The sequence below is a fragment of the Sminthopsis crassicaudata genome, chromosome 2 (genome assembly GCF_048593235.1).
Source record: "Sminthopsis crassicaudata isolate SCR6 chromosome 2, ASM4859323v1, whole genome shotgun sequence".
In the NCBI taxonomy this organism is placed as follows: domain Eukaryota; kingdom Metazoa; phylum Chordata; class Mammalia; order Dasyuromorphia; family Dasyuridae; genus Sminthopsis; species Sminthopsis crassicaudata.
In genome coordinates this window covers 272,083,523-272,227,701 of record NC_133618.1, presented here as the reverse complement: position 1 = coordinate 272,227,701, position 144,179 = coordinate 272,083,523, and the positions used below count along the sequence as shown (strand labels likewise).

General features: G+C 36.8%; 2 protein-coding genes across 2 annotated transcripts in view; both read left to right on the top strand.

Moving 5' to 3' along the window:
* Positions 1 to 14,934, top strand: part of PLA2G4E (phospholipase A2 group IVE) — a 69,836-nt gene extending 54,902 nt beyond the window's left edge. Inside the window, exons 17-20 of the mRNA XM_074289366.1 lie at positions 4,188 to 4,391; positions 6,908 to 7,074; positions 11,860 to 12,049; positions 14,422 to 14,934. Of these exons, the coding sequence (XP_074145467.1) occupies positions 4,188 to 4,391; positions 6,908 to 7,074; positions 11,860 to 12,049; positions 14,422 to 14,642 (782 nt within the window). The 3' untranslated portion in view covers positions 14,643 to 14,934. The remainder of the gene's footprint in view (positions 1 to 4,187; positions 4,392 to 6,907; positions 7,075 to 11,859; positions 12,050 to 14,421) is intronic.
* A 26,454-nt stretch (positions 14,935 to 41,388) lies between these two features.
* On the top strand, positions 41,389 to 135,417 carry EHD4 (EH domain containing 4). The gene is made up of 6 exons (XM_074289364.1): positions 41,389 to 41,763; positions 54,996 to 55,172; positions 77,796 to 77,893; positions 111,258 to 111,670; positions 125,144 to 125,308; positions 133,012 to 135,417. The coding sequence occupies exons 1-6, from the start codon at positions 41,528 to 41,530 to the stop codon at positions 133,546 to 133,548; spliced, it is 1,626 nt and encodes a 541-aa protein (XP_074145465.1). The 5' UTR covers positions 41,389 to 41,527; the 3' UTR covers positions 133,549 to 135,417.
* The last annotated feature ends 8,762 nt before the right edge of the window (positions 135,418 to 144,179 follow it).

The window sequence follows — 144,179 nt, the reverse complement described above, 5'->3', positions numbered from 1 at the left end:
AAAATTAACAGAAAAACAAACCCAGTCTTGATTTATTGTTGCTGATTACCTAGACTTAAGAAAGTGATAGAGGAAAATGCTAATATATATATAAACATAAGGTATGTCCTGAGTTTTCAGAGCTGGTCGTTAAACTTTTACCAGCATTCCCCTGGTACTTCCTAGAAAGTACCCAAAGGAAGGAAGGTAAGCAGTATGGCAAAGATCTTTGAGCTGAAGATAAACTGAAGAAACTTGATGTGTTAATTTCACTTGTGGAAGTGAAGGCTCAGAAAAATGAAAATTCAATTTATTTATTTATTTAGTATTTTTCCCCAGTTACATTCAAAACAATTTTTTTTTACAATTGTTTTTAAGATTTTTGAGTTCTAGTTTCTCTTCATTATCCCCACCCACAATTGAGAAACTATATGTGAAGTTATATAAAACATTTCCATAAAAGTCAAGTTGTGAAAGAAAACATAGATCTCCCACCCTAAGTGAAAATAAAACCCCTCTAGAAAAATTTAGTTAAAAATAAAAAGAGAGAGAGAGAATGCTTCAATCTATATTTAGACACAATCAGTTCCTTCTTTGTTATGGATAGGATTTTTCATAAGTCCTTCCAAGTAGTTGTGAATGATTGCACTACTGAGAACAGCAAAGTTATAAAATGAAAATATTAAAGAATAAAAAGAACCTATTTATTACATGTTATTTTTCCCATTAGAATGTGAAGTCCTTATTAGTATCCAGGACTTAGCACCATAACTAGCATAGAATAAACGCTTAAAAATGTTTGGTTTTGGATTGATTGATTGATAGGGAAAAGAAATAAAGGTTTAAGGGAGCCTGATAACTATCATAAGTGTCTTGTAGAGGAAATTAGACTTGTATTTCTTGGTCCCAGATTACAAAAATAGAAGCAAAAAAAGAAATCTGCAAAAAGGCAGGTGTAGGTTTGATATAATGTGAAAACTTACTAATAACTGGGGCCATCCCAAATGGAATGGGCTGCCTTTTGATATAGTGGTTTCTCCCTCCTTGGACCTCTTCAAGCAGAGACAAGCTGACCACTCACTGGGTATCAAAGAGAATCATTTGAAAGTTGTGAAAGACTCCTGAGATCTCTTCTGACTAAAATTCTCTAATTCTGTGCCCTGTGAATTTGAGATATTTCTGTTGTTTGAGTACCTGCCCAGTTAGGTGGAAAGAGGCTCATTAAAACATATTTGACATTCAGGATCATAAGACCTAGATTTAGAGCTGGAAAGAACTAGAAAGATCATCTAACTCCCATTTTACAGATGAGGAAACTGAGACCCAGAGAAGTTAAATGACTTGTCCAAGATCACACAGCTGATAAAGAGCTGAGGTAGGATCTGAACCAAGATGCATTGATTCCAAATCCATACCATGTTGTCTCCTCTACCCCATTCTTTTTTTTTCCCAGATATCAAAACTCATGAAAACTGATTCTCTTATTTCACAGATGCTTGAGCTTAAATGCATAACAAGCAATTGAAGGAACTGGAGATGATTATTTTGGGGAAGAAAAGGCTCAAAGGAAGGTGAAAGTTATCTTCAAATATTTGAAGAACCATCAGATAGAAAGAAACTACACTGATTTTTTTTTTTTTGACTCTCAAATGAAAGACTCAGAATCTATGCATGAAAGTTACAAAAGGATAAATGTCAGGATAGGAAAATTACTACCTTGATCTGTTTAGAAATGGAATGGGCTGTTTTGAGGAACTGTGACGCCTTCAAGCAAAGGTCAGATGATCATTTATGATCAATGAGAGTAGGGATTGTTTCATTCTTCATTTTTTTATCCCCATTACCTAGCACAGGGTCTGCACATAGTAGGGGATTAATAAATGCTTGTTGATTATTGATGATTATAGTAAGCATTCCTTTTCAGGATTAGATGGCCATTGAGGCCTTTCCTGTTCTAAATTCCGTGATTTTATCACATAGCTGGAGTGACACCCCCAACAGATAACTTGTTCTATTATCTCTCTGGTCCTACCCACAGGCCAGCTCTGCAGGAGCTTTGGTTTGATGTAGCAGTTTTCCAGATGAAGAGAAAGGGAGGAGCAGGGAAAAGGGCCATTCCAAAGGTGTTTTTGCCCCAAAGAGTGGGGCAGGATTGTGGCATAAACAAGGCAGAAGTCAGCAGCCAAGGGCACAAGTTTGTGAATTGGAAAAGTCAGACAGTAGTGGTATATTAAGGAAAATCCAAGGTCACTAGCCAGGCTTCCTGATTGAGAAGCCCAATGGGTTTGAGGAAATAATAGCCAAAGAGGAGGCTAGGTTGAAAACAGGGGCACAATTTGGTGGGAGCTGAGGAGGGAATGGGAGGTGAAATCCAAGATCCTGAAATTCTGTGGTTAATAATTGTCGATCAATAGGCATTTATTAAGCATCCACAGGAAGGGGCATTGAACTAGATCAAGAAAATCCCAATACTCTATATTTGCCATTTCCTCCTTCTCTGTCCTCTTCATCTTGACAGTATCATGCACTTCTATCCTCCAACTTCTGAATAATACATGCACCTAAAGGAATGCATGGACTTCTCTCTCTTCTCTTTATCTCTCTTGCCCATTTATGATCCCTTATTTTCTTCCTTGTACTATGTTTCTATCCCTAATACTGTTTGTTGCCTTGGGTTCTTTCTACCTCAAGTATTTTAGTGAAAAGATAGCTTTTTGTTTGCAAAGCACTTTACAATTATTTCACAACAAATCTCCTTATCTCTGTTTCTTAAGATTATTTTTTGTCATGAAGTGTTTTTCCCCATTCCCCAAATTTCCTTGTATTTATTATATGTGTTTTTATTTAATCATTCAGTCACATTCAGCTCTTTCTGACCCCATTTGGACTTTTCTTGGCAAAATTATCCAACTCATGAGGAAACTGAAACAAATTGGGTCAAGTGACTTGCACAAGGCCACAGTTATGTATCTCAGGCTAGATTTGATCTCAAGAATAGGAATCTTCCTAAGTCCAATCTCGACACTCTATAGACTGCACCACTTAGCTGCCCAGTATATTTGTGTGCATGTGCATACACACATTTGTGTATGTACATTCATGCATATATGTATCTTTATACATTCTATTAAAGTATTTTTGCCAGGCAATAACAATCCTGGAAAGGAGGTGCTATTATTGTCCCCATTTTTACAACTGAGGAAATCTTGATAGAGATTAAATGACTTGCCCCAAATCACACAGCCAATAAACATCTAAGGCAGGATTTGAATTCAGATCTTCCTGATTCCAGGTCCAGTACTTTATCCACTCTGCCATCTAATCAATAAACCAACCAACAAGTATTTATTAAGTAACTGAATTTATCATAGTGCCTGGCACTTAGTAGATAAATGATAAATATTTATTGAATTGTTGATGTATCATTAAGTATTTTTATTATGTACCTATTACCAGGCATTGGGGATACATATATATATATATATATAATATCAAATATACACATATTTATTTACATATATATTACATTTACATATTTATATTATAATTTACATATTTATGTGAATTCTTCTTGATAGAATGAAAGCTCCCTGAGGGTAAGAATTGTCTCATTTTTGTCTTTATCTCTCTAATGCCTGGTAATAGGTACATTGTAAAAATAAATAAATTGTATGTATTTTGGGAGGTGGAGGTGTATGTGTATGTATGTGTAAACAAAGAGAGGGAGAGGCAGAGGCAGAGAAAGAGAAAGGGAGAAGAAGAGATAAAAAGAGGGAGAGAGAAAGAGAGACAGAGATGGGGGGAAGGAGATAAAAAGGGGGGAGGGAGAATGAGATATAATTTGGGGCTTGAGTTTAGCAATCACAAAAACTTAGAATACCAAGAACCAGAGATGAAAAGATGATGTATTTAGGGATAGGGGAAATAGATTGTATAAAGGAGTAATGGAAGAGAGGAAATATCAGGTATGAGAAATAGCAAGGCCATTTTTACTGGACTGAAGATTGAAGGTGATTGAAGGTAATCATGTGAAATAAGTCTGGAAAAGTAGGCTGGAGAAGACCATGAAGGGCTTTAGTATTTATAAGAAAAGCACTCCTCAGCTTGGAATTCCAACCCTCTCAGGTGCTGGATGTTGTCAAACGATGTCATTATGTGGAGAAAGTCTAGTTTCCTCACCCTGCTCCCTCTCTTCTCTTTTCGTCCAGAGGATGAACCTTTATTACCTGAAATCCCCAAGTGTGAGGCTAACGTCCTGGAGACAACAGTGGTGACTCCTGCCACAAACCTTTCTAACACGCTGCGGGACATCCTCACCTACCGAGCCTTTGTGTCTCAGTTCAACAACTTCCTCCGGGGCCTGCAGCTTCACACAAACTACCTGCAAGAGAGCCAATTCTCCATCTGGAAAGGTGAGTTTGATTCCAGGACATTTCCATTTTTGCCTGTGTCCGAATAAAAGAAATGCAAGTGGCTATTTAGTTTGCCTTGTAGGTGGACAAAAATCCCCAAATGTGATTGGTTTACACATGTTTTATTTTGTCTGGGTTGTAAAATTTCCCTCCTTGCCCTTCAGTTCAGCACTATCAAGAACAGTGATGGGCCCCAAAGCAAACAATCAAAAAGTCAATCAATCAACAAGTGTTTATAAAATCCTTACTATATGCTAGGCAGAGAAAAAGAGAGGCACACAGAGAGACAGACACAGACAGATATAGACAGGCAGACAGAGGAAACAGAGAGAGCCCCTGTTTTCTATGTCCTTACATTTCTGGTACAACGGAAAGCTCTACAATCAGACCCCACCTCTGACAATTACTACCTGTGTGACATTGGTCAAGTGAGAAGGAAAAGGGGGAGGAATCAGTATTTATACAGCAGCTACTATGTGCTGAATACTATGCTAAGCACTTTTACGACATTTTACAGCTGAGGAAATTGAGACAAATAGTGGTTAAGTGGTTCCCCAGGTTCACACAGTCAGCAAATGTCTGAAGTTGTATCTGAATTCGGTGTTTACCGAGTTCAGGCTCAGTGTTCTATCCACTTCAAATCTTGCTTACTGTGTGATTTTGGTTAAAGTCATTTCATTTCCTTGGCCCTCAGTTTCCTCATCTGTTTAAAAAAAAAAAAAAGCATTGAAGTCTGAATTCTCTGCTAATTCTAGATCTATGATCTTTGAGAGTATGCAACTATAAGCACAAAGCAGCACTAATTAAATTGTCCATACTCTCCTCATTTCCTTATCTTGTCTTCCTTCAAAGACAGATTATATTAATTCTCACTTTCTGGAAGAGTCCCTTCCTTGCTTGTTCTCCCCACCCACCCCCAAACCCAGGGTCCTCCCTCGGAGATCATCTACCATTTGCTCTATATGTACAGTATATTCACACTTTCATTACATCACTGTTTACACACTGCTTCTCTTCCATTAGAGTTTAAGCTCCCTGAAGACAAGGATCATGTTTTTGCTTTCCTTGTATCCTGCTGCTTTAACACTGCCTTTGACACATAGTAGGCATTTGAAAAATACTTCTTGTTCAGAGCCTTTATTCTGAAATATGTTTATTTAGTGTATAGATGTGGGAAAGAATCCGTACTGGAAAGATACTCTTTGAATGTAATGAATGCAGGAATACTTTTAAGTCCAAGGCAAAGTTTTGTTGCACAAAAGCAAATTCCTACTTTTGAGAAATGCTTTGAATAAATTTTATTTGGAAAAGCTATAAGCTACAGATAATACCTTGTGGGATCTTAGATAATTCTTACTGATCAAAATAACTACAGTGTAATCCTTAAATGGAATAAACATAGTTTGCTCTCATAAAAAATATACTTCTTGTTAATGATACAGAGAAATACAAAGACTTTGTTATGACAATTTTTAAAAAAGTAATTAATTTTAAATTTTATTCTGAACACCAAATAGAATGGGCATGTGTGTGTTTGTGTATGTGTAAATGCCTGAGTGTGTTTATATATATATATGTGTGTGTGTGTGTGTGTGTATGTATTTATGCAAACATATACATACATTATATATGTGTGTGTGTATATATTTAAAAAGAGGATTGTCTTTGAAAATGCACATCTCTATGATGTATAGCATGATGTTCTTTTAAAGTATATGACCAACCTGCCTGTATAATTTTCTTTCTAAACTTCCTTTGGTTTTTTTTCTCCATTAAAGAAAGAAATCCTCAAAGACTTTTCATTCTTTCCTTCCTCTCTCTCATTCCTTTCCTTTCTCCTTTCTTTCTTTTTTCTTACCTGCTCTTTTTCTGTTTTCTGTTGTTTCTTTTCTTCTTTCTTCCTTTCTTTACTTCTTTCCTTCCTTCCTACTTTCTTTCTTTTCTTTCCCTTGCCCTCCCATATATATCCCCATTGAAAAAAGAAAAAAAAAAAAAAAAAAAAAGCTTTTATATACAACTTCCCATTTTCACCAAGTTCTTATTTTGCTGCATTCTAATGGATTTATAAACCTCTCCCAATAATTTCAATCAACAAATATTTATTGAACCAGAATGTACAGCAACAGGTTTAGCCCTGAGCCAAAGCAACTCTGTAAATTTGTTAGGGCTGTGTTGGGCTCTTTCCTTTCATTGAGATCTAATGGATAATATAACTGGCTCTCTCTGCCCATATTAATGAGATCAACTAAAATCCCTAAGAGAATGTGCTCTTTCAATGATTCCAGATAGAAAGGGATCTTAACTCATTTAGAGATGACATTCCACATTGGTGGAGTGGATGGCAGGATTAGAAAATAATGTACAAGGGACAGCTGGGTTCCCCCTGCTGTTGCAGTGGGCCTTTTACAAAAGAGACTAGGCTGTGAAGGACCAGACAGAACAACCAGTCCCCATGCAGTACTCCCTAGCTATTCCCTGTAGGAATATATTAATAACTGAAAGGGCTTGGCTTTCAGACACAGTGCTGGATTGCTTCCCAAACCGACTGACGCAGTCTGAGAATCATCTCTGCCTACTGGATACCGCGTTCTTCGTCAACTCCAGTTACCCACCCCTCCTAAGACCTGAGAGGAGAGCTGATATCATTATACATCTCAATTATTGTGCAGGTTCCCAGATAAAGGCAAGTGATGGGAAATGATAATAATTGCAATGGGGAGATGAAATGAATAGAGGGCTAATTTGGGATTCACAGGTCTTTAATTCAAGTTCTGGTTCTTTCTTGGGCAAGAAAACAGAATAAAAAATAAACTTCCATTTAAATATAACTTCTTTTAAATTTTGAGAATTTTCCAGTACCCGAAATATCCCATGTCTTAGACAAGGGGAAATGTCATGGTGTGTGAGCAAGTTACTTACATTCCTTTGTCCTCAGTTTCTTAATCTGTAAAATGAAGAACTGATTATAGGAGATAACCCAAGTCTCTCTCAACTGTAGATCTTTGATTAAGAATAAGAACTCACTCCCCTTTTGTGTTTTAAGATTTCCAAAGCTCTTTCCTCACAATCCTGAGACAAGTATTGCATGTGTGCTGTGGAATGAATATTGACTCTGGAGGTAGAGGCCACTAAATTAAAATCTCTCCTCTGGTATTTAGCTTGCCACCTGTGGGACCTTAGACAAATCACTTAACACCCTTGTGTCTCTTTTTTTCTCAATTGTCAATTAAGTAAAAGGATTGGACTATATGACTTTCCAGATGGAAGGTTATTTATGAGCCATTATATCCCCATTTTACAACTGAGGAGGCAGATAGATAAATTAGTGGATATAACATGGAGCCTGAAAAAAGAAGACCTGAGTTCAAATGTGACCTCAGACACTAGCTAGCTGTGTAGGCAAGTCATTCTGTCTGCCTTAATCCACTGGAGAAGGAAATGGCAAACCACTCCAGTAGTCTTGCTAAGCTTTACATGGGGTCACAAAGAACTGGACACAACTGAACTATAACAACATAGATAAGAAAAGTCTGATTTTAAGAGATGAGGGACTTGGCAAATGGTCTCTTAAGTAGAAAATATCAGGGCTTTAACTTGAACTCCAAAGCATAAAATAACAAATTTAGGACTAGTAGGAATCTCAGAGAGTGTCAGACTCCAATGCCTTGTTTTTAAAATGAGGAAAAAGAGGCCCAGAGAGGTTGAATAAATTGCTCAAGCATTTGACTCCAAGTCCAGAAGAGAAGGTGCTCTATTTTTATGCTTTAATCAGGTCAGCATAAAACAAATTCTACTTATACAGATTCACACTGAATTCTTGTCTGAGCCAAGAATTTTGGATTTTTTTCTAAGATTGATTCACTGGGGCATGTAATTTCTTTCAATTTTTTTTTCTTTATTTCTTTTTTCTGGCCACTTGGGAGAACACATGAGCTCAGAGTTGGGAGGACATAATGGTCTCTGGAACCCTAGATGGAGAGAAGCAGAAGAGTTGTTGTTTTCCATGAATAACATGAGCTCAGCCTCCCAATGACTAAAGAGGCATCCAGCTGGCAATCACATTCATTTAAACATCTGGACTAGAGTTTTAATCAACTCCATTAGGAGACTCTTACTCAGACACTGATTTGAGCCTGTTGCATTTGGAAAGTCTTCTCTAGTTTGTGACAAAAAAAAAAAGAAAAAAAATAGATCTCAGTTGTAAAGCTTTATACCCTCTAAAGGCATTAGTTTCTTCTTTTTAAAAAAGAGAAAGGAGAGAAGTTTACATAAAATTATCCTCAGAAAATATGTTAGAAGTATCATATTTGGATTCTTACTTTTCACTTATTCAACCAATATTTATGAAGTAATTCCTAGTGCCAGGTAATAGTGAAGATACCAAGATGAATAAGACACAGTCCCTAATCTCAAGAATCATAGGGTCATTCAGCTAGATCTGGAAGGGACCTCGAAGGTCACGAAGTCCAATCCCTTCATTTTACCAAAAAGCAAAGTGAAACTCAAGAAAATTTATGTAATTCACACAAGAAGTGAACCTCAGAAGTGAGATTGAACCTAGGTGCTCTGAATCACTAATGGATATACTTTCTAATAGAGATGAATAACTGCTTATTAACAAATTGATAAAGTGACAATCCATTTTTTGTATGTAAGGTAATTAGGGTCAAGCAACTTGCCCATGGCTCATAGTATTAAGTGTCTGAGGCTAGATTTTAATTCAGGGCTGGTGTTCTATCCACTGCACCATCTACCTGCCCCTAAAATGATAATTGATTAATTAATTAATAGTTGACATATATATGGTGCTTTGTAAAACATTTTATATACATTATTAAATTTAATCCTCACAATAAGCCCATGAGCTCATACTACAGATGTCATGATTCTCATTATTATTGAAAAGGAAACTGTGTTGTAGGGAAGAGAAGACATAAGTGCAGGAGAAATACAAAGGGCTACAAAGTTCTAACAATAATTTCTTTTTTTTTTAATAGCACTTTTGGAAGGCTTCATTGAAAATGTTTTCATTCAAGTTTCCTGGGGAGGGAGTATTTCAATTTACTCTTCTTTATTCTGAAAATAATCAAAAGTGACCAAAATCATTTCGGGGAACTATGTTTGTTCTACCTTGGAAAACATGAAATTGGGTCCAATAAAGGTGTTGGGCATTTCTTGTAGCAAAATCCAGTAAGCCCAATTAAATAAAAAGTACTTATTCAGTGATTACTATGTACCAGGCACCATGTTAGGTGCTAGGAATACAAAGACAAAAGTGAAACAAGACCCTGCCCTCAAATTCTTAGCCAGTATTTATATACACTTTAAAGGTTTACATGAGGAAACTGAGACAGAAAAACATTAAGTGACTTGCGCAGGGGCACACAGCTAGTATCAGTAGATAGATTTGAATGAAGGTCTTCCTGACAGGTTTGAGTTCTATCCTCCATGCCACTGCCTCAGTTTCCTCAATTGTAAAATTGAGATAACATTTACCTCACAGACTTAGAAGATCAGATGATATAATATTTGTAAAGCACTTAATACCATGCCAGATACATAGCAAGTGTTTAATAAATGCTTTTTACTTTCCCTTTCTTTGTCCCTCACTCAATGAGCTTATAAGTCAGTCCTGCCAGGGGAAATAACATACATAGGAAAGGAACTCTTCCTTCACCAATGCAGGTTGGCATTTTCTAAGCAATTTTTGGTGTTAGGATTTTGCTTATATCTTCTCTCTCTTTCTCTCTACATATGTATATGCATGTATATAATATTCTATATATAGGATATAATATTGCCATGTTAAGTGACTTGCCTGAGGTCACATAACTATTCTGTGTCAGGGACAGGACTTTGAACCCATGTATTTCTGACTTCAAGACCAGACCTCTATTCATTACATCATGCAGCCTAAAACATATGTATATAGATGGATAGAAAAGAGATCCAAAATAACTGGAGGAGGAGGGAAAAGAAGGCATTACTCAGCAAGAAAGACCAAGAAAGGCTTCCTGTAGGAGAAGTGGCACTTGAGCTGAATCTCGAAAAAAAAAAAACAAAACTAGAGATTTGGGGCAGCTAGGTAGTGCAGTTGTGAGAGCACTGGCTCTGATGTCAGAATGACTGAAGTTCAAATCTAGCTCCAAACATTTGCTGTTTGTATGATCCAAGGCAAGTCACTAATTGCTTCCAAGAAATAAACAAACAAAAATAATCTGCCACCATCTCCAAAAAAAAAAGAAGGTTGTAGATTTGTTTGTTCAGGGTTTTGTTGTTGTTGTTGTTGCTATTGTTGTTTTGGGCAAGGCAGTGGAGGGGGTGGAGTTAGGGATTTGCCCTGCATTACATAGCTAGATCCCAGATCCTATAGCTAGGAAAATAGGGATTCTAAGAAACAAAGTCATGTGAGTGATAAATCTATCCAGGAGAGCCCAATCCCTCTTAAGATTCATGTTTTCCTGGGACACTAATGCATTGTTGATAGAGTTATGAAATGATCCAACCATTCTCTACAGTAGTTGGTACTATGCCCAAAGGGGTATAAAATTATAGATATTCTTTGATCCAGCAGTGTCTCTATTTTATTTGTATCCCAAAGAAATTATAAAAGAGTGAAAAGGACCCACATGTGCAAAAATGTTTGTAGCAGCCCTTTTTGCAGTGGCCAAGAGCAGTTGGGGAATGACTGAATAAATTTGGGCATATGAATATAATGGAATGTTATTGTTCTGTAAGAAATGATGAGTGGGTTGATAAGAGAAAAGCCTGGAAAGATAGACATGAACTGATGCTAAGTGAAGAGAGCAGAACCAAGAGAATATTGTACACACAACAAATTTATGTGATGGTGGACTTTGCTATTTTCAACAATGAGATGATTCAGATCAATTGTAACGGTCTTGTGATAGAGAGAGCCATCTGCATCCAGAAAGAGGACTATGGGGACTGAATGTGAATCAAAGCATAATATTTTCACCTTTTGTTGCTGTTGTTTGTTTGCTTGTTTTCTTTTTTTTTTCTTTCTCAAGTTTTTGTTTTTCCTTTGATCTTATTTTTCTTGTGCAGCATGATGAATATGGAAGTATGTTTAGAAGAATTAGACATGTTAAATCTGTCAGACTGCTTGCTTTTTTGGGGGGGAGGGAGAAAAATTTGAATTACAAGGTTTGCAAAGGTAAATGTTATAAACTAACTTTGCATGTATTTGGAAAAATGAAACATTTAAATAAAAAATAAAAGAGTGTTTAAAGATTTAAAAAAAAAAAAAAAAAAGACTCATGTTGGAGCAGTGAGGTGGTGTAGTGGATAGAGCACCAGCTCTGAAGTTAGGAAGACCTGAGTTTAAATTTTACCTCAGACACATAACACTTCCTAGCTGTGTGACCCTGGGCAATTCACTTAGCCCCAAATGCCTCAGCAAAAAGGAAAAAAAAGACTCATGTTTTCTCCTGTGATATTTTTCTAGCCCCTAAAACAGACCTGTGAATATTGCAAAGTACAGAATATCCCATTTCCTGAATATAATGTGAAAGAAGAAAGTGAAGAAGATCTAAAGGAGTGTTACTTGTTGGCACCTGATGAAGATGCCCCAGATGCCCCAGTAGTGGTTTTCTTTCCACTCATCAACAGCTCTTTCCAAAAGTATAAAGCCCCAGGTAAGTTACTCTCCCTTTTAGAATCACCCCAGGATTGATCCCAAGGACACTGATGACCCTTTGAATGAGAATTCTACAAAGAGGAAGTAGTGTCCTAAGGGGCTACAAGAAACTCTGAGCTAATCTAGATCTTAGATTAGAAAACAGAAGGGATCCAGCAGGCTTTTACAGCCCCATAGCAGAGGGTTTAACCGGAGTAGCCCCAAGCTATTGCCTCAAGCTATTAAGATGTAGGGCCATTCATAACATTTGATCAGTAGCACAGAGTTAAGAAATGACCAGCAGGATGATTTCAGAAAGGCCTGGAGAGACTTACATGAACTGATACTAAATGAAATGAGCAGGACCAGGAAATCATTGTACACGGCAACAACAAGACTATACAATGATCAATTCTGATAGATACAGCTCTTTTCAACATTGATATGATTCAGATCAGTCTCAATGATCCTGTGATGAAGAGAGCTATCTACACTTAGAGAGAGGACTGTGGGAACTGAATGTGGATTACAACATAGCATTTTCATTCTTTTTGTTGTTGTTTGCTTGAATTTTATTTTCTTCTCACTTTTTTCCTGTTTGATTTGATTTTTCTTGTGCAGCATGATAATGTTTTTTAATTAAAGCTTTTTATTTGCAAAAATATGTATGGGTAATTTTTCAACATTGACCCTTGCAAAACCTTCTGTTCCAAAATCTCTCCTTCTTCTCCCTACCCCCTCCTCTAGATGGCAGGTAGTCCAATACATGTTAAATATGTTAAAATATATGTTAAATCCAATATATGTGTATACATATTTATACAGTTAACTTGCTGCACAAGAAAAATTGGATCAAGAAGGAAAAAAACAGTGAGAAAACAAAATGCAATCAAACAACAACAAAAAGAGTGAAAATACTATGTTATGATCCACACTCAGTTCCCACAATCCTCTCTCTGGGTTTTGATGGCTCTCTTTATCACTGAACAATTGGAATTGGTTTGCAACATGTCATTGATGAAGAGAGCCACGGCCATCAGAATTGATCATTGTATAGTCTTGTTACTGCCATGTATAATGATGTCCTGGTTCTGCTCATTTCACTTAGCATCAATTCATGAAAGTCTTTCTAGGCCTCTTTGAAATCATCTGCAGCAAAATAATTGTATTAATATGTATGCACATATTGGATTCAACATATATTTTACCATGTTAAACATATATTGAATTACTTGCTATGCAGGGGAGAAAATAGGGATAGAAGGGGGAAAATTGGAACACAAGATTTTGCAAGGGTTAATGTTGAAAATTATCCAGGCATATATTTTGAAAATAAGAAGCTTTAATAAAAACAAAACAAACAAAAACACCAACAAGTGAGCTTAGCACCTAATTAGAAAGAATAACTAGCTAAAACAAGAGTCTTGTCAATTAAGTTAGTGAATTTAATTTCTAAAATAAAATAAGAAGTTTGGGACTTCCTCCTACATTCAATTGTAGTCACACTACAGGTAAGATACCTCTTAGTCTGGCAAGTTCTCCCCATCAAAACTATTGATTTTTCTCCAAGATGCTACTGTATCACTTTTTCCGAGAATAGCTATTAGTTTTGCTACACATGTAAGGATAGACAGAGAGCTAAGAAATCCTGAATTCCAATCCTGCCTCAGACTTACTAATCTATATGACCATACATAATTAATTTAATTTTTCTCTGCTTGTGTTAAAGTGGGATTGACAACTGAATCTACCACCTAAGGCTATTGCAACTTCAAATGAATTAGCACATATAAAATGCTTAGCAAACATTTAGTATATTATTAGTATAGCCCTACTCAGAACATGCTTGCCTCTGGTAAGATGATAAAGCCATCTAATTCTTACCTCTTTAGCCTTCCTGGTCTATGCCCAGTGGGAGCAACACCCCAAGAGCATAACTAGTGCAGGATCTCATCTCTGGAACTTAGTCTTAGAGGATTGCCTAGAGCATTGAGAAAGCAAATTATTGTCCCAGATCAGACAACCAGTATTTTTCAGAATGGGATTTAAAACAAGTGTTCCTGGCTTTGGGGTCAGCTTTCTTTTGACCATACCTAGCATGCACATATAGGGTAACAAAGAAACATGTGATCAGGGAGAACCTCAAGAGTGACATCAGCTCAGACATTTCAAAAGCCTGTAAGGGAAACAGGTCAGACTTCAGGAAGGGTCAGACTGTAATCCAAGAAATGTTATAAACCAAGCCCTTTCCTTGATTGGTTGTTCCTTATTTGGAAGGATTGTTTCCAAATGTTCCTCCATCATTTAAATGTTCCCAATCCCTAGGCAGGATATAGGTTAATGGTCAGCAAAATTTTGAGAGGGGCTTAAGTCTCTTTGTTCTTCCCTTAGGTGTGGAGCGGAGCCCTGATGAAATGGAGGATGGAAATGTTGATATCTATGGCCATAATACTCCCTATGCAACCAAGGAGGTAACATATACAGAGTCTGCTTTTGACCGAATGGTGAACCTCTCTGAATACAACATCCTGAATAATGCAGACATGCTCCTTCAGGGATTACGCCTAGCTGTGGAAAGGAAGAAAAAGTTCAAAAAAACGTGCTCTTCATAACATGGTGACCCTCACAAAGAGCGGTTCTGTTTCTTCCACCATTATGTCAGAGTCCAGTGCCAACTGATTGGTTGATAGGGGATGTCTTTTCCAGTTGAGAGAAGGATACACTCAGCCTGATCTGGACGTGGACCTGCTACATGTACTAGGAAGAGGAAGAGATGAGAGGGAAGGGGAAAAAGCTGAAAATCACAACTGAGAAGGACATGGGGCTTTCATACCCAAGATGAAACCACTGACATATTCTTAATTTGAAAAAAAAAAAAAAAAAGAAAGAAAGAAAGAAAAGAAATTCTCTTCCTGAATAACTCCCTAAGATGAAAGGAGTACCATTGCCACAGGCTCAGGCATACCATCATCTGAGAAGACTAAGAATTTGTGACAGGGAAAAAATCCAGAACCAGAGCTTATTTGAATGGAGAGGAAACTTGATACAGTAGAAAAAGAAGGGGAGGGAAAAGTATTTGTAATCAGAAGATCTGAGCTGAAATCCTAGTTTTGTCACTTAATATTTGTATGATTGTGGGAGATTCATTTCACCTCACTAGTTATAAGATAAGAAGAACTAACTGAAAAGATCACTCTTCTCTATAAAGTGCATATAATGACTTCAGCCTCTTCTCTCTCTCATCTGCCCAAGTTAAAGGGGGATGTGATCTGTAAAGCAGTTTTAGATTTTTCCAGGAAAAAAAAATTAAATTTATATAACTATGGTCATTTTTATTGGTCAGGGTAATAATGAAGTGTATACAATGAAGCCATTTTGACATCTTCAATGGCATAGCCAAGCAGGTGACCAGATTTTAGTTTACTGCTCAGAATTAGAATGGACTCTTGATTACATGAAATACTGTTTCATCAAATAAGCAGAGCTCCCAGCAAATACTAGGCAAAGTTCAAGACATGTTTGGATTGCTGATGTTAGGGAATAGCACTGCTCAGGGATATAGTTTAGAAACTATGATAAAAATCCCCAAGAACAGTTTGGACAAGCCTGTAAGCTATGAGAGTCCTGCAGTAAAGAATTCTGAGCCATGTTCATGGAATGCTGTTGACTTCACAGAATAGGTGTTCTCAGGACCCAGAAGCCAAGGTCAACTGAAAGTGTCCTCTTGGAGCATTTGACTTTGGGTCCTTTTCCAACTCTACCTCTATCCTTGCATTCACAATCAGGTCATGATTACTATTATTTATCATGTAAGCATAATCTATTTAAATTATTGAAGAGTGAGCCAAATTATAGGGCCTGTGTATATTGAAGGTGAAAACAGGAAAACAAGATCCTTAATTACCTTGAAGCTCAGATAATGAGATTTATGCACATGCTGTATTACATGAAAGTATCAATTCTTTAGTAGACTTCAATATTGAATTAAACTGATGGCCTAATCAGTGTATTTGATTATTCTGCTCTCATTGTCTGATTAACAAATGTTAATCACATCCTCAACAGTATATCTGGATTATTACAATAACTGCTGTGATGACCACGTTAGCATCCTGAATACCTTAGAATCAGCCAAAGTCAGGATAAGCAAAAGTCCTTGGTCTCTATTCTTGGTCTTTAGCAGTAGAAGTGAAGGGAATGGACGTGTAGGATCTCTGCAACCTCTCCTCTTCGTCTCCTGCCCAGAAGTGACTGTGTCTAATGTTACTCCACTGCCTAGTCCCTTCTACAATTCTCTGTATACACCAAATGATTGCGCCAGCACAGAATAGTGGGAAGGACCAGCATATGCTAACAAAGTATCGTCCAATCAGTAATTAGCCTTAAGTGCTCGGTTGTCCAACCTCAGTGCATTAACTCAAGAGTTTCAGCCCTTTACATCTCCAGCTTTCTTTTGTTTTAGAACACAGGTGGTCATGCCATCCCTGACTTCTCAGGAAAGGAGATGAAAACACCAAAAAGGAGGTGATCACGCCCCCTTCTCCCCTACTTCTCAGGAAGGGAAGTGAAAGCACTAAAAAGGAGATGATCACACTCTCCCTGACATCTCAGGAAGGGAGATGAAAAGAACCAAAGGGAAGTGGGAATTGCTAGTGGGTTTCTGGGCTTATTAGAAACAGGTATGCACAAAAGCATCAGCATGAGAGGTATTACACAAGCACATAGCAATAACACATAGGCTATTAGGGTTGACTCTCCCCACAGCCAGTGCAGACTCAATGTGGTAGTGATATAACAAACAATATAAATCAACATGGTCTTGTAAAAGCTTTTCAGAAGTCCTAGAAGGAGGGTTTGTAAATAATAGTCACACATACACCTTCTTCAGCAGCCAAGAGATAGTCCAAAACCAATCTATTGTCCATTGCTTCACGTATCAGGGAATCCAATGATCCCCACAAGTTTTTGAAGTCCTGCAACAGTCTTTTTATATGTTAGAAAATCCAATGATTCCTGCAGATTTTGAAGTCCTGCAACAGTCTTATCATGTTTCAGAGAATCCAATGATTCCTGAGAATTCTCAAGTCCTACAATAACTTTATCATGTCTCCCAAAAATCCAATGATTCCTGAGGGTTTTGAAGTCCAACAATTTTTGATGTCCATGAGTCAAATACCATAACTGCCAGGCTCTTTCAGTGGTGGGCACAGTCAGCAATGGAACCACCTGGTGTTTCTTGGGTCTTCTTCATTTCAAGAGTCTGCTCCATCTCTCTCCAATGGACAAGGCAAATACGGCTCATTGGCACCCATCTCATTCCTTCTCCATCTGTAGGGATACAAGCAAACTCTCTTCTCCAAGCAGTTAACCTATCTGGTCCCTTCCAGTCACCACTTTCTGGGTCTCTTCCCATCACCTGGTGATTATCTAAAGGTAGTAAAGCTGCTTGCACTGTGCACTGCCCTTCTGAGGGGTTATAAAACCTGTCTGCCAGAGCCAGTGCATCTTTGTCAAAAATCAAGAAATTAATAGTATAAAGAGCTAGATTTAGAAGTTCTCTAGGGTTACCCATGGCTCCCCCTTTCTTTTGTTTTTGGAGGAGTGTTTTAATGTCTCTGTTTCTCCTCTCTACTATTGCCTATCCTTGAGGATCAAAAGGTATGCCAGTGGTGTGTAAAATCTTATACTGTGCACAAAAGTGTGCAAAATGTTTAGAAGAATATGCAGATCCATTGTCTGTTTTTATTGCTTGTGGCACACCCATAATTGCAAATGCTTGTATAAGGAATTCAGTGACCACTTGGGCTGTCTCTTTTGCTGCTGGTATTGCAAAAGTGAATCCTGAAAAAGTGTCTACCACAACATGAATAAAAGGCAGATGGCCAAAAGATTTATAATGGGTCACATCCATGTGCCAAATTTCATTGGACCTCAAACCACAAGGGTTCTTCCCTGGAGGGAGTGTAGGACAGTGGAAAGCTTCCTCTCTTGTTATTTCAAATTGTAAACATAAAGCTCGAGCAGCCTGATGATATTTAAAATTAGATTCTTGGGCTTCTTGAATAAAGGAGTATTGGACAACATGGTTAGAAGGCTATCTGCCTTTGAATTACCATAGAAATAGGACCTGGAAGTCCACTATGAGAGTGGACATGCAAGATATAAATCTTATCTGGATGCTTTCTCACTTGCTCTTGAAGTTGCTTAAAGAACTGATATATATTAGAAACTACAAATTTTATTTGGGCTGTGGCAATTCTTTGTACCACACCTATTGAATATACTGAATCAGATATTATATTTATATCTCCTGGATAATAAGTAAGAGCTAGAATGATTGCATACAATTCATTCTCCTGAGTGGACTGAAAAGGAGTTCTGACTACTCTCTTTATAGTTAAGTCACGAGAGTATACAGCACGAATATTATATTTGTATGCATCTATAAAAATAGTTGGTCCTTTAAGAGGAACTTTAGAAACCTTTTCTTCAAGAGTCAATCACCAATTAAGTAATAATCTGGTTATCTTTAATGGAGACCTGTGTGTAAAATTTGGAGCCATGGCTAATAAAATATGCCACTCTGGGATGGTTTCACAGCATACATTAATTTGTGCATTAGTATAAAAGGTGTATATCTTGTCAGGTCTTATCCCAGATAATTGTACTGCTTGCTTAATGGCCTTTAATAAAATTCTAGCCACAAGCACTGGGTAAAGATTAAGGCTTTGGTCTGGTTGTGCTGGGAGGTTCACCCACTCTATCACATTGATGAAGGACTGCTGTGGGTACTTCTTGTGTAGCAAAAACTGATATTTCCAAGGGTTTTTGAGTGACTCTTTCAACCACATTAGATAAAGCCAGTTCAACTTCTTTCAAAGCCTCTTGAGCTTCTTTTGTAAGCTGGCATGGTGAGTTTAAAGCACTGTCTCCCCTTAAAATTTATATAATGGTTGTAATTGATAAGTAGTGAAGCCTAACACTGGATGCATCCATTGGATATCTACTATCAATTTCTGAAAGTCATTTAGGGTGTTTAGCTTCTCTGTTCTTAAGGAGAGTTTTTGTATTGTAAGCACCTTAGGGTATACTTCATATCCTAAATATTGAAAAGGAGCATGTCTCTGAATTTTTTCTGGAGCAATTTGTAATTCTTTAGTGTTTCTACAATCTTTTGTAGACATGCTTCTAACATTTGTTCCCCAAGTGCACATCCCAATATATCATCCATGTAATGTAATAACATTACTTTTGGAAATGCTTTTCTTACTGGAGTAAGAGCAGCAGCAATATACATTTGACACATAGTAGGGCTGTTTTTCATTCCCAAAATTGTCCATTCATATCTTTTATAAGGCTCAGCTAAGTTAACACTGGGCACTGAAAAGGCAAATCTTTTCATATCCTCCTTATCTAGAGGGATAGAATAGAAACAATCCTTAAAGTCTATAACCTAAAGAGGCCATTCTCTAGGCAATTGAGTAGGGGATGAAAGTCCAGGCTGAAGAGTTCCCATAGTTTCCATCTGTTCATTTACTTTTCTTAAATCAGTCAACATTCTCCATTTTCCAGATTTCTTTGTTACAACAAATCCTGGGGAATTCCAAGGACTTAGAGAAGGTTGTAAGTGTCCTTGGTCAAATTGCTCCTGTACTATATCTAATAAAGCCTGAATTTTATCACTACCTAAGGGCCACTGTTCTATCCACACTGATGTATCAGTTTTCCATTGGATAGGAACAGATGAAAGTGTTGGCAGGCCTTCAACAGCAGCCCTGCCTAAAAAACCAAAGTACTCATTTTTAACCCTAATAGTTGTAAAATTCCTCCTCCCCACATATTGATGGGGATTTTAAAATGGGATGAGATGGGCAGCCCAGCTCCAAGGCCCAAGGCAAAAAATACTTGGGGCATGATGGCAACAGATGCTACACTCAGAGAGCACTTGGAAGTGATATCACTGCCCCTCTAACTCCTCCTCCTCCCTCCATCCCAGAAGGTGAAGTTGATGGCGGCTGGTCAAGAACCAGTTCCGGTTCTGACCAGCTGCCTGGTCAGAGAGAGAATCACCATGCCCTTCACCATGCCCTTCACCACGTCCTTCATCCTCACTTAACTCCACATGCCCTCTAGTGATATTGCTATTAATCCCTTCGTTGTCTTCCTCTTTTTCCTCACACTTCCTCATCTGGTTTTTCTTAAGATTTTTCTTTTTTCTATAACTTGTAGGATTCTTTAAGGCCAATTGTATTATGTTATATGTATAGAATGTTTCTTTGGAAGTTGAATGAGGACCTTTATCATTGTAGTATTGACATAGTTGATCTCCTACTAGTTTCCAATTATCTAGCCCTATTTCTTCTTCCTTTAAGAACCAAGGGGACATGTATTCTAATGTACCCAAGAGTCTAGCAATCTGCAACCAAGTTATAATTATGCCTTGTCCCTTGAGCAACCTGAGTATGCTTTCTATAGCACCCTCTTGGGGTGGGGGTGGGAGTGGGGGTGAGGCTGGGGCTGGGGCTGGGGCTAGGGGAGAATCTTTTCCTAATATTTATCCCATTTCAGCTAGAAAAGGTTACTAGTTTAGCCCTTAACAAAGTAAGTTCCCTGTTTGTCTATTAAAATACTCACCCTATTTCCTGGTCACCGGGAGACTTCTTCAGTGAAATTAGGATCCTTGGTCCACACGTTAGGCACCAAATGTGAAGACCAAGTTAGCACTTTGGATACCTTAGAATCAGTCAGAGTCAGGATAAGCAAAAGTCCTTGGTCTTTATTCTTGGTCTTTAGCAGTAGAAGTCAAGGGAATGGACACACAGGATCTCCACAACCTCTCCTCTTTGTCTCCCTCCCAGAGTCAATCTGGCTAGTCTTCCTCCACCTCCTAGTCCCTCCCACAATTCTCTGAATACACCAAACAATTGGACCAGCACAGGATAGTGGGAAGGGCCATTTTCCAAGCATATTCCTATAGAGTATTGTCCAATCAATAATTAACCTCAAGTGCTCAATTGTCTGACCCCAGTGCAATTAACTCAAGAGTTTCAGCCCTTTACATCTCCCGCTTTCTTTTGTTTTAGAACACAGGTGTCACACCATCCCTGACTTTTCAGGAAAGTAGGTGAAAACACCAAAAAGTAGGTGATCAAACTACAATAACTAATTGATCTCTGTCTTTTCCTCTGCTCCTAGCCCAGCATATCCTGGTTTTAGAATTCTCATTAATTTGATTGTCATCTCTATGTATGACTCTCAAATCTCTATAATAATAATTAACATTTATTTATTACTTTAAAATTCGCATAGCTCTTTTACACATTTTATCTTATTTGATCCTCACAACAATCCTATGAGTTAAATGCTGCTAATGTTGTTCATCTTTCTGGAAGGGGACCAAAGGGTGATTCACCTGCAAATGAATTGGATTTGAGTGAGGCAGTTGTTGTGCAAAGTCAGCAGCCTCACTCCAACTTTGGAGTCCAATGGCAAGACAAAGGTCAAGATTGCTGGTAATGGCCCAGGATGCAGCAGTGGGTGACCTTGACCTTTCTAAATTCTGGTCTTTCCAAGATGTCTGAAGCCACATTCATTTAATGACTAACAGGTAGAAAAGAATTGGGACAAAAGGTGGCCCAATTTACCACCTAAAATATCTCTATTGGAGAAGTGAAGACCCCAGAGTTTTTGGTCAGAACAATAACAACAACAAAAAAGATTGCTATTTGCACTCATTTTAATCCATCAGAACCTAAAGGATAAGCCACAGAGACTTGGGTTGGGACTATTTTTGGCCATTCAATGAAACCCAGAATGATTTGGGTTTTAAATGGATCCATTTAAAACACAATGGGCTTTTTAAAAGCCTGTTTTTCTGAGATAATTTTTTTCTTTATGCTTGTATTTTTATAATAATAATTATTAAAATACGTGCAAAATAGTTTTCATAATTCACCCTTATGAAACCTTGTGTTCCAAATTTTTCCCTTCCTCCCTACTTCCTTCCTTTCCCCTCTTCTAGACAACAAGTAAGCCAATGTAGGTTAAACATGTGCAATTCTTGTAAAACATGTTTCCACGTTTATCGTATTGCACAAGAAAAATCAAATCAAAAGGTGGAAAAATGAGAAAGAAAAAAACAGCAACAAAAAAGGTGAAAATACTATATTGTGATCCACATTCAGTCCTCATAGTCCTCTCTGGATGCAGATGACTTTTTTCATCACAAGTCTATTGGAATTGGCCTGAATCATCTCATTGTTAAAAAGTGCCAAGTCCATCATAGTTGATCATCATATAATCATCTTGTTACTTTGTTGTACAAAGTGTTCTATTCAGTTTATTTAGCATCAGTTCATGTAAGTCTGTCTAAGCCTTTCTGAAATTATCCCGCTAATCATTTCTTATAGAACAATATTCCATAACATTCATATGCCATAACTTATTCAGCCATTCTCCAACTGATGGACATCTGTTGAGGTTGGGAAAGGGGACCCCAAAAATTTGGGGTCACAAAGAATGTCAGAAGAATTTGCAGGCTTGAATCCATTTCCTTTGTCAGGGCAAAGTAAGGGGCAAAGTTTTATTGTAATTGTAACTTCAAGTGTAGCAGGCTAAGTTCCAGAAGATATTAGCAGAAAGCCAGGAGCAAGAAGATAAATTTATAGAAAAAAGAGAGACCAAGAGCTTCATGTTACTTATTTGCTAATTTTATGGTATACAAATATGTCTGAGGGGTGATCTTATTCACTATTGTCTCAGGAACTTGATTATTACTGACCAACAGATAGATTATCTATCTGACAGTAATATTTGTAGGACTATTCTAAGACCAGAAGACTTTGAAATCATTGACACAAGGTTAGAACAAGCACTCTTAGGTAAGAAGGCTTCAGGATCACTAATATATCTCCCCTAAAATCTAAGGGAAGAAATATTATTACATTCCTAGGCCAGAGAACTTTTACATTCATTGACAGATCATCAGAACAATAGCAGTCTTAGATCAGTGGGCCTTAAGATTACTAATATATCTTTCCTAAAATCCAAGGGAAGAAATATCATTATGTTCCTCTACAATTATTTATGGATTGTTAGAACAAGAGCACTCCTAGCTCAGGGGGTCTCAAAATCATTGCGGTCTCCCCTAGAAGTCATTCTGAAGAAGGGACCCCAAAACTCTATAAAGGAGAAAATCTTCAACTCTGCCTCAGTGATGGACCCCATTCGAGGAAAACAAGACAAGCAACCCCTTATCATTTAATTCCCTACTAAAGGGAACCCCAAAACCTAAACCTCATCATAATTTTGGTTCCCATACCAGGAGCTCTGAAAACTAGACTTCACCTCATCAATACCACATCACATCCATTCTGTTTTCATTTCTTTGCCACTACAAAAAGGGCTGCTACAAACATTTTTGTACATGTGACTTTTTTATGATCTCTTTGGGATACAGACCTGGTAGAAACACTACTGGATCAAAAGGTGTGCACAGTTTGATAGCCCCTTTGGCATAGTTCCAAATTGCAGAGCCATATTTTTGAGAAATCAAATATGATCAAATATGAAAATTGCTTTTTTAAAGAAGAAACTATTATCTCCATTTTACAGATAAGAAAACTGAGTCAGCCAACAGTTTATTTTCTTGCCTACTTGCACAGTGTCAGAAGTAGTCTTAGAACTTGAGTTTTCCTGATTTCAAATCTATGCCAGCTTACTGTGTGACCCAGCATTTAACCCATATTTACATCAGTTCCTTATCTAAAATGGTGACACACTGGGGAAGGAAACAGCAAACCATTCCAGTATCTCTGCCAAGAAAACCCCATAGTATCACAAAGAATTGGATATGACTCAACAATTTCTTATGCCTGGAATATGTCCTTCCCACCTCTTAGAATTCCTTGTTTCATTCCAGATTCATCCCAGGTACCACTTTCCACATGTGGCTCACAAGTGCTGGTACTCTTGTTGAAGTTGGGAAGGGAAACCCCAAAAGTCCCAGACTGGTGTCCTGAGGTGTTTCAAAAGAATTTGCAGGCTTGACCCCATTTCCTAATCAAGAGGCAAAGTTTTTTGAAAGCAATGGTATACCATTACAAAGTAGACTGAATTCTAAGGGAAGCCAGTAAAGAAACAGAAGCAGGCAGCTAGGTGGTCCAGTGGATAGTTCACTAGCCCCAAAGTCAGGAGGACCTGAGTTCAAATCTGACCTCAGTTAGCACTTCCTTGCTGTGTGAGTCTGGGCAAGTCACTGAATCCCAATTGCCTCAGAAAAAAAAGAAACAGTTTTCAATCATAAATGTGCTAAATTGATTCTTACATGGTAGGAAGGAATGCTACCCTTTTCCCCCTTTCTCCTCCAAGGAGTGGTTCCCAGTTGATCAGATTATTACTGACAAGATTACCAGTCAGCAATGAATTTGAGTGGTCTTATTTACTATTGTCTCAGGAATTTGATCTGTGGGAGTTTCCTAAGGCCAGAAACTATTTGGTTAAGGAGTAGTCAGAATCCGATAGCCTAGATATGCGAGTTTCCTGAGGTAGATTTCAAAGCTAGAGACCCAGGACCACTAACCTATTAGAACAGAAGCCCTCCCCCCACCAAGGTCAGGGGACCACAAAATCACTTTACATCACTTTCACCACCAAAAAAATTACATACAAACATATACCTATACCCACCAAGTCTATCTATCTTTCTATCTATCTCTTTGTGTGGGACAATGACTACCAGAATCAAAAGTTCAGAGTCTGAGTCAGAGATCAGAAAAGGTCTTTATTCTTTCTCATGAGAAAAGGCACAGCTCTCACTTGGTCAGTGACAGCCAGGAAGTGCAGTGTGCAGTGTCCCTTTGCCCTAATCCTAACTCCATCTCTAATCCTTTGTTTTACCTCACCATTTGCTGGTAAGGCTAGCTCACAATCTTCTTGCTAGCACTAACTAATGGATGCAAAGCAGTATCAATCCTTCATTAGCCTAATAATTCATAGCTAATCTATAACCTATCAGTACATTACATTTTTCAAAATGTCATTATGCATTTTCTTTCACCAAATTCTAAAGCATCCAATCAAAAGGGGCTGATAAGATTCCCTTTTAACATTATTTCATCATGGGTTATAAAGCTGAGTCTGTTTGTAGAGATAAGAGTGTAGCAATGAAGAAATTTCACTAAAGGTCATTTCTTACATCTTCATCTATCTATCATCTCTCTGTTTTTCAAATGCTTATATTTAATGAAGAAAGAAAATATATAAAAGAGAGATAAAAAGTTGGGGATGAGGGTACCAGGCATAGGAAATGATAATATGTGTGTATATAGGCACATGTACTTATGTAAACATACACATATGGTTTCATGAATATATATATTTGTATTGTGTACATACACATGTATATGTACAACAGCCATTTTCCAATAAATAAAGGGTCAAACCATATGAACAGACACTTAAAAAAAAAAAAAAAAGAAATTCAAGGCATCAACAATCACCTGGAAATATGCTCTAGATCACTAATAATTGGAGAAACACTATTAGAGCAATGTTTACATTCTACTTCATATTTATCAGGGCAAGGATGGGAAGAGAGCAAAATGACATTCTGGAAAGGAATTTGGAACTATGCACAGCAAGTTACCAAACTGTGCATAACCTTTGATTATGTATACCAAAGAAATCAGAGTGGGGAAATCTATAAAAATATAAAAGCTCTTTGCATAGTAGTCCTAAACTGGAAACTGTTATAGGTCAGAACTTGAAACAAGGTGCTAATGCTTATGTACTTAGTTCACACCTTTAAAGGAGTTCACACATTAGAGAGAGAGCATATATAAGAAGAAGCCCACAAGCCCACAAGCCCACTCGCAGAAAGGTGGAGTCAGATTCATTCCAACTTCCACCTTTGTGCTGGCTGGGGACTTCAGGAGATTCAGAGCCAAGATTCAGTCGAGGAGATTCACAAGTTGGGTAGAAAGAAGGAAGACAGAGAAGTGGTGTCAGGAGAACACTGAAACCAAGATCCAGAAGGCCTCCAGAAAACTAGCCAAGCCCCAAGTGAAGGAGATAAGATTTGGAAAGAGACAGTAAAGGATTTGCTGGCTGCATTTGGGGTGATTACACTGAACTGAAACTAAGGCTGCTTCCAGAAGCCCCCCAAAAAACTGCTCTCAGAAAATATATCTTTAGAGAAGAAAATATTACAGGAAACCAGGGTGGCATTGTGAGAAATGGATGGGCATTTTGGTTTCCACAGTTATGAAAATCAAATTGAAAAAATGAAACTTAAATTAGAAAAACTGAAACCCATAAGGAAATCAACTTATCTAAAGAGATCATATATTTGTATCTCTTAATTGGATAAAATATGTTGCTTTCTAAATTGTATATTGGGCAATTTGTAAAAATTATTGAAGGGGGAGGGAAACTGTTCCCTTTACTGAAACTGTGTTCCCTTTAAGATTATCATTCTGCAACTGTGTTCCCTTTTGATCTGTGATCCCTTTTGGGGTCTCCTCCTGGATAAGTTATCTTTCAGGGATGCCAGACTCTTTGATTCAATTGGAAATTCTAGTCAAAAAGCGCCCCTTTGAAGTGTTGTTAATTTCAACAGGAGATCTGGGCCGGATACAGATAAGCATCTAGACCTGTGAATCTTGGCTTCCTTTTCAATTTGAAGCCTTAAGACTCCTTTAAAGGGCAGTTTCTAAATTCACTCCTTGCAGAGCCCCAAGCACCTTGCTAGGACCCTGCCCTCTAAGAAGGCATTCTCTTCTCAGTGTCAGCCTTCATTTCCCTGATAGGCCACTAAAGAAGTCATTCTCCTAGCAGAACTGACTTCCTGTCCAACAATAAGCTTTCATTTTTTGCCAATTAATAATTTGGGTTTCATGAATTCTTTCATGAAGAACCTGTGTGCTGGTCATAAGGGGATTTTAACAACTCTTTGAGTGCCACTAACCTCATCATTATGAATTATACTTTAAAATTTTGTCAGCTCTCCTGGCTATATGTATAAGTTTTATGAAATTTGGTCCAAAGTTCTTATTATTATTACCTATATTATGAATTTAAAGTTTAAAAAAAAGTTATTTTAAAAACAAGGAACAAGAAAGATTGATTTGCAAAAGCAGTTGATAGTTTGAATGGAACATCCAGTTAGAATCTCACAAGCTAAAATATTGATTTTTAAAGTAACCTTTTTTCAATTGGTGTGTCTGTCAAAATTGGAAAATTGACTGTAAATTACATGAGATTCCTATCCATTTTTTTTTATAGGTTATGTTATATCTATTTGACTATCATTATTGATGTAATAGAACTGTATCCCCTGATCTTTGTGGAGGGTGGGCTACCTGGCCTGAGGAAATTCCTAAAAATGATCCCCACCCTCCTTCCTGGTTCTCACAGGAATCACTCACTTCCAATTAATCTGTGAATCACTTTGGTCTGGAAAACAGTTATCACCTTATTGATTTGAAAATTAGCCTTAAATCGCTCATAGAAGGCTAATAAAACCTTTGCTAATTCCTACTTGTAACTTCTCAGTGTGAAAATAAACTTTTTTTTTTTTTTTTTACCAAAAATCTCACCTGAGGATCAGGACTGTGAATTCTTTCGCAAAAACCTGTAACACCAGCCTAGGGACTCCATTGCTATTAGGGTATCTCTCACCCCTCATCTCTCACCTCTCAACATTATGAGAATTGTGAGATTGCTAATTAAATTATTTGGGATTATTGTCATAATATTGACATCTAAATTGATAACTATTATTGATATGAATTAGGATGTTGGACACAGAGGAACAAATGTTGGGCATAAAAAGAAACAGAAGTTGGACACAGACACAAAGAGGAGTGGGATGTTGATCTGGCACAAATAATGTAATTTGAGGACCCAAAAGTGATGTGGTTATGTTGAGATATGAGAAATGAGGAGTGAGAGACACCCTAAAAGCGATAGGATCCCCAGGCTGGTGTCGCAGGTTTTTGGGGAAGAATTTGCAGTCCCAATCTCCAGGCAAGATTTTTGACAAAAAAAAAAAAAAAAAAAAAAAGTGTTTATTTTATACTGAGAAGTTCCCTCATCGGGCTCTTCCAGATAGGGAAGGTTTGGGTTTCACATTATGTATACTTGTCAAAATATAAACAAGTAGGTACAATTGTGTCCTAATAGAGGAAGAGGATTTTTATGGAACTTCCTGTCCAATTTGGAATAATGTTTGATTTGCTACAAGAGTTAGACATTTAGAAAATGCACATTAAAGAGTAAGTTGGTTATACATGTAATAGGTATAGCTCTCTTAGGAAGATTTGGAATCAAGTTAAGGATTTAAGACAAGTGATAGACACCAATATCTGAACAGAATTGGTAAAGTACTCTGTAAAGGATCTGAACAAAAAGCAATTTCTATGTCTGTGCTACAGGTTGTCCCATGTCCAGATGGTACCATTTCCTTTGGATATGGAAAACGGGGAAAATTCCTCCTGTTCCTAAAATCACATTCCTGGGGAGAATTGCAGTGCTTTTTCTATCTTTCCCTTCTATAAGGGAATAAACCAGGCTATAGTAGACCCTTAGCTCTGGAGATCAATCAGCTAGCCTCTCCCAGGAATGGTGAGAGATTCCAAAATCTAGGGATTATAGTGGCATGTACTGAGAATAGCTCTGGCAACTTCTCAGGGATAAGCATACCCAAGCAAACCTTGGGGGGTATTATAGAGCAGCACTCTCAAAACTGCTTTGCCTGGGAACTTTGCCGGGTTGCTGAGTGGGCATTTGTACACTCCTGTCACCTTGGCATTCCATGAAGTAAGAAAGACTGAATCAGAAAGACTTTAGTCAAGGATAGTAACTGATGAATTCAAGGCTAGAAATCTAGTTCTGGATTTAGGCCATTCCTATGCTGGTGAGTAAATATTATTGGATAAGTTACATCAGAGAAGGAGTAAAGAGAATAGCAGAATGCTTAGATGCCATTAACAGAATGGCATGGGAAAATAGAATGACTCTAGAAAGGTTATTGGTGGGAAAGGAGGAACATATGTTACAATTGGAAATAATTTCACTTCTAGTACAGCCCTATCAAAAAAATTAGCAGAAAATTCAGGGATTCATTATCCATTCTGTGTAAGGAGAACTCTGCAGGGGTTAATAGATTTTTATGAAGTGGAATGTAAAAATTATTAGCCAAATTTGAGGAGTTTGAAAAGATTGTGGAAACCAAATTATTAAAAAAGAAAAAAATGGTGGAAATTGTGAGAAATGGATGGTCATTTTGGTTTCCACAGTTATGAAAATCAAACTGGAGAAATGAAACTTAAATTATAAAACTGAAACCCACAAGAAAAACAAAAAAAGGTGGAGGTCATCTCCCCCAAAAGAATGTAAGTTCCTTCTGTAACATCCAATTAATGAGGAATCAGAGGAAGAACTTGTACTTCAGGATAGGAAATAAAATGCTGCCTTTGGGGTTTCAAAAATGTGTCTACTCACCTACACACTCTTTCTTGCAAGAATGTAAAATAAATCTTTCCTGCATTCTTCAGTGAAAGTGTGGAGTTCTTGGTAAGATATTTTGTTTCTTACAGTATTCTCCAACTGGTGAAAGGCTAAATACTGTAGTATATGAATATGATGAAATATTATTATGCCATAAGACATAATGAAATGGACAATTTCAGAGGCATCTGGGAAGATTTGCAAACTGGTACAGAGAAAAGTGAGTAGAGAAATCTATACAATGATAACATTTCTTTTGTGAAGAGGTCAAAGCCCACTTGCCTTTATTCTTTACCTGGTCCTGTTCTTTCCTGACTTTCTCTTTTTTTTTTTTTTTTCTTTTTCTTTTTCTGAGGCTGGGGTTAAGTGACTTGCCCAGGGTCACACAGCTAGGAAGTGTTAAATGTCTGAGACCAGATTTGAACTCGGGTCCTCCTGAATTCAGGGATGGTACTCTATCCACTGCACCACCTAGCTGCCCCTTGACTTTCTCTTTACTTTAAAACCATTCTCCATTTACTGCTGGGCCATCCTGAAACATCCCTCTGTATTTAGGACCTCCTAGCTGTGGAATAGCCTACCATGCATATGTCCCACTCACCAAGGAATTGCCCTCCTCAAGGTCTTTTCCCACTGATGAATTATTCTTGGATCTTGCATTTTGCTAAGAGGCTTTTTGGCTAGCCTTTATATGGCTTCTACCTCTTTTTGTGACTTTCTCTGGACTTTAAAATAACATCCCATACCTGGTAGCAATTCCCTTCTCTCCCTTTTTCCCTTCCTTTTGTATGGTTTCTTTTCCCATTAGAATGTAAGCTCTTTAAGAGCAGGGAAAAATCTTTGTTTTTTTGTATTTGTTTCCCTAGGACTTAGCATAATGTCTAACAAATAGTAAGCAGTTCACATTTCTTATCTTCTTCCTTCCTCTATAATGGAGAAAACATCTTATTAATGTCATGACAAAATGTAAGTCCAAAAGAATGATAATGAAATAGGACACTCACCTCCTAACAGATGATGAATTTAAAATGCTAAGATGTACATTTTTAGATGTTACTGTGAGGATTTGTTTTGTGAGACTATGTAGTTATGTACTGGGGCAATTTTTTTCAATTAAAAATACTCAATTTTGGGTGATGGGAGTAGACAGATTAATTTTTAAAATCTTGTTACCTGAAAAACAAAATAAACTATTTTAATAGATAATGATGTGTTTGAGTTATAGCACAAAATGTTAGTTAAAAATGAGTACTTTGGTTTTTTAGGCAGGGCTGCTGTTGAAGGCCTGCCAACACTTTCACCTGTTCCTATCCAATGGAAAACTGATACATCAGTGTGGATAGAACAGTGGCCCTTAGGTAGTGATAAAATTCAGGCTTTATTAGATATAGTACAGGAGCAACTTGACCAAAGACACTTACAACCTTCTCTAAGTCCTTGGAATTCCCCAGGGTTTGTTGTAACAAAGAAATCTGGAAAATGGAGAATGTTGACTGATTTAAGAAAAGTAAATGAACAGATGGAAACTATGGGAACTCTTCAGCCTGGACTTCCATCCCCTACTCAGTTGCCTAGAGAATGGCTTCTTTAGGTTATAGACTTTAAGGATTATTTCTATTCTATCCCTCTGGACAAGGAGGATATGAAAAGATTTGCCTATTCAGTGCCCAGTGTTAACTTAGCTGAGCCTTATAAAAGATATGAATGGACAGTTTTGCCACAGGGAATGAAAAACATCCCTACTATGTGTCAAATGTATGTTGCTGCTGCTCTTACTCCAGTAAGAAAAGCATTTCCAAAAGTAATGTTATTACAATACATGGATGATATATTGGGATAATATATTGGGATGTGCTCTTGAGGAACAAATTAGAAGCATGTCTACAAAAGACCATGGAAACACTAAGGAATTATAAATTGTACATAGCTCCAGAAAAAATTCAAAGACATGCTCTTTTTCAATTATTTAGGATATGAAATGTAAACCCTAAAATGAAAACCCTAAGGTGCTTACAATACAAAAACTTTCCTTAAGAACAGAGAAATGACTTTCAGAAATTGATAGTAGATATCCAATGGATGCATCAGTGTTAGGCTTCACTACTTATCAATTACAACCATTATATGAATTTTAAAGGGAGACAGTGCTTTAAACTCACCATGCCAGCTTACAAAAGAAGCTCAAGAGGCTTTGAAAGAAGTTGAACTGGCTTTATCTAATGTGGTTGAAAGAGTCACTCAAAAACCCTTGGAAATATCAGTTTTTGCTACACAAGAGGTACCCACAGCAGTCCTTCATCAAATGTGATAGAGTGGGTGAACCTCCCAGCACAACCAGACCAAAGCCTTAATCTTTACCCAGTGCTTGTGGCTAGAATTTTATTAAAGGCCATTAAGCAAGAAGTACAATTATCTGGGATAAAACCTGACAAGATATATACCTTTTATACTAATGCACAAATTAATGTATGCTGTGAAACCATCCCAGAGTGGCATATTTTATTAGCCATGGCTCCAAATTTTACACACAGGTCTCCATTAAAGATAACCAGATTATTACTTAATTGGTGATTGACTCTTGAAGAAAAGGTTTCTAAAGTTACTCTTAAAGGACCAACTATCTTTACAAAGGCATCCAAATATAACATTCGTGCTGTATATTCTCGTGACTTAACTATAAAGAGAGTAGTCAGAATTCCTTTTCAGTCCACTCAGGAGAATGAATTGTATGCAATCATTCTAGCTCTTACTAATTATCCAGGAGATATAAATGTAATATCTGATTCGGTCTATTCAGTAGGTGTGGTACAAAGAATTGCTACGCCCAAATAAAATTTGTAGTTTCTAATATATATCAGCTCTTTAAGAAACTTCAAGAGCAAATGAGAAAGCATCCAGGTAAGATTTATATCTTGCATGTCCACTCTCATAGTGGACTTCCAGGTCCTATTTTTGATGGTAACTCGAGCTTTACGTTTACAATTTGGAATAACAAGAGAGGAAGCTAGGAGCATAGTAAAAGCCTGTACAGTTTGCCTTCCTTTCCACTGTCCTACACTCCCTCCAGGGAAGAACCTTCGTGGTTTGAGACCTAATGAAATTTGGCAAATGGATGTGACTCATTATAAATCTTTTTGTTGTCTGTCTTTATCCATGTTGTGGTAGACACTTTTTCAGGATTCACTTTTGCAGTATCAGCAGCAAAAGAGAGTCCGAATGATCACTGAATTCTTTATATAAGCATTTGCAATTATGGGTGTGCCACAAGCAATAAAAACAGATAATGGATCTGCATATACTTCTAAACATTTTGCACAATTTTGTGCATAATATAAGATTTTACACACCACTGGCATACCTTTTGATCCTCAAGGTCAGGCAATAGTAGAGAGGAGAAACAGAGACATTAAGGTGCTCCTTCAAAAACAAAAGAATGGGGAAGCCACAGGTAACCCTAGAGAACTTCTAAATCTAGCTCTTTATGCTATTAATTTCTTGATTTTTGACAAAGATGCACTGGCTCTGGCAGACAGGTTTTATAAGCCACTAGAAGGGCAGTGTCCAGTGCAAGCAGCTCCACTGTCTTTAGATAATCACCAGGTGATGTGGAGAGACCAGAAAGTGGTGAGTGGAAGGGACCAGATAGGTTAACTGCTTGGGGGAGAGGGTTAGCTTGTATCTCTACAGATGGAGAAGGAATCAGATGGGTGGCAACAAGGTGTATTTTCTTTGTCCGTTGGAGAGAGACGGAGCAGACCCTTGAAACAAAAGGGAAGACCCAAGAAACATTGGGTAGTTCCATCGCTGATTGCACCCACCACTGAAAGAGCCTGGCAGTTATGGTGTTTGACTCATGGACATCAAAAATTGTTGGACTTCAAAACCCTCAGGAATCATTGGAATCCCTGAGACATGAAAAGATTGTTGTAGGACTTAAAAACCCTCAGAAGTCATTGGATTTTCTGAGAAATGATAAGACTGTTGCAGGACTTCAAAATCTGCAGGAATCATTGGATTCTCTAATATATAAAAAGACTATTATAGGACTTCAAAAACTTGCGGGGATCATTCCCTGACACGTGAAGCAATGGACAATAGATTGATTTTGGACTGTCTCTTGGCTGCTGAAGAAGGCATATGTTGTTTACATACCCTCCTTCTAGGACTTCTGGAAATCGTTTACAACCCCACGTTGATTAATATTGTTTGTTATATCATTACTTGCATGTACAATTCATGTTTGTTATACCACATTGAGCCTGCATTGGCTATGGGGAGAATCATCCCTAATAGCCTGTGTGTTATTGCTATGTGCTTGTGTAATACCTCCCATGCTGATGGGTTTGTGCATACCTATTTCTAATAAGCCCAGAAACCCACTAGCAATTCCCACTTTCCTTTGGTTCTTTTCATCTCCCTTCCTGAGATGTCAGGGAGGATATGATCATTTCTTTTTTTTTGATCATTTCCTTTTTAGCGCTTTCACCTCCTTTTCTGAGAAGTCGGGGTGGGGGGGTGATCATCTCCTTTTTGGGCTTCTCACCTCCCTGAGAAATCAGGGATGGCATGACCTCTTGTGTTCTTAAATAAAAGAAAGCAAGAGATGTAAGGGCTGAAACTCTGAGTTGAAGCACTGAGATTGGACAACCAAGCATTTAAGGCTAATTACTGATTGGACAATACTCTATTAGCATATGCTTGGAAAATTGCCCTTCCCACTATTTTGTGCTGGTTCAATCTTTTGGTGTATACAAAGAATTGTGGGAAAGATTGGGGGGGGTGGAATAAGACAATACAGAGTTACCTGGGGTGGTAGAAAAAGAGAGGAGAGGTCGCGCAGATCCTGCGTCCATCCAATTTCATTTCTACCCTTAAGACCAAGGACTTTTGCTTATCCTGACTCTGGCTGATTCTAAGACAGTGGTCCTCAAACTTTTTAAATAGGGGGCCAGTTCACTGTCCTTCAGATTGTTGGAGGGCCAGACTATAGTAAAAACAAAAACTCCACTCCTCGGCCCATTTGCCATAACCGGAGGGCTGCATAAATGTCCTCAGCTCTCTGCATCGGGGCCCATGGGCCATAGTTTGAGAAGGTATCTCTTCTAAGGTATCCAGGGTGCTAACTCGGTCTTCACAGTCATTCTCTTTAGCAAAAGGGACATTTATTTAGGAGAAGAGTTCACAGACAAAATGAAGAGGTAAAATAGGGATCAGGAAAAGTAAATGTGAATTAGATTTGGAAGAATTTATAGTTAGCAAGAAAAAAGGTTTTAACAGTTAACAATACAGATAAGTTCTCTAGTGGAACTCTCAATTAACCAGGAGAAATGGAATACTCCATGAGGTGAGAGTATACTATTGACTAGCAGGTTAAATCTATAGAAGAGTTCAGCCACCTAAAAGAGTTAAGGAAAGGCATGAAGCATGAAGGAAGGATGTGTGAGAGGGAAAACACCATGAAGCACAGGGAAGGAGTGAGGAGAAAAACATCAGGAGACAGAATTTCACCATGGCAGGCAAACCCAAAAGGGGTTTAGCAAAGAAGCAATGGGCCATAAGCAGATTTATAGGGAAACTTTAACCTTGGGAGTTTGACATAATTTGTCTTTCTGATTAGATACAGCAAGGTGGGGTTACCCAAGACCTGGGTGGGATTGTAAGGCTGAACTTGTAAGGGTCCAAAGGAAGGTCAGGCAAGCACAATTGAGATGTAAGTGGACCAGTGGTCTTTATTCCTGTATGTGCTTAAGAGTTGAGTACTTAGGAACTTCCTTCGTGGGTGGGACCTCCACCCATGGTGGGAACCTAGATCTCTCTCTAAAGTCTCAGTCAAGTTTGGGATGTAGCCTTCATCTTTGATTGGCTTGTGTCTGTGACCTCATTGACCCTATTTAAGCTAAGATCCAAGGAGAGCTTTTCCCTTTTTTTTCCCTCTCTTACCACCTGGAGACTGATCTGGGAGGTCGCTACTAAGGTATGTGCAGGAGATCATAGAGTAGATGTGATTTATGGGAATAAAATCTAAGTTTATTCATTTAAACTCTTGGGTGCTCTGTTATGCTTCAACTACTTTCTATGAAATAGTAGCTAGAGGATTCTGAGGACCTCAAAACAGAAGTGAGATTGATGATATTCTATTTGCCAGTTTTTCTCTGATAGGCCTAGGAATAAGGACCGATTAGCATTAATTAGGGAGAGTAAAAAACCCTAACAGAACCGATACCCATTAGTATGGTTGCCTCATGTATTTATTAATACTTCAGGTTTTCTCTGCCAACCCTACCTAGTAACCCAGGATCTCAACAGATAATATTTCCCCTCATTACATATCAAAATAATTTTTAACATTTGGATTTTTTTTTTAAAGTTTTGAGTTTCAAGTTCTATCCCTCCCTCTTTTACTCCTTCCTTCTCTGCCCCCTTCTTGAGATGGTAAGCAATTAGATATAGGTTATACATATGGAATCATATAAAACATTTTCATATTATTCAAATAATAAACTTTTAATATCACTATCTAATGTAAATAAGAGCATTTGAAAAACCTCACCATAAATAGAGAAACTTCTTTTATTTGGGTTTTGTGTTAAGAAATATTCTTAACACTTGCAGACTTCTTAGGTAATCATGTTTCCTTAGTTTACAGCATTAATAAAATTCTGATATAACAAGAGAATTTGCATACTTTGCTGGAATTGGTTGTTCTACAATCTTCACCTGAAGAATTAGGACTTTAATGGAATTTAACTAAGGTTAGAGCAGTTTATCTTGGAAAAAAGTGACAGGCTTTTCCTAGTAGTCTTTCAATAGATACAAAACAACTGTCTTGATACTTCTGGCTATTTTCCAACTAAAGTGAAAACAAAACAAGAAACAAGCCCAGCACTATGAAAACTAGTATGTTATCACTGCAAACATGACATTGAAATGGTTGGAGATTTTGGATCTGAGGCCAAAATATCAAAGGTGGATGATGAAAGTTCCTCATTTTTGACTTTATTACATATTTTCAAAGAGAAGTAAGCTGTACATAATAGAAATCTTCAATTTTAGCTTCAATTCTCTTTTTCTGTTCTACTATGTATTTGGAAATGTCCATATTATCTAGTGCAAGATTTGAAATATAAAAGGAGGGGGAATTTCCTTCTTTGAAATCTATAATGGATCTAGAACAGATGGATGTTGTTTTTAAACTAAAAAATATGAAGTTCTCAGACTGGCTAAGATGACAGGAAAAGATAATGATGAATGTTGGAGGGGATGTGGGAAAACTGGGACACTGATACATTGTTGGTGGAATTGTGAACGAATCCAATCATTCTGGAGAACAATTTGGAACTATGCTCAAACTATGCATACCCTTTGACCCAGCAGCGTTACTACTGGGCTTATATACAAGAGAAATCTTAAAGGAGGGAAAGGGACCCACCCATATATGCAAAAATGCTTGTGGTAGCCCTTTTCATAGTGGCTAGAAATTGGAAACTGAATAGATGCCCATCAATTAGAGAATGGCCAAATAAATTATGGTACATAAATGTTATGGAATATTATTGTTTTGTAAGAAATGACCAATAGGATGATTTCAGAGAGGCCTGGAGAGACTTACATGAACTGATACTGAGTTAAATGAGCAGAACCAGGAGATCATTGTACATGATAATAAGACTATACAATGATCAATTCTGATGGACGTGGTTCTCTTTAACAATGAATTGATTCAAACCAGTTCCAATTGTTCAGTAGTGAAGAGATCCATCTACACCCAGGGAGAGGACTGTGGGAACTGAGTGTAGACCACAACATAGCATTCTCACTCTTTCCTTGCATTTTTGTTCTCCTTCTCAGGGATTTTTTTTTTCCTTTCTAGATCTGATTTTTCTTGTGCAGCAAGATAACTGTATGGATATGTATACATATATTTTAACATGTATTGAAATAACTGCCATCTAGGGGAGAGGGTGGGGGGAAGGAGGGGAAAATTTGGAACAGAAGGTTTTGCAAGGGTCAATGTTGAAAAATTACCCATGCATATGTTTTGTAAATAAAAAGCTATAATAGAAAAGATGAGGTTATAAAGTACCTGTCGATTCTATGTCAATATTAATTATTATGAAGTGCTAAAATAGGCACCAGGAATGGTAATGTAAAATAGATTCTGGAGAGCAATAGATTTGAAATATTATATAAAAATAGTATAAAAGAGATTCAGTTCACCACATGGAACAATCATGATGAGCCATCCATCACAGATTACAAAGGTGTGCTACTTATTTAATAGCTTCACCAGCTCAAGCAGATACAACACAGAAGGCAGTCATATTGAATGAGCAATTTGGTTTGGGAAAACATAATCTTTTAGAGTCTCAAGGGAGCAGAAGAATTGGGGGGAGGGACAGGGTCTATGGAGTAAAGGGGAGGAACCAAGGAGGAGTTGGGGAGATAAAGGTGGGATCAAGGAGAGGCTAGGTGGAATCCACCCGGCTGATCAGATCCCAAACATGTCTAAAGATATGCCAATCAAGATAGTCTGAGGAAGCTAACTTCCTTTTTGTATACAATTATGATTAATAGAATCTACATTATGACTGTCTTAATTTATGGTAATAAGACAGTCTGGGAAAGCTAAATTCCCATTAAGGTTTTGCTGATTAGATAGTCTTGGGAAACTGACCTTGACAAAGGATTGGCAAAGGAGCAGGATGGGTTTCATATCAATTACACTGAAAACAATGAACAATTTCCCATTATCAAAGAGGTCTAAGCAAGAAAAAAAATCAGATGATAGTGAGAGAATTTTGGGTTTAGTTATTTTCAGTCATGTCTACCTCTTTGTGATGCCATTTGAAGTTTTCTTGGCAAAGATCTTAGAGCCATTTTGCCATTTCCTTCTCCAGATCATTTTACAGATGAAGCACTGAAGTATACAGGGTGAAGTGAGTTGTCTGGGCTTATTATTAGTAAATATCTGAGGTTAGATTTGAACTAGGTCCTCCTGACTATGCCCAATGCTCTATCTACTTTGCCACCTAGCTGCTCATATGAAAGAATTTAATTAAATAAAAAAAGTCAGTCAACAAGATCTTAATAAATTAGCATTTAATTAGTGCCTATTTCTGTGACAAGCACAGCGCTAGACACTGAGGATACAAGGAAAAACAAAAATAGTTCCTGAACTCAACTATGTACAAACAAGATAAATAAATAGAGGATAAATTGGAGATGGTCAACGGAGGGATGGCATTAGTATTAAGGGGACTCTGGAAAGGCTTGCTGACGAAGCTGGGAAGCTTTGCCTAAGACTTAAAGAAAGCCAAGGAAGCTAGAAGGCAAAGATGAGAAGGGAAAGAGCTCCCTGGGAGACAGAGAGGATGGGGGGAAGAGAAAGAGTCCGTGAAAAGCCCCAGCAAAACAATATAGAGGAAGGGACATTTTATTAAGAAATAACAAACTTGGGCTCTTAGTCTACCTCCTGTCATTAAATAGTTATCTTATATTGGGTAAGTCTTAAAATCTCTTAAGCCTTGGTTATTTCATCTATGAAATGGGAATTATAATATCTTATTGAAGGTAGAAATTAAAGGCAGAAATCTGAACCATGTGACTTACAAAGGAAGAAAAACTTGACTGGAAGTCAATTGGAATATTTCTTCTTGAGGATCATGGCTTCAGGGAGATAATGCCATGACATGCAAGTGAACTGGATTTAAGTGAGGGAGGATGAAGTCCTGGGTCACTAGGTGGGTGCTGGTAGAGAAGCCTGAAGTACTGATAAAACTTTTAGGATGTTAAATCCCTTTATGGATGTAGCCTGCCAGTGAATGGAATATTTCTACTTCATGGCATATTACTTAAACGGATTTTTCCAAACTCCTTTCCTTGGTGATTCTTTTGCTCTCCCAGATCTATTTCATATTTACCATTCTTACTCTCTATTGCTTCTCTTCCCTTTGTCTGTAACCTCTTCTCCTTAATAAGCCTATCTTCTGGAAGGAGAATGGCCATTGTGAATTCTTCACATGACCTACATCACTCTCATCATTTGGTGCTAAAAGCTGAACCTCAAACACATCGGGAAGGCCGTGCTAAGTCACTAGCCTTGCTTTTTCCTCTGCAGCCACCTGAGTCCAGTTGTAAATCAGGATAATTCAAGGCGAATATAGACATTGTCCCCACCATATATTGTAGGTAATCAAGAGTCTTAGAACTCAGCTTCTTAAACTGAGGGTTAAAACCCCATCTGGAGTCTTGTAACTAAATGTGGGGGTGATGAAATTATGGTTTATTATCAGTAAATGTTTAATTTGCATACCTATTCAATGCATTTTATTTATGTTTTATATACAATATAATATGTATTTATATTTTTTATTTATACCCAGCATCATGGAAAAATTTCCAGTGAAAAGGGATCAAGAGTAGAAAAGGTTTAGGAATCGCTGGTCTAGAGGCAGGGGGATAACCTTTTGGAGCTTGTTCTGTGTGGTGATGCTCTATTGGGATAATGGGGAAAACACCGTATTGAACATTCAAGAGGACTGGGGTTTGAGACTAGATTCTGTCACTAATAACGTTAGTCAAATTCTACGGAGCCTCACTTCTTTAATGATACTCCAGAGCTGCAAGGCACCAGAGGAGCAATTTACTCCAGTGACTTTTATTTTACAGATTAAAAAAAAAAAAAAAAAAAAAAAAGGGAATCACAAACATTCCTTAAGCTAGACATCATGTTTGGCTCTGGGAATACAAAGACAATTTTTTTTTTTTTGTCCTTGGTCTCTAGGAACTTATCTTCTATGGGGAAAATGACCTGCAAGCATATAACTAAAGACAGTACCAGGCATGGGAGGTGGTTTGGATTGAGTTTTAAAGATAACAGGGATTCAGAGGATTGAAGAAGAGGAGAATGCATTAGGAAATTTCATGATGAAACCAGACGAAACAGCTGGTGTCTTTGGGATAAAAATCAGTGACATCAATGTCACTGTATGTAAAGTGCTTTGCAAACCCTAATATACACACCTCCACATCACGCCTTTGAATGCAGGGATCATGAAACATACACACACACCCCCCCACACACGCAGCGTTGGTGGAGTTTATTATTTTTTTTAACTAGAAGTCAGGGAGATCAAATGGGACATTACATGCAAACTGCAAAGGTATATAATATATATATATATATATATATATATATACATCTGATAGGTTGCGTTTTTGTTTTTTACTAGAAAAGTCCATTCAATTTGTCAGTGTTCAAGGTTACAATGAAGGCCGATTTTCTATTATTACAGATGTCCTGGGGAGAAGGAATTCAATGACAATGAGAGAATTTAAATATAAGGACAGACAGAAGACTGTTCCCGATGTTAGTTTAGAACATCCCCGCGCGCGCATCTTCATTAGCCGGGTCTCCGCGCGCGCGCGCACAACCACGCACACAGGCACAGTGAGTCACAGGGAGGGTCGTTGCTGTAAATGGTCACTCGGGGATGAAATCATGTGACCTGCACTGTTCCTGAGACGGAGAGAACCAAATGAAGTAATACACCTGGAGCGGGTTCGCAGCCGCGTGAAGCGAGCCTAACACCCTTTGACTGGTCCGGAAGCAAATGCCATTGGGCCGGGAGGAAGAGTCGGGTCCCAGCCAGAGCCCAGTCCCAGAGCCACTCGGAAAGCGGGATGCCCGGCTCCTCATGAATAATTCATGAGGAAGCGTCTCTCTATAGGCTGGCGTCCTGGAAAACAGCCAACCAGGAAGGCTCCCAAGGGGAACCTCCTGAACGGAGAAGGTGAATCGTGACGTAGTGCAGGGCGATTGGACGGGGCTCCGAGGGGCGGGGCCCGGGCTTGGGGCGGTGGCGGCGAGCTGGCGCCCCGTGGCTCATTCGCTCGGTCTCGGCTGGGGCTGCGTAGTTCTGGGCTGAGGGCCGGGGTCTGGAGCAGAGCCGGGGCGGGGCCGGGGCTGAATCGCGCGGGCGGCGGCAGGATGTTCAGCTGGATGGGGCGACAGGGGGGCGGGCGAGACCGGCCCGGCGGGGCGGACGCGGTGCAGACCGTGACCGGCGGCCTGCGCTCGCTCTACCTGCGCAAGGTGCTGCCGCTGGAGGAGGCGTACCGCTTCCATGAGTTCCACTCGCCGGCGCTGGAGGACGCCGACTTCGACAACAAGCCCATGGTGCTGCTGGTGGGCCAGTACAGCACGGGCAAGACCACCTTCATCCGGTAACTGACCTCCGCCCCGCGGTGTGCCCCTGCCCGGCTCTAACCCCTGCTGGCTTTTGACCCTCACTGTCCCTAAAGTGTGCCCCCCCTCAGGCTTCAGATGTGTGCAGTTCGGCTAACTCATCCTGGGTGTTCCTCGTGTCCCAGCTCAGCCCACCTCCCCGGGGGTCCTCACGCCTCTCTCCCTCACCCCCTCCCCTGACCCTGCACGGTCTTCTCGCTCTTTCAGGAGCTTCCTAGCCTTTCTTCCGTCTGCGGCCCTTTGGCGGGCCACTCTATAGAGCCCCGTAAAGCCATACGTAACTAAGTGCCCAAAATAAAACGAAAAGACTACGAAGGAAATCGGTTATGTCGAAATCGCTTATCTACACAGCAAGTTCACAGACCTTAGATCCCCTGTCTGAAATCTCTGCACCACCCGGGACTTCTCCCCTCCCTCCTTTCCCTTACACGCTCCCTTCCCACCCAAGCGTAGCGCCAGCATCCCCCAGCTCCTAGTGCCTTCAACTTGGTCGTCATCCTTACAGTCCCAAGGAAGGGGACCGTCACCTGCTCACTAATCACCAGGCCAGAAAAAAAAAAGTCCTGCTCGTGCTGCCTAGGACTCTAGTTCCTGCTTCCATTCTCTTTTCATTTCAGGGCAATCCTGAGTTTAGGACAAGGTTAGAATAACCACACCAGCTTGTCTCCCCATTGTGGTAAATGGCAATCTATCATTGCTGGTTTCCATTTCCTTAGGTGGGAAGTTTCCTCTTCAACCCTGACAACTGAAAACAAATAATGCTTATGCTGTTGCTAAAAGCAACATGGACTCTGATTGAAGTCAATAATTGCCTTTAAGGAAACTTCAGATATTTATAGCTTGCCATGCGAAATAATTTTCCTTAAAATGTTGTTTGATTCTTGAGGCAATTATTTTATTATAAAAATTAATACGGCCACAAAACTTGCTTCTTAGAAAGATTTGTTTTCTTTTGCTGTAAGAGTTTGACTTGAAACATAGTTACTGACTCTATAATTTAGTCCCAGTTTTCCTAGGGCAAACAAAAAAATTTGACTTAGAAACCACTTTATAAATGATACAAAGTCTACAGGGATTTGAGAAAGTTGTATCCGTATTTGGCTACATTTTAACTCTATTAGAGGATGACCTCTTTTTCTCTGTCCAACTAACCTGAATAATTCCTACAAATGTAGGAAAATGTAGTTATTATAGGAAATTTGTGTGCCGATTGCAAGTACGTGTGTTTATGTGCGGGTGAGTATTCGTATACATACATGGTTTGGAGTAATACAGGGAACTTTTGATAAAGGAGCACTATTACTGCAGGTCAGTACTTTATAGGCTGAGATTTACTAAAGCACTAAGAAGTAAAGTGACTTATCTAGGGTGTCGAAATCATTAGCAAAGGCAGGACTTCAGCCCAGGTCTTCCTAACTAGAAGGCCAGCTGTCTCTCCTCTACTCCCCACCTCCTTTCCATAAGAATACCCACTGGCCACCTCACTGCCTTGTTAGGAAAGTGCTTTGTAAATCTTGAAAGACTATATTAATGTCTCAATGCTTGTGATAAACAATATATGTTAATGAAATTAGAATTCAAAATCCATGTTCTAAGAAATACATCAGTGACTTGAAGGGGATCCAGAGGAGATAAGCCTAGGTGGCAAAGGTCCTGGAGATCTTCATGCCTATATGCTTAGAAGCTTCTAGATTAGAGCACTGAAAATATAGTCAGAAAGACCACAGACACTTACTAGCTATGAGATTGTAGACAGGACATTTAACTTCTCTCAGCCTGTTTCTTTATCTTCAAAATGGGGTTAATAAGAGCACTTGCTTCCCAAGGTTGCCTGGTTTAAGATACAGAAACTCCTTGTAAATGCTATATAAGCAAATATATTAATAAGTTGTTATTAATTGAAGGAACTAAGATGTTTTGCCAGGAGAAAGCAGGACTATGGTAAAGGTGGAGCAGCAGATAGAGGGGAGTGGAACTGTGGAGATACGGTAGAATAGTTCCTTAATTTAACTTCTTAAAGAGCTTCCACATGGGAAGAAAGCTTAGCCCTGTTCTTCTTGGCCCAGAGGACAGAACCAAAAGCAGTGTGTAGAGGCTACAGAGAAACAGGGTTTTTTTTCCACACAAGGTAAAACTTTCTAACTGTTGGCAGTCCAAGAATGGAACAGACTACTTCCTGAGGTGACAAGTCTCCTGGTTTTCAAGCAAAAATTGGATCACCCTTCAGTGGAGTGATTTTTGTTCAACTATGGATTGAATTAGATGGTCCCTAATGACTCTTTTTTTTTTTTTAATGACTCTTTTAATTCTGAAATTTTCTGAAAAGAAAATTTCTGTTGTTCCATTAAGCTTTGTAAGAGGAGATGATGAGTAATGTATGTTATTTTTTTGGAGGGATGATAAGTTACTGGTAAACTTATTTTTTAGATTACATATGATCTCTACCAGAAATTTTGGACTGAAAAGTAACAAATAAATTTTACATTTACATAGAGCATCTTTCAAATTCACAAGTAATAAATCTATATGATAAATAAGGTACCAAGGTGGGTGATGGGAATTTGATGACATCTATAGATAAAAGGCAAATGGAAGTACATAGTATATAATTATAGTATCCCATATATTACTTGTTCAGAGAAGCTGGTGTAGTTATACCAGTTTGTTTTTGTCATTATGACTTATGTGTGCTCTTATTAATCATTTATTATGCACTAACCTGAAGCTTTGCAAACTTGAAGATGACACACTGCTTTCTTAGTTACAGTCCCAAGTAAAAAATAAGAAATGATGAGTGAATTTCAGTGGAAATACAACCAGTTGAAATGCTGATGTGTCATCATTTTGGAGATATCCTTCCTGCTTTCCTCTTTGTCATTTTAAGGGGAACAATTTTCATTACCAGTTTAAGTTTTCAGTCACATCTGACTCTGTGATCCTATTTGGGGTTTTCTTGACAAAGATACTGGAGTGGTTTGCTATTTCCTTCTTCAATTCATTTTACAGATGAAGAAACTGAGGCAAACAACTTGTTCATTGTCACACAGATAGTGTCTGAGACCAGATTTGAACTCAGAATGATGAGTCTGGACAAGTCACTTAACCTTTGCCTTAGTTTTCTTCATTGTACAATCAGGTGCTATTTAATAGCATCTACCTACCTCCTAGGATTGTTGTGAGGATCAAATGAGATAATATTTTTAAAGTGCTTAGTATAGTGTCTGGCATGTAGTAGGTACTTAATACTTGTTCCCAATCCCTTCTCTAAATGACCTTGTTTTTTAGGCAAGATAAGCTCAAGTAGCTGGAGTAATAAACTGGATGGAAGAAAAGTTTTGTAAGGAGAGGGAAGGTCTGAGTTTGGTTTGAAATTAGAAAAGAATTAGAAGAAAAAGAGGCTTAATTCTTTGGAGAAAAGGCATAAAAATAATTGAGAGCTCAGTAGGGTCAGAAGTGTGATCACTGGTTTTGGAGTCAAGACATGTTTTAAATCCTTGCTTTGTCACTCAGTTACCTGACCTTAGAAAATCATTTAACTTCTCCATGCATTGCTTTCCCATCTATAAAATAAAAATGTTTGGCTAGACATCTTTATGCTCTAAGCAATCCTCTAAGACATAACTTAAAAAGAAAGCACAGACTTGTGTTGGTATAAAGAATTTCCTCATTCCCTGCACCAAAGAAATCACAGATTGAGATCCTTTCCCCATTTCACAGATAAGAAAATGAATGTTTACTATTAGATTAGCAAAGAAGATAGAAGAGGAAAATGATAGATGTTGAAAGAGCTGTGGAAAAAAAAAAAAAAAAAAAAGGTACTCTTGATGGAACTGTGAATTGATCCAAAATAATTTGGAACTATGCCCAGAAAGTTACCAGACTGTGCATACCCTTTTACCATGCTATTCTAGTTCTATACAGCAAAGAAATCAAAGAAGGAGTAAAAGAATCTATAGGTTCAAAAAATATAGTAGCTCCTTTCATGGTAGCCCAAAACTAGAAAGTGAGAGACTCTCCTATTGGGGAATGACTTTCAAATATAATGGAATATTATTGCACCTTGGGAAATGATGGAATGGACAGTCAGGGGAATATAGGAAGATCTTATCTTAAATGGATAAAGGACAAAGTGAACAAGAGGAATTTATACAGTGATAATGATGTTATAAAGAAAAGCAACTTTGAAAAAGTTGAGAAGACTGATCATTGCATTGATAAACCACATGGTCAAAAGAATGAAATTGAAGCATGCCTTTCACCTTCTGACAGAGATGTGAGAAACCTAAAATGCATAGAGAGACTATATGTTTTCAGAATGATGTCTGATCACTTGTCCAGAGTTGTTTCTAGAGTTTTCTAGAGGTGATTTTTTTTTTTTAAGTTTTAAATTTCTTTTACCATTTATTTATTTATTTTAGATTACACAAGCATATCAGTTTTTTACATACTTTCATATGAGTCATCTTGGGAGTAAAAATCTGAACAAAAGGGAAAACACCCCTTCCTGCCCTATACACACACAGAAAAACCAGAAGAAAAACTTCAATCTGCATTCATTCTCTATAGATTTTTCTCAGAATGTAGATGGCATTTTTCATTCAAAATTTATTGGAATTGCCTTGGATCACTCAATTGCTGAGAAGAGTCAAGTCTATCATTGTTGATCATCACAGAATTTTGTTGTTGCCATGTACAATATGTACAATGCTTCATTCAACATCAATTCATGTAAATCTTTCCAGTCTTTTCTGAAATCAGCCTATTCATAATTTTTCATAGAACAAAAATATCCCATTACTTTCATATGCCATAACTTATTCAGCCATTCCCCATTTGATGACCATTCACTCACTTTCTAATTCTTTGCAGTGGAGAATTTTAAACATGAAGTTGACCTAAAATTTATTTAAATTAACATTCTTTATGGTAACATCTCACTTGATTTAACTAAAAAGTAATAACTTTTTACTTTTCAAAATGCATGCAAAGATAGTTTTCAACATTCACCGTTGCTAAACTTTGTGTTCCAAAATTTTTTCCTTGTCTCTCCTTCCCCCCTTCCCTAGACCACAATCTAATATAGATTAACATGTGTAATTCTTCTAAACATATTTTCACATTTATCATGTTGCACAAAAAAAAATCAGATCAAAAAAGAAAAAAATAAGAAAGAAAAAATAAGCAAGCAAACAACAATGATGAAAATACTATGTTGTGATCCACATTCAGTCCCTGTAGTCCTCTCTCTGGATACATATGGCTCTCTCCATCACAAGTCTATTGATATTGGCCTGAATCACCTCATTGTTAAAAAAAAAAAAAAAAAAAAAAAAAAAAAAAAGCAAGTCCAACATAGTTAATCATCACATAATCTTGTTGTTGCTTTGTATGATGTTCTCTTAGCTCCACTCACTTCACTTGGCATCAGTGCATGTGAGTTTCTCCAGTCTTTTTTAAAAATAGCTTGTTCATTTTTTATAGAACAATATTATGCCATTACTTCCATAAACCATAACTTTATTCAACCATTCCCTAATTGATGGGCATCCATTGAGTTTCCAGTTCCTTGCTACTACAAAAAGGGCTACTATAAATATTTTTGTACATATGGATCTTTTTCCCTTTTTTATGATTTCTTTGGAATACAGACCCAGTGAAGACACTGTTGGATACTATGTATGCTATGTAGCAAACTACCATGTAGCATGGTAACTACCTGCTGGCTGCTGATATGACTGCTTTTTCAATGACTTAACGAAGATCACAATTTGCAAAGTGAATGGGGTACATAAAATTGAGATTCTTTTCATTATCTCTGCCCATATTTGAGAAAAAATATACTCATTGAGCAAGTAGAAAGGCTATTTTTTTAAACCATAAATCAGAAATTTTAAAAAATGTTTCTAGAGTTAAAGAAACATAATTCTAAAACATTCTAAAGAATTCTAAAATCTTTCATGTATTTCTTTACTGTAGAGTTATGCCATGAATCTAGTGGGGATGATACAAGATGGTTTTCAGCACAGAGAGAGTCAACATAGAAAAATGCAAAGAGCATTGGATTCAAAGACAGGACCATGGGTTACCAAAATGCTTCTTGTTATTTTCCTTTATTTTTGTAACCTTGACCAAATTATTTAATCTCTGAAAGGGGGAGAGATCATTTTTAATTGAGACAAGGCTTCATGAAGAAAATATCATTTAAACTGGGCCTTGGGGATAGAATTTCAATAGCCAGGCCATTGAAAGAGGACATTTCATTTTAGATGGATAGAGAGAAAAAGCAGTAAACAAGTTTGACAAGAGCAGAAGACAGGCAGAAAGTAATGGGAGCTTAGATCACAAGGTTCAACAAGCTTGTGAAGAGCTTTGAATAGCAGGCTAAAGAATTTTAGGACTCATAAAAGAGTTGGTTGGTTTTTTGGTGGAGGGGGGAATGATGCAGTCAGAGCTGTTCTTTAGGAAAATGAATCTGGTAGCAGCATTCAGGAAAAAAACATCAGCTGGGAGGTAGTTAAAATTGTCCAAGTATAAGATAATTAAGACCTGAACCAAAGTGGCTTCAATAGGAATAGGTGATTAGAATTAGAATTAAGTGATTACAATGAATGAAAGAAAACCTAATAACTAGATAGAGAGCAAATGAGGAGGAGGAATAAAAACAAACAAACAAAAAAAAAAACAAAAAAAAAAAACCTTGTGCTTTTAAGCTTTTGAGCCCGTGAAGGGCAGGAGTACCCATCTGTGCTTAGCATATGAAACACTTTTTATTGAACTGAATTAATAGAAATAGGGAAGTCAAGGATGAAAGATTATGTTTGATTATGACATGTTCAGTTTGAGTTGACAGTGAGAGATCAAGCTGGAAATTACCACTGAGCCACTAGAAATTCAAGATCAAATTCAGGATAGAGATCAGGGCAGGAGTTATCAACAGAGTTGGTCACATATGAAAACTTGAATGAAAATGTTCAATAGATTTTTAAATTAGAACATTGGTTGGCTACCTGAAGATTCAAAGAGAAGGATGGTATGTGCTAAAAGTAGGATTCTCCTAACAAAATTAAGCAGTCCATAATCCTGGCATACAAATGTTACATTTGGAGCCATCTGTGTACCTCCTGTGGCCATGGCCCAGTGCTATTTGAAGGCGGTCACACACACAAACAGGAAGGCTTTTTCAAGGTTAAGACACTTTTTGGTTCCTTAAATTAAATTTCTTTGTGACTGTTCTTGGACTTGGTGAGCAAGTACTATATGAAAAACAACTGAGAGGTTAGGTCAACAAATGTCTCCTCTGCCCTCCCCCATGATGATATAGGAATTCTTGAATTCTTATGTTTTCCACTCTAGCCTTAATTAAACTAATAATATTAGTATTCTCCATATCATACAACGGTTTCCAGGTTAGTTATTTCAATTTTTATTTTTAAAAATTTTAAAACAAAACCCAACCACAATCCCTCCTCCCCCAAATAACTGCCTGGTCTAGGATTTCTAGCATTGAGGTTTTCAGGCAATATAGCAATATTTCAGTGAAGCTTGCTTATGAAGTTTGGATTAGTACAGACTAACCTTGTTTGAATATCAAGATATAGTTTAAAATTTCAGAGTACAGTACTGTAATGGCTTTTTTTAAGGCTTTTATTTCATTTTGTGACTTCTGGTTTGGGGCATTTTTTTTTTTCATGCCATAAGCATGTCCCATCACCTTTCCTGATTCAAGGAATACTTACCTTGTCATAAAGAAAAAACTTTGAAGTAAAACCAACTTCCACAGAGACTGGATGGCTTTTCTTGTTAGAATTACTTTGTTACATCAACATCTCAAGACCTTCTCCCTTATCAGCTCCACATGTTTTTAATGACCAAGTCACCGATTGATTTTTGAAGTAAACTACATATAAGAAACTAATGAATTCTGGAAAATATTTTGATGAAGGTTGTGAGAAAGTTTATCTTTTCATAATCTATTAAAAAAAAGAGTTCACTAACCAAATTAATAATATAAACAAAGCAAAACATGATTTTAAATTTAAAAGGGATCTTGGAAATTATAACATTCAATTGTATAGTCCCTTAAGAAAAGCTTGATTAATTTTTTTAAAAGACAAAATAAGGTACCCTAAGGCATCAATCATTTGGACTGGGACTGTCTCCAGTTCCAACTTTGAGCTGCTTTTATTGGACTGGAGTGAGACAATTTACAGATGTGAGGATAAGGCAATCCTGATTGATAGACCTTTTAATGAGCAGGTGAGATTAGTGTCTCCATAGTTCTTCCTCATTGCAACATTATTGGGAGATGGACATAATTGACTTTTATAGCGTCATTTTGCTGGGGCAATATTTTTATTTCTTTTCAGTTCAGCATATATTAATTAAGTGCCCACTATATTGAAGGGAGGGGCTTAGGTGTTTTAGTGGATAAAATGCTAGATCTAGAGTTAAGAAAACTCTTCTTCCTGAGTTCAAATCTGACTTCAGACACTTATTAGCTATGTGACCTTGGGGCAAATCGCTTTACTCCATTTGTCTCAGTTTCCTCATCTGTAAAGTGATCTAGAGAAGAAAATGACAAACTACTTCAGTATCTTTGCCAAGAAAAGTCCAAATGGTTCCACAAAGAACTGGATACAACTGAAAAACATCTCCATGAGAAATGTGGAAGGGACAGTGCTATGCACTCATGAAAAATGATATAACTGCAAATCCTAAGGAGTTTACTATATAATAGGGTAGGTATGGCATGTACAGAAATAGACATGATACATGGTAGACTGTAATAAGAGCCAAAGAGAGATTCAGAGAGTGTATTCTAGGAAATTTTGATGGGGGGGGGGGGGGAGAGAGAGAGAGAGAGAGAGAGAGAGAGAGAGAGAGAGAGAGAGAGAGAGAGAGAGAGAGAGAGAGAGAGAGAGAGAGAGAGAGAGAGAAGAAAGAGAAAGAAATTGAGAGAGAGAGAGAGAGAGAGAGATTGAGCGATTGAGCGATTTCTTACAGGAGATGATACCTGAACTTAGTTATTGGAGAAAGAACTTCAGTAGGCTACAATGAACAGGAAGTGCATTCCAGACATGGGGGATAATTTGCACAAATACATGGAAGCAGGAAAGGACAATCTGAGATAAACCTAATATTCTACTTTGGTTGATGGACAGAGTACTAGAAGACAGAGAATGTTTGGGTGTTTTTTATCTTTATAACCAAAGGGCTTGACACATAGCCATTGCTTAATAAATGCCATGTTGAATTTAATTAAATTGAAACCAGAATGGAAAGGTAGTTTGGATCCAGAAGATACCTTGAGATAGAGGGCCCCAAGGAGGTTATATTTTATCCTAGAAATAATTGGGAGCCACTGGAGGTTTTGTACATTTTATGCCATTTTCCCTTTGGTGGCACTCATTTCCATGTATGCAATCTATATATTACTTACAAACAATGCATCTATTTATTAAAGAAGTTCTTTGTTAAAATCTTAGCTGTTCCTGTTACTTTGTGTACTCAAAAATCATGTTATCTCATTTTTAATAAATTCTATAATTTTCTAATTTGTATTTTCCACTCTTCTAGACTGATCCTCTACCCGCATACTCCAATTATTCCAAGTTGATGAGACTTTATTAGTTTATTAGACTTTAATTTACATTGGTGTTTCAGAAAACCATTTGATGATACAGTGGATCCCCAGTATATAAGTCTATCTGGTCTTAGATGAGATACAATAGCATTTCTACCTCAAATGATTATCTGACACTAAAATGGGTGACTACAAAGATTAGGAGTAGCAGCAGGGATAGTAATCTTGATCTCAGACAAAGTCAGAGCTAAAATTGATTTGATCAAAAGAGAAAATAGGAAAATTACACTATATGTCAGTCATATTAACCAGCATTGTTTTAGACTATTTTTAAAAATTAGGCAATATGAGGTTGGAATATTGCTGTTTTTTAGAAAATGATGATTTGGTAGAGTTAGAAAAATATGGAAAGACTTGAATTTATGAATTATCCACTTTCAGAGAAATAGGACAAACAAGTATAGTAGGGTTTTATGTAGAGAAATCTCTCTCTATATATGATTATTGAATGACATGATATGAAGATATGTATGTATGTATACATGTATGATTATAGATATACATGTATGTGTATATATAGATATATGAATACACACATATGTGCTTAATAGCCTTTGGGAGAAGGAGAAAAAAATAACAGCAAAAAACCTACAGGGAAACAAAGAAAACATGGACAGCTCTAAACATAATGTGTAGTATTTATTATATAGTCTTTCTTGAAATGGAAATTCATTACTTTATATTTTGAATTCTCTCATGTTTTACTGTACACATGACAATTTTTTTCTTCCTATTTTGTATTTAAGTTTAAATAATAAATGTTTTTAAAAGGGTGACTAAGTGAAATTACATAATTTCCTTCCTTAGAGATCTTTAAATAAAATCAGGTTTCTGAGCACCAACCCAGTATAAGTCTACCTGGAACTCGTTGTGGTGGAGTTGTTTCAGTCACATACAATACCTTGTGACCTCATTTAAGGTTTTTTTGACAAAGATACTGGAGTGGTTTGCCATTTCCTTCTCCACCTCATTTTACAGATGGGGAAACTGAGTCAAACAAGGATTAAGTGATTTGTCCAGGATCACACATCTAGTAAGTGTCAAAGATAAGATTTGAATTTACTAAGAGAAGTGTTCTTGACTCCAGGCCCAGCACACTATCCATTGTACCACCTAGCTGCTTGTACTGCATGATTTAAGACCCCTTCTAAATAATCTGAGTGATCTTGGTCCACTGTCCTCTGTGATAACAGTGCCATTTTCTTCCAGATATGCCCAGATACATCTAGAATTTCTCAGCATTTAGATTGAACTATAATTGAGGCTTTGTGAAGGCAGGAAGGAATGGTGTGTTGGGGTTTTAAATTTCATTCCACTGTTTTATCCCGCAGACATTCCAAGAGGTTTTCTCTCCCTCTGCTCTTTATTTGTGAAGGAAGAAAGTGAGTCAGAAAGTGAGAGAGAGCAAAATAAGTCTTGACGGTTTTTCTTTCCTTCCTAACCCTGAGACCTGTGTGTATGTAAAATATATATACATATATACAATATATAAATATGGATATACACATAATACAAGTGTGTCCCAAAAGTCTTAGTGCAGCTTTCAGTTGCTAAAGCACTAAGACTTATGAGACACTGTATTTTGGGGGGGAAAACCAACCCAAATGGAATAGGTGCATCTTTTTTGTAATGTTTTTAAAAATTTTGCAGCCTACTAATTTCCAAATATACTTCTTACTTCCTCTCCCTTCCTTAGCAAAACTTCTCTTGTAAGAAAGATTACCAAAAAAAGGGGAAAAAACTTAATTCAGCAAAATAAACCAACACATCAGCTGTATCTGACAGTTCACAAGAATGGGTAAATCTTGGCATGCTAACCAGTCAGTGATCAGGGTACAACAGTGGTTTTATACAGAGACCAAATCCCTTCAGTAAGAATCTAGCATGAGGCTTTTGCTTTGGCTAACACAATATGATGGAAAGACCATTCGTTGTTCTTGTTATCCAGTGAGAGGAATGAGGATTTCCAGCTTTATTACTTAAAATTTGAATGACCTTGAGCAAAACACTCAAAATTCTTAGTCTCCATGTCCAGTCTACAAAATGGAGATAGTAATCATTGGACTACTTATTTCATAGGATGGTTATGAGAAAATTTCGTGGTCAGTGTAAATAGAGACTGGATCTGTGACTACATTGGCATAGAGGATCCAAAGATGAGGAAACTCTACAATTTTTTTTAATTGCAATTTATATTTTTATTTTTATGTACTTTCTAATCTGAAAGAGTTAAATGATCACTACCCTGAGAGGTTAAGTTGCTAAGTCATTCTGTCAGTATTTATCAGAGGCAGGTCTCTGACTCAAAGGCTGATTTTCTGTTCATTATATGATGCTATCTTTCTAAGAACTGTAAAGTAATATGTAAATATGAGTTACTGTTATTGTCATTAATTGTTATTATGAACAGAGAACAAGATGTTGACATCTTGTTTGAACCTTTCCCCATCCCTTCCTGCTTAATTTTTTATGGAAATGTCTTTTACTGCTACCACTGTCTCCTGGGATACTGCGACAAATTAAGAAATATGTAAGTGGGCCATAAATGGGGAAAAGATTAGGAGGCCCTGATATACTTCATTGTCAGTAGTAAAAACAAAAAAAAAAAAAAAAAAAAAAACAGTATAATTCCCAGAGTGAATTTCATTTTCTGTTTATGTCTAATGTACCAATGGAAGTACCTACTAACGGGGCACATCATGCTAGAAAATAACATGCTCTCAGAAATAGTTCTATGAGAAGTTTGACTGTCCCTATCTGAGTGCTTGATACCAATAAAACAGAGTTTATGTTTTTTCATTATCAAGATGGTAAAATAGTAGGCATTTTCTGGTATTTACACACATGTATTGTATCCAGGTTATATTGTAACACATGTAAAATGTATGGGATTGCCTGTCATGGGGGGAGGGAGTAGAGGGAGGGAGTTAATTTGGAAAAATGAATACAAGGGATAATATTATAAAATATATATATAATAAAAATTATTTTAAAAAACTTATTTGGTTTATTTTCTACTAAAAAAAATAGTAGGCATTTTCCTTTCTTGGACAGTTGTTAACTTCTGGATCTTCCTATTTGTAAAGTGGTTAGGTCCTGGGCAAATCACTTTACCCTGTCTGACTCAGTTTCTTCATCTGTAAAATGAGATGGAGAAGGAAATGGTAAACCACTCCAGTATCTTTGTCAAGAAAATGACAAATGGGTCACATAGAGTTGGACAGGATTGAAATGACAAAACAATAACCAACCACAAAAAACGGTCAGAATTATAACCAGGATAGGATCAACATTCAGGGTGTACTTCCATAGTTCTCCTGTGAGTCTTTCACAATGCCCCATAGTCTTTTGCCTCTCTCTCTCTCTTCCTATTCCCCTTGTCCTTAGGAGGATGCCTGGTTCCCTTAACTATGACAGACTATCCTCTGAATACCCCATCACTCAAAATGAATTTGCTTCATCTACCAGAATCCTTAATTCCAGGAAGTCTTTTAGGCCTCTTGCATTCTGCCACAAGTTGATCTTTTTTTTTTCCTTTTCTTTCTCTCCCTTCCTTTTCTCTATTAGGTATTTACTGGAACAGGATTTTCCAGGTATGAGGATCGGTCCAGAGCCCACAACAGATTCTTTTATTGCTGTAATGTATGGAGAAACTGAAGGCAGCACCCCTGGAAATGCTTTAGTTGTGGACCCCAAAAAACCATTCCGAAAACTTAGTCGCTTTGGAAACGCATTCCTTAACCGGTAAGAAAGATTCTAATGTATGTCTTGTTATATTTGTCTTAAGGAAGATTCTTTTCTTCCAAATTGCAACCAGCTGCATATAAAATGCTAAAGTTTGGGTTAGTTAGTAAAGGAATATATAATTGCATTTGAAAAATCAGGATTAACATAAAAATGTTCATGTGAAAAGAAAAACCTTTATTTTTCTCAATAGTATTTTATTTTTCCAAATACATGTAAAGATAGTTTTCAAAGGATAGTTTTAAATGTTACTTTTTTAAAATTAATTTTATAATTATAACTTTTTTTTTGACAGTACATATGCATAGGTAATTTTTTTTTTTTACAACATTATCCCTTGTACTCCCTTCTGTTCCAAATTTTTCCCCTCCTTCCCTCCACCCCCTCCCCTAGATGGCAGGCATTCCCATACATGTTAAATATCTTATAGTATATCCTAGATACAATATATATGTGCAGAACCAAATTTTGTTGTTTCAAAGGAAGAATTGTATTCGGAAGGTTAAAATAATCTGGAAAGAAAAACAAACAAAAAAATGCTCACAGTTTACACTCATTTCCCAGTGTTCCTTTTCTGGGTATAGCTGATTCTGTCCATCATTGATCAATTGGAATTGGATTAGCTCTTTTTCTATGCTGAAGATATCCACTTCCATCAGAATACATGCTCATACAGTATCATTGTTGAAGTGTATAATGATCTAGTTCTGCTCGTTTCACTCAGCATCAGTTGATGTAAGTCTCTCTAAGCCTCTCTCTCTGTATTCCTCCTGTGGGTCATTTCTTACAGAACAATAATATTCCATAACATTCATATACCATAATTTACCCAACCATTCTCCAATTGATGGACACCTATTCATTTTCCAGTTTCTAGCCACTACAAAAAGGGCTGCCACAAACATTTTGGCACATACAGGTCTCTTTCCCTTCTTTAGTATTTCCTTGGGATATAAGCCCACTGCTGGATCAAAGGGTATGCACAGTTTGATAACTTTTTGGGCATAATTCCAGATTGCTCTCCAGAATGGTTGGATTCTTTCACAACTCCACCAACAATGCATCAGTGTCCCAGTTTTCCCACAGCCCCTCCAACATTCATCGTTATTTGTTCCTGTCATCTTAGCCAATCTGACAGGTGTGTAGTGGTATCTCAGAGTTGTCTTAATTTGCATTTCTCTGATCAATAGTGATTTGGAACACTCTTTCATATGAGTGGAAATAGTTTTAATTTCATCATATGAAAATTGTCTGTTCATATCCTTTGACCATTTATCAATTGGAGAATGGCTTGATTTCTTATAAATTAAAGTCAATTCTCTGTATATTTTGGAGATGAGAACTTTATCAGAATCTTTAACTGTAAAAATGTTTTCCCAATTTGTTACTTCTCTTCTAATCTTGTTTGCGTTAGTTTTGTTTGTGCAAAAACTTTTTAATTTGGTATTGGCTAAGAAATAGACTAGTTGATCAGTGGAATAGGTTAGGTTCACAGGGCAAGATAGTGAATAGAAATAGCAATCTAGTGTTTGACAAACCCAAAGATCCCAACTTTTGGGATAAGAATTCATTATTTGACAAAAACTGCTGGGAAAACTGAAAATTAGTATGGCAAAATGTTTGCCGCAGCCCTTTTTGTAGTGGCTAGAAAATGGAAAATGAATGGATGTCCATCAATTGGAGAATGGTTGGGTAAATTATGGTATATGAATGTTATGGAATATTATTGTTCTGTAAGAAATGACCAACTGGAGGAATAAGAGAGGCTTGGAGAGACTTACATCAACTGATGCTGAGTGAAACGAGCAGAATTAGGAGATCATTATACACTTCAACAATGATACTGTATTATGAGGATGTATTCTGATGGAAGTGGATATCTTCAACATAGAGAAGAGCTAATCCAATTCTAATTGATCAATGATGGACAGAATCAGCTACACCCAGAAAAGGAACACTGGGAAATGAGTGTAAACTGTGAGCATTTTTTTTTTCTTCCCAGATTATTTTTACCTTCCGAATACAATTCTTCCTTTGAAACAACAAAATTTGGTTCTGCACATATATATTGTATCTAGGATATACTATAAGATATTTAACATGTATGGGACTGCCTGCCATCTAGGGGAGGGGGTGGAGGGAAGGAGGGGAAAAATTTGGAACAGAAGGGAGTACAAGGGATAATGTTGTAAAAAAAAAATATATATATATATATATGCATATGTACTGTCAAAAAATTGTTATCATTATAAAATTAATTTTAAAAAAAGAAAAAAAAAAAGAAAATTAGTATGGCAAAAACTAGGCATGGACCCACATTTAACACCACATACTAAGATAAGACCAAAATGGGTCCAAGATTTAGGCATAAAGAACGAGATCATAAATAAATTAGAGGAACGTAGGATAGACTTGTGGAGGAGGAAGGAATTTGTGTCCAAAGGAGAACTCGAGATCAACATTCATTTTTGTAAAACTTTTGTGTTCCAAATTTTTCTTCTTCCTTCCCTTACCTCCCCTCTCCTCCAGACAGCAAGCAATCTGATGGAGATTAAGTATGTGCTGTTTTTTAAAGTGTATTTCCATATTTGTCATGTAAATTAGGCCAAGAGGAAAAAAAAATCCACAAGAAAGAAAACTATGAGAAATACTATGCTTTGGCCCACATTCAGTTTCCATAGTTCACTTTGGATATGATTGGCATTTTCTATCCCAAGTCTGTTTGAATTGCCTTGAATCACCCAACGCATTGTTGAGAAGAGCCAAGTCTATCACAGTTAATCATCACATAATCTTGTTTCTGTATACAACGTTCTCCTGGTTCTGCTCACTTCACTCAGCATCAGTTTATGTAGGTTTTGCCAGGCTTTTCTGAAATCAGCCTGTTCATGATTTCCTATAGAACAAATTTATAACAATGAGCTTTTAGTTGATTCCAACTTTAATACGAGCGTACAGTTAGTACCAGCTGCTAACCCCACCTTGCCCCCTGCAAAACAAAACTAAATACTTTAATGTCCTTAAGCTCCTTAACTTATTATTATGGATGAAGAAAAGGCTGACAGCAGATTTGGGGGTAAAAGGAAGAAACTAATAATGTTTCTTTCTTTCTTTTGTTTTACTTTGACATGCCACTCCTTCTTCTCCTTACTCCCTCCTTTTTTATTCATAATCTTCTCTTGTACCATATCTCATTCTCTGCCCTCACATTCCCCTTCTATTCTTCTCCCTGCTTCCTCTTCTTTCCTGCTTTGAGAATAAACAGAGAAAAGAAGATATGCTCTAGAGAAGTATCTATTCAGGAATGGGGGATTAATTAGTCTACAAGCATTTAATAAGTGCCTACCAGGAAATTATTGGAAAAAGGCACTAGATTTAAGAAGAAAGGGAAGACTTTCTGTAGAAGCTAAGGTTTTAGCTGGGACTTGAAGGAAGTTAGTTGCTAGAGAAGAGAACGGAGGTATGGGGGACAATCAGTGAAAATGTCTAGAATGTCTTGTTTGAGGACCAGCAAGGAGGCCAGTGTTAAAGGACTGCAGAATAAATAGAGGTGGTGGAATGGGGATAGGATGTAAGAGTGCTGGAAGGTTAGGAAAGGAAGCCATGCAATGAAGAGTTTTGAATGCTAAACAGAGGATTTTTTATTTGATCCTTGAAATGATTGGCAACCACTAGGGTTTCTTGGGTTGGGGAGTGAGAGTGACATGGGTAGGCCAGTACTTTAGGAAGACCGCATTGAAAGCAGAATGGAAAATGAACTTATTTGGAGAGAGACTTGAGGTAGACAGTCCAACCGACAGTCTTCTGAAGTAGTAAAAGCATGAAATGATAAGGACCTGGTTCAAGATGGTGGCTATGTCAAAAGAGAGAAGGGAGAGTGTGAGAGAGATACTATGGTTTAAAATAAATAGGCCTTAGTAACAGGTTGTACATAGAGGGTGAGAAAAAGAGTGACAAATCAAAGGTGACATTTAGATCATGAAACTGGGTTATCAGGAGGCTGGTGGTGTCCTCAACAATAATGTAGGAGTTTTTTGAGATGGCATTTTGGAGAAAAGATAATAAGTTTAGTTTTAGACCTGATAGTTTTAAATATCTATAGAATATCTAGTTCAAATAAACAATTAGAAGAGCTAGATCTCCAGAGTCAGCCCAGAGGTTGGGGCTGAATAGGTAGATATGAGAATCATTAGTAAAGAAATGATAATTAAATCTATAAGAGTTGATGAGATTTCCAAGTGAAACAATTATAAAGGTAGCAGAGAAGAAGACTGGGATGAGCCTTGTATGATACCCATGTTTAGTAGGCGTGATCTGAGTCTAACAAAGGAGACTGAGGAGCAATGTGATAGGGAAGAGAGCCAGAGAGAGTAGGGTCTTAAAAACAGTGAAGGGAGTATCATGGTGGAAAGGGTGATCCACAGTGTCACAAGCTGCAGAGAAGTCAAGAAGCATGAAGACTGAGAAAAGGCCATTAGATTTGGCTTTTAAGAGATTTTTCATAACTTTTCAGAGATCAGTTTCAATTGAATGAAGCTAGAAGCCAGGCTCTAGAATAAGCAAAAGTTAAAAAAAAAAAAAAAAAAAAGGAAATGGAGGCACCTGAACTCAAGTTTAGCCACAAAAGGGAAGGAAGGAAACAAATGAATATTTACTAAGTTCCTACTATGTGCCAGACATTGAACTAAGTAATTTACAAATAGCTCATTTGATTCTTTCAACAACCCTGGGAAAGTAGATGCTGTTATTATCCCCATTTTATAAATGAGAAAACTGAAGTATATAGAGTTTGAATGACTCTGGGTCATATAGCTAGCATTTGAGGCCAAATTTGAACTTAGGCTCTCCTTACTCCAGACAATATACTCTTGGCTGCCCTAGAGAAATATGAGATATTATAATTGGTGAGGATGGATGGATCAGTGAAAATTTTTTTTAAACAATTCATGAACCTAAATTATACTCGGCTAATCTTATAATTACTATTTAAGTCCAAGTAGTTAAAAATATTTGTTCTTTTAAGTATGTAAATTTTAGCAATCTTGTTGAGGTAACTAATTTGCCTAGCAAATTATTTTTAATTGATAAAGGGAAAGTAAACAAGTCCACTTTCTAATAGCTCCCAGTCTAGTTTTTCTTACCCATATTTCTTATTTGGTTGGCTTCCTTTTGCAGGACTAGGAGATCGGGAGGGAATAGAATTGCTTATGTATGAAACTTTTGGCTTGTTGCAGATTCATTTTCCTAGAAATGATTTCCTTGAAAATTAGTTTCTTTTTCTTAGGAATATATCAGTATCATTTGGATTAGAGAAAGGAAGTAAGTAGTGCCATTTTGGGTGAGGTTTAGTCCAAAATTTAAAACTTGTAAATATAATGTAAAGATAGCTTAAACTTTAGAATGTATCCAATCCTACTCCACCCCTTTTTACATTAGGAGGAAATGAAAAATTAGTTGCATCACTAACAATATACAAAAGAGGAAGTTAGGTCATTCATTTAACTAGCCATTGAAGCAATGGTTCTCCATTTCCTAAGATGATAGTTTTCAAACATTTATACTACTAGAGCTCTGTAAATAACCAAATCTCAACTAAACCAGCAAATCTTTAAAATGGATTTTTTTATAGTGCCTACAGTTAATGGTACCAAGTAAGACAAGAGTAATTTAACTTTTTTTCCTACCAAATTGATTTTTTTTCAAATCAGACATTATTGCAGACAACATAGTAAGAGAGAGGCTATTTGCTGTCAATTCACAAAGTTTATTATGAAGGTCAAGTAAGATGAAGATATAAAATCTGCTTGGAAACTGCTATGCTAATAAGTATTATTTTAGCTCAAAGCAATCAATGGAAGAAGGAAAGTAAGTCAAATACAAAATCTACAGGTGATTTTGTTACATTTGATTGTTTCTAAGAGAAGGGGGGAAAGGTAAAGAAAAAAGAATAGGAAGAAAATGAAAAATGGGAGAAGGAATTTACTAATTTGTATGTTTAGAGTGCCCAAGAAGAAAAATATATAACATGAAAGAAAATCTTGGAAGGATCAAATATCTCATAAACTCTATTCATATCTGAACCTGGAAAATGTGGGTTGAATACACACACACACACACACACACACACACACACACACACACACACACAAAAAAAAACACAACACAAAATTTAAGGTAGAAATATTTTAAGCAAAGATATAAAGAAATAAGCAAGGCATAGGAAGAAAGAATTTAAAATGAAAGTCACAAGCAAAATATGTTAGTTTCAGAGTGTGGATGATAACGGGTGAATTAAAAAGAGGAAGAAAGTGTAAGAAGCAAAGATCTGGGTTTGGGCTTGGTCATGAAAGAAGAGGAGAGGAGAAGGAAGAGACTGGTTCAATTCTACATTGTTAGTATTGATCAAGTTCCTTTTTCCTCTTTCTATTCTTTGCAAATACTGTGGTAAGGAGAAAAGAGAGGGAGAAGTATAAGAGGATCATTGTAGCTGCATATGGCCTAAATTTACTTACAAAATGAATATAGAAAGTAGAAATCAATTTTAAAAAATTTAATATGCTTAATTTGACATTTTATTATGCCAAATGGTGTAGTATTGACTACTTGAGAAAGCAGTAACCAAGTTCCAGGTAGAAATAGACAGTTAAATTTTAATAGTTATATCTTTCAGAACTAAACAAATCTAACAAAAAACATAAACATGAAAAGTTAAGGAATTTAAAAGAATTTTTTAAAATGTAGATATCTATAAATATCAGGCTGTTAATTAATTGGAATAATAAGTATTTCTTTACTGTCTATGTTAACTTTTCAAATGTAGAAAAACAAATATTAAATATATTCTTTAGTATTGTTGTTAAGCCATTTTTTAGTCATGTCCAACTCTTCATAATTGTGACTTTCTTGGTAAAGATTCTAGAATGGTTTGCCATTTTCTTCTCTAGCTCATTTTACAGATGAGGAAACTGAGGCAATTTTTAAACTATTAAATTAAGTTGTCAGTTAATCTGATACAAAACAGAGAAAACCCATGTGTTAATATAAAAAAGGGAAAAAAGAATTTGCAGTAAATAAAGGAGTATATAAAGGAAATCATTAGAAACTATTCTGCCCAATTATATGCCAACTGAATTGATATGTTAAATGAAATAGATTGATATTTTCACAAATATAAAATGCCTGGATTAGCAAAACAAGAAGTAAATAATCGTGTATGATCCAATCTCAGAAAAAGAAATTGAACAAACCCTCATGGTTCTTCCCTCATGGAAGAAGGAAGATGGATTTACAAGCGAAATCTATCAAACACAGAATAATTCCAATATCACATAAATTATTTGCAAAAATAGGAAAAAAAAGAGAACACACAAAATTCCTTCTATAAAGCAAATATGGTACAGATACTTAAATGAGACTTAGTAGTGCAAATGTATCCAAGACATGGCTCACAGCACTCTGAGTATGGCCAGAATTAGATTAAAATATAACTGGGAAATATTTAACAAAATGAATTAAAATACAGTAAAACATAGATAATATTCTCTTTTAAAACTAAGTCAATATATGGCATATAGAGATCCCCATGGATGGATTAGTTGTCCCTGTTTTCTATTTGAATTTGACGTTACTGAAGTAGAGGAAGAAAACTATAGACTAATATTGATGCAAAAATGTTGCATAAAATGTTAGCAAAGGAACTATGAAGTTATATTTCAAAGATTATATACTATGATAAGTTTGGATTTATATCCAGAGTGCAAGATTGTTTTTGTGTTAGGAAAAATATAAATATAATAGGTTATATTTATAACAAAATTCATAATTATTTCAATAAATGCAGGAAAAGCTTTTGACAAAAAAGCTTTGTAATAAATGAACTATTTGTTACTTTAGAAAATAGTATCTCTAAAACCAAGAATTCAAATTATCATTCAAGAGCAGAACAAGAATATTTATTATTACCATTTTTATTTAATATATTTTAGAAATGCTAACTATAACAATAAAGTATGAAAAGAAGAAGAAATTGAGGAAATAAATGCAGACCAAGAATAAGAATTATCACTTTTTATAGATGACATAATGGTTTACTAAGAGAACAATATTTAGCCAAAAATTAATTGAAATAATAACTTCAGTAAAATAGCAGGCTTTAAAATAAATCCACAAAAATCATGACTTCACAGGATTAATGGTGAAGCATTCTTCCCATCCCTTGGCAGAGAGACAATGGCCTAGAGCACGGGTTCTCAAACCAAGTGGGCCAGCTACAGCTGCTGAGGACATTTATGAGGCCTGCCGGGTTATGGCAAATGGGCTGAGGAGTGGAGACAGAGTGTGAGCTTTTGTTTTTACTATAGTCCGGCCCTCCGACAGTCTGAGGGACAGTGAACTGGCCTCCTATTTTAAAAGTTTGAGGACTATTGGTCTAGAGCAATGGTATCAACTCAAACAGAAATGGGGGTCATTAGTCCCTGAAAGCCACATATTGATTTATTTTTAAGATGTAATGTTATCTATGTTTTATTATATTTTGTTATTGTTATAAACAATATTATATTGTTTATTTTATTAAAAGATTTCCCAATTACACTTTAATATGTTCAGCAACATTAGGGAACATAGCATCTGTGGAAAGACTTTGACACCTCTAGTTCATTAGAGTTTCAGAAAGTTTTCATACACAACCAATATATGATTTGTTTTACTTGATTGTACTTACTTGTTACAAGGATGTGATTTGGGGGGAATGAGAAGAGTTATGGGAATAAGGATAGGGTATGGGTAGTGGTAATGAAAAAAGAAAAATGAAGGAGGGTCAGTGAAGGATTTATTTTTAAATAGCTAAAGAGTAGAAGAAAGTTCCTAAGGAAACAGACAGCAGTGTTAGAATTGAGAGAGAGATGTGTAATATGTGTAATAGAAATTCATGTTCTTTTATAAACTTCTTTTTCTGTTTTTGGTGGAAAGAAATTTTACATCTCTTAATATATAGCAAATTCATAATAAAAAAGAGATTTTAAAGTAAAATACCTGTAACTCAGTAAATTCAACTTAACAGACATTTGTTAAATACTTCCGGTGTTCAAGATAGATGATACTAAATAGTGGTTGTTTTAAAAGGAGTTCTGGACTTTGAGTCATGAAGATCCAGGTCCAAATTCTACCATTAATACTAGCTGTGTGACCCTGGGCTAGTTATATAAGATCCCTGATGACCTTTTGAATATGTATCTCTGGCACTTTACACATGGTAAGTGTTTAATAATTGCTTGTTAAATAATTGGTATTTATAGTCTTTTAGCAAGACTGTTTATCAGAGAACATTAGGCAAAGCTGAACTGCTTCAGATAAATTTGTGGGCATCCATATGGGGAGCATATTCTGGTTAGCTCAAATACATAATAAAACTTTTTTAGACTTTTCTGATTCCTCAGAGAAAATGCCATTCTCAAAAAAGAGAAATTAAGTAAGTAACTAGAATACTATTTTAATTTCAATCTCATCCTTTCAAGCATCTTTGTTGATAAATAGTCATTACAATTATTTCTTACTTCAGGCAACAAGCAGCTATCTCAGGGGACAGATTGTTATTATCCCTCTTATCATTATTACTGTAGCTTGTGTATTATCCCAGGAGAAATCTGTGGCATTGTACTCAGATCATAATGGTTCTGAACTAATCTAGAAAGTACCAAGTATTCAGCAAACTATAGAACAGATACACATACACATATATGCATGTACACATATGCATATCTACACACATACATACATGTGTGTGTATTCTAAAGGAAACAGGGCAGATCTTTGTCATGCATTTCTGAGAAACAAGTACAAAGCTTGTGAGAATTCAATTCTTCTGCAACAAAGAAAATTTAATAGTTTCAGAAAAGAATCATGATAATATGGGTAAGATATTTCTATTTTCTGCATTGAAACCTTATCACAGTACTCTACACTTGCTTTCTTTTATTTTTTATTAAAGCTTTTTATTTACAAAGCATAGGCATGGGTAATTTTTCCAACATTGACCCTTACAAAACCTTTTGTTCCAAATTTTCCCCTCCTTCCCTCAACCCCTCTGCTCACTTCACTTAGCATCAGTTCATGTAAGTCTCTCAGGCCTCTCTGAAATCCTCCTGCTGATTGTTTCTCACAGAACAATAACATTCCATAACATTCACATACCATAACTTATTTTTTTTTATTTTTATTTTATTTTATAATTATAACATTTTTTTTGACAGTACATATGCATGGGTAATTTTTTACAACATTATCCCTTGCACTTACTTCTATTCAGATTTTTTCCCTTCCTCCCCCAAGCCCCTCCCCCAGATGGCAAGCAGTCTTATATATGTTAAATATATTACAGTATATTCTAGATACAATATATGTGTGTAGAACCGAATTTTTTGTTGCACAGGAAGAATTGGATTCAGAAGGTAAAAATAACAGTTTACATTCATTTCCCAGTGTTCCTTTTCTGGATGTAGCTGGTTCTGTCCATCATTAATCAATTGGAATTGGATTAGCTCTTCTCTATGTTGAAGAAATCCACTTCCATCAGCATATATCCTCGTACAGTATCATTGTTGAAGTGTATAATGATCTTCTGGTTCTGCTCGTTTCACTCAGCATCAGTTGATGTAAGTCTCTCCAAGCCTCTCTGTATTTCTCCTGTTGGTCATTTCTTATAGAACAATAATATTCCATAACATTCATATACCATAGTTTACCCAACCATTCTCCAATTGATGGACATTCATTCATCTTCCAGTTTCTAGCTACTACAAAAAGGGCTGCCACAAACATTTTGGCACATACAGGTCCCTTTCCCTTCTTTAGTATTTCCTTGGGGTATAAGTCCAGTAGTAGTATGGCTGGGTCAAAGGGTATGCACATTTTGATAACTTTTTGGGCATAATTCCAGATTGCTCTCCAGAATGGTTGGATTCTTTCACAACTCCACCAACAATGCATCAGTGTCCCAGTTTTCCCACAGCCCCTCCAACATTCATCGTTATTTGTTCCTGTCATCTTAGCCAATCTGACAGGTGTGTAATGATACCTCAGAGTTGTCTTAATTTGCATTTCTCTGATCAATAGTGATTTGGAACACTCTTTCATATGAGTGGAAATAGTTTTAATTTCATCATCTGAAAATTGTCTGTTCATATCCTTTGACCATTTATCAATTGGAGAATGGCTTGATTTCTTATAAATTAAAGTCAATTCTCTGTATATTTTGGAGATGAGGCCTTTATCAGAACCTTTAACTGTAAAATTTTTTTCCCAATTTGTTACTTCCCTTCTAATCTTGTTTGCATTAGTTTTGTTTGTGCAGAAACTTTTTAATTTGGTGTAATCAAAATGTTCTATTTTATGATCAATAATGGTCTCTAGTTCTCCCTTGGACACAAACTCCTTCCTCCTCCACAAGTCTGAGAGGTAAACCATCCCATGTTCCTCCAATTTATTTATGATTTCATTCTTTATGCCTAAATCTTGGACCCATTTTGATCTAATCTTAGTATGTGGTGTTAAATGTGGGTCCATGCCTAGCTTCTGCCATACTAATTTCCAGTTTTCCCAGCAGTTTTTGTCAAATAATGAATTCTTATCCCAAAATTTGGGATCTTTGGGTTTGTCAAACACTAGATTGCTATTTTTATTCACTATCTTGCCCTGTGAACCTAACCTATGCCACTGATCAACTAGTCTATTTCTTAGCCAATACCAAATGGTTTTGGTGACTGCTGCTTTATAATATAGCTTTAAATCAGGTACACTTAGACCACCTTCCTCTGACTTTTTTTTCATTAGTTCCCTTGCAATTCTCGACCTTTTATTCTTCCATATGAATTTTGTTGTTATTTTTTCTAGGTCATTAAAATAGTTTCTTGGGAGTCTGATTGGTATAGCACTAAATAAATAGATTAGTTTGGGGAGTATTGTCATCTTTATTATATTCGCTCGGCCTATCCAAGAACACTGAATGTCTTTCCAATTATTTAAATCTGACTTTATTTTTGTGGCAAGTGTTTTGTAATTTTGCTCATATAATTCCTGACTCTCCTTTGGTAGATATATTCCCAAATATTTTATACTATCGACTGTTATTTTGAATGGAATTTCTCTTTGTATCTCTTGCTGTTGGATTGTGTTGGTAATGTATAAAAATCCTGAGGATTTATGTGGATTTATTTTGTATCCTGCAACTTTGCTAAAATTCTGAATTATTTCTAATAGCTTTTTAGCAGAGTCTTTGGGGTTCTCTAAGTATACCATCATGTCATCTGCGAAAAGTGACAGTTTGATTTCTTCATTTCCTACTCTAATTCCTTGAATCTCTTTCTCAGCTCTTATTGCCGAGGCTAGAGTTTCTAGTACTATATTGAATAGTAATGGTGATAGTGGGCAACCTTGTTTCACTCCTTATCTTACAGGGAAAGATTCTAGTTTATCACCATTACATATGATGTTTACTGAAGGTTTTAAATATATGCTCCTTATTATTTTAAGGAATAGTCCATTTATTCCTATACTCTCAAGCGTTTTTAGTAGGAAGGGATGTTGGATTTTATCAAATGCTTTTTCTGCATCTATTGAGATGATCATATGGTTTTTATTAATTTGATTATTAATATGGTCAATTATACTAATAGTTTTCCTAATATTAAACCAGCCCTGCATTCCTGGACATACCATAACTTATTCAGCCATTCTCCAATTAACGGACATCCATTCATTTTCCAGTTCCTTGCCACTAGAAAAAGGGCTGCCACAGACATTTTGGCACATGTAGGTCCCTTCCCTCCTTTAAGATCTCTTTGGGATATAAGCCCAGTAAAAACACTGCTGGATAAAAGTGTATGGACAGTTTGATAACTTTTTGAACATAGTTCCAAAATACTCTCCATAATGGTTGGATTCATTCACATCTTCACCAAGAATGTATCAGTATCCCAGTTTTCCCACATCCCCTCCAACATTCGTCATTATCTTTTCTTGTCATCTTAGTCAATCTGACAGATGCCTACACTTGTTTCTAATGGAATTCAGCATAAGGCTAGTCTATCTTGGTTTCTATCCAAGGGCTTTAGTTTCTGAGATTTGGAAGGATTTAATCAGACGACATTATGCTTTAATGTGAACTTTTAAGGAATTGTGACAAAACAACTTTTTCCCTTTGCGGTTTTGTCTTCTTTATGTTATTGAAATTTTTCAAAGTTTTTTTTCTTTCTCACTCTCTCCTTCATCTTTTGAGTGTAGTAGTTTAGTCCTTTTTCATTTATTAGCTAAGACATCTTTTTTGGTGGGGGGGAGGGGAGGATAATTTCATATATATTTTCCTGAAGTTTCATCCTTCAATTGTGAACTCCTTGAACTTTCACACCTGAAGTAATCTTTATTAAGCACTAAATGATTTTAAAAGCACCATATCTTCTACAATTTTTTGTGTGTTTCCAGTTTTAGGATTGTGCATGTCATGTAAATTTAAAAATGCTAAAAAATTTCAAAAACAAAACCAAAAGCACTAATTAAAATAGCTTAATATCACATGGAAAAAGTTTCAGCATTTGGTGTTGGCCTACTTAGCAATACCAGTTTAAAAAATGATACTCAAATTCTTTACAAGATCTTTGATTTCATCTCTCATAATGCTTCCTCTTTCATTGATATAAATCACAAGTACTTTATCTGCTATCTCAATAGAAACTGTTTCTAAATTGCTGTTGGCCAGCCTCCTGGACCTCTCTGAGTTTAGCTGGCTCATACCTCAGGTAATAGGTATATAGTTTGTCACTAAGCCTGTGCCAGAGGTATTTTTTATCTTTGAATACATCTTCACACCATAAAAACACAGTTGCTGTAGGACTTTAGAGGAAGAATAATGCAAAAAAAAAAAAAAAAAAAAAAACTTTACCATTGCCTTTCTCCCCACCTCTACCACCATTTTTTAATTTTTAATTTAATTTTTTTTTTTTTTTTTTGCTGCCCTTGAGAGTTTGCATAGTCTGTAGGGTAGAATCAGACACCTAGGTTCATAACTTTGGGGGAGGAAAGGGAGGTTATAGAAAGTTTAAAGAAGACTTGATGCCTGCCTCCTTGGAGTTTACATCCTAACAATTCTTTAAAGTTATCCCTAAAGTAATTCTTTTTTTTTTTCCTCTTTCCTTTCTTCCTTCCTTTCTTCATTCTTCAAAAAATTTTTGGAGTTCCAAATTCTCTCTCTCTTTCCACCCATTCCCTATTCTTTGAGAAGGCAAAAAATGTGATATACATTATATATATATGACATCATGTAAAACATTATTTCCATATTAGACATGTTGTAAACATAAATAGATAAGCAAGAAACAAAGTTTAAAAAGTTTGCTTCAGTTTGTACTAAGTTCATCAGATGTTTCTCTGGAAGTAAACAGCATTTTTCACTGTGTCTTTTGGAATTGTCTTGTATCACTATATTGACCAGAGTAGTTAAGTCTTTAACATTTGATAGGCTTTGCAATATTGCTGTTATTGTGTGCAATGATATGGTTTTGCTCACTTCACTTTGAAACTTGAGCTTCATTTAAATCTTCTTGAGTTTTTCTGAAATTATTCATCTTGTCATTTCTTATAGCACAATAGTGTTCCATCACAATCTTTTATCACAATTTGTTCAACCATTCCCCAATAGATGAGCTTACCCTCAATTTTCAATTCTCTTACCACCACAAAAAGAGTTGCTTTAAATATTTTTGTACACATAGGTCTTTTTCCCTTAAAAAAAATCTCTTTATGATACAGATCTAGTAGTATTGTTGAATCAGAGGGTATGCACAGGTTTATAGCCCTTTGGACATAGTTCCAATTTGTTCTCCAGATTGGTTGGATCATTTCATAAGTCCATTAACAGTGCATTAGTGTCCCAGTTTTCCCACATCCTCTGGAACACTTATCATTTTCCTTTTCTGTTATATTAGCCAATCTGATAGGTGAAGTGTTGTCTCAATTGTTTTAATTTGCATTTCTCTACTCAGTGGTGATTTAGAATCACTTTTTCAAGTGACTATAGCTAAGTATGGTTTCTTCTAAGAACTACATGTTTGTATCTTTTAGTCATTGGGGAAAGGCTTTTATTTTAATAAGTTTAGCTAAGTTTAATATATATTTGAGAAATGAGACATTTGTCAGGGAAACTTGGTATAAAATTTTCCTACCAGTTTTTTGTTTTCTTTTTAATTTTGGCTGCAGTGATTTTGTTTGTGCAGTAAATTTAACTTTATGTAATCAGAATTATCCATTTTATTTCCATGATCTTTTCCATTTCTTTTTTGGTCACAAACTCTTCTTTTAGATCTGATAGGTAAAATTTTCCATGCTCCCCTAATTTGCTTGTGATATCACCCTTTATGCCTAAATTATTTTGACCTTATTTTGGTATATGGTGTGAGATATTGCCTAGTTTTTTCCAAATGGCTTTCCAGTTTCCCCAACAGTTATTGTTAAATACTGAGTTGTTGCCCCAAAAGTTTACCAAACACTAGATTACTATGGTCTTTTACTACTGTGTATTGTATACCTGATTTATTACAGTGATCCATTGCTTTGTTTTTTACTCAGTACTGGATTGTTTGATTATTACCTCTTTGTAATATAATTTAAAATCTGGTGCTGTTAGGTTGCCTTCCTTCACTTTTTTTCATCTCTTATATCTCTTGATACTCTTGACCTTTTGTTTTTCCAGATGAATTATTATTTTTGCTGGTTTACAATTGGGTAAAATAATTCCTAATAATTGCTCTGATTTCATCTTTATTGGTAGTACATTAACTTTTCAATTTTTAATACTGGTAATTGGGTTTTCTTTCCTTTTTTTAAAATCAAATTAACCAATAGTTTATTTTTTAATATAAAACCAGCTCCTAGTTTTATTTATTAGTTTAATGGCTTTTTAATTTTCAATTTTGTTAATTTTTCAGGATTTTCATTTTAGTATTCAAGATTTAAATTAAGATTTTAAATTTGTTCTTTTTTTTTAGTTGCATACTCAATTTATTCATCTCTCTCTTTCTTGTTTCTTATTGATGTATGCATTAAGAGATATATATTTTCCTCTGAGTAGTGATTTGGTTTCATCCCATAAATTTTTGTATGTTGTCTTATTGTTATCTTTAATGAAATTATTGTTTCTATGAATTGTTCTTTGACTCATTCTTTAAGATTAAGTTATTTAGTTTGAGTCTAATTTTTTTTTTCTATTGTGGTCTTAAAAGCATGGATTTATTATTTCTGTCTTTCTCTGTTTGTGAGGTTTTTATGCCCTAAAACATGATCAATTTTTGTGGAAGGTGTTGGAGGACAGTTTTTAATAGGAAATTATTTAGGTTAGTCATTTTGTTGAAACAACTTTCGTATCTTAAAGGAAGCCATTGTATGATGTTGGAACCAGACTGCTTGGTGCCTTCTGATTTGACACAAAGGGGTAAGGTTAGATACACCTATGAGGTACTCCCATGATTTCTTATTCTTTGCCATTAGAAGATTTTTGCAGGAGGGTCGGTCATATCAGTCCTTTTTCTTTTTCTTTGGTAGTTTGGTATCAGTAGTGGTATTACTAGACCAAAGAGTACACACAGTTTAGTAACTTTTGGATCATAGTTACAAAATTATTTTCCATAATAATTAAAACAGTTCTATCAACAATGTATTTATTTACATATTTTCCCAGAGTCTCCCCATCATTTGTCATTTTATTTTTTTAAATAATTGTCAGAAAAATATGAGGTAGAATCTCAATAGTTTTTAAAAATATTATTTATTAAAGCTTTTCATTTTCAAAACATATTCACCCTTGCAAAACTTGTGTTATAATTTTCCCCTTCCTTCTTCCTACCCCCTCCCCTAGATAGAAAGTTGTAATATTCTCTCTAAAATGTAATCTTCTCTTGTTGGGGTTTTCTTGGGGTCTCTGAAAGCAGCCTTCATTTCAGTTCAGTAATCATCATACAAGTACAGCCAGGGGTTAAAGTCCAAATCCTTTATTGTCTCTTTCCAAGTCTTGTCTCCTTTCCTGCTGCCCAGTTAGTTTTCCTATAGTCCAGATCCTTTATTATCTCCTTCCTGGGGCTGGTCAGCTTCCTGGAGAGCCTTTCAATCTGGCCTTGGTTCCAAGAACTTGAGCTCCCGCTTGCCTTCTCTGGCTTCTGAATCTCCTCGACTCCAAAGGTTTGTATTTCAGCCTCCAGCCAAAGAAAATGGAATGAATCTGTCTCTGCCTCTGAGAGCTCCTAGTGCACTTGTTCTTTCTGGCCCTGAGAGCTTCTCCTTTTATGCCCCACGCTGAGTACAAGCCAATCATTATATCACTAGGAAACCAAAATTTGTTGTAGGATTAAATCAATGCTAAACTAGATTTAACCATTGTCTCAATTCCCCTTAGTACCTTGTTTCAAGTTCTGGCCCATAATATCTCCTTGTAGGATTAAATCAATCATACTAAAAACCATGCTAAATTTAGATAACTATTGTCTCTATCGATTGCACTGACTTAGTATCTTGTAAGAATCCTTTGTTTCAAGTTCAGAGTTCTGGCCCATAATAGCAAGTAATACAATATTTATTAAAAATATGCAATTCTTCTATATATATTTCCACAATTATTATGCTGCACAAGAAAAATCAGACCAAAAAGGAAAAAAAAATGAGAAAGAAAACAAAATGCAAGCAAACAACAACAAAAGAAGTGAAAATACTGTTGTGGTCCATACTCAGTCCCCATAGTCCTCTTTGGGTACAGATGGCTTTCTCTATCACAAGACCATTAGAACTGTCCTGAATCACCCCAAGAATAGTTTTAATTTGCTTTTTCCCCCCTAATTATTAGTGATTTGGAGCACTTTTTTATCATCCTTTTGATAACTTAGATTTTTTTTACATTGAACATAAAACAACTTATCATGTCCAGGGACCATTTATCAATTTGGGAATGATTCTTATTCTTATATATTTGAATCAACTCCTTTTGTATTTCAGAAATGAGACTTTTGTATAAAAAATTTGTTGAATTTTCCCTTCTGATTTTTACTGTTTTGGTTTTATTTGTAGACAAAGAAAACTTAAATGTCATATAATTAAAATTGTCCATCTTTTTTAATTATTATTTTTCATTGAAGCTTTTTATTTTCAAAACATTTTTCAACATTGACTCTTGCAAAACCTTATGTTCTAATTTTTCCTCCTCTTCCCCTCATCCCTTTCCCTATATGGCAAGTAATCCTATATGTTAAACATGGTAAAAATATATGTAAATCCAATATAGACATACATATTTATGCAATTATCTTGCTGCACAAGAAAAATCAGATCAAAAAGGAAAAAAATGAGAAAAATTAAAATTCAAGCAAATGACAATTAAAGAAGTGAAAATGCTATGTTGTGATCCACACTCAGTTTCCACAGTCCTCTCTTTGGGTGAAGATAGTTCTCTTCATCACGAGATAATTGGAACTGGCCTGAATCATCTCATTGTTGAGAAGAATCACGTCCATCAGAATTGATCATCATATATAATCTTGCTGTTGCCATATACAATGATCTTCTGGTTCTGCTCACATCACTTAGCATCAGTTCATGTAAGTCTCTCCAGGCCTCTCTGAAATCATCCTGTTGGTCATTTCTTACAGAACAATAATATTCCATAACATTCATATACCATAACTTATTCATCCATTCTCCAATTGATGGGCATCCACTCAGTTTCCAGTTTCTAGCCGCTACAAACAGGGCTGCCACAAACATTTTTCACATGTGGGTCCCTTTCCCTCTTTTAAGATCTCTTTGGGATATAAGCCCAGCCATTTTTTCTTTTGTGATTCTCTGTATTATTTTATTGTGAACTCTTCCTCCATCTGTAAATATTATAGAACATTTCTTCCTTGTTCCTCAAATATATTTATTATATAATCTTTCATTTCTAAGTCATTTCTGCCATCTTGCTCTCCAGTCTTCCCAGCAACTTTTGTCAAGTAGCAAGATCTTATCCCAGTAGCTGAGTTTTATCAAACAATACACAACTAGGTTTGCTGGCTTTTTGAATAATCTTCTAATTTTTTCCATTGATTTATCTCTCTTTTTAAAAACCAATATCAAATCATTTTAACAAGTATTTTGTAAGATAGTTTAAGATCTGGAATTCCTAGGCAAGGGTTAAGTTCTCAGAACAATCTGTGTCTCTTTTCAAGGATTTTTATCTGAGGGTCTGGGTTTCTTTTCAAGCTGATTTTATCAATGTTCCATAACTGTTCTTTTTCATCTCCTTTCAACAGCCCTAAAATGTCCACAAAATACAGGGGGTGGGGAATACCTTTAGCACAAAGAAACATTCAAAATAGAAGAGAGGGTATGTGGAAAAATTATTGTGATGTGGGGAAAAAAAGTCTTCACTAAAAATTTAAAATAAAATTGTCTTAAATACTAAAATTAATCTAATTAAGTGGCATTGAACCTACCACCAGCTCTTCCATACTCCTCCCCTTTTTTTTCCTGATAGTACCCTTTATCTGTGTAAATTATCACTGCTGCATCACCCTGAGAGGAGTTCCAGCACTGTAATATAACTGTTCAGCAGGCATTGAATGTATAGTCTCCAGTTATACATTTTTTAACTTCACCCAGAAGCTTGAAGAGGTTCTGGAAAATTCAGAAAAATTGTAATGTGGTACAGGCTTTCTCCTTTGGAGAAAGCTCATCAATATCTCTGTGACACTAGGTCTTATAGAAGTTTCCATTTGTGCTATTTTTCCAACAAAGGGGGAAATATTTCAGTGAAAAATAAGATTCTATTAGAGATTACTGTTGACTTTTTGGCTGGCAACATCTCATTCCCTCAAGTACATTCCTACCCCCACATCTAATGTTTATGTCAGCTAAAGAATGAATCAAGGTGTTGTACATTTAATAAGTGGGTTAGCAAAGGATATTTTTAGTAATCCATGTTTATTTTGTTCTAGCAAAGTCTCTTCTCTGTTCAGTACTTATGTTTATTAAACAGACTTTTTAAAAAAAGTTGAAATGAGCAAGTTTTCTTAATTGGATATGACTTCTTGTTTTAACTTTACTGACTTTCAAAAACGTTGATCTCCATTCTAGTGGAAATTGAATTTTAAATTTGTTTTTAGGAGATCTGTGTTATATTCTCCAAACTACCCATGATTTAGCTTCTCCCTTCTTGAATTTTTTGCAACTGGAGAAATAGATGTAATCCTTTAAAAGAGGCAGCATGGTATGATGGAAAGCACACTGGTTTTAGTTAAGCTCAGGGTTTGAATCTCTGTATTGTGACTTACTACTTGTGTTGTTGTCCTTGTGTGCATATCACATCACCTTTCTAGGCCCCAATTTCCTCATCTTCTAAATGAGGCCATTGAACTAGCATTTTTTTTTCTAAAGGGCACTTTCTGCTATCAGTGGGACCCCATGATCCCTTTTATATCCTTATAGAGATGACTTTAAGAGAAATGAAGGAATAAATCTGAAACCCTTTGAAATCCATGTGAGAAAACTATTTTTTGCTAACATTTATATCTCATGTCCCAAGCCGCCTATTCATTCCTGCATAAATTATATTATGCAATGGCTTTGCTTAGCCATACATATTCTGGTAGTGTTTGATGCAGTCATTCTTCATCTTACATTCTGGGCATATTTACCTTCTGAGTAATGGCCACTAATTCTACAGGGTGGAAAAAAACTGAGTCTTAAGCGAGTTTTTATAATTTCTGCCCACTGGCAAATACAGCAGCTAGTTGAAATACAAAGAAAAGAAAGGTTATTAATAATTCTTCAGTACTTGTATGTACATCAAGTCCTGGGTAGAATAAACAGAGAGTGAAGTCAAAAGTTTATGATAACAAGAGAGAGTTCTAACCAAGATTTTCCTGAGAAACAAGTAACTTTTCTAACTCTTCTCTTTATGTTCTGACAAGCTTTTGTTTTTTTTTGTGTGTGTTTTTTTTTTTTTGGTGTGGGCCTGTAATTTTAGTAGTGTCGAGAACTCCCCTTCCACATGTATACATCTGGACCTGTTCTGCGTCTCATAGTTTGAGAGAGTTGCCAAGGGCACTAAAAATTCAAATGATTTACCAAGACTTTCATCCAGTATGTCAGAGCTGAGACTTGAATTCAAAGATCCTAGCCAAAAGGCCATTCTTTCTTTCATACATTACTAATCATATTGTATTAGCATACCATAATTGTAATTTAAAATTATGATTATATTCTTACATTGATAAGTATTTTCAATTTACAAAAAGACTTATAAATGTCACTTGATCCTTTTTGGTGTGAATATCTTAGTCTCAGAAATGAAATTTACCCCTTCCTTATCTCACTAGAATCATGGGGCTTAGTGAAGCCTGGGATATAGAGACTTCCTTCATTTGTATACAGAAATGATTTAGGCAGCCTCAGATCTAGTAACTACAAAAGCCTAGACCTGACTTTGTCATTCATGAGAATATTTAAGGTTCTAAAAGGGACTTCATAATTGTGAAGCATGGGATTGTTATCACTGAATTCTCTGATTTGCCTCTGTGAACTTTTGCCAGTGTGGAGTCAGTTCCCATCATTTTTTTTTTTATCCATTTGCATTGTTCTTATTTGTTGGCCTTTTGAGTGCAAGGTACTTCCCTATTAATAAATTAATATTTGGTCAGAGCTCAATATGATCAAAGTACAACTATGATGTCTTTGAATTATGTAGTAAAAAGTGATGGTGATTGTTCAGCCATGGAGCATATGCTAGTTAAAGAAAACTGGCAAAGAGGTACAATGGTTAAAGCCTAGGTCCTGCAGTCAGGAAGTCTTGAGTTCAAATCTAGCTTCAGATACTTTTTGAGTGACCCTGAACAAGTCACTTAATCTCTGCCTCAGTTTCCTCAGTTGTAAAATGAGAAAATAATAGCTCCTACCTTCCAGGATTGTTATGAGAATTTTATATGAGATAATATTTATAAAGTGCTTAGCATAGTGCCTAGAACATAGTAAATGATTAATAAACACTTCTTCCCTTTCTTCTTTTGATTGATTTTTAGTTTTGTTCATATTGTATATAGTGTTCTCTTGATTCTGCTTTCTTCACTCTTCATCATTTCATAGTCATCTTATATTTCTCTGAATTCTATATATTCAACATTTTTATAGCACAACAGTATTTTCTTATATTTATCCAACATAATCAATAGGAGATCCATTTTGTTTCCACATTTTTGCTACCACAAAATACTGCTATAAATATTTTGTTATATATGGAACTTTTTTTTTCTGTCATTGACCTTTCCATTACTAGAACTGCCCAATCAACAGTTTAGTGCCTTTTTTCTAATAGATCAAATTATTTCCCAGGACAATTGAATCAATTTATAGATTCACAACAGTATATTAATGTGCCTATCTTCCATACACACTCTAACACTTATAGTTTCCATTTTTAAAATCATCTTTGGAAATTTGATCTTATTTCTTTGTTTTACAGATGTGGAAATCATGGCCCAAAATAATTAAGTGACTCACACAACTGGCTAGTTGGCATCATTCAGATATTATTTTATTATTGATACATTTTCTTTTTAGGTTCATGTGTTCCCAGCTACCTAACCAAGTTCTAAAGAGCATAAGCATCATTGACAGTCCTGGAATTCTTTCTGGAGAGAAACAACGTATCAGCAGAGGTAAATTGATTTATTATTACAATCATTCAATTATTTTTTTACTATATTGTCAAATATTTTTGTGTATGTTTTTCTCTCTTTATAAGATAAAGTCAGAAGAGTATGAGTGCTTTCTGAATTCTTTCCTCAATCCATAGATATAGCCACTATCAAACTAATGTTAACAAAGCTTGGTAGGAAGCCTCAAGGCTGAAACTAATAGGGAAGTCACAGACTAATCATAAAGATTCAGAGTTGCTAAATGACCTCTGGAATTCCATAAAATGATGCACTTCAAACAGCTCTGACCTCAAATAAATTTAAGGCACCTAAAATACATGGCCACTTGCTTGTTTTTTGTATTAATTGCTCACTAGACTTTAGTCTACACAGTAGAAAGCAGGCTGATGTAAGAGCAGGGTTTTCTTTTCTTTCTTCATAGGCAGAAATATTACTCGTATAACTACTACATCACAGGGAGGCAAAGGAACCTCTCTGAATTTTTTGCTTCAGAGTCCAAAATTGTAACATTAGGAATTCTGTTTTTATTCCTGGAGAATTTTTAATAATGGGGCTCAATAATATCTCTGAGTTGGATTGCACAATTCCACCTATACTCCTTGGAGGTCCCTGGAATTCTTTAAATGATGGAGTACCATTTAGTCCCAGAAAAGTAAATATAATTCTCAGGACGTCTGAGTACAGAAATTCCACTTGGCTAGCGCAAAAGATGTCATGAAAAACTTTTCAGTTATTTAAAGCAATTTCTAAGAAATCTTTTTTTTAAAAAAAAAGACTAATATGAAGGGTCAGTCCCTTTATTTTTAAGGAAATGAAATCTCTAAAGATGTATTTGCTATTTACTTTGAAATAAGCAAACTAGAAATGATACTATTGTCTCAATCATACAGTTCTTAAAATTTTGGGTCTTGAGACCTATTTACATTCTCAAATTATTGAAGTTCCCCATCACAAAGATCTTTTGTTTTATATAGTTTCCAACTATTGATACTAACTATATTAGAAATGAAAAAGCGTTATTATTTTTTCAATATTTAAACAGTTATTTAAAATTTTGAGTTACAAATTCCATCCCTTCCTCTCTCACATTCTCTATACTTCCCAATATGGCAGTTGATAGGTTATCCATGTGCAACCATGCAAAACATTTTCATATGAGTCATTTTGTTCAAGAAGAATAATAGAATAATAATAATAGAATTAAAGGAAAAAAGGAAAGAGTGAAAAAATAACATTCTTCAGTCTCCATTTAAACAGTATCCACCACTTCTCTAGAATAGATAACATTTTTCATCAAGAATCCTTTGAGATTGTCTCAGATCATTGTATTGTTGAGAGTAGCTAATTCATTCATAATTCTTCATTAAATGATATTGCTGTTACAGTGTACAATATTCTTCTGGATTTCTGTTCATTTCACTATGTATCAATTCAGGTTTTCTCAAATTACTTTGCTTGACCTTTCTTACAACACAATAATATTCCATTACAATCATATAACACAGTTTGTTTAGCCATTCCACAATTGATGATTATCCTTTTGAATTCCAATTCTTTAGCCACCACAAAAAGAACTACTATAAATATTTTTGTACAAGTAGGTCCTTATCCTCTTTTTTGGATATCTTTGGAATAGAGACCTAATGGAGATATTTTAACATTATTATTATGATAATAGTTTTAACCTTGTGAACTCCCTGAAATGACCTTGGCAATGCTAAAGGACCCCTGGAACATATTTTGAGAACCATTGGCCTAAATAAAATTGTAACCCATAGATGAGTTTTAGGACATAGCCAGCAGAGGAATTAGTTTTGCTCAATTTGTGTATGTGTATGTGTGTTTGATTGAAAAAGAAAACAATAGTCCATTAACTAAAATCCAGAGCGCTCTTAGGACCTGTACATTTTCCTTTTCACTTCACAGAGGCAATTAACTATCTTAAGACAATCAGAACATCTGTTTTAAAAATATAGGATTGACAGAATAAAGGAGGTGCACAGAGAGAAAGAAGACAAGGAAGAAAAAAAATTACAAAGTAAATATACCAAAGATAAGCAATCCCTTTCTGCTGGCATTTCAAAAATGTTGCCTTGGCTTTTCTGTTAGTCTCACTCCCACAGAACACATGGCAGTTCTTTGAGATCAGTTCTTTGTACAACACAACACTTCTGCCTGTAAGCCCCTCTGTGGTTTCCACATTGGAAGAAAACAATGCCTTTGCTTGAATTATAAAATCAGTGAACTGGAAGAGATCTTTTCCAATGCCATTCAGATCAGGCTCTAGGAATAATTGTACGGTCCCAATATAGTTTTGTCAATCCTTGTCTAATCTTTGCTGAGTTCTTTTTAAACACACAAATTTATCAAGCTGTCAGTGAGTCTTTAGCTCTGGTCTTACTGTCAAGGAATATTAGAATTTTAGAGCAGGAAAGAAGGAAGGAAAAAAATATCTATTAAGGGATTCCTATGTCCCTGGCACTATGTTCAGCACTGGCAATACAAGCACAAAGAAAGATAATCTCTGTCCCCAAGTAGCTAACATTGTAATAGAGAAAAACAACACATTAAAGGGAGTTGAAAAGGGAAGGACTGAGAGTAGGGATGGGGATCCAGTGGAGAGAGGAAGCCAGATAAAGGGATATTCCAGAGTGAGCAGTTGCTGGGATTGTAGGCTGTTACTGAGTAGAAAGTTCCAGGTGCTGAGGGCAGTTCCAGGATGAACCAACAATAGAGAAAGCATAATTTTGAAGTTTAGAAAGTCAAGGGACTATTGTGTTATGGAACAATGCAGGAGGGTAGATTCGAGTAGACTAGAGAGATTCTATGACAATGGTCAGAACATATTAGAAGAATATATCTTCAATTTTGTTTCAATTTTAATCTACCAATTTCTTTTTAGCAAAATCCAGCTTCTTGTTATCCATAGTTTCCTTGGCCTATACTGATTTTTTTCTGTTCTGTTGCTTCTCTTTCTATTTTAAGTAGTCAGTGATTGTGTAAGTGCACATATGGCAGGTGTACTTATGAACAATGATTGGTGGGGGGTTTTTTTTACATATATTTTCCTTATAATATTCATTAAAGAAAAAAGGAGCCCAATTTTTTAGTAAACTTTGAAATTGGATTCTTTCAAAGACACTTTATAATAACCTGACTCATATCCTGTGCTTATTATAGCATTGTGCAGAACAGTAGGTAACATAAAACTTTGGTGTTTTAGAAGTAGATGGCAGCAAAGATTATAACAATAGACCTATTACATTACAGTACTGCTTAGTGCAAAAGGGACTTAAAAGAGATCCATCTAGGAAAAGAATGTGTTTAGAATTTATCATTCTAAAATATATTTTATCAAAATATAGGCATTTTCAACTACAATTTCAAACAAAGAAAATATACCTTTGTGTCTATTTCATTTTAAGATACCAAGAATATTGTTTCTCTCCCTCTCCTCTCCTCTCCTCTCCTCTCCTCTCCTCTCCTCTCCTCTCCTCTCCTCTCCCTTCCTCTCCTCTCCTCTCCTCTCCCTTCCTCTCCTCTCCCTCTCCCTTCCTCTCCCTCTCCCTCTCCCCTCTCCCTCTCCCTCTCCCTCTCCCTCTCCCTCTCCCTCTCCCTCTCCCTCTCCCTCTCCCTCTCCCTCTCCCTCTCCCTCTCCCTCTCCCTCTCCCTCTCCCTCTCCCTCTCCCTCTCCCTCTCCCTCTCCCTCTCCTCTCCTCTCCTCTCCTCTCCTCTCCTCCTCTCCTCTCCTCTCCTCCTCCTCCCCTCTCCTCCCCCCTCTCCTCTCCTCCCCCTCCCTCCCCTCCTCCTCTCCTCTCCTCTCCTCTCCTCTCCTCCTCCTCTCCTCCCCCTCCCCTCTCCTCCCCCCCCTCCCCTCTCCTCTCCTCTCCTCTCCTCTCCTCTCCTCTCCTCTCCTCTCCTCTCCTCTCCTCTCCTCCTCCTCTCCTCCCCTCCCCTCTCCTCCCCCTCTCCTCTCCTCCCCCTCCCCTCCCCTCCTCCTCTCCTCTCCTCTCCTCTCCTCTCCTCCTCCTCTCCTCCCCCTCCCCTCTCCTCCCTCCTCTCCTCTCCTCCCCCCTCCCCTCCCCTCCTCCTCTCCTCCCCCCTCCCCTCCTCCTCTCCTCTCCTCTCCTCTCCTCTCCTCCCCTCCCCATCTCCTCTCCTCCTCCTCCCCTCTCCTCCCCTCCTCCTCCCCTCTCCTCTCCTCTCCTCTCCTCCCCCTCCCCTCCCCTCCTCCTCTCCTCCCCTCCCCTCCTCCTCCCCTCTCCTCCCCTCTCCTCTCCTCTCCTCTGTGTCTCTGTATGTCTGGCTGTCTTTCTCTTTATTTTTATATATTAGGCCTGACTTTCCACCATCACCACCAAGTTCTCTTAATAATCCCAGTACCTGTAAACTAAGAATCCCACAGAATAAATTGGGAATAGCTAGAAGCTTTAATTCTATAAGCAAAAAAGATCAGAGAAGTCATCCCTCTTTGGCTTTAATTGCAGCATAAGCAAATCTCTATTCTTCTGTAATGCAATGTCACTTCAGCAGTATTTATTCCTAGGGAGACAAAAAAAAAAAGAGCTGGGAGAGGGGAAATATTTTTCTTTCAGCTATCTTCTTCTCCATTACCTTTGACTCTTTCCCCTGTGAGTTGCAGGGGTGGTGAAAATCTGAAGTGAATGAGGAATATATTTTCAACTTTTAAAATTTTAGTCAATAGTATGATTTCTTTTAGTTAAATCCTAATTTTTTTTTACTAACCATGAGTTCCACAACATATACTCATTCTCTCTCTCTCTCTCTCTCTCTCCTCTCTCTCTCTCTCTCTCTCTCTCTCTCTCTCTCCTCTCTCTCTCTCTCTCTCTCTCTCTCTCTCTGTGTGTGTGTGTGTCTCTGTCTCTCTCTGTCTCTGTCTCTGTCTCTTTCATTATTTCAAGTCCCCAGTGTCTTATTGAGGAAAGGGAGTGTCTGAGAAGTATAATGGGCAGATTGAGTGTTTTATATTTTTGTTCCTGTTCATGGGATTTCTTTGAATAATAAGTATTTTCTGTTTAGGATGAAATAAAGGCTGCTCCATATGGCACATTGAGATGCCTTCATTGAGACCCTGTAATTCATATTTGGAGAAACTTAGATATGAACTATACCTAAGTTTTCTTCAAGAGTTTTTCCATGGAACTAGGAGGCGCCAAAGAGGAATAATGATCTTCTTGGGAGTGGAGGGGTTGCTGTGGAGATCAGGCCAGGATCAGATCTGGTCTGTGTAAACCCAGATTCCTCATAGAACAAGGACCACAAGTGAAAGTAGCTTTTTTCAAAGCCCAGCAGAAACTTCCCCCTAGAATTATTGCCTCTGCCAAAAATTAACTTGTATTTTCTTTGTATCTACTTATATGTATATGTATTGTTTCCTTTCAAATAGAATGTAAACTTCTTGAGAAACCTGAACTGTCTTATTTTTCTCTTTGAATAGTGCCTGGTACATAGTAGGTCCCTAATAAATGTATGTTAATTGATCAACTCTTTGATTGACCTATGTTCAGCATGTCAGTACCTCTTGTAGTTTTAAAGGCTTTATCTTAGAGGATATGGTCAAATATGATCTCTAATGAATCTTTAATGGTATCTAACAATATAAAAAAATACTATTTGTTGAATATTGAGTTAATGAGAATCTGACTACTTCCAGATTGAATGGTATGTTCCAATCTAGACTTTCTCTGTGGGCAGTATTACCATCTATAAAAATAGTAAGTTATTGCTTCTATATATTAATATGACATTAAAACTTTGAATCAGGAAGGGTTCAAGTCCCATCTTAGATTCACACTGGTTATCAGATACTGGGCCTACTGGGCTTAACCTCTCATAGTCTAAGGCATCTCTGAGATTATAATTTGTACCACAGTCTACCTAGGTAGCATTGGGGGACAAAATGTTGAACTTGAAGTCAGAAAACCTTAGGTTTCAATTCTGTCCCAGACATGTACTACTACTATAACACTAACCAGACACTTACTACTACTATAATACTACTATAATATCCACAAGGGTAGAGGGAGTAGCCTTACCAAGAAGTCTTGACACTTATGAAGTATCTAATATTACCATTATTAAAGATAAAAACAAATTTGCCATACTAGTGAGATAGATGTGCTTGTTTATTTGTACATAAACAATTAAATCTTGGTAGAATTTGATATGTTTTACTGTTGCCATTTTTCTCATGGCCCCCACATTCAGTTATGCAACCCCATATGGGACTGTGACCCATGGTTTAAGAGATTATGATGTAAAGCACTTTGCAAATCTTAAAAGACTATATTAATGCTAACCATTAGCTATAATCTGCAAGGGCAGAAGGAGTATCCACGTCTGAAAGTCCTAAAACTTATGAAGTCTCAAGTTTGAACAATAACAGCAACAAAAATCATGCTCTCAAAATTCTACTCCAGTGCCACCTTGGGTCCTAGAATGCGATAGGAGTGAAGCACATGCTCTAATAGGTCCTTCCACACTTGGAGAAGCTTTGATCGTGGGACCCAGTTGAATGAATGAATGAATGAATGAATGAATGAATGAATGAATGAATGAATGAATTGAATGCCTTTTCTCTGAGGATCAGCCTAGCTACATTCAGATAGTCCTGACAGCAGGGTGATGATCTTATTTAGCCAAAGGAGTCCAGTGAAGAGTATCTGTATGGAGTGTGGGCAAGTAAAGGCAATCGGAGATCCTAGAAGTATGCAAGATAGTGGCTTTAGTTATGTGCTAAAGTTAATGGATAATGAATAAGCAGAAGGGTAATTAGGTTATTAGCAGAGAAGACTGAGTTCTGCAGAACCAGGTAATCAGTTAGAACTTCCTTAGATAATGGATTTGAAGTGCTTCTCCCTGAGGAGGTATTTATTAAGCCTCTGATATATATAGGCACCATCCCAGGTACTTTACAAATATTTCAAGTAAAAGAGATTATAATTAGAGAATTAGATTGCTTATTTGGTGATTGCTGGAGCTTAGGGAAAGTCCCATCTTAGTCACATCTTAGATAACATCTACTTGGTTGGGTATAGATTAGTGACTATGAAGGAGGCATCCAAAATGGATAAAGTATCTATGATATGTATTATAGTATATAGAAATAGACATGGTTCTCCTGAATCTCTTTTCTGTGCCTTCAATTATCTACTTGTGCTATAAAGAACTTGTACTGATAAAAGTCCTCATATAGTAAAGTAGGTCTTGTTGTCCGAAAGACTGAACTTGATTGTTGTCAGTGAATTACTAGAGATGGTACAAGTTCTAAGTAAGATCGTGAATTAAGGGAAGTGTTTATACAGACCCAATCTTCTCTTTCTGTTCCTCTGCTGTGAAGTTCTCTGGCCTTTGTTGTCCTGTTCTTTGTCCTTTAATTCCTAGTCCCAGCAAAATGTGGCAGAAAGGAAAGTATTGCAAGTCTTTTAATTATATTTTAGTGTCATTTTCAATGTATAATTTCATTTAAACTCTTATCCCTAATTTTAGTGTTGTTTTAATTAAAAATATCAAAGAATCTTATTATATATGTGTATGTATTAACACTATTCACACATACAGACACATAGGTATATGGGTGTGTGTGCATGTATGGGTTGGTTGTTGTCCTTTATTCTTGAAGAGGACCAAAATGGCATCACTGTTAGAATTTACAGTGGGTCTGACTGGCTGATCAGACCAATGTGAGCTTAGAATGCTCTACCACACGTCAGACACAAATTGTCCATATGAACATTTGGGGTGGCTTCTCTAATTGTGTGTGTCTCACTCTGCTTTGGCCATAGAACACAGCCCTTCTCTGATGAGGGCACGCCAAGCTGTGCCAGCATCTCCCATATCATACATTAAATCCTAAAGCTCTCAAAAGAGACCTTGAGTGACCTTGCATCACTTTTTCTGACCACCCTGTGAGTGCTTGCCTGTGTGATTTCTCCATTAAGTAGTCTTTTTGGTAAGCATGCATTTGGCATTCAAACAATATGGCCAGTCCAACAGAGTTGTGCTCTCTGCAGTAAAGTTGGAATGCTTCGAGAAAGGGCCTCAGGGTCTGTCTTATTCTGCCAGGTAATCTTCAAAATCTTCCTGAGACGATTCAAATAGAAGAGATTCAGTTTGCTGGCATGGCGCTGGTACACTGGGGAATAGAGGAAAAAACCTTCCTAGTATTGAAATCATACCATGCAGCTTCTAGGAAATAGGAGAAATGCTTCTACTTCCAGGAAGGGCCCTTAAACCTATGAAGTATTTCCCCAAAGAGTATCTCAGAATAGAAGCTCTTTGAGAACAGAGATTCATTTTCATCTTTGTAGCACTTAAGAAATACTTATTAATTGATTGAGTCAATAGTGCCTAAAAAGATACATTTCGGGGGCAGCTAGGTGGCACAGTGGATAGAGCACCAGCTTTGAATTCAGGAAGACCTGAGTTCAAATTTGGTCTCAGACACTTCTTAGCTGTGTGACCCTGGGCAAGTCACTTAACCCCAGCCTCAGGGGGAAAAAAAAAAAAGATACATTTCAGTTGTAGTAGCTGGTTCACATTCTCTCCTTAGTAATCTAATCTTGTCTAACAACTTGGTCATTCATGAAGTGCTTCTTTTTAAACTGTTCCTTCTTGGAGGTGGTGAGTCTGGCCATGTAACTGAAAAAAGATCCTGTAAAACCTAGGGCACATCTAATCATGAAGATTTCTATTGGTAGTTTTAAGAAAATAGCAGAAAAATATAATTTAAAGAACTTCTTTGAAAAGTAGGGTAAATTCAGTAGATAGTTCTTTCTCTATATTATTTTTATATAATTTAAAAATAATTTTATACCAAATATTACAATTGTTTTGTGACTAAGACCTATGGTTTCCTTGGTGCAGATAATTCCTAATGCTAAAACTTTTACCAATGCAAATTATTCCTTATATCTAATGTTTAATTTTGGAATACCTTGGATATTAACTGATTAAATCATTTGCCCAGTATCTCTCAGTTAGTATGTGCTTAAAGACAGAATTTGAACCCAAGTTTTTATGATTCTGTTACATATGTCTCCTGTGTCTCTATCTTTATTGTTCATTCAATGATCCAAGAAAATATCCCAAAGGACTTAATCATGAAAACAATTATTTTCACATTTACATCGGTGAAATAAAATGTTAAACTATAAATGTGTTATTATTGTTGTTGTTATATCATTATACACTTATAATAATCATTTACAATAAAATTGAGAGTAAAAAGTAAAAAAAAAAAAGAAAAGAAAAGAAAAGTAGGGTAAAATTGAACCACAGAGTTATGAAAGATTGGCATATTGGAAATGAAAGAATTTGCTTTTGTACCTTTTAATGGTCAGGATATAGTCAGCAAAATTATTATTCAGAAATATATTTGATAAAATTAATGCAAGAAAAGATCCTTTCAAAGCAAGAGATACAGGCTGCTGGTTCAGAAAATGGTCTTGGAAATGGCTCAGGAAACTGTGGGTCATGAAGGAAATACTGAAGGTGTAGAAAACACTTTGGGCATGGTGACAGCAAAGGCAGTTATGGAGGTAGAGGTGGTGGATATAATGGATTTCATGGAGATGGTGACAGCTTTAGAGGTAGTCTTGGCTAAGTAGGTAGAGAGGGATTATTATGGTAGTGGTAATGGTGGATCAGGATACCAGAAACCAAGGTGGTGAATATAAAACTGGTAGTGATAATGGCAGAGGGAAGATGAGATGATCACAATGAAGGAGGAAATTTTGGTGTAGCAACTATGTAGTAATACTGGGAAAGATAATGATTTTCAAAATTGTACTGAGCAATATTAAATTATGGACCCATAGAAAAAGGAAGTTTTGATGGAATGAGCTCATACATTCTTAGGGTGGTTATGGTAACCATCAATCAGAAGCTCTTAGCAGAAGAGAAGGAGTTAATAAGAAATCTGCAGGTTACTTTGAGATAGTTGTGAAGTCATATATTCAAATATATTATTAAAGGAGTTGTAAAAATCAGCCACAGAAGGAATGAAAATCCATAGTGAGAAAAGTTACTGCAGTTTAAGTAGAAAATCGTTCTTGTTCAAGACTGTTATAGCTATAGTTAGCATGAAGTTCGCAGGTAGTATCAATTAAGTTCACATTCGTGAATGTTTAAGACATTAAACATATTGTAGTTTGTCTTTTTCTTTTCGTAATATTAGGTATGTTGTCCTGTAAACTGTGGCAGTAGTACCAGGAATATAAAATTAAGGAATGTTTCTTTTCCCCAAAAATAAATAAATACATTATTTTCTCCTTCTTTAAAATTTTTATTTTTAAAGCTTCTTTCCTCCTTCTGTTCCAGGTAGAGATGGAAAACAGTCAGGATTATTGTCTTTTAAATAACTGGAGAGAAAAACTAAAGATTAAAATATTTTCTCAGTTATTTTTCTTTTCCAGACTGAATACTTATGCGATATAGGAAAAGAATTAATGTTCCTATTTAATAGCAATATTTGTACTGTTGTATTTGTTGTAAAACATGGTACAGGACGTCTCAATATGAGATGACCTCTACTGTTTAAAATGTCTCTTAATACTCTCCTCCCATGAATCAAATCTTAGAATTGGTATCAAGTAATTAACAGTGTACCCTCTTAAATATGAATTTAAAATCTTTCTCAGATTCTGCTATTCTCCAATTCAGCAAGCATTTATGAAGTGGTTACTATGCTTATCACTGGCAACAAGGACAAAAATATAACATTCTTCCCTCAAAGAGTTTATGATTTACAGGAAAAACATACACATAAAATAGGTATGTGTGTGAAATATATACACATACACATATACACACACAAAATAAATACAATGTAATTTCAGGAAAGTCTATATTTATGACTTTTTATGGCTGCCTAAAAAAATGATACAAATAGAGTATTCTTTTAAGCAGTTTCCAGGATCAACCAAGCCATGTCTTTAGGAGTTTTATGAGTAAAAAAGCCCAGGTAATTGGTGTGGGAATATTTTAAATTGCTCCTTCATTTGGTTGTCTGTGATTTCTTCCTTCCCATCTTGGGCAGCCTTCAACTCAAGAGTTTTCTTAGTTTCTTTATGATTATCAGTAGGTCCTCAGGAACAGAAATAAAATACACAACTACATTTTTTTTTGTTTAATTATTAATCTATGACTTCATTGGCTACTTCCTGTTTGTAACATTCCATAAATAAAGACTGGGATTTTTTTGTCTTTCTTAAACTTCTAATAAGAGGGACATGACTATCCAAATATTCAATAATAGCAAAAAGTTGCAGTTTACAAAGTATTTTTCATTTAGCAGTTGTGAGGTAAGCAGTGACTAAGTGGCATGCCCCTGTCACAAAGCTAGTAATCTGAACCAAGATGGGAATCATTGTTTTCTGACGTACAATTTAAGTCTTTTCCCCCTATAGCAAGCAGCCTTATCAAGAACTTTTTATAATATCAATAATGTTGTCCAAATTGTCAGAAGTCTAATATCCAGTAGAACTTTATTTCTCTCTTATGATGGATGCATTTCAGTGAAAGAGGTCAATGAGTGAAATTTGGAACATTAAATGTTTTCTCTGTGTCTCTGTCAAAAACAGACAAGTTTCTCTTGTCTCTCTCTCTCCTTTTCATCTTCTTTCTCTTCCTCCCCGTTTATCTAAAAGATAATTTTATTAAAAGAAAGTTGTGAATGAGATGGAAGTTTGTATCTTTAAATGGGATTGTAAGAGAATACAGTGTCCATCCTAATTTTCTTTTCCTGGATAATTTAGTTTGATGCTAATTCTATACACTATTAGTATCAATTTGCATTAAAAAAAAAACCTGTCTGCCATAATGCAAAACCTTTGAGGGCTTAGTTTTTAATATGTCATAACATCATAGATTTAGGGCTAGTTGGGGTCATCCGATCCAGCCCTAGTTTACAAATGAGGAAAGGTCATTTAGGTCATAAGAGGAAGAGTCAAGATTTGCACCCAAGTCATTTGACTGCAATCTAGCACACAATATTTTGTACCACACTCTCTAGCATGTGCTTAGAGTTTTCCTTAGACAACTTGCCTATATCTTCTCTGTGGTTCTTGATATAATGCTAGTGTCTTTGTTAAGATATTTGAAAAAAGAGGAACATCTGAAAAATTAAGATGATCTTTTCAGAATCTAAGAAGCAAATGCAGTAGATAAGGTCCTGCACAAGACTAGTCTTGTGCTCATGCTTTCCCTTAAATTACCAAAAGTGTCAACCATACATTAAATATTGAATTATTTAAAAAAGAAATATCAAATAACAAATATTATTACTAAACATTTTTATGATGTGTCATAGGGTTATTAATTTTGAGCTTATGGGAACTTAGAGGTCATCTAATCTAAGACCCTTACTTCATAGATGAGAAAACTGAGATCCTAAGAGGCTGAGTAGCTTAAGTCACACCAGTAGTAAGTGTCAAATCGAGGATTTGAAGTCTGGTTCTCTAATTGCAACTTCATGCCCTTTCTAGTATTCCTGTGGTTTTCAAAGGGAATTTTAGATTTAGTATTAGAAAAGTCCTAGACCAGTTGGAGAATAGCTGAATAAGTTATATTATATGAATGTTAAGGAATATTATTGTTCTATAAGAAATGACAGCAGGATGATTTCAGAAAGGGCTGACGAGACCTGATGCTAAGTGAAATGAGCAGAACCAGAAAATTATTGTACACAACAATATCAATATTATATGATTATCAATTCTGATGGACGTGGCTCTCTTCAACAAGAAGGTGATTCAGGCCAATTCCAGTGGTCGTCTGATGAAGAGAGCTATCTACACCCAGAGAGAGAACTGTGGGGACTGAGTATAGACCACAACATAGTATTTTCACTTTATTTGTGGTTGTTTGCTTGCATTTTGTTTTCTTTCTCATTTTTTTTCCTTTTTGATCTGATTTTTCTTGTGCAGCATGATATTTGTAGAAATATATATAGAAGAATTGCACACATTTAACATATATTGAATCACTTACTGCCTAGGTGAGGGAGTGGAGGGAAAGGGAAAGAAAAAATTTAGAACCCAAGATTTTGTAAGGATCAATGTTGAAAATTATTCACGTATATATTTTGAAAATGAAAAGCCCTTAGAGGTCAACTGATCTTAACCCTTCACTTTATAAAAGAAGAAACTTTGGCCCAGTGAAGTGACTTATCCATAGTCATATGGAGTATAAATGGCAGAACTGGCATTTAGCCCCTGGTCCTGACTCCAAAAAATCCACTGTTTTGCAGCCTTCAACTGACTGACAATAATTGTAACATAACAGTACCTCTTAGTGCTCTAAGATTTCTTTGACACTGAAAATAGAAGCAGCACTAAGTCTCTTCATAATATTTTAAATGATTATAAAGAAAACACTTATGTGAGATTGGGCAAGTCACTTAACACCGTGTGTCCAGACAATTCTCTCTGAGGATAAGCTGCAAAAGAGTTACTAATCTACATTAGTAAAGGGATTTTCCTTACTGGGAGTTCCCTGCATGAGCAAATATGGTATGAGGTTTGAAGATTTTCCTCAAAAAAGGCAGACCTTGGTGTTAGGAGAGATAGCAAATAGAAAGAAATGGGCAGTGTCCTATGCATGTCAAAGACAAATGCAGCATAGACATGAGCCAGTGCATGAGCAAGGTCAAGCTAGAGAATCCTTACTTTGAAATGAGATTCGGTGGCAATAGCATGTGCCCTCAACAGAGACAGTTACAAGAGTGTGATAAAGATGTGCTGGCGGTATGCAGCTGATCCCTGCTACTCAGGGCGACTGAACCTGCCAGATCCTTGAGGTCAGGGGTTCTAGGCTACAGTTGTGCTTTAGCCATTCAGATGACCATGCTAAGTCCAGCACAAACCCCACCCTCACAAATGGAGGGCTAGCAAGCCATCTCAAGAAGGGAGACCTGGGCCAAGCTGGAAAAGCTGCACATGTTCAAGCTTCCCTACTGATCAGTGCCCTATGAATGGCTGCAATGCTTTCAGCCTGTATGAGACCCAGTCTCCAAAAAAAAAAAAAAAAAGTGCGATACCAGTGTTCTGCCCTCATGCAGGAAATCCTGGTTTCCTTTTGTTCCGGAAAGATTGCTGACAAACAATTCATGATGCCTCTCCAGCTGGTACCAAAGGAAATCCTAAATCACAAAAGTTGTCGTTTCTGTCCTTAAGGTGATCTCTTTCTTCACTGAGGTTCAAAATGTCAGATAGCAGCTACTTGCTGTCCATTTGAGTATCATTTAACATTTTAAAGACATGATTTTTCATGGCATCAGACTTTACTTAAACTGACAGAAGCAGTAAGCTATAGAAGCTAGCATATTTGCCTTAGAGTCAGAGAAAATTTGATTCAAATCTTATCTCTGGCCCTAGTAATTATTTGACCACGGGCAACTCATGTACCATCTCTGAGATTCATCATCTTTGAAATAGAGGGAATTCCTTTAGCACTTACCTTCCAGGGTCGTTGGAAGGCACAAATGAGATCATGTGATACAATTTTGCTATGTAAATGTCCATTTTTATTATCAACTTGAAAATAAAAAAATAAACCTAGAACTTTTAGAAATTATTAAATCCTTTAGGGGGTGCCATAGTAGATAAAGTGCCCAATTTAGAGACTGAATTGAGTTTGAATCCTGCCTTAGATCTTAAAAGTTGGGTGATTCTGAATGAGTAACTTAATCTCTCTCAACTGTAGTTTCCTCATCTGCAAAATGGGGGTAGCACCAGACAGGAATATGCTGAATCAAATCTAAATAAGTAATATATGCCAGATGCTTTTGGAAAACATTTTGCAAACCTTAAAATACTACATAAGTATTGGTGATTATTGCTATGCTATTATTTCCATTCTAGGAGAGTTTGTTACCCAGTTAAAAAACCTGTCTGCTCTTCAACAATGCTTTGTGCTAAAGTGATAAAAATAAGAATGAATAAAAAACAGTTCCTGACCTCAAGGGATTTACATTCTTTTTAGTTAACTTTTTTTTTTAAGTTTTCACTATGACCACAGCACATTTCTAGATATTTTGATATTAATGTATTGGGGGAAGAGGAAAATTTTTTTTGGTCCTTATGAAGCTTATATTCTAGAACAGACTGATAAACCCTTGTGCTCCTACACCAGTACAATAAATTGAGCAACCAGTCAGATGCATGTAACAGCGATGGTTTATTCATTAGTGAAGCTTGAAGACCAAGTTAAATTTTCATTTGATGTTTATAAAACTTTCAAGCATTAAAATGCCTTGTGCATAAAGCCAGAATGGGGGTGAGGGTCTAGGTACTTTGCTTCAGAGTCCTGAATTTAGAGGGCTGCTGATATAGTCCTACACTTTAGAAATGACTGATTTTATTATGTAGTTAATGAGATTAATTTGTAAAATTAGGAAATTTCCTCAGGCTGGTCCATGCCTCTCTTCTCCTTTGTGTTAATCATTTTTTTGTTGTAAATATTTCTAAAATCTTTTTTTTTTTTTTTTTTTTTTTGCTTTTTTAAGGAAGAAATTTGGAAGTAACTAAGAGTTATCATGTATCATAATGCAATTTTCTACTTTTAGACTTTCTGTCCCTTTTTAAGTATCAAGCCTAAACTAGGTTGGTAACAGGGACAGCCAGCCCTGGAGTGAGGAGGTGCTGAATTCAAATGTGACCTCAGATACTTATTAGTTGTATAACCCTGGGCAAGTCATTCAATCGCCTCCAAAAAAATTTAATAAACTAGGATGGTGGCTCTGAGAATTTCTTGGATGGGTTTGCTGTGAAAGCTAGTCAAGAGGTGGAAAGAAAGTAATAATGGAGTCAGAGATCATGAGGAATTTTAAAGCATTACTAACTAAGAGTAACAGCAAAATAGGAAAGTCATCAAGAAAAACAGGTTTTTGGGGAAAGTTGACAGGTTCAGTTCAAACTTCTGGTTGTGTGAATTCCCTTCAGGGTGGAAGAGACCTACTGTAAGTGCTTTGGAATGTAGGTCAAGCTTGTAGAAGAAAGATTAGAACCAGTTAACCATCTAAAAGGCTTAGTATAGAAACTGGAGAAAGTCCATGGGCTTTGGCTATCATGAACTCTTCCCTCCTTCTTTCCCTCCCTCCTTCCTTCCTTCCTCTCTCTCTCTCTCTCTCTCTCTCTCTCTCTCTCTCTCTCTCTCTCTCTCTCTCTCTCTCTCTCTCTCTCTCTCTCTCTCTCTCTCTCTCTCTCTCTCTCCCTCTCTCCCCCCTCCCTCTCTCCCTCCCCCTATCCTTCTCTCCCTCTCTCTCTCCTTCTCTCTTCCTTTCTTCTGTCTCTCTCTTTACCTCTCTCCCTTCCCTCCCTCCTTTTTCTCCCTACCCTCTCTTTACCTCTCCCTCCTTTCCTTTTTTCTTTCCCTTCTCCTCTATCATTTCTCTTTCCTATATGTGTGTGTGTGTGTGTGTGTGTGTACACATAAAACAGGAAGAAGAATCATTAAAACAGAGAAGGCTTAGCAGTGAAGTGGGAAGACAGGAAACAAAGCAAAGATGTATCAATAAGGGGATAGATAATATCAGATTCAAGAAAGAAGCTGAGGAAAATATGGATTGAGAAAAGATGATGAAGATTTGGGAATTGTCAGTTTTTTTAGGTGACAGTTTCAGTAGAATTGTTGGAATGGAAACTACAGGATATTGAATTGTGAAGCAGTATTAGAAGTATAAGGGGGAAAAGAAACAGACAGGAATGTAAAAAGGTAGCAAGGTCAAGGGAAAGTTTTTCTAAGATAAGAGGAAATCTAAGCATTTCTTAGAGAAAGGAGAAGGAACCAACTAACTAGAAGAAATTGAAGATAAAAAATAGGAGAGTTGATAATTGATGGAGAAGTTTAAAGAGAGGGGACTCAAGGACAATGTTGGAGAGCATATCTTTGCCAAAAAGGAAGGACACCTCTTCCTTTGAAATCTGATGAAAAGCTTTTTTTGTTGCTTACTTGTTTTTTGTTTTCTCTCTCATTTTTTTTCCTTGTTGATCTGGCTTTTCTTGTGTACCACGATAAGTGTGGAAATATGAATAGAATTACACATGTTTACCATATATTGGCTTACTTGCTGTGTAAGGGAGAGAGTTGGGAAGGGAAGGAGGGAAAAAAAATTGAAACACAAGGTTTTGTAGAGGTGAATGTTGAAAACTATATATATATATATATATATATATATATATATATATATATTTTGAAAATAAAAGGTTTAAAAAGTAGGATGAAAGAATGCATAATATAAAGAATATGTATGTGGAAAAGTCCAGACCATAAATTTCAAGGAGAAATGTTAGAAAGAAAAAATTTCTTTCCCTTTGTTTTTAATTTAAATTTTAAGGATATCTTTTGATTTTACATTACTTTCACTTATTATAACACTGCCTCTTCCCAGAGAGCTGTTACTTTTTTTTTAAAGAGAGGGGAAAAAAACTTTAGCAATACTGACCCATACCTTAACTAAGTTCAACATCATGTTTGGTGTTTCACACTTATCATTCCTCACTATTACAAAGGGAAGAGGGGAGTTCATCCCTTTCTTATTTCCTGGTAGTGGAACCAACTAGTTTTAAGACTATAAATGGACCATCAGAAGCATATAATCTAACCTATACCTCAAAAATCCCTTCTAAACAAATAGTCCATCCAGTTTTTATTTGTAGAGGTGAATCTTCTGTCACTTATGAACAATCATTATCCTCCATGGACCTCAATTTCCTCATCTGTAAAATTAGGGGAGATGGACCAAATGGCCTTTGAAATTCCTTCCAGCTCTGCATCTATCATTCCATGACTTCTACTGAGGGAGAATCGACATTTTCTAAACCCAACTTTGGGATGGATCTAATTGTTAGAAAATATTTCTTTACACTTACCTAGAATGTCTACTCCTCCAGTTTTTCTAGACTCAGTTTCATCTTTTCCCAGTATTCACTGTAAATGAAAATAGCTGTGTGTAAGAAAGACAGACCAAGAAGAGAAAGACAAACTGACAGATCACTGGAAGAGAAGGCAGACAAAGCAAGGTTTGGGGAGGGGGAAGAAGAGAGAAGACTGTAGATAAGAATAATTATTTTGATTTTAGCTGTTGTCCAAAATAATTTTAAAATGATATATCATATATAACTCACATTTACAGCTTTTAAGGTTTGTGAAGTCTTTTTAGATTTGCAAAGCACAATTCCATGAATCAAACATTACTGTTCCCATGTTACTAAGTGAGGAAGCTGAGGTTCTGAGAAGTTGATATAAGTTCTTTTCAAATAGGTATTGTTTTATTTGTTTATATTTTTATCTATAACACTTAGCACATTATAAGTGGTTTCTAATGCTTGTTAGTGACTTGCCATGATCATTCAGCTGTTCTAAGTGTATAAAGTAGGATTCAGATCTGGATCTCATATCTTCTAAATCCAGCATACTCTATAAGTTATATAAGTTGCCTCGTGTTTAAAAGGAGCAATAGGGTAGGACAGTAAAGAAGTTAGAAATTATTTCAAAAATTAGGCCCCTAATTAATCTCAGTCTTAGCTTGACTTTTTTTTTTTTTCACATTTGGAACTCAGTGACCTAAAGAGCATTGTCTTTCTGCCCTTCTGAACCAAACACAAGATGACAAGTATTGTTGTTTTCCAGGAGTTTGAAGGGTTGCTTGGCCATGTGGCACTTAGGTGGAGTCTGGAAATTGTTGGCAACTCGCCTTGAAAAATTTGAGAAATACAGTTGCCAGACTTACTCTATCTGATTAATAGATTGTATTGCATGTAAAATTCTTGTCTGTGGTATACAAAGCCCCTTAAGAGAGGTGAGGAATGGCTATTGTTCCCATTTATATGATACTAGATTCCTGAATTTGGTAACCAAACTCTTGTTAAAAGGTAAGGTCACAAATAACTAGTAATGTCTGTCAGTAGAAAGTTGAATGGAATTTCATCAAAAAATTAAATTAAGGTAATTTATATTCTCCTAGGATATGAAAGGTCTGTTCTCTCCCTCCTCCTTATACTAAATCCATCCAGTTTGGCCAAGAATGACTACATTTGGCTTCAAAAGATCAACTGTGTATAGGATAGAGGGGCTGGGGTAGTACTGAGCAGATAAGAGATAAAGTATATTCAGTTCAATGCAGCAGCTTTTATAATCCTAGCCTTAACTTTGCATGGCAACTTAGAAGTCATTAATCCAACCAACCCCCTCATTTTCCTCAGTTTCCCAGCAAAGTACAGTGACTCATTCAATTAGTAAAAAATACCCCTGGGATTCAAATTCTGTTTCTCCTAAATTCACTCTATTTTTGTATTGACTGCATATTAGACACTTTGCTAGGTACTGAGGAAAACTAAAACCAAAAACCAGGATAGTCCTTTTCCTCAAGAAGCTGAGCTTCTCTTGAGAGAATACAGAGCACAAAGGTCAATAATTACACACAATTCAAGGTAGAAAGGAGACAGCTCAAAGTTAGGAAACCACATTCTCCTAACAAAGCAGTGACATACAAAAAAGAAAACCTAATCATTTAAAAACCTAAATCAGTTTAATAACTAATAAAACATTTTTCTCATCCCAGTTAATCATTTGTCATAGACTTTAAAGTACTTTGAACTGAAATGTTCTTTACAATGAGATTGGCACTGCAAGTGATCAGTGCTTGAGCTGTTCAATTTAGTCATTCAAGAAGAACATAAGCCGAATTCTGTTCACCGAGCATTTAGCCTTTTGCTCCAGGAGTTACAGATTCTTTATTAGTAAACATTTCTAGAGCCATTCTAGGGCTGTGTAGTAAAAAGGGCAATGAACTGGGAGTCAAGCTGAAAACTTGCTTTTGTATTCTGACTCTGACATTTACAATTGAGACATCAGGTCAAACTACTTGATTTTACTGAAAATTATTTTCCTCATCTATAAAATGGGTCTAATTATATTCATGTACTCTACCTTGCTGAGTGATTATGAAGAAGGTGATTTATAAAACCTTAAAGCATTGTAAAAAAGATACTATGCAACATTACTATCTTCTCTGCTGTCAGTTCTTTTGCAGTACTTTCTGTTTGCTAATTTTTTAAAATTTTATTAATGAGGAATAGGATAATATTAAACTCAAAGTGTCCCTTTTATCAGGTCATAGAATCAGAAAGCCAGTCATAAGTCTGAAAGACAATTAATTTTTTTTTTCTTTTTGCTGAGGTAATTGGGGTGAAATGACTTACCCAGGGTCACAGAACTAGGAAGTGTTAAGTGTCTGAGATCATATTTGAACTCAGGTCCTCCTGACTTCAGGGCTGATTCTCTATCCACTGTGTCACCTGACTGCCCCGATAATTTAATTTCAACCACTGTCTTTTGATGCATGATAACTTGCCTGGGCCCAGTCCCTTAACCTCTAAGTGGCAAATTCCCTAATATTATAAATTACAGAGTCATTATTGACATGAATTCTTTAGGAATTCCTTATGCCAGAATCACAATGAAATCACAAGTCCAGACCAAAACAAGTCAACAAAACAGAATATTTTGGTGGGCTAAACTATAAAGCAAAACCCCTTTTCACTTTTAGTACCGTTATTTATAAAATTAAAATGTAATGATATTTTCTGTTGCTTTTATTTGTATTCCCATCCATTTCTGGACCTGAGAGGGACATCAAGAGGTCATCACATTCATTTGCCAGGGCATTATTTATATAACATCCTCATGAGATAGGGAGGGACAGGTTATGATGACGAAGTTGTTTATTTTGTGAGGACATAAACACAGAAAAATAAAATTATAGTGTCTTAGATCAAATCCCAAAGACATGACAGGAGACGGAATAAAATTAACATGAACACTATCCTCTCCAGGGTCAGCCCTTTGTTTGTGGATTCCATAGAATGCCTCTTCATCATTGGTAAAATATGGCAGGATGTTTCTAAACAGGAGCTTTATGGTAGCCAGTATTGAAATTTATCAGAGGAACAGTACATTTAAAAATTTTTGAAAATTTCAATTTAATTCAGCGTGTTATTTATTAAATGTTTACTATATGTCAGACACTGTTCTAAGGTACTCTCCATTAATGAGTATGGTGGAGGGGAGCCATGAACATAGGGGGGAAAATGTCAAGAAAATAATTTCAAGTGAGCATTTAGGTGGTACAGTGGATAAAGTGTCTGGTCTGGAGTCAGGAAGACCTGAGTTCAAAATGGGCCTCAGAGCTGTTTGACCCTGGCAATTCACTAAATCCTGTTTGCCTCAGTTTCCTCATCTGTAAAATGAGCAGAAAAGGAAATGACAAATCACTCCAATATCTTTGCCAAGTGGGGTTGTGAAGAATCAGCCATAACCAAAACAATTGAATAGCAATTTCAGATGGGGAAAATAAAGGTAAAGAAAGAAATCCAACAACTTGGGAATTACGGTGAGGAGAGGGAGCATCAGGAAAGGCTTCATGTGGGGCTTAGGTTGAGTCTTGAAGGGAGTTATGAATTCCAAGAGGGAGAGAGCATCATAAACATGGGACAGCTTTCTTCACATTCAGATTAAAAAATAATAAACTTAAGCACAAATATGAAAGCAAATAAATTTCTTCTCTAAACATCCCTTACTTGGGAGTTAGTTACACTCAAGGGTGTGCTAGAGTCAGCTCCTAATTATTAAATATTTGTGTGAAATCCACACCTCAGAAATGCTATTGACTTATTGCTTTGTTTAGTGTCTAGAAAGTGATTTAGAAAAACGTTAATGACGCAGATTACATTTAAAAGATATTTTTCTTTCCCACGAGCCAGTTGTTAAACATTTTACTAGCACATAATTGGATACAATCTTTGTCATGTAGCTTCCACTAGGGATTCCAGAACTAGTTAGACCTAGGATCTGGGCTCCATACTTCTACCAGCATTCAGACAAGAGAATCATAGACTTGGAAGAACCTCAAAAATCATCTAGTGCAATCTGAACCTGAATAGCAATCACCCCTGCAACATCTTTCTTCTCAAATAAGGAGATTATAGCACTTAGGTCTCTAAATTCTCTTTCCACTGTCAATCTGTAGTCATTCAGCTTTAGTTTGAAGATTTCCAAATATGGAGAATTATCTCCTGATGACATCCTATTCCATTTTTGTATCAAGTAATAGAGCTCCAGTAAAATGTAAACTCCTTGAGGTCAGAAATTAAGTATTTTTTTTTAATCTTCATACACTTAAGGCATAGCCCAGTGTTTTGCACATAGTAGATTCTAATAAATGTTTAAGTGAAATGTCTCTATATGCCCAGAAATTTTTTCCCTTATGTTGAGCCCAAATTCTTCCTGTACCTCTTACTTTCCATTGTACCTATTTGTGTGCCCTTTGGGGGCAGATTAGTAGTACAATTCCAGTTCTTCACATGGCAGCCATTCTAATACTTTTATATTTCCAGTGCTTAGCATAGTGCTTGGTACATAGTAGGCATTTAATAAAGGCTTATTGATTAACCGATTTGAGAACAACTTTAATCTCTCCCTTAGACCTTCTCCAAGCTAAACAACCCAATGCTTTCCATTATTAAATAGAATTTAGCAAACCTTAAAGTTTACTATATAAATGTAAATTCTTCATCATCCTTACAAAGCATAATTATAAGGCTTCTCACAATGCTGGTTGTCCTTTCCTGGACACATTCCAGGTTATCAATGTTTTTCATAAAATGTAGTGTCCAGAGTTGAACACAGAATGCCAGAAATGCCTGACCAAGTTAGAGTACATCAGGATTATCACCTCCCTCATTCTGAATACCACAGTTCTATTAATAATGCCTAAGATTACATTAGCTTTTTTTAGCCTGCATGTCACACTGTTAACTCACATGAGTTTGCGATTCTTTAAAATCTCTGGGTTTTTTTCACATTCAGTTCAACATTTATTAAGCATCATCTAAGTACAGAATATAATGTCTACACATGTTTTCTATCATTTTGTATTTGGGTGGTTAATTTTTTTTAATTCAAGCATAGGGCTTTATTTACATTTACCCCTTTAAATTTCATCTTTGAGTTCTGGCCTATTGAGATTTTATTCTGCCATTACAATTGTTAGAAGCTTTCTTTCTCAGCTTCATGCCATCTACAAATTTTATAAGTATGTAATACATGCCTTCATCCTAGAAGCAAGAACAAGGCCAAAGCCATAAGAGACCTTCCTCCAAATTGACACTGAACTTCAACTAATTTGACTCTTTGGATCCTGTCATTCAAGGTCTGAATCATAGGCTCATAGATTATAGCATTAAGTAATTTGCCCAAGGTTACCCCTGTAGTAAGTGGCAGAGCTGGGATTTAAAATCAGATCCTCTATAAGGGCTGCACTCTCTACTAGACCAAGTTGAATACAACTAATTGTACATGTCTCCCCAGCTTGTCTCAATGGTATCATAAGATATTTTGTTTTTTGAATTCTTAAGAACCCCTCAAAAGACTTATTTTACTATTGTGTACAACACTAAAGTGAGCACAGTGTTCCTCCTCCATGTCTTAAAATCCCTGACTTCCTTTAGATAGTCATCTCAGGTATCACTTACTTTCTCTATTCATCCACTCCAGTTGCTAGTGGCTCCTCTCAAAGATATACTCTGTTATTTACCTTTTAGGTAGTGATTTATATCTTTTGCTCCTCTCAATAAAATATAAGCTCCTTGAGAACAGGGATTTTTTTCAGTTTTCTTCATTTCCCAATGATTATTATTAGTATAGTGCCTGAAATATAGTGTTTAAGAAATGTTTGTTGATTAATTGAGTAATAATAATAATATGCATACATAGTCATGTATGTGTATATAGTCACACATATAAGTAAAGGGATATAAAAAGTGTGTTTATGTGTATATATGTAATATGCACATACACATATCTGTATGTAGACATACATGTATGCACACATACATGCACATGCCTTATATAAGTTCATCTATCTGATTCTCACAACCACTGAGTTATATTTATATCTATTAGGACAAAAATACTATTATTATCTTCATTTTGTAGATATGGAAACTGAGGCACATTAAAATTTAATGACTTGCCCAGATCATATGACTAATGAGTATCAGAGGTCAGATTTAAATCAAAGTTTTCTTGACTGTTCATTATGCCAAAGATGAAGATTCAGTTCATGGTAAAAGAGGAGTATGAGAAGAAGGTGGGGAAGAGAGGAATGTAATAGAAGAAAATCTGTTCTCAATTTCAAAGGCAAATAATTAGTAAGCAGTGATGTCTGTGTGACTGGATAGAAAACTCAGAACTGGATCAGATTTGTCAGTCAGGTGTGGGTGGGTTCCTCAGATAGAAAGGATTTATTCAAAGCTGCTCAGAGTAATTTTGTAAGGGTTTTCTTGAGAAGTGACCCTTATGGGGATGAATGCAGTGACCTCTGCATGAGATGAGTTAGGAACCCAGACTCTCTTTAAGCATTCTTAGCTGAAAAAGAGAATTATGGGCAATATTACTGAATGAAAATGTTGATCCAGTGACATAAAACTTAACTCTAATCTCCTTACAGAAAGGTCTACTTTTCTCTTTCCTGATTTTAATTTAATATTTAATTTTTTCCCAGGTACATGTAAAAACAGTTTTAACATTTTTTTTTCAAATGTTGAATTCTAAAATCTCTACCTTCCCTCCTTCCCTTATTGAGAAAGCAAGCAATTTGTCACAAGGTGTGTAGTTATGCAAAACACATCTCCATGTAAACCATTCTATGAAAGAAAACAGACCAAAAAAAACTAAGAAAAATAAAGAAAAAGAAACTTCAATTTGTATTCAGGTTTCACCAATCTTTTCTCTGGAAATGTACAAAATATTTCATCATAAGTCCTTCAGAATTATTTTTGATCAGTTTATTACTGAGATAGCCAAGTTATTCATAGTAGATTATTATACAATATTGCTATTACTGTGTACAGCGTTCTCCTGATTCTGCTCATTTAACTTTGCATCAGTTTGTGTAAATCTTCCCATGTTTTTCTGAGAGCATCCTTTTCACCTTTACTTGTAGCACAGTAGTATTCCGTCACAATCATATACAATAACTTGTTCAGCCATTCCTCAATTGATGAACCTCCCTCAGTTTCTAATTCTTTGCCATGATTAAAAAGAGCTGTTATAAATATTTTTGTACATATAGGTCCTTTTCCCTTTTCTTTGTTTTTAGTCTCTTTGAGATACAGATCTAGGAGTGGTATTGCTTGATTAAAGGGTTTGCATGGATTTTATTGACCGTTAGTCATAATTCCAAATTGCTATCCAGAATCACTCTACAACTTCACCAACAATGCATTAGTGTTTTAATTTTCTCTCCTTTGGTAATTTTAAATATAAACAGATTTCAGTTCCTAACTTAATGCTTGACCTTGTGGTAGAGATTTTATGCAACCTCAGAACTGACTTGTTTATTTTGCAAGTTTTAATAGCAGAAATAATTAGATACTCCTTTTCCTAAGCACTCACATCTCTCTCTCTTTTTAAAGGACAATACTATTCCTTTATTTTTAAAGAAATATTTTTTTTAAAAATTAGGTTATGTAAGTATGTTCATTATTTACATATTTACATTTGAGTCATGTTGGGAGAGAAAAACTAGAACAAAAAGGAAAAGCCATAAGAAAGGGGGAAAATAAGATGAAAGTAGTATGCATTGATCTACATTCAGTTTCCATAAATCTCTCTCTGGATGTGGATGGCATTTTCTATTCATAGTTTATTAGGATTGCCTTGGGTGACTGAATTGATGAGAAGAATGAAGTCCATCATAGTTGGTCACACAATCTTCTTGTTCTGTGTACAATGTTTTCTTGATTCTGCTCACTTAGCATCAGTTCATGTAAATTTTTCTAAGCTTTTCTAAAACGAACTTGTTTGTCATTTGTTATATAACAATAATATTACATTATTTTCATATACCATAACTTATTCAGACATTCATCAATTGATGGGCATCTACTCATTTTCCAATTCTTTGCTACCACAAAAAGAGCTGCTACAAACATTTTTGTATAAGTGGGTCCTTTTCCCTCTTTTGTGATATCTTTGGGATACAGACCCAGTAATGGCACTGCTGAGTCAAAGGATATACACAGTTTTATTGCCCTTTGGGCATAAGAACTCACATCTCTTAAGAATATATCTCAACTTCTAATTTGGGATTTGGGAGAGCAACTGATTAAAAATAAAGTTTATAAAATATATAGTTTACACTGTCCAAGAGTCATGTCTGAACCTATTTATCTCAGGGTCAGAGCCAGAATGGAACTTTCCAACTTGAATAAGAATCCCTTCTATTGGATACTGAATGTAAATCTACACGTATTATGTTCACTTTTTTTTCCTTGTTTTTTTTTCTCCTCTTGATTTTCCCCTTTTATTCTGATTTTTCTCTCCCAACATGATTCATAAGGAAATGTGGTTTAAAAAAAAAAAAAGGAGTACGTGTATAACTAAATAAAAATTAAAAACATTTTTTACAAAGAATGATATACCAAATAATGGCCAAGAAGTGTTTCTGGAAAGACCTTCTGTGAGAGAAACTCATTACCTTGGCATCTTATCCACTTTTGGATAATTATAAATTTTAAGAAGTCTTCACTTACATAAAGCTTAAATCTTTATCTTTTCCCTATTCCTACCTTCTGTAACCAAGCAGTATATCACATAATCAAGATCCAAAGTTGTTTTTCAGTATGTTGTGTTTAGGTATGGATTGTGCTCTATGGTTAGTCTCTGTTGTCTCTTCCAATTCTGGGATTCCTAAACATATCTCAGAATGTCAGAACCATAAGGGCATATTAGAGATTATTTGGTTCCTCCAGGAGGAGGAATCTAGAAGCTCAGAAAAGGAAAATGAATTACTCAAGTAATACAATTACTAGGTGTCAAAACTACAAGTTTAATGTCACACCTGTCATCCTGCTTTATCTTTAACTCTTCCATTCTGGACCAACTCATCCTGGCTGCTCTCCACCAACTCCAACCAAATAGAAATCAGTTATAATACTTTACAAAGTGAAGAAGAGGCTATTTGCCCATAACCCTCCTCCCCATTATCTCTTTTCACTGTCTCCCCTCTTCTAACTTTCTTGTCTTTTTCTGCCAGTGTAGAGGAGGGATGTATTTGTTTGTATATTCTCTTTTGTACCCCACTCCAATCCCAATTCTTTCATTGTCTGGGCAAGAGATCAGCAATTTGGCCAAGCTTGGAGTGGAGAAATGACAAAACCTTGCCTAGGAATTCATAAAACAGGTCTTCCATTCATCTTCTTTCCAAACATTTAAAAATACTAAATTAACAGAGATCTGATTATTTAGAAATTAGCAAAACCTAAGAGACCCTTTCTGACATTTTCTCTCAAGATTCTAGAATGAAACCATATGCTGTAGATGACTCTTTCCTCTAATCCTGGCTCAAACAGCTATAGATTCATGCTGTGGGTGAACAGGTGAAAGAATGGCTAGACCTACACAATTCTTTTATAATGTGAAGTATCTTATTTGGGGTATCCTTAAACCTAAAAACCTTAAAATCTTCTGCTTGAGGGATAATGTCAAAAGGTAAAAAGCATCAAGTAAGACTATGTCAGCTTCTGTCCTTCTTTATCGATCTTAAATAAGCCTACATTTTTCAACCCCTCTCCCCCATCTCTGAGTCAATTACTGTGATGACCTGATTAGCACAAGGATCTATTGGACACAAACTTGAAGTAGACTCTAGTGCAATGCTCCCTGCTCTCTCTGAGGCTACTGTTATCTCCTGCCTGAGCTATTCCTGTCTCTGCTAAGCTATCTCTCCCAGATTTCTGGCCAGCCCAGGACTCACCAAAGATAGACTTAAGCTTACTACTTAGTCTAAGACTGAAGTCATTAAATCATCTGACATTACTCAGAGGAGAAAAAAATGGGGTGGTAGATTGGGGGAACTGAGGAATGGGTCTGTCATTTTAGTGTCCTGGCTCATGTGACTGTCAGTCCTAAAGTCTGTTGTGAAGCCAGCATCTTATTTTAAACAAATGGAATTGGAAACTTGGCTCTGGGGAAAAATTTAAACACAACTTTTCTGTCATGCTTTGTTTTTGTAAATTAGTTTGATGAAGCCTGTTTGACAGAAGAGTCTGTCTTAAATTAATTGTTTGGTTAGAAATAATCCATCAGCTTTGCTTCCGTAGGGTCTCCACCCTACATTTACCTGTGCCAAGTAACAACTAATCTAAATCCAGATCCCATTTCCCGATAGCGTCTTTCTCTCTGAGTCCAAGATTTAAGTCCACAATATAGGAGACTGTAGCAGGAAGCATGGGTTGGGTGGACGAGCCCCTTCCTTCCTGCCTCCACCCTCAGTTCTCAGAATTATTTGTGTGCCAAGATCCAGATTCCCAAGTAGCATATCCTCTCCTCCCCTGGTCCCCAGGATGTAGTGTTTGTATCTTGGTGCAAAGTTTCTGGGCCTCCAAAACATTGACTGTTTGGTATTTGTAAATACTGTATGATATTTGTAAATACTAAGTACAATAAATCAATGATTTTTATCTTTGTTTTACCCTCAGAATGATTAAAGTTCGATTTGTACTCTTTACAGAACTGAAACTTCCCCTAATTCAATCATTTAAAATGGTGTAAGAGTTTTACTGGTCCCAAATAGGGAACACCACCATCTAGTCTTGTTTTGTTTTGTTTTTTAATCACACTAGATTTTTCCCATATTTTATCCAGTTTTATCCAGCCCCCCCCCCAATAGGGGAATACCTGTCATTGGACCCTGGCTTAGCACCCACTAAATGACATTCCACAACTTCTGATCACTGGGGGTTCATTCCCAGTCCCTTACGAAGGCCCCATCATCACAGAGGTCAGAATGAAGGACACTTAGCAAAGTGTCTGCTCATGAGACCTCTAAAAATAGTTAGGTTTAGAGGGTAGTGGTTGTGAGGAGTTCATAAGCCTGGCTTCAGCCAAGGAGGAAGGGCACTCCAACTAAATGTAACTGTCAGTAGAGAAACTGACTGCACTTACAACTTGAGCACATTAATGTAATTTCTGCTTCCTTGCTTTTTTGATCCATTTGTAGAGATGCGTGTCTTAAAACAGGCTTAGCAAGACTAAGTTTCATAGAACTGTGTCACTTTAATAGTCCCAAGAATCCATGGGATGCACAACAAAAATTAACTTGAAATTGTATTTGAATTAATACATTAAGCTCTAAGAAGAGGTACAGTGCACAAACAAGTTGTGTTTCAAAAATTTGTTTAAGTTTTCAGTCCAGGCCATAAAACCTTTACAACCTTTAATCATGGGACTCAATTGTGGTATTCTTGGGAACCTAGCCATTTATAATATTGTTTCTATGGGGAAATTCATTCCTCCATCCATACAAGAAAGTAACCTGTATTAAGTACCATGAACGTGGTACCTGTTGGGAGTTATCAGTTATCCTGAAGCCCTGGTGGTGTATATAGGGGCTTGGGCCTGAAGTCACAAAGGCCTTGGTACAAATATAGTTTCTGTAAGACTAAAATGAGATCATATAGAAAGCACTTTGCAGCTTTTTTAAAAGGGCTACATAAATTTATAAGTTTGTTAATGTAGTAGCCTCAGGGCAACTAGCTGGTGCATTGCATGGAGTGCTGGGCCTAGAGTCATGAAGAATTGAGTTCAAATCCAGCCCCAGACATTTATTAGCTATGTAACCCTGGACAAGTCACTTAATGTAAGTTAGTGCCTCAGTTTCTCCAATTTCTCAGGATTGCTGTGAGAATCAAATGAGACATTTTTTAAAGTACTTAGCACAGTGCCTGGCACATAGGAGATACTTAATAAATGCTTCCTTGCTTTTTTGTTTCCATCCTCTTTCCATTCCTTCCTTTCCTCCTTCTGCCCTTTCTTCTGTTCCTTTCTTCCCTCCCTTCTTTTTTCTTCTCCCTCCATTCCTCCCCTTTCCTTTCCTCCTTCCCTCCCTTCTCTTCCCTCTGTTCCTCCCTCCCTCTCTTCCTTCTTTCCTTCTTACTCTTTTCCTTTTTCTCTCTCTTTCTCCCTCTCTTCCTTCCTTTTATTTTTTTTTTTTTTACTTCTAAGGTTCTTGTAGAAGCCAAACTTAGGTTATAACTCAGGCTCCATACATAAGACTTCTTGAATACACTCTTTTCTGTAGGTTTTTGTGACACTACCTCTGCCTCCTCTGTAGGAGGAGCCCAATTTTGGGCAGGTCCTATCCTAGGCCTTTCTCCTCTCTGTGTCTCTCTCCCTCTCATTATTTTCCCAAACCTTACCCTCTTTCAAATTTCTTTATTTCTCTCAAAGGCACCAGCATAATTCCAGTCTCTCAGATTTATAACTGTGACATTATTCTTTTCTCTTCACTTTCCCACTCCCTTCATATCCAATCAGTTGCAAACTTTATAGTTTCTCCTGTCACATACTCTCTTGCATTTGACATCTTCTATTCAGTCACACGGTAAAAGCCCTTATGACCTCTTTCCTAAATCATTGCATTAATATTCTAATTGTCTCTCCATTCTACATATTGTTGTCAAAGTAATTTTTCCAAAGCAGAGAGATCTGACCATGTGATTCTTCTGCTCAGTCAAATCCAGTGGTTTCCTATTACTTCAGAAATAAAAAGTAAATTCCTCTATTTTGCTTTTAAAACTTCACAATCTGGCCTAACCTTCATTTCCGGTCTCATTAGACAATACTCTTTTTCCAGTACTCTGCTCCAACCCAACTATTCTTCATTCTGTCCCTCACATACAATAAAGCTAGGTAGCAAAGTGGATGATACACTGGACCTGTAGTCAAGAAGTATAAGTTCATATTTTGCTTCATTTGCTTATCTATGACCCTGAGCAAATCATTTAACCTCTGTCTGTCTAAGTTTGCTCAGCTGCAAAATCTGGGTAATAATAGTACCTACTTGGCAGAAGTTGTAAGGATCAAATGAGTGAATAATTGTAAAATGCTTAGTGAATCCTGTATAAATATTAGCTATTATTATTGATCTCCATGCCTTTGCTTTGGCCTGCTCCCATCCCTGGAATGCATTTCCTTCCTTCTTCTGCCTCATAAAATCCCTCTTTTCCATTAAGATGCAGCTAAAGCATCATCTGCTGCATGAAGCCCTTCCTGATGCCCTTCACCACCAGTATCCTTCCTACCCAACTTCCTTGTAGTTAACAGTTTTGTATATATTTTTATTTATTAACTTTATCTACTGCATATATATTATATATGCTTATGATCTCTCCCCCATTAAGGTCTTTCCAAGTAGATGCTGTTTCATTCTTTATACTTGTATCCCCAACTCCTGGCTCTTACATGGCAGTACTATAGAAATAAACGCTTAGTAAGCATTTGTTAATTGGCTGACTAAGAATTGGATCTCAGATGAACTTTAAAATCTAACCTTCTCATTTTACAAAGGAGACTGGTTTTGGGTTTACAAAAGAGATCTGGTTTTAAAATGTGACTGTTTTCTACCATGCAGTCTATAGTTTTGATTAGTTATTATCTGAGCATCTGTGTCTGGTTTGCTTATCATATTAATGAGAGGTTTTGAGGTTCCTAGAAAATTAGCTCTTCTTTCTGCTTGGGTTATGGAGAGTACTTAAGCTTAAACCAACCCCAAATGACTTGAGGTTTTAAACTGTCTTTCAAGAGGTAGGTAACTATTTTCTCTAATTTTGCTTTATTGATTATTATGGAAACCAGGTAAAAAATCTCTCTGTGTAAATTCATTACATCTGTTGTAAGGAGAATTCTAGTCAGCATGCCCTACTCAGTGGGGATCTGGTATGTGGTGTGCAAACCACAGCTCATTCATTCATGACTAAGTATAAAACATCTTAGGAGCTAGTGCTGCCTGGTGTAGAATAGGTATCAAATGACAGTGGTACTTGCTGTTAACTTGGAAGATTGAATTAAAACATAAGAATTTAAATTCTGAGTTAAAGTTTTGGTATACCACAGTGCAGTGCTCACCCCCAACACCCCTCCCCCACTTCCCCACTTTAAATCTTAAATTTTTCTCAGTTCTAAATTGGGACTAGTTAGCTCTGAAAATGAACTTGGTTCTTGTGTTAAAAGCCCCCATAAGTCCCAGAAAACTAAAGAAAGTCTTATGGGAAGATCATTCAGGTCTGCAAAGTAATTTTGAGTCTCTTCTGTAAAATTAGGGAGCTATTAGAAGACTCCTTTCAGCTCAAATATTCTGATTCCAAAGCTAATCAGGCATAAAGGAAATGGATTGTAGTTTTCCTTTTTATTTTATATAGGTTGGGCTTTCATAAGAACAGGTGTCTCAAAAATTTACTATGTCTGCTATGTTCTAATCATTGAGGATACACAGATTAAAAAAAAGAAAAGAAAAGAAATAGTCCCTGCCATCAAGCAGCTGTTGAGAAGAATGAAGAACATGTTCTTATTAAGTCATTATAAAATACTAAATAAATACAAGGTAATTCTGGGGTCAGAAGAGGCATTATATAATTTGAGTCTGGCTTTTACCTGGCCCAGTGATTTAGGAAACATCAGAAAGGAACAAGAAGAGATTGGGAGTGGGGGGGACAGGGGGAGATATTGGTGTATATTGTTAAGGCAAATGCAAATTGAAATTTTACAAAGCTGATGCTTTGAAAATAATTTGGAAGTCTAAAGACAGCATTTCACAGACATAATTAAGAACACAGTATATCAAGAGCCTTGGATATCAAAAGGATAATCTTCTATTTTCCTAAAACTGTATAAACTCAAATGACTAAAAGAACAAGTTTCTCCTTTTGTTATAATTGCTGATCACAACATAGCGCGATAAGAAATCTCCTGTTCGTGTCTCTGGTGCTTTTTACCTTGTTTTCCCTTTGGTGTCATTTCCTTCTCTCGAGGCTGCCAGCTCACATCCTTACCACTTTGCCATTTGCCTCAGAACCTGTGCCTAATGAGTTCTTCAGAGAACCAAGACATTGATAGTGCTGGGAACATTTGCCTCATGGTCTATCATTTGGCAAAACCTATGTTGTTGTTTTTTTTAATCACTTTTAAAAGCTCTAGATAAAATAATTCTTTTTAACTTGAATTTCTTCTTATATAAAGTCTCCCCGATTATCCAGCAAGAACTTAACTGTTACAATGGCCCCTTCTCGGTCACTTCACTTTCAATGATTCTAAAATGATATAAGATATTGCCTCCTTTTGATCTGAAGTTCTGCTTTTCCCTTGGGAAGAAAATACCTGGATTTTCTTATGCTTAGGCTTAACTACTCTCTGTTTAAAAAAAAAAAAAAAAAAAAGTGTTCTTCAAAACTCTTCACTGACACCTTTTTCCTCACATTTCTCTTTCTCTCTCTTTTTTTTAAAGGCTATGATTTCTGCCAGGTCCTGCAGTGGTTTGCTGAGCGGGTGGACAGAATCATCCTTCTCTTCGATGCTCACAAACTTGATATCTCTGATGAGTTCTCAGAAGCCATCAAAGCCTTCCGCGGCCAGGATGATAAGATCCGTGTTGTGTTGAACAAAGCTGACCAAGTGGACACTCAACAGCTTATGAGAGTCTATGGTGCCCTCATGTGGTCTCTGGGGAAGGTGATCAACACCCCAGAAGTGCTTCGAGTCTATATCGGCTCTTTTTGGGCTCAGCCCCTTCAGAATACTGACAACCGAAGGCTCTTTGAGGTGGAAGCCCAGGATCTCTTCAAAGATATCCAGAGCCTTCCTCAAAAGGCGGCTGTGCGCAAACTCAACGACCTCATCAAGAGAGCAAGGCTGGCCAAGGTAACACAAAAGATAGTCTTTGCAACTAGCCCTTTCTCTTCTGAAATGTTTGTTTTCCCCAAAGCAGCAGGGCCCTCTCCCAAAACAGAGAAGGTGAGAAATCATTGCACGGAGGTTTTGAACAAAATTCTGATGACCACTTGAAATCAGGAAGATCCTGTAGATGTACGAAAGTGGGTCCCTTGGGGTAGCTGCTGTGGATGTGCTGACCCAGAAAGAATACTGAAATGGTCACCATTTAATCATGATCAAAGGGTACTGTCCCACAGAGGGAAAATTTAGGGGAAGATAAGCAATCAAACAGACTGTGACCCTTGTTGGAAATTATTACATTCTATAGGCTTAGGCTGTCCCAGGCTTCTGTAGATAGTCCAAGGCTTTCCCACTAAGGCCACCGAAGAAAAATAAATTGGGTAAGCCGTGTTGCATCCTTTGAAGGTTTTAATAACTTTCAAACTTGTTATTTAATATTCATGGTAGGAGCCAACTTAGTATAGTGAAGGAAGCCCAGGAAAAGGATATAGAAGACCTAGTATCTAGTACTAGTTTTGTCAATACTTAGCTATGTAATATAATAATAGTTCTAATACTTAGCATTTATACAGCCCTTTAAGGTTTTCAGAGCTCTGAGAAAATACTCTTTCATTTTTCCTCAAAACAATTCTGGAACTAAGAGTAATTGCTATCCTATTTTTACAATTGAGGAAGCTCAGGTAGGCAGAGGTGTCTGAAACCAGATTTAAAATTTCATCTTTCTGATTCTAAATCCAACATTGAATCCTCTTTGTTGAACCTGTTTCTTTGTTCATTAATCATATCTATCCATCTTTATATTATATATAAATTAAACATATAATACGTAAAATATAAATATATAATTAAATATATAACAAACCTATAAATGTAACAAACATATTTAATAATATATAATTATACACACACACACATAATATTAATTATCCAATGGAAAGCTATAAAGTACCGTGTAAGCATTAGGGTCTGGTAGCCCTAGGCTGATAGGATTTAGAGCTAATGATGGGGGCACTTTACCATTTAACTTTGTTTTGTTTTTTATTTAATTTTTAATTTGTGGACTAAAATAGCTTCTATGTGTACAACTTGCTATTCCTTTCAAATATACAACAAAATTATCATGCAAATTTGTTTTTAAATTTTTTCTTCCCCACTCCCCTGATGCAGGGATGGCTACTATTAGATACCAATAGGGGGTGAGAGAGAGAAAGAGAGAGAGAAAGAGAGAGAGAGAGAGTGTGTGTGAGAGAGAGTGTGTGAGAGAGAGTGTGAGAGAGAGTGTGTGAGAGAGAGTGTGTGTGTGTTAAATTATTCCATATCTACTTCTATTTATCAATTCTTTCTCTGAATTCAGTAGTATCTTTCTTCATGTATTTTTTATATTTAATTTGGATATTTAAAATAGAATAACTTATTTGCTTAAAGCTATTTTTAAAACAATATAGCTATAACTATATACACTGTTCTCATGGTTCTCATTTCACTCTTCATTATTTTATGCAAGTCTATCCATATTTTCTAAAATCATCAAGCTTATCATTTCTTATATTTAGTATTCCATCATGATCACATAACACAATTTGTTCATTCATTCCCCAACTGATGAATAGCTTTGTAATTTCTAGTTCTTTTCCACCACAAAGAGAGCTGCTATTAACATTTTAGGACATATAAGTTCTTTTTCTTTTTCTCCTATCATCTTTGGAAATAGACCAATTAGTAGTATTGCTGGGTCAGAGGGTAAAGATAACTTAATAACTCTTTGGGTATAATTTTAGATTACTTTCCAAAATGGTTCAATCATTTTATAATTCCACCAACAATGAATTAGTGCCCCAATTTTCCCATAATCTCTCCAGTATTTGTCACTTTCCCTTCTATCGTTTTAGCCAATTTGGTAGGTATGAAATGATATCTCAAGTTTGTTTTAATTTGCATTTCTCTAATCAATAATTATTTAAACTATTTTATATGACTATAAATTTTTTTAATTTCTTCATTGGAAAATTGCCAGTTTATATTCTTTGACCATTTATCAATTAGAGAATGGTTCAGATTCTTTTTTTAAATAGTATTTTATTTTTCTGATTACATGTAATAATAGTTTTCAACATTCATTTTTGTGAAATTTTTGAGTTCCAATTTTTTTCTCCCTCCTTTACCTCCTCCCTCCCCTAAACAGCAAACAACTCGATATTGTTTATATGTATAGTCATTTTTAGCATATTTCCATATGAGTCAGATTGTGAAAAATAAATCAGAACAAAAGGGAAAAACGAAGGGAAAAAAGCAAACAAACAATAAAGGGTGAAAATAGTCTATTTTGATCCATATTCAGTCTCCATAGTTCTCTTGTGTTGGCATTTTCTATCCCAAGTCTACTAGAATTATCTTGGATCCACTGTGTTGTTGATGAAAGCTAAGTCTGTCAAGATTGATCATTATGTAGTCTTGCTATTATTGTGTATGATGTTCTCCTGGTTCTTCTCACTTCACTCAGGGGGAGTTCAGATACTCATCAACCTGGGAATGACTGAATAAGTTATTGTATATGAATACATTATTTAGTCATTCCCCAGTTAATGAGCATCCACTCAGTTTCCATTTCCTTGTCACCACAGAAAGTGGAACATTTTTGCACACAATATCAAGTTGTTTTCTCTCTTGGGAAGAGAGGAGGTAAAGGAGGGAGGAAAAAAAATTGGAACTCAAAAATCTCACAAAAATGAATATTTCATTCTCTTGATATTCTTGATTTTTTGGAATTTTGCTATTATTTTTTCCATCTCTATAAAATAATTTTTGGCAATTTGAATGCTTTGGAACAGAATGAATAGATTAATTTCAGGTAGAATTGAAATAACACTGATCATTATAGGTTTAACAAAATTCTTTATATATTTTAAATATGAAACCTTTTCAGATAAATTGTCTAAATTTGCTCCCAATTTTTTGCTTTCCTTTTAACCTTGCCTACATTTATTTTATTTATATAAAACCTTTTTTAATTTAATGTAATCAAAATTATCCATTTTATACCCAATTTCTCCCTCTATCTCTTGTTTATTCATAGATTATTCATCAATCCATAAATCTGATGAGTAATATGTTCCATGTTCTAAATTTCTCATAAATTTTTTTATATCTAGGTCATATATGCATTTTGAGCATATCTTGGTAAATTGTGTGAGATATTGGTGAGATATTGGTCTATGCCCAGATTATCCCAGACTGCTTTCCAGTTTTCCCAATAATTTTTACCAAATAATGAATTATTATCTCAGGAACCAGGGATTTGAGATGTACTTCTTTACAGTTTTACAAATAGGGAACTGAGATAAAAATCAGCTCAGCTCAGCAAACACATAATCGGCATCTGCCCACTTTCATGTAAAAAAATTTTCTGAGTGCCAGGGAGACAAAGATTAACATGAAACTGCCTTTAAAGAGCTCATCTTTTCCTGGAGAGATATACACAAATGAATGTTGAACACAGAAAATTGAGAAGCAAAATAGCTGAAGAACTCATTGGCTCCTAACACCAGAGCTGGAAAGGGGCAGCAGAGATTATCTATCCAGCACTTTACAGATTAAGAAACTAAGCCCGGTTGGATTAAATAAATTGCCCAAGGTCATAAGTGGCAGAAACAAGATTTGAATGCAGGTTTCCTTCACTGCAAACCCAACCCTCTTTCATTTGTACCATGATGTTCCCAAGTCCTCAGTGACTTAGTAATTTTTCCTGAAATATGAAGTCCTCTGTCTGAACTGGTGCAGAGTACTTGTTGGGGGAACCCAGATAAGGGCCAATCTCTGCTACAAACTTGTGTGTTCTCATTCTATAAATACCAAAGTCCCTTGTTTTGCTGGAGGGAGGAGTAGCCTTCCTGAAAAAGACCCAGACATTTATAGGAAGAATGTTTATATTTCTTTTCCTTAAGGACAGTGTTCCTTAAGGACTCTGTTCTGTTATTGTAACATAAAAACATTTGCACCACAAATAAAGGTAGAGATTAAAAACAAAGTGCCCAGGAAGATGATGGGATAGTTGTAGGGGAAGAAGAGGAGTGGGTAGTAACAAGGGTCACAAAAAGGTTTGTTTCTTTGTAGAAAAGTCTATAAGAAGCAAGGGTCTCAAGTGGATTATACAACCTTTTGAATGTGACTGATGACAGAAGATCTTAGGTTAGAATTAGAAGGGGCCTTCACCATCATCCAGACCAGTCATCTCATTTTACAAATGAATAAACTGAGGATAGAAACTTTGGGGGATTTGCCCAAGTTCATACAAACATTAAATGTCAAAATTGGAATTTTAAATTCAAATTCTTGAATTCAAATGTGCATTCCATTACACCAAAATGGCTCCTTTTACACATATTACCTATAATGTCATATTCTAGCTGAAGAAACTTTCCTTTCCTTAAAAGTGTGAACCACCTGAATTATTCTCTTTAGATTAGTTATATTTTATAGAAACTTACTTCTTTTGTCAAGGGTGGGGAAAGAAGGAGGGGAAGATAGATTAGTCTTTATATTCCTCTTGACTCAATTCCTCTGTTTCATATGTACAGTTCAAAACATTAAACAAGAGGCTTTTCCCAAACATTTACCTGTACATACCCTATAGATAAAGCCTCTGAGATAGCATTATGATCAATTCCTTGTTTTCTTTATTAATCATACATTACATGTATCCCATAAAATTCTTTATTCCCTCAGAATACAAACTGTTTCAATAAAATTTATTTTTAAAGAAGGGAGAGGAAAGCACAGGAGGATAATATTCAGAAACTTAGAGTTCCAGGGTCTGAGTTATAGAGTACACAGCTGTTCATGATGGTGATGGGTCAGTAACTGAAGCAAGTCAAGATTCATCATACATCCAGAAATAATTCACAGTCATACTAATTCACTTTTCTCTGTATTTCATAAAGCACTTTCATCACAGAAACTTGATGAAGCTATAAAAATACTCAGGAAGAAAACAAGATTCTGAGGCTTAAAGAGCATGTAATCTTGACTGAGGCTAGTTGAGTGTCCAAGCGAGGTTTAAATCCAAGGCCAGTGCTCTCTCTAATGTGCTAAGTGCCTTGCTGTCTTACCTTGGAATTCATCATTACCAGTTTTACTGTTTTAAAGACGTAGTTTAAAGTTGTTCTGGGAAAAGGTGAAACAAGTGTTTGCTAATTATGTTTTCATGCATCCTGGTGTTAAATTAAAACCATGGAAATTTAGAGATAGCCTTATGCTATGAATGAATGAATGTAACAAATATATGTCAACTGAATTGCCAGTGCTTTGTTGACATCTTTCCTTAAAACTCTTGTGTTTCAAAATTAAGGAATACCCCTTAGTAGTGTCTGTTTGGGAATCATAGTCGTAGATTTTTAGAACTGAAAGGAATCATCTAGTCCAATTCTCTTATTTTATGGAGAAACTGAGGTCAGTGAGGTAGAATGATTTGTCTAAGACTACTCAGGAAAATCTTAAAATCTGATGCCTTTTCTACTATACAGTTTCCTAAGGACATTTTTGCATTCCCAACTGAGCTCTTTCTGTGACTTGAGAAAGCATCTTGCTTTCCACAACTCGTGCACAAATGAGACAAGTCACTTAAAGGTGCCAGTTTTATCCATAGATAATCATGATTACTGGTTTAATTCTTTCAAAAACAGTTTAAAGTTGTTCTGGGAAAGGATAATAGAAATGTTTAAGGAGTGTGTATATGTGTAACTCTTAGTAAATTTCTCTTGAATTCTAATCAAAATCAGACTAAGTTCAGGAACTTACTAATTAGACGTGAATAATGTTTTGGCAGGGAAATGAGGCAGAAGCTGCAGAGGGTGAGTCGTTTTCATTGTCTGACCCCTTGTACCTTTTTTTTTTTTTTTAACACCTTTCAATAGAATAGGAAGAGTTCCAACCCAATTGTTTATGGATTTATGCACAGTGAGAATGAGTCAACATGAGAGGAAGGAAAGCTGAAAAGAAATAAGAAAAAGATGGGCTGGTTATTTTAGAAGTTTTATACAATTAGGCTTAGTCTTCAAGGCCTTTCCATTTTAGTAATATCTGGGAGTATAAATCTGGCATTAAGTCATTCTCATTCAGTTGTGGTAGTTACTTCCTGGTTTTAAATTCAGCAGTTTGAGTAACTGTGTGAACCTTTCACACACAGCTTTGGGTTCTTCTTTCAGCCTAATATCATCTTCAGAGAATTTTTAAAAAACACAGACTAATAATATGTACATAAATATGCATGCATGTATGTATATGTGAGTGCATTGTATTTGTGTATGTGTATTAAGGCTCATGGAAACCAGCATATTTGCAGAGAGGCAGCTTTCAAATGGCCAGGTGGATCTTACTCAAGCTTGGGCCATGCTGTGGCAGGAAAACCTCACTTGGGGTCTTCCCCATATGAACGTGTCATCAATGTATTTAAAGAAAAAAAGAAAGAGCTAATAGGAAATTAAAAGTGACTGGCTTTAAAAAGCCATGTGCAGTCATCTGCAGCTGCAGTGTGAACAACATAGCAAGTATGAGAATGAGAGTTGGAAGGGATTTCTGACACTAGACTGACCATCCATTTGTGTTCATTTTCTGTATCTTGCTCTGGCTTCTCTGAGTTCTAAGGAATGTCCTGTGTCTATTCCCCTGGGCTAAGCTTTGTCAGTTTAATGCCCACAAAAGGCAAGAAGCTCAGGAATCCGGGCACTGAGAGGGAAGTCAGCCAGTACCAAGATAAATGCCCTCACACGAAAGGTGCAGCTAATTGCTGCCTGCCTGAAAACTCCTAATGAAGCCATTGCCTTTTCCCTAAGGATAGGCCTGCTTCAGAGGTCACACCCTCCCACACAATAGAGACCAATCAAGATATTTCAGGGTCAGCTCAGGGGACCAAAATGTGCCAAGTTTTGTCTCCCCCAGTGGACCTCTTTGCTTTGGAACCTAATCCTCCTACTCCCCATTATAGACAACACACTGAAGTCATGCTTTTCTAATTTCTAAGAACATATTCCTTTCTATAACAGTGTGTCTTTTAAGTCAGTGTTATTGATTTGTGACTTGCCCATTTTTGGTCTAACTTTTAGTCATCTGGTTTGAGTATTCAGGCTTTTTGAGAGCAGGGACTCTTCCCTCCTTCCCTCCCTTCCTTTTTCTTTCCCTCCCTTCCTTCCTTTTCCCTCCCTCTCTTCCATCCTTCCTTCTTCCTTTCTTTCTTCCTTCCTTCCTTCCTTCCACCTTTTATTCCTTTCTTTCTTCTTTCTCCTCATGCCTACTATAGTTCCTAGGACATTTGTTATATTTGTTCTGTCATTTTAGCCATGTCCAACCCATCATAACCCCATTTGGGATTTTTTTGGCACAGAAACTAGATTGCTTTCCTATTTCCTTCTCTAGCATGTGGTATACATTCCTTTTTTAAATTTTATTTTATATTTAGACAGTCTGACTTAAGTGACTTGCCCAGGGTCTCCTAGCTAATAAGTATCTGAGGGCAAATTTGAACTCAGGTCCTCCTTATTTCAAGACTGGTACCATCTAGCTGCTCCATACATTCTACCTTCTTTTCTACCATTTCCCCCACTTCTACTAAATTATATACTGTGCACAGCAACAAAATTTCTAATATTCCACTAGTCCTTTATTCATGTCTAGAAAGCACTGAAGTAGAGTTCTAAACCTGATTTTGGAATATCTAAAGGCATCTTCAATAGCTCAAGGAGTGCTGAAATTCTGCCCACCCCCACCCCCCCCCAAAAGGTTAGGACAAATTTGCATTATTTCGCTTTCTTTTTTCAAAATTATTTATTTATTTATTTTTAAGGTAGAGGAAGTGTTATCATATCAATCAATCATGTATGGGAATAAATATAAGAAGGTTCTGAATGACTAACTCTTAATAAACATCAGTTCCTGTGATATAGATACAACTCTCTAATTGAATCATCTAATAAAGCAATCAGTTAGCATTTACTAGCCATCTGCTATATGCCATTGTATCATAGATTTAGCACTGAATCATAGATTGAGAGGGACTTTGAAATCCTTAATCCCATTCTCATTTAACAGATGAGAAGACTAATGCCCAGAAAATTTAAGTGACTAGATAAGGTCACACAGATAATTAATGTCAGGATTTGGACTTGAATTTTCGGGTCTTTTAGCTCCTAATCCAGGGTCACTTGGATTCAGTCAGCTTCACCTTTTTTGTTATTGTTGTGTGCTTGTTTTTTATCTTTCTCTTTTTTTTTTTTTTTTTTTTCCTCTGAGGCTGGGGTTAAGTGACTTGCCCAGGGTCACACAGCTAGGAAGTGTTAAGTGTCTGAGACCAGATTTGAACTTGGGTCCTCCTGAATTCAGGGCTGGCGCTCTATCCACTGTGCCACCTAGCTGTCCCCGTTTTTTATCTTTCTCATATTTTCCTTTTTGATCTGATTTTTCTTGTGCAGCATGATAAATGTGAAAATATGTTTAGAAGAATTGTACATGTTTAACTTATATTGGATTACTTGCTGTCTAGAGGAGAGGGGAAAGGAAAGGAGGAAAAAATTTTGGAACACAAGATATTGCAAAGGTGAATGCTGAAAATTATCTTTGCATGTATTATGAAAAATAAAGTTATTTTATATATATATATATATGTATACATGTATATATATGTATATATGTATACATGTATGTATGTGTGTATATATATATATATATATATATATATATATATATATATATAAAGACTTAACCTGTGGTGAAATTTAATACCTTCATTTCCTCTGCATTCTATTTTAGGATTAAGATTCTTCTCCCCCTCTCCCTGCTCCTGCTTTTTTCTCATTATTTTGTGCAACTTTCTATGCAGTAGACTTTTGACTTTAAAATTACTTAAATGATATTTAATGATTCATCTTTAGAATTTTTCCACTGTGTCTTTCAGCAGTGTTTTGAAAAATAATTTGGATCGTAGCAAGTACTATCAAAACTATATTCTTAAGGTAGAAAAACTGCTAAGGTAAAACAGTGGTTGTCAAGTGCTAACAAGTTTTTTTATTTTTTAATTTGGTTTTCCATTGTTAGTTCTTTGTGTTCACACATGTCAAGTGGCTAAAATAACATTCACTAGGTTGTATGCTCGAAGAATGGGTTGAAGCCAGTATTCAGTCATCAAAAAGTTCACTATGTGAAAAACAAAACAAAATCTAAAACAAAACCTACTATCTATGGTTACTCTTTGTTTCTCTGTCTTTGTATCTCTGCCCTTGAAGAATACAATTTTTATATGATGGTTTTATTTAGCTGTTAAGTTAATGTGTCAAGGAAGTGCATACATCCTACACAATGGTCATGGCCAATGATGAGACCTGTGGAAGTATGTATTTACTTCCTTTATTAAATTGCATTGTCTGAGTCTGAGTCTATTTTTCTTCAGTAGGACTGCCCCTAAGCTATTTTTATTGTCTTTCTCTATAATTGCTACCCTGATTTTCTTCTTTTCTTGGTGTACAGTATTTGCTTGGCTTGTATTATATATTACTTATTATAGAGTTCAAGATGCCAGTTATACAAATATCTTTGACCTGGGACATTTCTGAATGTGCCCTAATAATGGACATTTATAGAAAACCAAAAGTGTCAGGGAAAAGTTCTACTTCTTCCATAGCTTTTTATAGTGCAAATCATAGTGCAAAAACCTCCATTACTATTTTGCTACAGTGCACAAACTCCATTCAGGGAGATGATTACAGATAAGGTCTGGTTACTCCCTTTGTACAGGTTAGCCATCCCTTTGATAGTTTGGTTAACCAGTAGGATTTTGATAGTTGGTTTACTGTTATTTCAGCCTCTTGCATTGGTAAGTAAGCTTTTTGTTGCTTAGCAGCCATAAGAATAAATCCCACAAAAGATCTTTTGTGTCCAAGGCTCATATTCATCCCTTAATTCAAGTTCAGAAGTATCACATTCCTCAGTTCAATTATTTCCCTATATTCTGCTCACAGGATTTTCCCCAGTGCTGCTCTGTGCATGTCCTGTATCCCCCTAGTGCTTAGCAGAATGCTTGGCACATATTGAACCTTAATGCTTATTTATTGGGTAATGGGAACAGTATTGAAGTGATGCAGAGCATCAGTCAGAAAAAGAATAAAAGCCTTGGTATCAGTGAGATTGGATAAAAAATTTGTAGGGTACTCACTTAGCTTCCCTTAGTAGTATTCAGCAAGATATGAGCAGGAATAGAGAAAGTTGTTATCTCCAATAATAAGCCCCTTTGGACAGGTTTCAAAGTGTGTGAACCTGCTTTAAGCTAAATTTTACTTTCAAATTGATAGTACAATGGCACACTTCTTCATGAATGAGTGAAAAAGCATTTTTACTATTTACCATGTGCAAAACACTGTATTAAATATTAGGAATACAAATAGAAAAGCACAGCTGCCTCTAGTCTCTCTGAGCTCAGTTTCTAATGGGGGAGGCAGCCCATACAAGAGGTTACTATAGTAATTCATATGTAAAGGGCTTATGTGTAGCTTTTAGGCTGCAGCAGCAGAGTAGACAATAATACTTCATCTTAAATGTTTTTGCTAATAAAACCACATCATTTCCCAATGTGGAGCCATTTGGCAGTGCCAAGGAACTTATGGCAACAACTTTCTATTTTGAGTCTTTAATAGCTATGGCTATTGAGGAGTGTGACTAGAGTAATTGCTGAGAGAAAATAGGAAAGAAGTAGATGTGATGAATCTTCTTCCTCCCTAAAAGTAATTCACAGTTGGGTTTAGAAAAGGATGAGCTCCCCAGAGGGCGGTGGGTCAAGGGATTCAAGAGTTGAGCCATATAAAGTTTTCTGGGGAGTGATTTGGGGGATTAAATAAATAATAAAATCTGCACATTTCTTTCAAATTGTCTTTTTTTCTGTTATATTCTGTATATTTAAAAATATATATTTTAATAGACTTCTTTTCAGCATCACTATTGCTAATCTCCCTTTCCTGAACTCCTTCCCTGCCAATGGAAAAAATAAAACAAGAGAAAGACTCATAAAACAAATAAGCAAAATCAAGCAAAATTTAATCCACACAGTGGCCATGTCCAAATATATATCTTTGCACCTTGTATCCATCACCTTAGTTAGGAAAGGTGGGTAACATGCCTCATTATGGTTCTTCTGGAGACGTGGTTGGCCATTGAATTAATCAGAGTTCTTAAGCCTTTAAAGCTTTGATTTTTCCTTTACATTATTTCCACCTTTATAAAAATTGTTTTCTTGGTTCTACTCACTTCACTCTGAATCTGTTCAGCTTCCCAATATTCTCTGAAGTGATCTCTCTTCATTAGCAAAGTGGTGTTCTATTTATGTCACATCTTAAACCTTAACAGGTATCTAATCCAACTTTTTCCTAAAGGGGGAATCCTCTCTGTAGCATTCTATTTATATGCCTGAAGCTTGCCTGAAAATTCACATCCAGTGATGGGGAGCTCTACTTTGCAATGAAGCCTTTTCTTCTGGTATTTCAATAAGAAACTCCTTCAGACAAGCTTTAACGTGACTCTATGTCAGTAATATAGTATACTCCCTAAAATTCTTGCTGCTAAGAGAGAACAGGAATGAACCAAATACTGTAGGGTTTGTTCCCCAGTCCACTTCCTTACCTTGAGCTTTTGTTTTTGCCTAGACAAAATTGAAGGACTAAAGACTAAAGGAGATTAAAATATATATAATATATATACATATATATGTGTATGTATATATTTTTTTGTTTTCCCCATTAGATTGTGAGCTTATTGTTTGTTTTTCTCAATAGTATTTTATTTTTCCAAATACATAGATAGTTTTTAACATTTATTTTTAAGACTTTGTATTCTAAATTTTTCTCCCATCCTCTTTTGCCTCTCTCCTTCCCAAGGAGCAATCTGATATAGGTTAAATATGTGCAGTCCTTTTAAACATATTTCCATATTATCATGTTGTACAAGAAAAATGAGACCAAAAGGGAAAACACCACAAGAAAGAAAAGCAAGCAAACAAAGGTGAAAATACTGTGCTTCAATCCACATTCAGTCTCCATAATTCTTTCTCTGGATGCAGATGACATTTTTCATCCCAAGTCTATTGGAATTGTATTGAATCATCCATTGCTGAGCTAAGTCTATCACAGTCGATCATCACATCTTACTGTGTACAATATTCTCTTGATGCTGCTCATTATCATCATCAATTCATGCAGTCTTTGTAAGTTTTTCTGAAATCATCCTGCTGATTGTTTCTTATAGAACAATAATATTCCATAACATTTATATACCATAATTTACTCAGTCATTCTCCAACTGATGGACATCCACTCTGTCCATGTCTGTAGTCCTTGCCACTACAAAAAAAGCTGCTGCAAACATTTTTGCATATATGGGTCTTTTTCCCTTTTTTATGATCTCTTTGAGATACAGACCCAGTAGGGACACTGCTGGATTAAAGGGAATGCACAGTTTGATAGCCCTTTGGACATAGTTGCAAATTGTTCTCCAGAATGGTTGGATCGTTTCAGATTGTGAACTTCTTGAGGCAGGGACTGGTTTTTTTCTCTTTCTTTATCCCCAACACTTAGCATGGTGCCTGGCACATATCAGGAGCTTCATAAATGTTTATTGATAGATTGTTTGACTGGAGTCTTCCAGTGAAGAAGCAGGGTTAGGAACAGAGAGGGATTTGTCTTTATTCTATTCATCTTCTCTCATCCAAAATCCAAGATTTTCGGATCCTCTCCTCAATTGCTTCACATCTTCCCTTACTCTTGGCCTTTTAGAATTCTTATGTTTCTAACAGCTGTCATTTCATATCTTCTTTAATAAAGTGAATTATTATATTTCCACAAGATTAAAAATTAATGTGTAAGTAAGTTTTATAATCTTAAGACTGATTTTATTTGAGGTTGGGCTAGAAGAAATGACAGAGAATTGTCACTGAAAAACAGTTTTTAGCTTTCAATTAGAAAAATTGTGCTTCAGATAAACCTTTGGCTATGAAACTGCCATTTCACAAAGCTAAAAACCAATTTTTAAGCAGATCCCATATAAAAGAGAGGCACAAAATAAGTAATGTTAGTTTGTAATAATTTATAGAAAGCAGAGAAAAAGACTTTGGGCCCAAGGCCTGGATTTAAATCCTATTCTCCTACATAGTGGATGTGTGACAATGGGCACATCATTTAATTTCTCTCAGAGTCACAGGTAGTTGTCTTAGCAAATCTCTAGGACTGTAAGCTTGCAGGTAAGCTGCCAGTCTGCTTTGATGATGGAAGTTCTTTACATCATTAAAATCACAGTTCTCTTCTTCCCTCTCCCCACAAAAGAATGATAGATAATTTGTAATCTCCCTAATGGAAAAAAAAGAGTAAAAAATAATTATAAGCTCAATGAAACTCAGTTTCCTCCTTTTCATTTCAGGTACATGCTTATATCATCAGCTACCTGAAGAAAGAGATGCCAGCAGTATTTGGAAAGGAGAATAAGAAGAGAGAACTTATCAGTAGGTTACCAGAAATCTATCTTCAACTACAGCGGGAGTACCAGATTTCAGCAGGCGATTTCCCTGAAGTCAAATTGATGCAGGTATTGTGGGGGCAAAGGGATCAATCTGTTTCTGGTGGTTTTTTGTGGTTGTGCATGAGATCCATATGTTGTAGGACCAAGAGAAGCATGATGAAATAGGTATCTTTCTGTCTTTGCAAACAAGGCAAAAATTCACCAATTCTTTAAATCACCTATCCAGATTTTTAAAACCAACTTGCCTCCTTTAGGCAGTGCAGAAGCAGCAAAAATGAGTGGTGCACACCGTGACTATGTGCCAAACTATGAGAGAAGGCGGGTGGGCAGCCCTCAAGGGTTCTGTCAAAGGATCTTGTCTGGGCTCTGAACTGGTGCCTTGCTGGTCTTCCCCCTCAAGGAAAGGACTGCCTCTCTGCAGCGTCCTGGCTCCTGAATCCTTCCAGATCAAGATGGTGAATCACAGAGTAGAAAGCCAGGCAGCCAGCTGCATGACTCACACACTGTGGGGGACTTCTTGCTTGTTGGGTCCTCGGAGGCTCTGTGACAAATAGCGCAGCAGGTCATCCAGCTACTCTTCTGCCAGTCAGCCTACCGGCATCAGCCATGTGTCTGAACATGATGAGAAAACCACAAGGACCTCTGTTCTATATAAGCTTGATTACACCCTTGTGTGTTGGGCAGTATAAGCAGTGTCATTCAGGTTTTCCAGAGAGGAAGTTGAGTCATGTAACTTGCTTAACCAGCTAGGTAGGAAGCACAGGGGACAGAGCTCCAGGTCTGGGGTCAGGGACCCGAGTTCAGATTCTGCCTCAAGCTCTTAGTAGATCTTTGATGCTTGGCATGTTATTTTACCTCTCAGGACCTCAGCTAGAGCATCACTGATAGAGCCAGAGGGGATCTTAGCAGCCCTCTAGTCCAGCCCCCTTCTCTTACACCTGAGGAAAATGGGGCTTGGGACTTGTCTCACACAAACCATGTCAGAAGCAGGATCAGAACTCAAGACCTGTAACTCTGGAGGCTTGTTCTCACCTATGGAGGGAGGGAGCCAGACTCAGGGACCTCCAAGGCCCCGGCAGGTGTAGATCCTTGATCCTCTCATCTTCCATTTCAGAAACACATTAGAGTTCACAAAGTTCACAAGTGGAGAGCAGAGATTATTAGTGGGATAAAGAGTGCCATTTTTCAGATAGAGAAATTGAAGCTTACAGAAGGGCCTGGCTCAGGCTGGCTAAGCATCTCCTCCCCGCGCCAGAACTCACGTCAGAGCTGTGACACACTCAGCACCAGAGTGAGGGGATACCGAGGGGCGGACCCGGGAGGAGCCGGGCACCCTAACAGCGCCGGCGTGGAGCTGTGGCTGAGCGGCCGGGGCCTTCCCTGCACTAGCCAGAGAGCCCGGTTACAGCCCCTCCGGGAGCAAAGCACCCACAGAAAATAGATAAAAATAAAGGGGAAAGGTTTTATCGGGTCCCCCCGAGTGTGTGCACAACCAGTCTCTTCCATGTCACAGCAGCAGCAAGCAGCTAACTAAGGCCAGAGACTGACTCCCCCACTCCCTTTCCCTAAGGGGATGGAAGTGTATTTTATTGTCTGTGCTGCAGAGCCAAGGTTGCAGGGCTGTCCCTGAAGTTACCACCAGGGGGCACCATAGTGCACAGGCAGGAAGTGTGGCCCCAGACACTCCCTGGCTGTGTGGCCCTGCACCAGTTACTTCTCTCTGTTTGCATCAGTTTCCTCATCTGTAAAATGGGCTGGAGAAGGGAATGGCCATCCACTGTCTCTGAAAACAACTGAACACACATACACATCACGCAGTCACCCCAACTTCTGTTCTCTTGCTTCAGGCTGCATCAGCCCCCAGCAGTGTTCCCGAGGCAAGGAATCATTTCTTACAGCACTGTGGCATTGATCACATCCACCCACCGCAGCGTGTTTGGCCATCCTCCCACTCACGGGCCCCTGTTTTGTTTTAGAGGGTTTTTGCCGCTACAAAGTGTCGCTGTGCCTTTTATGGGCCTACTTTGTGGTGTCTGTGGGGCATGGACGGTGCCGCCCAGCACCTGCTCAGGGCTGTGAGAGCTTTTTGTTCCGAGACTTTCCACGGTCCTTGCGACCCGGCTTTGTTGCTGTCCGGGCGTTTTCGTTGTGACACTGTCTGGGGTTTCCCATTTCTTTCTCCAGTCCCTTTTCCAGATGAGGAAACTGAGGCAAACGGGTAAAGTGACTCATCCAAAGTCACACAGCCAGTAAGTGTCTGAGGCTGGATTTGAACCGGGGAAAATGAGTCTCTGTGCACTGTAGCGCCACCTAACTGCTTGAAACCCTTACTGCTTCCACCGGTTGCTGCTTTGGTTGCGTTTCTCTCCTTAGGGAATAGAAGCATTTCCCTATGATTTTGGCTAGCTCGACATTGCTTCTTACTAGACTCTTTGGGAGAATGTTCTGTTTACTAGGACCGGGCTGGGCATGAAGAAATCTTGGAAAGGTTCTGGTTTTCCCAGTGCTGAGTCAGGGCAGAAGAGAGGGAGGAGGAAGGCCTGACCCCTCCTAGGAGAGAGGGAGGGAGGAGATGGGGGAAAACTCCCTATCCCTGTGTTCCCTGAACTAAGAATCATGAGAAGGATGCCTTACATGTGTGTAGCATTGTTACAGTATCAAACATAGACTGAAAGGAAGCTTAGAGGGCCTTGAGCCCAACCCTTCATCTAAACATGGAAAACCTGAGGCACATAAAAAGTTATGTGAGTTGTCCCGGGTTACCCATTCAGTAAGCCATAAAGGGGTTTTTGTTTGGGATGAATGGGTTTGGGGGGGCCGTTAAATACATCCTTTTATTAAAATGAGATTCTCCCTTCTCTCTCATCATTTGATCAACAGCAGTTTTCAGAAAAGCTTAGGAGAGAGAAATGATAGCTAAGGATTGAACTTTTGTTATTTTTTACCCCATTTTTATCAATATCTTTTGTTTTTGCATCGTCTTCATTTCCAAATATATTCCTCCCCTTCTTCTCCACCCAGTAAGTCATCCATTGGGAGAAGGTTGTGAGGAGGAGATTGTGGGAAGGAGGAGGAAGAAGAGAAGGGGGGAAAAAGGAAAAGGAAGTAGTAGGAGAAAGAAAAAGGAGATAGAAGAGGAAGAGAAAAAGGGAAATGAAGTGAGGAAAAGGAGGAAAAAAGAAAGGACATAGAAGTGGAAGAAGTGGGAAAAGAAAAAAGGAAAAGAAACTAGAAAAGGAAGAGAAAAAAGATAAAAGAAAAGGAAGTAAAAAGGAAAAGGAGGAAGAAGAATTGTAATTGTTGAGTACAGTACCCACATTCTGACTTTGGAAAAAAGAGAAGAATAGTCTAAGTTTGAGTTTCTCAAATTGAGAAAAAGAAAGCTGAAATGACCTGTCTGTCCTAAATCCCAAAGCACAAAGTTGAACCCGTTCCTCAGAGTACCAATTCAGGGCTCTTGCCTCCAGTAGCCTAAGGCTCATATAATGGCTTAATTTGTGGCAAATCGGACTCTGTTTTTCAAGCCTATGCTAGTTTTACTGCAGGGATGTGTCAGTCCTGTAGAATGCAGGAAAATATATGACTAATGCACTGTGCTAATGACTAGAGATTTGACCTTGAGTCACTTAAAAGAGCTTTGAAAAGCAAGCTGATGTGCCCATTTCAACAGCAGGGGGCAGAAGAACTGCATCTTTTGATCTAGATGTTAAAGCCCTCAGATTTGAAAGCTTCCCACCCCACGCTGCCTCCTTAAACCCACCACCCTCCCCCGAAGGGTTGAAAATATATCTTCCTTCATTTCTCTGCAAAAGTACATTTCTGGAGGACTATGGGTGTGGAAAATTGCATATATTGTCAGACCCAGGAAATTGCACATATTTGTCAGCTCTTATAATGTGTTGCTTTTGCTCAAATGCTTTTTTTCCCCTTGTTCTTTTTTAGTCTTTGTTACAAAAGGTGGATGATTGGAGGGGCAAAGATATATTTGGAAATGAAAGAGATTTTTAAAAGAATAATTTTTTTAATGCTGCCTTAACGGGGTATTTTGTAGAATTCAGGATTTCAGAACTGAAAGGAACTTTAGAGATCTAATCTAGCCCAGCATTCTCATGTTACAGATTGTCAGACCCAGGACATTGATAGTTCGCAGATTCATATAGGAACCTGCCTTCTTACCCTAAGGTTATGGTGAGACCCATTGTCCCAACTTGGTTACATGGGATTTATCTTCCGTCTAGATTAGAAAATGACAGATGACAGTTTTTAGTTGAGAAAAAAAGTTGATTTTTGTTTCTCAGGGAGATCGTTTTTCTAAAACAGACCATATCCTACCACTTCACCACTTAGGAAATCCAATATCTCCCCATTATCTCAAAGATCACTGACAGACCTTCATTTGCCATTTGAAGGCATCACAACCTGATTCTGCTCTCCTTGCCTGGCCTTATTTGTCAGTAATCCAGTCCAAACAATTTACAGTCTGGTCAAAATGGCTTCATTGCTGTTCCTCACACATGACGCCACATCTCTTAACTCCATGCCTTTGCATGTCCCTGCCCTTCAGGTACTCCAGTACCACTGAAGCCTCTTAGAATGTCTAATTATGGGAAAACAACACAAATACACATACACCCACATATATGCACATATTCAAAATGCAGTCTTTGTAGGGGGACTCATTACTAATTATAAGGATAGAGAAGGTCCTCAAATAAGACCTGAATTAAGCTTTGAAGAAAACTAGACATTCTTCTTTGGACAGTGTAGTTTTCCCCAAGAAATCAAGCAATCTGCTATAGGTTAAATATGTGCAGTCCTTTAAAACATATTTCCATATTCATCATGCTGTGCAGGAAAAATTAGATCAAAAGAGAAGAAAAAAGACATGAGCAAACAAACAACAAACAAAAAAAAAAAGGTGAAAATACTATGATCTGCATTTAGTTTCCATAAGTCTCTCTCTGGATGCAGATGGTACTTTCCATTGCAAGTCTATTAGAATTATGAGGCACTTCTTGAATTAGTGGAGGAATTCTGTGACATGGAGGTGAGGAAGGAAGGAATTCCAGGCATGAATGTCAGCCAGTGCAAAGACATGGAGATGTGAGAAATAGTGACAACTAGTTTAAATGGATCACAGAATGCTGGAGGAACTACAATGTCCAAGGTTTATAAAGGGCTTAAAAGCTGAACAGAAAAGTTTGGGTTGTATTCTAAAGCAACAGGGAGCCCTGGAGTTGTTTGAGAAGGGGAATGACAGATTTGCACTGAAGGAAAAACACTTTGGCAGCGGTGTGGGAAATGTGCTGTAGGCAAGGAGAGTGATGTAGATAGATAAGTGGTGATGAGTTCCTGGGCTGAGGCAGGAGCTGTGTGCATGGAGATGAGGGCTTTGATTTGAGAGATTTTTATGGGGGTCAGAAAACTTGCAAGTTGATTGCTTGTGTGGCTTGAGAGTGCCCAGTTCAGAATTGCATTGAGGTTCCAAACCTGGGGGACTAGGAAAAGGATGCTAAGCATTAGTTGGAAAAGGATGGATTGGGGGAAGGGAAGGATGACGAGTTCATTTTGTGTGCTTCCTGTGGGATGTCTAGTTGGAAATATTCAGAAGGTAGTTGGTGGGGAAGTAAAGCTCAAGGGAGACACGAGGGCTGCTTGTGAGCTGTGAATCCTCTACATGGAAATAATCATTCAAAAGGGATGGGAGCTGCTAGGGGACGGGGCTCTGGTGAGCTTGCGTGTGAAGACCCCAGTAATAGAGCAGTTGGGATTCATTTCCCATCTGCTCTCCAGCACAGGAACTGTAGACACTCCCTGCCTCTAGCTGACATTTCTTCCTGCCAGCTGTCTGCATATTTGCCCTCACCATGTGCGTTTTCCTCCCTCCCGTTCCCCCACCTGTCTATCTGCTCCCCCGTGTGAAGGGATTCCATTGTGCCCTCTTAGCATCTCTGGGAGAAAGGGCTCGAGTGCTGTTTCTAAGAGATGGGGTAGGTGTGTGTTTCCACCCCAGAGGAATCTTAACTTGTTGATCACCAAAGTCCTGGCATTTTTGTGTAGGCTCTCCTCCTCCTCCTCCTCCTCTGCAGTTTGTTTCCTGATTAATGAAATGTCATGGCAAGCTTGTTTGTCTTTTTCAAGTCTGCTTGCCTGGTCATTGTCAGCCAAAGGGACTGACCTACAGCTTCAGTGTTTTAGAAGTAGGGTAAAATAAATGTCCTCAGCGAAATGTAATCCCTTATGTAGGAGTCTTCAGGAGCCATCAAGGAGACTTGTTGTCTGTTTATGGCCAGTGTGGAGGATTCTAGCCTCTTTACACTGATCTATTCAAAAGACTAAGTCTACTTTCCTCCAGTGGGGCTGTTCCCCTCACCGAGAGCCAGAACTAGGTCTTTTGTCTGGACCTGCTACTTAAATTAAGAGGCTTTATAAATTCTCACCCAACTTCTTGTTTTTAATTAAATTAAATTCTTGCATATAATTCTCTTCCATTTTCTGCTTTTACTTTGATTCCCTTGGATCAACAGCTGATTCAATAGATTTGATGCTCAGTGGCTAAAGTATTTTAATAGCCCTGCCTTTGCCATAAATACCTTTTTGATGTGGTGTCAACAGTTCTAACTAGTCCCTTTGTATAATTATTAGTTTATAGCCCCTTTCAGACTATAAAGCTCAATCAAACATTGAGGCTGAGATTGTTAGCTCACCTTGTGAAAGGAAGCATTGATGTCTAATTGTAAAAGCATGTGAGATTTTCCTCCCTCCCCATCCCCTTGCAGTGAAGGACCATGGGTGGAGAGTACTCAATTAAAGTGGTGGTTAGTTTTAACTAATTTCCCCCCCTTTCTTTTTTTCATTTATTACAAGGGATAACTTGCTGATTATGGGAAGAATACCTGTAGGGAAAATGGTGATTTATTGATTTATTTATTTGTTTTTGCTGAGGCAATTAGGGTAAATCCCAGGGTTACACAACTAAGAAATGTGTTTTGTCTTGTTTTGGCTAGGAAAAAACAACTATGTACACAATTCTTTTTCGTAGAATAATCTAACTATAGTGATTCTGACTTATCTTTTTACAATGTGATATTGTAGTATATCTGGACTAAAGGTAGAGAAACCTGAATTCTAGTTCTACTTCAGCCACTGATTTACTAGGCAAAAACCTGGTACAGTCAATCTCAGACCTTGATTTCCTCATCCATAAAATACTTCCTCTTCCTCCTCCCCAGGGTAGTTATGATGTCCAAATGGAAGAACAATGTGAAAATGCTTTAAAGAATATATAACAATTTATAGATTTAGGTTGTTATTATTGCTCTAACATGCTGAAAAAACTACCTCTATTTTTAAAAATTAATATAAACTAAAGCAGCTTTAGGTTTTTTTTAATAGTTTTTTTTTAATTTTTAAAATATATACAAAGATAGTTTTCAACATTCACCCTTGTAAAACCTTGTGTTCCAAATTTTTCTCTCTCCCTCCCTCCCCCCCAATACCTTCCCTAAACAGTAAGTAATTCAATATATCTTAAAACATGAAGCAGCTTTAGTTTTGTTCATTTCAAAAAAAAAAAAAAAAAAGTGCTCTCTGAAAATCATTCATGTAGATGGGAAGGACAGATTTAGGGTCTCCACTAGGGAGAAGGTTCTGGAAAACAAGTGTGCATCCAGATCTAAGTATTTGAAACTTAGTTTAAAAGAAAAGCCACTTTCCCAGATCGGCCAATGAAAAATGTCTAAATATCTCTTCAATTTGTCATTTGACAGGAGCAGCTTGAAAACTACGACTTCACCAAGTTCCACTCCCTGAAGCCAAAACTTATCGAGGCTGTGGACAACATGCTGACCAACAAGATCTCCTCCTTGATGAACCTCATCAGCCAAGAAGAAATCAACATGCCCACGCAGCTGGTGCACGGCGGGGCCTTCGACGGGACCACGGAGGGGCCCTTCAACCAAGGCTACGGGGAAGGAGCCAAGGAAGGCGCCGATGAGGAAGAGTGGGTCGTGGCCAAGGACAAGCCGGCCTATGATGAGCTCTTCTATACCCTGTCGCCTGTCAATGGCAAGATCTCCGGTGTCAATGCCAAGAAGGAAATGGTGACCTCCAAGCTGCCCAATAGCGTCCTGGGCAAGATCTGGAAGCTCGCAGACTGCGACAACGACGGCATGTTGGATGAAGAAGAATTTGCACTGGCCAAGCATCTCATCAAAATTAAACTTGATGGTTACGAGTTGCCCAACAGCTTGCCCCCTCATCTGGTCCCCCCCTCCCACCGGAAATCTGTATCAAATACAGATTAAGAAACAAGAAGCAGGAGGGAGGCCATGGGGTCCAGTAGAAAGATCTGGACCAGTCATCTGGAAATCTGGGGTCTAGTCCTCAGTTTGCCGTTCTCTGGGACTCTGACCAAACTGTTTTGTCTTTCTGGGCCTCTGTTTCCTTATCTTTAAAAGAACAGGGATGAACCAGATGGCCTTTTCAGTTTCCTTCCAGCTCTAGAATTCAAAGGGTTCTCTTCTAAGTCCAGGGCAGGAAAAGGGAGAAAGAATGAGAAATGAGTAAAAATTGAGATATTCAGAAGTTGCAGTGTGAAGTTGGGCTCTTGGTAACTTCAGTTATACATCACTTTCAACTGAACCACTGAAAACCATCTTTAACAAGCCTTTTTTCCCTTCTCTAAGCATCAGTCAGCGAATCCTGTGGCTGCCTTTACCCTTCACAGGTTAAGCGAGGGAGGGGAGGGATGGTCTTCTTTATTTGACATCTGCCATCTTTAGGAAAAGACCAGGGATTGACTCCACAATTGCCAAACTACCCACTGACTAGAAGAAAGACATTTCTTAAACCCTCAAAACCTAGATTTGAAAATGAGAAGTTTTCTTTGTTCTGTGGACTCATATCCCTGCTCTAGGCCTAAAGGACTTGAGCGCTCACCCTTGTCTAAGTGATTGCAGTCCAAAACGGCAGACCCGAAGGGTGATTGAGACCATTTCTCCCTCTGCACCAAATCCATACTTGGTTGGGAAACTGAGGGGAACATGTCTCTAACCATAAGCAAGAATACAAGCATAAGTTTGTAGTCAACAACTAGTTGACTTCTATATGGAATACTTATAGGACCAGTGTCAGTTTAAAATGCACTTGCCACCATTTTATGACATCTTTGAGGTCTCATGATTACAATTTCCTTGTTTGCATGTCCAGTCATATGTAGCAGTCTGTCTTCCTTAAATGACCATCAGGGAATGAGGTTTATTACCCTGGAATGTCATAACGTCATTATACAATGACTTACAAGATCCAAGTTCACACATCATTAGCTGTGTGAACTATTTTCTAATTACTATTTTCTAAAAATCAGGGATTATTTTTGGTTAATTCCAGCAAAAAGGGGAGAGGGGTTGGAATAAAAACCTTGTTTCAAAGACAGTTCATTTATCTACTCTCTTTTAAAAGCCAGGCATGGTATGTAGCAATACCTTAATTCAGATGGGATTTGCATTTTTTATGTTTGTATTTAACCAAAAGTCCACTCTTTGTCCCTTCCAATACTCTTTGTTTTCCCTGTTCTCTCTGGCCCTTTTGTCCAAACTCTTGTTTTGGAAGGATAGTAGTTAGACCTCTGCCTGGGCATCAGCATGGAGAAATCACCAGTATGATTTTTCTGAATTAGAGGAAGACAGCAAAAGGAGAAGTCTATCTAGTCAAAACCCCAACAGTCATAGGAAGCCAATGAAATTATGACAGTCCCCCATGGCTTTTCCAGAAAAAGCCAACTGCTTGCCTATTTGTCCCTTTTTCTGTCTTCTGAGGTACCAAAGCAAGAAATATTAAATTCAAAGAAATCACTATTTCTGTTTGGAAAGAGTTTGGTTTTTTGTTGTTGTTTTTTTAGTCTTAGTCTCCATTCTCTCTAGTTTAACTTTTTAAATTGTTTATTGTAAAGAGAATTAAATGTCTAACAACGCAAATTGTTTCCACTAATGAACTTCTAAAATATAATTTAGGTCAGTATTTATGATCCCAATACTAAAATCAGAGCAAAGGATATTTTCTTCCCATTTCTGTGTGAGCATTGGCCCAGTTCTTGGACCACCATAGTGTTGTACTTAAGAACAAAATGGGGCAGGGAGGGAAGGGCATTAAATTGTTCAAAAGCTTACTCTAAAGTTGTTGGATTCTCTATTTGGATTTATTTTTATTCTCTATTTGATTGATTGTCATATATATAAACACTTTTTTAATATGTTCTTGAATATATGAGGATATACATATAAACTTTATATACAAAGATTCTATATGTGTGTGTGTGTGTGTGTGCACATGTGCATGTGTGTGTATAAAAACAGCACAGTAAAGTGAATTTCTCACTGGATTTGAGATCAGAGGAAACGAGGTTTGAATTAGAATTTCTGAAAAGACCTTACTGACTTGTGATGTGCGACACATCATTTCTGAAGTAGACCTCAGTTTTTTCATCTTAAAATACAGAGTTTGAACTAAATTTTTCCAAGACTTTTTCCAGCCCTAACCTAGCCTATATTGTGTTCATGGAAAATAATTTAATTTGTGGGTTATTACAAAGCTGAACTTTTTGTATTTAATGCAAAATGATTATGTTTTCTGGACTACTGATAGTTAAATGATAGTCTAGTGCAAGATAGAAACACATGAAAAGCATTTATTAGGCACTTTCAAGGGTAATTGTTAAGAGGTTGATGGAAGAAAAAGAGTGAAGAACAGGGGGAGGATAGGAGATTGCCAGTTTCTCATCTTAGCATCAGGGAGGCACCAATGATATCCAGCTCCAGAGTTCTTTGCAGCTCTATCCAAAATGCCATGCAGATTCGTTATTCTTTTACCTACAGTAAGGAAGTCGGAGCATAGTTTTGGTCCAGTTACTGAGTTTCTAATTGAGGTATTAATTGGAGAAGTAAGAGCAGTCTCCAACACCTACAAATCTTGATAAGGTAGCATGCTGGTACTTGTTCTGTTCATTCCTGAGGGTTGAACAAGAAGCAATGGGCAGAAGTTGCCAAAGGACAAATTTAGGATTGCCATCAGGAAAGATGTCCTAAAAATTAGAGGAGTCCAAAGTGAAATTGGCTGCTTGGAGTGGCAGTAGATTCTCCCTCACTGAAGGTCTCCAGACTTGCTGGGTTGCCCCTTATCCACTATGGTTTGTGTAATAGAGATTCTTTTCAGGTATCTGTTGGACTACCTGGCTTTTGGAGGCCCTTCAAACTCTCAGACTCTGGTCTGGTGCCCTTCCTTGGTCTTACCCACTGTTTTCTCCAAGTCCACAGTTGCCAGTAAAACTCAGAAATGTGGCAGTATGATGGAACTTGGCATATAACTAGGGATTTCTGATGACCTGAAAACTTCTACCTACCCTAGTTCAGTCCTCTTCTTGGCTACTTAATGGAAACATTTTTCCCCCTTTGCATCAAAATTTTTTAAGATTCTGAACTTAGAACTTTTCCTAAAAAGAGTATTTCTATAAACAAAATACAAAAATAGAGCACCATCTGAAACCATGAATCTTTCTTTCATACTAATTATCATTTCAAGTTTGTAAATTCTATGTATTCTAAACTGCCCTGCTAGTCTATGATTTTAATGGAAATATCTTAAGAATTCCACTTCTTTATACAGAAAGTTTCTAGCTAATCAATGACGCATATGTCTTTTGCCTTGAGGTTAGAAAAATTATAAATCTTCTAAATAAAAATTCTAGGATTATGTTCCTGCTTATTAAGTTACTCTCCCATCTAGCTACTCCAGAAATGAGATATTCAATTTTAAAATTTCACTTGCCTAAATATCATGCGAGACCAGTGGAGGAAATTTCAGAGCAGCCTTACACCCCCAACAAGGTCCTTTTTGCAGCCAAGTACCTTGTGATAAGGTTACTCAGCTGCTTTTCCCATCTCTCAAGCCCACCAAGTCCCCTTGCCTGCCCTCTTAACAACTATTCGTTATTTAATATGAGAACCATTTGGTAGAACATTAGTTCTAGTTTCTTAGCTTTTATCACAAGACAGCAGCTGCCTACATCTTATGGGAAACAGCAAACTGTTGGGAAGAAGATGATGGATGCAATGAGAATAATTCTGGCTTTATCATCAGAGGATCTGGGATCAAATCCTATCTACTACCCATATAACCTTGGCCAGGTTTCTTTTTTTAATATTTTACTTTATTTTGCTTTCATTTGTCATGAATTTTCAGTTTTAATATTAACAATTTGACTTTATTAACTGTTTTTCTATTTTCTTAAGCTTTTATTGAATTTTCTTTCTTGAAAAATTATTTTTCAACATTTTAAGTTCCAGATTATTCCTTCCCACCATCCTCTCTCCTACCCAATGAGAAGTCGAACAATATGATATCTATTATATATGTGAAGTCATGTAAAACATTTCTATATTGGGGGGAAAAGAAAAATGGAGAAAGCAGAAAATAATATGCTTCAATCTGTACTCAAAGTTCTCCGCCTAGAGGTGGATGGCATTTTTGATCCTGAGTTCTTTGGGATTTTTGTGAGTGTCCTTGATCAGCATAGCTGTTGTTCACAGTTGATCATCTTACTGTTCCTGTGTACAGCGTTCTGGTTCTGCTCCCTTTGCTTTGCCTCAGTTTGCAGAAGTCTTCCCAAGTTTTTCTGAAACAATCCTCCCATTCACTTCTTTCAACACAATAGTATTCTTTGAACATGTATTAGCCTCTCTAGGCTATAGTTTCCTCATATAAAAAATGAAGAAGCTGAACTAAAATTCTTCTAAGGACGTTCATGGAGGAGCACAAAACCTGGAGAGCAAGAACAGAGATCTGTTGTCTACTTGAATTGTGGAGTCCACAATAGATAACTTTAACTTGTTCTGGTTTTGTGGACAAAACGGTTAAGGGACAAGGGACAGAGCTCCTTAAAACCCTCTCTCCTCCCCAAAAGATCACAAACATTTCATAGGGAAGTCCCCACACTGGATTGCTCTTTTCACATCTGGCTCGCTTCTGTGCTCAGTTGGCCTTGCCCTTCCTCCAGATCACTCCTGAAGAAGGATGCCAAATGCTGCCGTCCCTTTCCCATATGCGCCACCTGGGAGCGCTCCAGGTGAACCTGCCTGCCGTTGGAGTGGGCACGTGATGCCCTGACTCACTGCCCAGCAATGTGCCTCCCCGACCTTCCGTCCTTACTCTTCACTGTGCCCTGAACCACGGGCGGCACGTGCTTCCTAAAGGAGGAGAAGCATTTTACTCTGTTTACCCCATCATAGGTGGGTGAGATGAAGCTCCTCTTCTTGTCCTGGATAATACTTATTCTGTTCAAATAAACATGAACATAACCTTGGTGTATATTAACTAATGCTATAAGAATATATAATTTGCTTCTATTTTTGTGTAATCATTGTCTGGAAATGATGTGGTTTTTAACTGCTGATTAATAAACTTAAAAAAAAATACTGCCTTTTCCCCTAATTTGAGTGTTGATGAATTTACAGCAGTAAAGCCTAAGACTTGCTCACTGGAATTCTGGGGAGGGAGAGGGAATGTGCTCAAGTGAGGCTCCGGGTTCAAATATAAGCTGTGCTATTGCCCAAGTATGATACTGGCCAAATCATCTCATCTCCTAAAATGAGAAGCTGGATTTGGGTTGTTTTTTGTTTTTGTTTTTGGAGGGGGGTAATAAATAGAAATCAAATGCAATACTGCTAGTTCTTCTACACAGGAATATCAATAATAACAGCTAGTGCTTTAAGGTTTATGAAGCACTTTACAAATATCTCATTTTATCCTCACAATCCCGGGAGGTAAATAATTTTTGTCCCCATGTTATAATTAAGGAAATGGAGGCAAATGGGCCAAGTGACTTGTACAGTCACACAGCTATTACGATTTGAATTCAGATATTCCTTCCATGTGTAAAACTATATCTACTGAGTCACCTGACTCACCTTGATGAGTCGACTTATCTTCCTGAGTTCAAATCCAGCCCCAGATACTTCTAGCTGTGTGACCCTGGGCCAGTCACTTACTTCCATTCATCTCAGTTTCTTCATCTGTAAAATGAGCTGGAGAATGGCAAACAATCCCATTATCTTTGCCAAGAAAACCCCAAATGGGATCATGAAGAATTGGACACAACTAAAAAAAGTGAGAAGCAGTCTGCTAGAGAGCTTGTGCCTCTGACATCAAGTAACTGACTGTGTGATCCAGAACAAACCACCTAACCTCTCTGTGCTTCAGGCAAATTTCTAAAATCTTTGAGTTGTAGAAAATTTTCAGCTGTATTGGTAGAGGAAGTTCAACAGTGAAATCACAGGTTTAGTCCCTTTCCCTAAATGTAATATAAGGCAAAAAGATACCTTATAATAAGGGCAAAGGAAAGAAATAGAGGAGGGCACTTTCAAATGGGAGGAATATTGTTCATTCTCCATTTTAAAAGAGAACCAGTGACATCATCCCAATGTCTTTATTTGTCCATGAACTGGATTTAAATGAAGTAGAAGAATCGTCAGCCTCACGCTCTCTTCCAGGGTCTTCGAAGTCCAGTGGCAGGACAAAAGTGAAGGCACTTGGTGATGGTCCAGGATGCAGCGGATGACCTCAGCGGCTTCAGTCACCATGCCTGCTACCTTAACCATCCAGATGGGATGGAGAGCCCAGGATGCTGAACCCAAGACCTTGGGAACCTCAGTGTCCCCCAAACCACCAGCCCAGTGAGGGCTTCCCAACTTCCCTATTCCTGGTAGTGGCTCAGCCATTTCTCTGGTCTTCCAGGTTTAAATTTACACACACACACACACACACACACACACACACACACACACACACACACATACTCAGCCATTACTTTATTTCAAGTCTTCATTGCTCTTGCCTGGACTTTTGCAATAACCTCCCACTTGGTCATTTCATCTCTCCCCCCTTTAATCCAAAAATACAAAAATTTATGGTTAAACTGACTGCACAAAGAATAAAGGTAAAGGACTAAAGCAGAATATATTATTCTTCAAACTGAAGCAAAAAAAAAAAAAAAAGCAGGAGTAATCATTCTGATCTCAGGCAACCAAAAGGAAAGATAGATCTAATTAGAAGAGATAAGGAAGGAAGCTACATCTTGCTAAAAGATACCATAGACAATGAAGTAATATCAATATTAAATATATATGCACCAAGTGATATAGCATCCAGATTCTTAGAGGGGAAGTTAAGTCAGTTACAGCAAGAAATAAATAGCAAAACTATACTAGTGGGAGAATTAAATCTCCCCCTCTCAGAATTAGATAAATTTAACCAAAAAAAAAAAAAAAAACAAGAAAGAAATTAAGGAGGTGACCCAAGATCACAAGCAATCTGATATAGATTATATATGTACAATTCTCTTCACATATTTCCATATTTGTCATACAAGGAAAAACAGACCAAAGGAGATAAAAAAAAAAAAAACACTAGAAAGGAAAAAACAACAAACAAAAAGGTGGAAATACTGTACTTTGATCCACAGTCTCCATAGTTCTCTGGATGTGATTGGTGTTTTCCATCCCAAGTCTACTGAAATTGCCTTAAATCACCTCATTGTTGAAAAAGAGCCAACCCTATGACAGCTGATAATCCCATAATCTTGTTGTTACTGTGTACAGTGTTTTCTTGGTTCTACTCACTTCATTCAGTATCAGTTTATGTAAGTCTCTCCAGGCTTTTCTGAAATTATCCTGCTCATCATTTCTTATGGAATGTATTTCATTACATTCATTTACCATAACTTATTCAGCCATTCCCCAACTGATGGGCATCTACTCAACAAAAGAGCTGGTGCTAACATTTTTGCATATATGGGTTCTTTTCCCTTTTATGCTAAATTCTTTACAAACATTATCTATTTGCTCTTCACAACCACCCTGGGAGTAGGAGCTATTATTTATTCCCATTTTACAGTTGAGGAAACTGGGACAGGTAGAGAAGTAAGTGACTTCCAGAATCATCAAGCCACGCAGCAAAATTAAGCAGTCTTTAGGACTGCCAGTGACTCTTCTCTCTTTTCACAGTGGTTACTTTTGTTTTGGCAGGGCCCCTGATTTCTAAGTAATTCAATTTTTCCCCTGAGGCAATTGGGGTTAAGTGACTTGCCCAGGGTCACACAGCTAGAAAGTGTTAAGTGTCTGAAGCCAGATTTGAACTCAGGTCCTCCTGACTTCAGGGCTGGTGCTCTTTCCACTGTGCCATCTAGCTGCCCTAAGTAATTCAACTTTAAAAAAAAAAAAAAGTTCTAATGAAAACTCTGGCATCTAGTTAAACTCCTTAATCTTACACATGGAGAAACCTTAGTTTCTCCAGGAATATAAAGTGATTCTTCCCACTATTGCAAAATATCAAACGGAAGAATCAGGACTGGAATTCAAGTCTGCTGACTCCAAGTCCATTTTTATGATAAAGGAAGAAGTGGACAGGCAACTAGATGGTGCAGAGGATAGAGTACCAGCACTGGAGCCAGGAGGACATGAATTCAAATCCGGCTTCAAACACTTAACACTTCCTAGCTGTGTGATCTTGGGCAAGTCACTTAATCCATTTGTCTGCCTAGACTCCATTTCCCCCAGGTCTACCACTGACCCTCTCATCTCTGCTTAAAATTAAATGACATAATTTTGCAAAGCAGTGAGCTTTCCTGTAATTGGAATTACTCAAACATTGTCTGGCTGTCAGATTGCTAATTAAATTAAATTAAATTAAATGATTGCTAAAGGACTGCTAAGGTCCCTCCTAGATCTAAAATTTCTAGAATTCTATGACTTCCAACATTGGACCTTGGTCCTTTATAGCTATAAGATAGATGTAATATAGGTATATATTATGTAGAGGTAACATCCTTAACAAATACAAACAAGTAATATAAAAAATAAAATCAAGTGAAACAAGGTTGCCCACTATCACCATTACTATTCAATATTGTACTAGAAATGCTAGCCTCGGCAATAAGAGCAGAGAAAGAGATTCAAGGAATTAGAGTAGGAAATGAGGAAATCAAACTGTCACTTTTCGCAGATGACCTGATGGTATACTTAGAGAACCCCAAAGACTCTGCTAAAAAGCTATTAGAATTAATTCAGAATTTTAGCAAAGTTTCAGGATACAAAATAAATCCACATAAATCCTCAGCATTTTTATACATCACCAACAAAATGCAACAGCAAGAGATACAAAGAGAAATCCCATTCAAAATAATGGTCGATATTGTAAAATATTTGGGAATATATCTGCCAAAGGAGAGTCAGGAATTATATGAGCAAAATTATGAAACACTTGCCACAAAAATAAAGTCAGATTTAAATAATTGGAAAGACATTCAGTGCTCTTGGATAGGCCGAGCGAATATAATTCAGATGACAATACTCCCCAAACTAATCTATTTATTTAGTGCTATACCAATCAGACTCCCAAGAAACTATTTTAAAAACCTAGAAAAAATAACAACAAAATTCATATGGAACAACAAAAGGTCGAGAATTTCAAGGGAAGTAATGAAAAAAAAAATTAATGAAGGTGGTCTAGCTGTACCTGATCTAGAATTATATTCAACAGTCACCAAAACCATTTGGTATTGGCTAAGAAACAGACTAGTCGATCAGTGGAATAGGTTAGGTTCACAGGGCAAGATAGTGAATAAAAATAGCAATTTAGTATTTGACAAACCCAAAGATCCCAAATTTTGGGATAAGAATTCATTATTTGACAAAAACTGCTGGGAAAACTGGAAATTAGTATGGCAGAAACTAGGCATGGACCCACATTTAACACCACATACTAAGATTAGATCAAAATGGGTCCAAGATTTAGGCATAAAGAACGAAATCATAAATAAATTGGAGGAACATGGGATGGTTTACCTCTCAGACTTGTGGAGGAGGAAGGAGTTTGTGTCCAAAGGAGAACTAGAGACCATTATTGATCACAAAATAGAAAATTTTGATTACATCAAATTAAAAAGCTTTTATACAAACAAAACTAATGCAAACAAGATTAGAAGGGAAGTAAACTGGGAAAATATTTTTACAGTTAAAGGTTCTGACAAAGGTCTCATTTCCAAAATATATAGAGAACTGACTCAAATTTATAAGAAATCAAGCCATTCTCCAATTGATAAATGGTCAAAGGATATGAACAGACAATTTTCAGATGATGAAATTGAAACTATTTCCACTCATATGAAAGAGTGTTCCAAATCACTATTGATCAGAGAAATGCAAATTAAGACAACTCTGAGATAGCACTACACACCTGTCAGATTGGCTAAGATGACAGGAACAAATAACGATGAATGTTGGAGGGGATGTGGGAAAACTGGGACACTGATGCATTGTTGGTGGAGTTGTGAAAGAATCCAACCATTCTGGAGAGCAATCAGGAATTATGCCCAAAAAGTTATCAAAATGTGCATACCCTTTGACCCAGCCATACTACTACTGGGCTTATATCCCAAGGAAATACTAAAGAAGGGAAAGGGACCTGTATGTGCCAAAATGTTTGTGGCAGCTCTTTTCATGGGTAGAAACTGGAAAATGAATGAATGGATGTCCATCAATTGGAGAATGGTTGGGCAAATTATGGTATATGAAGGCTATGGAATATTATTGCTCTGGAAATGACCAGCAGGAGGAATACAGAGAGGCTTGGAGAGACTTAAATCAACTGATGCTGAGTGAAATGAGCAGAACTAGATCATTATACACTTCAACAATGATACTGTATGAGGATGTATGTTGATGGAAGTGGATATCTTCAACATAAAGAAGAGCTAATCCAATTCCAGTTGATCAATGATGGACAGAATCAGCTACACTTAGAGAAGGAACACTGGGAAATGAGTGTAAACTGTGAGCATCGTTGTTTTGTTTTGTTTTGTTTTGTTTTGTTTTGTTTTGTTTTGTTT

Coding starts and splice junctions, on each gene's coding strand:
- EHD4 (XM_074289364.1), top strand. CDS start 41,528: ATGTTCAGCTGGATGGGGCGACAGGGGGGCGGGCGAGACCGGCCCGGC. Junction 111,671..125,143: donor AGAGAGCAAGGCTGGCCAAG/GTAACACAAAAG, acceptor TTTTCATTTCAG/GTACATGCTTATATCATCAG. Junction 125,309..133,011: donor CTGAAGTCAAATTGATGCAG/GTATTGTGGGGG, acceptor GTCATTTGACAG/GAGCAGCTTGAAAACTACGA.